Genomic DNA, 144,179 nt, shown 5'->3' on the forward strand with positions numbered 1-144,179 from the left:
TTAATAAGATATACCAATTCAATAACTAAATTAATGTAAATTCAATAGAAAATTACTTATGTTAGTTTATTATTTTGATAACTATATAAGAGAAAGAGGACAACATTTCAAATGCTAAATTGATAGTTTATTCCAGATATCTAGTTTATTTAATTATGTTATTGAAATTTTACACGATTTTAATATTTATACATTTATCTGATAATAGTAATTCTTATTAATTTTTAATTTATTTATTAAATCGCTCCATTAACGAAGGTCTTGCCACTGTGTATGTGAATATTAGCATTAGTTAACTTTTTATGTAATTATTATTTTGTTTCCTGTGTAAAGGATTTGTCTTATTGTAATATTTTTCAAATGGGATACTTTATTTTAATTTAGAGTGTTACTTATAACACGGCATCAGGCTCTTGTTATTTACGCCAAATCGTCTTTTTAGGGAATAATTAATATTTTTTAGCTACCAGACTGCAATAAGATATGGACAGCTACATGTATGATAAATTTAAATTTAATATATTTGATAACATAAAAGAATTTATACTTGCGAAGTTCAACATGTCATATAACATTTAAAATAAAAATTATTATATTTATCAAACAGGATTTTAATTCAATATCGGACAATAATATAAAAATAAAAAATAAAAAATACACAGCTTTATATCATGCAGAGTTTTGACTGAAAGAAACTAAAAATAGGAGACTGTCACTAATTAATCCATAAATGGTTAAAAAAATTAAATCATAAGAAAAAAAATAGAAATGTTAATTAATTTCGTATCTTATACCCATTTTCTTACTCTGGAATAAATGATTAAAAAAATGAAAAGAAACCTATTAACAACAAAATAGAGCACAAAAAGTTGCTAAGGCCTTGCCAGATAGAAACTTTTCAGGAATTTTCAATAGTCAAATAGTGTGTGCCGGCCAAAGTTTTGAAAGAACCTATCACGTTCCTCAAACCCACATTGAAATTCCTCAAATAAATCCTAAACAGTAAGCAGATTTCAATCTCCAATATAATACAAAAGAACAAGTTAACCACCCAACATAAAGAAGAGGCATTATCGTCTCCTAGTTGCCTATGCAAACTATATTAAACCTCAATAAAACATCACATCCTCCAAACCAACAGCACACAAACAATTAGAAAATTCCCTCAATTGTCACCACTAGGAAGAGCATCACCACACCATGCCATATTAAATAATTCTTAGGAAAAAACTAATGAAAATTGAAAAAGTTTCTAGTTGATATGTCGTATACTATACTATATACCCTCCTCCTGTTTGGTCAATGATCCAACACTACTAAGCTCTCCAAACCCTTTTCAATCTTTGCTCGATATCTCTCACAACACTCCCTTAATTCCATTACAATGATCATGGAACCAAACTCAACATCAGATCACACTCTGGACTGGTTTGAAGGTCCTGTTTCTTTTTTTCCACTTCCACCATTCTTGGATGATCCATATAACTCCAGTGACATCCAAGAGTATCAGTTGTGGGATGAAGACATAACCAGCCACTACCAAACTGATGCCAACACCAATTCCCCTAATGCCACCAACATTGATACTAGCACACCCCTTGAGCCTTGTGGCTCCAACAACCTACCACTTTCTGACTTGGCCAAGAAAAGAAGTGCCACTGATGAGTCAAGTCTCAAACCATCACAAAGCCACAAGCATAAGAAAATCAAGAGCCGTCCAATGAATAATGAAGCAGAAAATGGAGAAGCAGTTAGAAAATCTGGTGGCAACAAGAAAGGTGGAGCAAAGGGTGTAGGAAACAACTGCAACAACAAGGAAGGTCGGTGGGCTGAACAGTTGCTTAACCCTTGTGCTGCAGCCATAACTGGTGGAAACGTGAACCGTGTTCAACACCTCTTGTATGTCCTCCATGAGCTAGCATCACCTACTGGTGATGCTAACCACAGGCTCGCAGCACATGGCCTTAAAGCACTGACACAACATCTATCATCTTCTACTACATCTGTTACCACTTCAGGGTCCATAACTTTTGCATCAACTGAGCCTAGGTTCTTCCAAAAGTCACTACTCAAGTTCTATGAGGTTAGCCCGTGGTTTTCCTTTCCTAACAACATAGCAAATGCTTCCATCCTTCAAGTTCTTGGTGAAGACCCAAATAACTCACGCACCCTTCACATCCTTGAAATTGGAGTATCTCATGGCATGCAATGGCCAACGCTTCTAGAGGCCTTGAGTCGCAGACCTGGTGGACCTCCTCCACTGGTTCGCCTCACTGTGGTCACTGCTTCCTCCACTGAAAATAATGATCAAAATTACATTGACACACCATTTTCTATTGGTCCTCCTGGTGATAACTTCTCTTCTAGCCTACTTGGTTTTGCTCAGTTCATGAACGTTAACTTGCAGATAAACAGGCTTGATAATTGTTCATTACAGACACTGAATGCTCAAAGTGTTGACACCTCCCCGGATGAGATCTTTGTTGTGTGTGCACAGTTTAGATTGCATCAGTTAAATCACCACACTCCTGATGAGAGGAGTGAGTTTCTGAAAGTGTTGAGGAACATGGAGCCCAAAGGGGTGATACTAAGTGACAACAACATGGAATGTTGTTGCAATTGTTGTGGGGATTTTGCCACTGGATTCTCTCGGAGAGTCGAGTACTTGTGGAGATTTTTGGACTCAACAAGTGCGGCGTTCAAGGGTCGTGAGAGTGATGAAAGGAGGGTGATGGAAGGTGAGGCTGCGAAGGCTTTGACAAACCTTCGTGCGATGAATGAAGGGAAGGAAAAATGGTGCGCGAGAATGAAGGAAGTGGGGTTCGTTGGGGAAGTATTTGGAGAGGATGCAATAGATGGCGGAAGAGCTTTGTTGAGGAAGTATGATAATAATTGGGAGATGAAAGTGGAAGATGAGAATGCTAGTGTGGGACTATGGTGGAAAGGTCAACCTGTTTCTTTCTGTACTTTGTGGAAGCTTGATGGGAATGATCAGAGTTCAACATTCACATCATGATGAACCATAACTTGGAGTACAATGTAAGTTTTAGTGAGGGAGGGGTTGTCCATTGAAGGTTAACAGTAAACAAGTTTGAGAGGGGAAAGGTAGCGTAGGTATTCAAAGTTCTTAAAACTTTTTCACTGCCAAATTTCTCCTCCATGTCAAATTCTTGATTATAGAACTTTTTGTAACATAAAGAGCGATGCAAATTATTTCGTCTGTTGTGTGCTTTGAAATGATTGGTAACTGTTAAGAAGATAGTGCTGTTTCAGAGTTTAGCATCTCTTATACTTCAGTTACACGTCTTAAGTTAGATCTTGATCATTAGCAACACACATTGCACTTGGAGCATATCAATTTGCACACTTTTATATGAACTTGAAAAGGCAGATCTTGAACCTTCTCTTCAGGCAGAACTAAACATGTGTCTTCAACCGCAAAAGATAAAAGTTAAGGACTTCTTTAATATGAAAAAATATTTTATTTTCAATTTCTATACTCACTTTTAATTATAAATATATCATCTTATTTCTATTTTGTTTTCAAAATTATACTAGATAATAAAAATAAAGCGACATTTTTATAACCAGAAGTTAAAAACTAAAAAAATTCTCAAATCAATGAAAACCCTAACATCTGCCAATGAAAGAGCAAAAGTCTCACTAAACAAACCACAGGCCGACTGCATACCTACCCGCTTCAGTTTTTAATTTTTACCGTAGGATTTACAAGCGTATTCCTGTGATTACGCGTAACTTTAAGCTGTAAGTTATATACAAGAGTAATAGTAAAAATACCACCTGCATAAGAACATTTCGGAGTTCATTCTATACGTTTGGCGAATTTTTTATGTACACTGCAACTAAGAAAATTGGAAAATCCTGGAAGGTTTCCCCCAAAAAAACCTGACAATGAAAAGTTAGGAGGCTACGAATTAACCTCGACCAACCTATTTAAGCCATATTCAAATATCTACCCCTGATAAAAGTAATATGATCACAGGGAAAGATTTCCCTAAAACTCCGTAGTCCAGATTTTATCTAAATAAAAGGCAAACATCCTTCTCATTAGCAGGCACAAAAGTTTCCTGCCCCAATGAACAGAACAATCAGCCTGAGTTTGTTCAAGATTCATAAATACGCACTGAATCTCGAATCTCCTGACGACAAACAGGACACTTGGGTGCCACTTCACGTTCAACTGATATGGCACAGCCTTGGCAACACACAAGATGACCACAGGGGATGAAGACAGAACGCCTTCTCCTCATTAGGCATATAACACATAATTGTCCATCTGGAACATCTTCAATCTCCTCATCCACCTGAGGTTCAACATCTCTCACCGCTTGCCTCTGTTGCTGGAGCTGCCTGTGTTGCTTCCACTGTTTCCACTTATTCCAGTTCCTGAAAACGAGCAACGTTTAATTGCCTTCAATTCAACTCCAACGACCCAAAATTATCAACAAGATAGTAAATGGACAGGTTAGCCAAACCAGCGTACCTCACAACGGCATAACTAAGGATCCCAACTGACATTGAACCAAGAGCAATACCACCCCAAAACAGTACTTTCGTTTTGATGGAAAGATCTACTATCATCTGATCTTTACTCAAGTCAGACCTACAAGAGATGACAATTGCCATAAGCAGCACTTCTACACGCTGATTCACTGAATCATCTATTAATACTAGGAGAAAAGGTGTCACTTCGTGCCTCTCTTTTAAAAATATAAAAAAAAATTATAAAAAATAATATATATATATATATATATATATATATATATAAAATAGGAAGTGGTTAATTGAAGGGTATTGGTGGTTATGGGGTGGAATTTACAAGAAAGAATAAAAAATTGTGATTTAGGAATTATAGTTATAAGGGTAAAATTAGACAAAAAAAATGTGTACACGAAAAAGTCCAATCCCCTGTATTATAGTTATAGATTATAGATTTACAAAGATATAGACTTATCATAGGATCCTTTATCAAAAGCAATTTATACTTCACAAAACAGAACCTCAAGCTGACATTAAAATTCAAGCAAGTTTGATTAAAACCACATATCCTTAGATCCCAACTCTCCATTCATGGTCACCAATGTAAATTATAACATCAAAATAGCCATAATCATTCTACCAGTAAACTGATGTTTCCCAATGAATCTATCCCTACTGGAAAGTGGACACTAAAGGTATAGAAAAGGAATAGAATTATTATGCTACCATCAAAATTCAAATGAAAAAAATTCCCACAGCTAAACCAAGGGTTATAAAAATACAAAATGGTCTGGAATTTATCTTGATTTAACAATATGATAATTAATTTCAACAAAAAGAAACTTACAGAAAATATGGTAGATCTTTGCATGACTTAATTTCAGCAATTCCATTTTTTAAGCTGCAAACTCCAACAGCAGTAATATCCTTCCCCAAAGGAAGAATTTTCTCTTCATCTAGTAGTCCAACCTGCAGAAAAGAAACATCATATGATAACATTTCAGCAAATGTGATATACCAGAGATCTACAATTTCACAAGAGACAGCCACAGATGCAAAACTCCAAAATAAATTAATTGAAGAGTGAAATAGTACAATCATTTAGCTCGAACATATCTCAACAATATGCTATCCACTTCAGATAAGCAAATGAGAATATCAACTCACCGGATATTCATGCCCAAAAAGTGCTTGCAAGAAAGTATAAGGAGAAGCATTTATTGGTTGCAATTTATGATAAACTGTTGTCAGAGGCAACGGATGTCTTGAGCCATCCATGTTGACAACAACATATTCACTATTTGGTCTCTGTCCAATATCGATAAGAACAAAAGGCACCTACAACAAAAATATTGTTAGAATATCTAAAAAATAAGATCATACTATCATTATTGTATCTTAAAATATTTTAGAGTATCTAACATAATCCTTTCTGACAGAATAGCCAATAGCAAATAAAGACTAAAGATGAATAAACAAAAGAAAAAGCAAAGACATTTCATAATCCTTTCAGACAGAATAGCCAATAGCAAATTATAGTGCCACATCACACTGTGGAAGAGCATCACAGCTACTGACTGCTATTTTCTTAACTCTTGTAATTTAAATTTTCAATCTAAAACAATTGGACAATTTAATATATTAAAAAACATTGCTATCCTCATTTTCTGGGGGCGGTGGTGGCAACAGGGAATTAACATTACTATCTCTTTACAACTCCAACCTTAGTATTGCAGCTCAAAAACAGAGGTGGTGAAACAGGGCATTTGTTAACTGCCGCAAACAACTTTTATAAATTAAAAATAACTATTCGTTATGGTATGCGTCTTTGAGATGTGACTTACTGTATTTATGGTGAAATAACTTATGTTTTGAGTACTTTTTTAGTATTGAGTTTCTACTATGTAAATTAAAAGTTGTTTGCATTGTATAAGTATTAACTATTAACTATCTTCAGTATAGTGACCACTCCACAATCTGCTATTACATGATTTTGTAGTTATTACTCTGCCATCCAGGATAAACTACTATTCTCTCAAATAACCATAAAAAAATAAAAATAAAAAAAGGTATAACTTGGTGATCAAAAATCACCGTTAGCAAAGCATAATAACGTGTTTGGATGGAGAATTTAAATGGAGTAATTCATTTATTTGAAGAATTTCAAATTCTTTTAGGTGAAATACCTTGTTTGGATGAAGAATTTATAAGGAATTTGAAATTCAAGCATTTGTGAAATTCTTTGAAATAGTAGAATTTCAAACTCTCCCAAAAAAGTAAGAATTTGAAATTCCTCATATTTTTTCTTCTTCTTATTTTACTTATATATTTTATCTTATCTCTTATCTCTTCATGTTTTTAATTATTAAATATTCAAAAATATTTTTAAGATTATTAAATATTATATAATATTAATTTTTTAAAATTATTAAATATTTAAAAATTTGCTAATATTTATTTTTATAAAATTTAATTTAAAAATTCTCAACATATAAATATATTTTTAAAATCAATTTTACAATGGTGAGATCAAATTATCATATCCAACCTAATAATTTAAAATTTGATAAATTTGAATTGACTTATCCAAACAAAATATTTTAAGAATGATAGAAAATGAAATCAAAGTAATTCAAATACCAAGAATTTAAAATTCCTTGAATTTGTAAAATTCTTCATCCAAACACACCATAAGCTTAAATAGGCAGCTATCTACAAGAAATACAACTTTAAGTCCCTCCAACACTATTAATTAGCTCACCTTCTAGCCATTGCAACTGAAAGTAGATCCTGTTCAAAACGCAGGGCTGTTTTTACTAACCTAGGTTATGCTCAGATGAAGCATATCCATGGAGCACAATTATAATTATTGAAACTAGTGGAAAAGAGGCACCCCTGCCTCTATTTTTTTTTATAAAAAAAATACAATATATAATTACTTATAAGTGTATGAGAAGTGTGATATATAGGAGGAAGAAAAAAAAAACTAAATAAAAAATAAATAAAAGAGGTAGTTATTGTTACAGATATTGTGAATATATTACAGATATTGTGGATACATATATTATGGTTATTATCCTCACTATCAATTAGGGATATGATTAGATTAATTTCCATAATATAAGAGATTAGTATCTCTATCATTTATTGTATTCACTCTATAAATAAGATTGGTGTGTGTACAACAAGACACACAATTCTTGAATCACAATATGGTATCTAGAGCTTAGGTTCTTTTCTTTTAGAATATATTTTTTCTCTCTTCTTGCAAAGGCCCTCGCTGCCACCTCCGGCTGCCGACAGCCGCTGCGCCGGCGGCTGCTGCCTCCAGTCGTTGCACCGCCGACTGCCGCCTTTGGTTGCTACCTCCAACTGCAACCTCCGGTCGTCGTGCCGTCGGTTGCCGCGCTACTGACTGCCACCTTGGGTCGTCACACCGCTGCCACTGGTCGCTGCCTCGGGTCGCCGCGCCGGCAACCGCTGCCTCTGGTCGCCGCGCCGCCGACCGCTGCCTCTAGTCGCTTCCGGTCGCCGCCTTCGACCGCCGCATCCGGTCGCCAACTCCGACCGCCACTTCCGGTCGCTGACTCCGACCGCTGCTTCTAGTCACCGACTCTGACCGTCGCTTTAGGTGGCCGCCGACTCCGATCGCTGCCTCCGACCGCCGCTTCCAGTCGCCAACTCCGACTGCCGCTTTCGATAGCCGCCTCCGGTCGCCGCCTCCAACCGCTGCCTCGGGCCGCCTCCGATGACTAGTTAGCAGATGTGTTCACAAAATCTCTTAAAGGGCCTCGGGTTGATTATATTTGTAACAAGCTTGGTGCATATGATATATATGCTCCAGCTTGAGGGGGAGTGTTACAGATATTGTGAATATATTACTGATATTGTGGATACATATATTATGGTTATTATCCTCACTATCAATTAGGAATATAATTAGATTAATTTCCATAATATAAGATATTAGTATCTCTATCATTTATTGTATATTTGTATTCACTCTATAAATAAGATTGGTGTGTGTACAACAAGACACACAATTCCTGAATCACAACAGTTATAATGACAAAATAGTCCAAAATTTTTGTACGGTAAAAGGGGATATCCCCTTTATAATTAGTATAAAAGTATAGATATAAATTACTAATTAATTATGGATATAAAATAACACTAGGATATCTTTGTTGTCAAATATGTTGATTCTTTATCCTACTCAATTATATCTACTGCTCTCAAATTTTATCACATGGAATGAAAATCAATTGACAAGATTATATCAAGATTTTTTTATATATTATGAACCTCAACATGTATCAAAGTCATGCATTCATTACCTTCCTTAAGGAGGTAGACTCTTGCTGTCTCCAAGATCTTGCAAATATGGCTCGAAGATCAGAAGTCCATCCAAATAAGCCCTTCCATTCATTGTATATACACTGTCAACACAAAAAATGAAATTAAATAAATTAGTCCTCTACTCCAAAAATCTTATAACCTAAACATCAAAATATACACCTATCCATAAAACAAAAAGGTAAGTCTAAAGGTTACAATCTGAACTCTGGAGATTGGATTTAGCTTCACTAAAGCGAGGGAAATGTACATTAGATAATGAAGTGTGGTCATAATTATTGATTATTACAACAGTTAGATTTTAACAAACTTGTGGTTTGTTATACATGTATGTTAACATTTATCAGAATTTCAACCATGAATTTATCCACTAAATTGTATCTCTTTATTATGGATAAGCCAAATCTCTTGAGATTAGTGCCACTGAAAAATAAACAAACTCAAAAACAGCAAAGGTTCATTGACACTATGCCCACTGAAAAGACAAAACAATCAACAAAGCAGTGGGTGAGCTGTTTGTCATTGTAGATTAACAGTGTGTCTGTTTATCTTGGCATGAATTCCCAAACATACAAACAGAAAAGCAATATGTTTTACAAATGGAAAATCAACACACTAAGGGCTTTGGTTGAGTTGATGAAAGTAATGGCATGGCGTGTTTAAAAGTCATTGAAGCCATTTTTTAGAAATGCTAAACACCAACGATCCGTGAGAGAAGGATTGATGTTTAGCATGCTTTGAGGGTGGGAATTGGGAAACAATTAATGGTGTGTTTGATTCACTGTTTCATCACATTGAACGTCAATCCAATCTGAGAGAAGGTTTGCATTCAATTCAACATGCATCAGAAAGCAGGATTTGTCTTTCCGTTGTCTCACTTTGCAATGCAATTAACCCGAAATTCAACTTCTCCACACTTGTATTCCTTCTCTTCCACTTCCCTCTTTCCAAACAGTGTAAAAGAAAGAAAATATTGGAATGGAATTCAACCCGCTTTAAAACATAAAAATAAACACATGCTACAACTAAAATAATCATGTTCAAACTCTGGTATCATTGTAATTCCCTTGCATTAAAAAAAAAAAAAACAATACTCTAAGCCCAGTTTTACTTTCCATTTCCACCTTCACATATTTTTGTTCTGAACCAAGAGTGAAATGATTTTCGTTCCAGAACAACTTCCACTTTTTCACTTTCCTCTTTTCACTTCCCACATTATACCGACCTAAATTCAAATTACACATTGACTCCAGTTCCAAATACTTAAACAACCACTTAACAAAATTCGAATCAGACCCTAACACAATCCCCTGTTTAACCGCGCATTAACCTCAAAAAATTCAACAATCTCGAGCAAAATAAAAAAAAAAAAAAAGGTAAAAAAAATGAGAGGTTACCGTTTGGGTTCTTTGAAGAATAACGCCTTTATCGCCGGACTCGCGCGAAACGAGGACACCGGGTCTGAGCGTTTTCCAGGAGCCGTCGACGGCGGACTTGGCATCGACGGTGCCGCGGGCAATTACAATCTGACCGTCGTGAGAGTTAGAGTCGGCGAGGAGGGATCGGAGGTCGGAGACGGAGAGGGAAGGGGCGTGGCGGAGCTTGCGTAGGGCGGTGGAAGTGGCGGTGAATTTGAAGAGGGTGCGGACGGCGGCGTAGGCCAAGGCGAAGCCCAAAACGGCGCCGTCGAAGGAAAGGGCGAGCTGGGAGAGAAGGGACACTACGGCTTGCTCCTGATGGGACATTGATAATGATCATTCATATCTCTCACTACTCACAATCATACTTTCTTCGTTTCCATCATAACAATCCAAGAAATTCACCACGTCGTCGTTTAGTATGTTCTTCTAGAAGTATCAGGGTCGGGTTAACGTGTCTTCTTCGCTGCTTTTAACTACCATTTTACAATATTAAATAATTATTTATTTTTTCATATATATTTCATTTTGATAGTTAGATATTACTTGCTAGATAATATTCGGTTCATGGAAAAAAAATAATATAAATCATTTACTTTTTAGATAAATTAGTGGATCATTTGTTTGATATAAAAAATAAGAAACTCTTGGGACATTATCATGGGAGAAAAGTTCTTTTTTTTTTTTTTACAAGAGAAGAATTAGAGTGAATAGGAGTAAAAGTTGGTTAGGTGAAGTTACACTTTGTAAGGTTTAAACTTGATATTATTTAAATATTCATTATTTTAAGAAAATAAGTTTGAATATCTAACTTAATATTACAAAATTAATTTATTAAATAAGAATTATTTATCATTTATACATATTATTTTGGTTATATTAGTAACTGATATAGTACCTTTAACAATTTTTCTTAAGTGGAGAACCAGATATATCGTGTGTGAAATTTACAAAATTAGATATTTGTAGATACTTTGATCGACCAAAGAACAATTAATAATCGTTAAAATATAAATTTTGGTACTGTTTTAAAAGAATCAGGATCCATTAACACCAAGTGTAAGTTTATAAACTCACACCAAATCTTATACATTCAATAACTTTTTATATAATGTAAATTTAAGTGATCTAATCATTGAATTATGTGGTATTATATTCGAGATCAAGTATATCAAATTTTATATAATTTAAACTTTTTTAAATATATTATTTAATATGGATATTTGTATATAAATGTTATATTATGCATTAAAATAAAGTAACGTAATCAATTATTAAATAATTTTATAATCATGTAAAATTTGATATGCATGATCTTGAGTAAAATATCATATAACTCAATTGTTGAATCAATTAAATTTGTATTATAAAGAAAATATTGAAAGTATATAATTTGGTGTAAGTTTTTAAACTTACATTTACTTTTAATAAATTCTCAACTCTTTTAAAAATTTATTAAAAGTCTAACTTAATCTTACAAAATTAGTTTATAAAGTGAGAATTATTTTTCACTTATATAAAAATCTGATTTGGCCAACAAACTTGTTTTAAGAGCTATTTTGTATAATTTAACATTAATATAGAAGTAAAGAATAAATATTTTTTTTTGAGGAGAGAATAAATATATTGTTTTAAAAAAATAACCTAACTTATTTATAAGATATAAACATATTTTTTAAGTCTAATCATAATGATAATTCATTTAAAAACATACATTGTAATAAGAGCTAAATACAACATAAATATCTTTGAATAAACTTACAAGTTTTGTCTATAAAGATTAATGAAATTTTGAGCGACAAATTTAATAATATGTAACTTTTATTTAATAGATTTAGTAATGACATTTGAGAGATAAAAATAATAATTTTTTATATTTTTAAATGAAAAACTTAAATTTTAAACTTATTGAATATAGCAGCATGATAGAATTGAAAGAACAAGAAGAATATTGTGAATATTACTGATATTGCATTCTGTACCAGTGAAGGTGTATAACTATATATATACATGTATATCAGTGACTTGTAATAATAGGTAATATATATCAGTGACCTGTTATCAGCTGTAATATAACACTAACTAATCCAATACCCCCCTTCAAGATGGGAGAAAAATGTTTTCAATACCCAGCTTGGACAAGATGCTGAGAAAAGCATTGCGAGGCAATGTCTTGGTGAATATGTCGGCCAACTGATGATGATTTCTGACATGAATTAACTTGAGTGCCCCTCTTTCTACTTGTTCCCTTGGTGAACAAAGTGTAATCAAACTTTGATTGTTTGAAACCTTGAGAAATTAGTGTGGTGCTGAATTTGGCAAACCAGCTTCTAGATGCCTGTTTCAAGCCATATATTGACCTGTTTAATTTGCATACCAAAGGGGCAGCAGATGTGGGAATGATGTCATGGCTGTATCCTGGAGGGATTTGCATAAAAATTTCCTCATCTAAGTGGCCATTGAGAAAAGCATTATTAACATCTAGTTGGGCTAGATTCCAATGTTGGGATGCAGCAAGTGATAAGAGTAGCCTCAAGGTCGTGATCTTGGCCACAGGTGAAAATGTCTCCTGGAAATCAAGACCATATTGTTGAGTGAAGCCGCGAGCAACCAGCCGAGCCTTGTGTTTGGCTACAGTTCCATCAGAGTTGAGTTTTAGTTGAACAACCACTTGCAACTTATTGGCTTTTTATCATTTGGTAGATGAGTGATGGACCATGTGTTGTTCATCTCCATGGCAGCGAGTTCATCTTCGATAGCTTGTTTCCAATGAGGGAATTTTATGGCCTGTTTATAGGTTTGAGGTTCATGATTTGCGGAAATTTGGCAGATGTAATGGGTGTGTGTTGTGGAGAGCTTGGAGTAATCTATGAATTTTTGGATAGGGTATAAAGTTTGTTTGTTATCGGTTGCATTGTAGCAATGATAATCAGATAAGTATCCTGGTGGATTCACATCTCTGCTAGATCTGCGAATCAGAGTTTGATCTGGTTCATTTGGGGAAGGCAACAGTTGTATGGGAGACTGGTTTTGTGTATTTGGGGGTTGTATAGGATCAGAATCATCAAAGATTACAGGATGGATAAGATTGGGTGTGATTTGGTTGTTGAAGGCATCATATCCGGGGTCAGAGGAGTTGCTGTTCTGAAAAGGGAAAATATGCTCATAAAACTTAACATCTCTAGAGATGAAGGTTTGATGAGTGGTAAGGTCAAACAGCTTATATCCTTTGTAGCCATGAGGGTATCCGATGAATACAGCTGCAGTAGCCCTGGGACTGAATTTGTGTCTACCAGAAAGTAATGTAGAGGCATAACATAATGTGCCAAAAGTCCTTAAATCAGAATAGTTAGGCACTTTGTTATATAAGATTTCATATGGGGATATGTGATTCAGAATGGGACTTGGAGTTCTATTCATGATAAACACAACAGTTTTGACACAATCTCCCTATAGTTGTATAGGAACATTTGATTCAGAATGGGACTTGGTGTAGAACACCTTTTTCTAAGAAAAAATCTTTGAAATGAAGTTCTCTAGCATTATCAGACCTAAAGCTTTTAATTTTTGTTTGAAATTGGTTTTCAACATATGCAAAGAACTGAGGGATGATTTTAATACAATCAGACTTATTCTGGAGCATGTATATCCATGTGAATCTGCTTTTATCATCAACTAGAGTGAGAAAATATCGAAATCCATCATATGTAGGTTGTTTAAAGGGTCCCCATATATCAGCATGAATTAAATCAAAACAATTGGGACTGAATTTATTGGGATTAGGAAAAGGTAATCTATTTTGCTTAGCAGTGTGACAAGTACTACAGTGATAAGTAGGATCAATAGAACTCAGTTTGATTTTATTGGCAATCAATTTGTAAACAGATACAGGTATGTGGCCTAATCGCTTATGCCAAGTCTCATAGGTGACACTATTACAGTTACTAATACAATCAGAATTAAGAATGTGTGTAGGGAATTCAAAAACCAGTAGGCCCTGTTGTTGCTTAGCAGTGCCAATCGTCCTCAATGTTTTGAGGTCCTGCAAAAGAAAACTGTTAGACTCCATAGTAAATCGAAATGGGTTATTATTTATTAAAGTGAGTAGTGACAAAAGATTGAATCTAAACGTAGGTATATAAAGCACATTATGCAGAAAGATATCATCATTTATCTTGATACTACCTATCCCTTCTACATTTACTTTAGTGGAATTGGGCAACAAAACATGAGAATTATGAATAGAAGTGTATGAGTTGTATAGTGATTTGGAACAGCAAATGTGAGAAGTGGCACCAGAGTCTATTATCCATGTGTGAGAATTCTTGTGGAAATCAAGATTCATACAGGTACCTATGACATTGGAAGCCACTGCATCCAGATTAGTGTCTGTTCTCATTTGGTTTGTCAAAAATGTAAGTAATTGTTAACACTGGGCAGGGGTTAAATTTCATGTCTGAGTGGTAGTGGAACTTTCAAGGCTGTTATCCACTTGATTCACAGTATTGGGAGTCCTGTTCTTGAAATAATTTAGGGGATACCCGACAAGTTTATAACACCTGTCTTTGGTATGTCCTAGCATCGCACAATGACCACATTTTGGTCTCTCTTTCTTTACAAATTTGTTCTTACTGTTATCAATTTGTTGTTTTTGTGAGGAATTGACAGAAAAGGCTATGTTTTCCGAGTGAGCAATAGAAGGAGGAACAATAATTTCACGTTGAGCTTCTTCTTGGAGAATAAGGGAGAAGACATTACCAATCGAAGGCAAAGGGTCAGATAGGAGAATTTGGCCACGGATTTGAGAGAAAGAATCGTTTAAGCCCATCAAGAAGGACATGACATATTCAAATTCTGTGTGTGTTTGGAGTTGTTGAAGGCCACCACATGTACAGGGGAATGTTGGTGTGTAACCGAACAATTCCTCCCAGATTGACTTCAGCTTTGTATAATACGTGCCAACATCATCAGGTCCTTGCTGAAGGGACATCAATTGGCGTCGAAGTTGGAAAATGCGTGGTCCATTCTTTCTTGAAAATCTGATTTTCAAGTCTTCCCAGATTTCTTGTGCAGTTGTGACAAACAAGATGCTCGTGATGATTTCTTTGGAAACAGAGTTGTAAAGCCAGGAGATGACCACGTTGTTCGCACGATTCCAAGCGGCGTCGGTTGCTGCAGGTTTAGGGAGGGTTCCATCAATGAGCGGTATTTTGTTCTTCACGGAGAGGGCTACCTGCATCGCTCTGCTCCATGTGGTGTAATTCTTGTGGTCAAGAGGTTGGGACGTGAGAACCAAACCAGGTCCATCCGAATGATGCAGAAAAAGGGGGTGATTGGGATCTTGGCTTGGATCTTTAGGTTCATTCGTCATGGTGGTGGGTAATTGATTTAGGGTGGCAGAGATGGTGGATTTGGTTGAAAAACAATGAATGGGAATCACAGGTTGGATCGTTCTAAGAGTTGATTTATCTCTTCTGATACCATATTGAATATAGCAGCATGATAGAATTGAAAGAACAAGAAGAATATTGTGAATATTACTGATATTGCATTCTGTACCAGTGAAGGTGTACAACTATATATATACATGTATATCAGTGACTTGTAATAATAGGTAATATATATCAGTGACTTGTTATCAGCTGTAATATAACACTAACTAATCCAATAAAACTTGAGGTACCAAAAGATATATAGAAAGATTAAAATAATGTTTTTGAAATTATAAAGACTAAAAATACAAATTTTAAATTTGAGAGAAAAAATATATATCCCAAAATCAAAAAACTAAAAATATATTTAAATTTAAAATAATTTATTTATTATAATTTTTAATTAAAAAAATAAAGCTTTATCGGTATAATCCACAACCCCCCAAAAAAAAAAGTGATCTCCCAATTTTTTTTCTTTCTAAACTTACCGTGTTAAGGGCGCGTAAAGTGCGTGGTTTGTTTGTTTCTTTTTGATTAAAAAAGGGGATCGGTGTGATTGAGCTTCATCTAATGATGATGAATGATAAACCAATGTTTCACTTTGTGACAACACTGTGCATGAAGCAGGTCAGTTTGATTACAGCTATTCTCCATTCTCCAATTACGTAGTTCATTAATTAACACACAACAATATGAACACAAAACAATATACCTTGCTTCTATGCCCTTGAATCTCCTTTCTCAACCATCCTTTTCACCTTTTTTTTGTCTCTTTTTCTATCCATTCTTTAGTCCTCCTGACTTTATGGACGGCTGTTTGTCCATCACTTGTAAGCATAGATAGATTCCTTAGCCCATCCATCACCCATTGCCAACCTTTCCCCACTATAAATCCATCCCTCTCAAGTGCCATCTTTTGCTAGCCAACTAGAACAAAACAAAACTCTTAATGGCCACCACCTATGCTTATTATGGTTGTTCCTCTTCCCAAAGATCAATGGCCATGGTCTTGGCTCTGGTCTCAGCAGTGGTCTTGTCCCCCTTATATGCCAACAACTCAAAGAGTGACAGGAGGTACTATGAGTCAAAATGGAGCTCTAGTCTTCTTCTGCCTATGCTTCTTGCTGGACTCATAATTGCCATCAGAACAACCTCTTCATCTTCATCATCTCCAAGACCCTCATTTCTGCTATCTCCTGACCCATCGTGGGTGCTCAGAATTGGAAGCACTTCTTGGGGTTTGGCGGGGATCTTGCTTATGCTTATGCTTGTTCTTCATTGGCAAGCATCCTTTCAAGATTTCTTTTCCAGATAGGACCAAGCAAGGTTTCTGTTTCTATGTGTATTCTATTTTTTTAACGTAATAATATCAGAAACCGAGAGTTTTGCGTTGCATTTTCATATCTCCAAAGCTTGAACTGGTAATAGAACAGAACAGAGAAGGTTATATACTCGGATTTCCGCATAATGTTCTTTTGTTTAGAAAATGAAAGAAAAAAGTTATAAAAAAAAAAAAAACGTTTATTTAATTGCGCAAAATGCATATAATGAAATAAATATTTTTACTTAAAATTTTTTTACAAAATAATGACAAATCAATATTTTAATCTACAAGCACAACTTTCTGTTTGAACCGATTGAAAAATCTGTGAGTTTCGTGTATTTTTGTGATGTTCCTTAAATCTCTAGACCAAAACAGACAGTGGAAAAAAAACAACTTTTAGGTGTTTTTTCATCTCTATTCTTTCTTCTTCTCACTTTTTAATGTTTTAGAATACACCATAAAGGAACATATGAGAAAGATGATAAAAGATTGTTGAAATTTTAATTATAAAAATAATTTAAAATGAGAGAAAAGAAGAAGAAATCTTAATGGAGAGATTAAAGGAATACTTAAATAAAAATTAGTTAAATTATATTTTTGTCTTTTTATAATATCAGATCTGTATTTTTTATTTTATAATTTTAATCTTTCAATTTTATAAAACTGTAATTTTGATCTCTTTTTAAATTTTTATCTACTAATTATTAAAATTATAAATTAACCATGATCTAATATGAAGTGAATGACATACTAATTATTATTTAAATTAATTTATATTTTTAATTCTCATTTTTATCACATGTTTATTTCAATAAGACTAACAATAAAATTTAAATTAAATATTATCAAATATTAATTATCACATCATTTAATTAATGCCATATTATAATTAATATCATAATTTTATCGATAAAAATAAAAATATTTGGAATAAATTATAAATTTTGAAAAATTGAGACACTAAAATTATTTATAAAAAAAAAACAAACAAACAAAACAAAACAAAATTAAATTAAATTATACGAGACTAAAAGTGTAATTGCCTTAAAAATTTATATGAATTGAATTTGGAAGCTTTGAGATTACAGGTCACACATGGAACTCTAACGATCTTGCATCGTCACGAGTCTTCTACAAACAGCTTCAGGAATTGTATTATTATTCATTTAAATTTGGATTCACAATATTCAAATCTGCAGGATGAGCAAATTAGGTTTAGGGTTTTTAAGAGACAACAAAAATATTAAAAAAAAAAAAAAAACTGGAAATTGATTCTTCTTACCCCTCAAAAGGGATTACATCAGAGTATAGGTTCATGATATATACACCTCCTTTTTTCTATAAGTACACCTCCTTTTAAAAAAAAATAATTAAAATTTTATAATATTTTTAATTTTTTGTTTTAAATTTTTTAATTTTACATTCACAACATTTAATTTAGTACTTTTTTTTATTACATATCTTTCCTTTTTTTTTTTCAATTTTTACATACACCTCCTTATTTTTCCTTCATCTCACCTATTTTGGTAGCATGTAAAAATTGAAAGAGAAAAAAAAAAGTGTGTGAATAAAAAGAAGAAAATAGTAAATTAAAAGTTGAAAGTGTAAAATTAAATTTTAAAAAAAAAATTATAATATTTTATATTTTTTTTTAAAAGAAGGAGGTGTACTTATAAAAAAAAAGGAAATGTATATATCATGAGCCCAGAGTATATAGTAAGCATAGTTTTAAAAACCGGACCGATCATTAAACCGGTTAAGGTATTGGGTTAGTGGGTCAAAGGTTGAACCGGTGGGTCACTAGTTGAACCGCATGACTCGATTTTTATTTATTTTTATTAAAAAGTATTCATATTAAATATATTTTATACTTATAAATTTTAATAAATTCATATCTTATTTTAAATTTCAATTTTTCTATCTTATTTAAAATTATTTTTATTTTTATTTTGTAAAAAAATACATAAAAAATTATATGTTAAACGGTATATTAATATAAATTAAAAATATAAATAATATGTACATATATAATATACTTGCAATTAATATCAGGAAATAATATATGTAATATTTACATAGATATTGCATTATTAAATATATAATTTAAAATTAATAATATACTATAAAATTTATTTAAGTTATATATATTGCAAACAAAATATATTAGAACAAGTAGTCATTGTTATATTTAATAAGACTCCTTGCTTTTTCATTAAGAGATTCAATTTTCATTATTATTTTTGTGATTTATGGTCCCTTAAAAAATTTTTTTAAAAAAAAAAGTGGTTAAACTGGTTTGACCCACCGGTTCACCGGTTAAACCGAAAAATTGACCGGTTCAATCCGGTTTGAAATGGGTCGACTGCATAACCGATCCAACTTCAAATTCGGACCGGCTGGACCACCGGTTCCTGGTCCAACCGGTCCGACCGGCCAGGTCGGTCCGGGTTTTAAAACACTGATAATAAGGTCTCATATGGATAAGAAATCTGGACTTACAAAAACAACTAACAACTTTCATACTCTCATGGGCTAGGCCCAATTGATTAAAAATAATTCTTTAGCAAAGCAGGTGGGCAGACTGCCCTTTTGGGCCTAAAATTAGGTGTGCTTAATACCCAATAAAGGCCATTATGATATAAGGATCATGACATATACACTTATTTTTTTTTTTAATAAGTACACCTCCTTTTAAAAGAAATAATTAAATTCTTAAAATATTATTAATTTTTATTTTTTTTTAATTTTTTAATTTTACACTCCTAATATTTAATTTAATATTTTTTTTACATACTTCCTTATCTTATTTTCATATGTACCTACTTAATTTTTCTTTACCTCCACCTATTTTGGTAGGTAATTTTAATTTTTTTAGTTTTACATTATTCTTTTTTCCTTTCTTTTTCAGTTTTCTCGCTGATTTCACTATCTGCATAGTACTATAGAATAGTAAAAATGTCTTTTTTATAACACTAAACTTAATGTTAAGGTTTTTGGAGGGATGAAAGGAAAGGAAGTGTTGAAAGAAAAAACATGTGTCTAGTTTGATAGAAACCGTCAAGGAAACTACACGTATCTACAATGTTATCGTCTACCAGCTCTATGATTTGGGTACATGTGAAAAAGTGAAAGAGGTGAGCAAATAAGAGAGTAATATAAAAATCGAGAGAACTAAAACTACTCACTAAAATAGGTGAGGAATTAAAGAAAGACAAGAAGGTGTATGTGAAAACTAGGAAAGAGAAGAACAGAGGTGTGTGAAAAGAAAAAATAATAAATTGAAAGTTAAAGATGTAAAATTAAAAATTTTAAAATTTAAAAAATTATAAATATTTTTAAAAAAAATTAAAAAAAATAAAAGAGGTGTACTTATTAAAAAAAAAAAGAATATATATCATTAGCCATGATATAATTGGAATAATCTAGGCCAACCCATAGTAAACTTTTGATTGTTTGGGTCCTTGCGATTTAATCATTTTCATGTATTTGATCATTCCTTCAAAACGAATCAAAACTCTTATATTTAATTTATTATTTAAAAATAATTTTCTTCATAAACATCGGTTTTTATAATTTTTTTTTACATAAAATTATCTTCATGAAGAGCTCTCAATTAAAATAAAAGTTTTATTATGATAAAAATATTATGTTACATTTATTTTTCATTTAATGCAGTAAAAAAAATATTTTCAAATAACATAAATAAACATTTTTAAAAGTGTTTATGATTGATCAAACAAATTTTAATTAATATTATCTTAGTAGTGGTTGAAGGAAGAAGTTGCGATAGATAAGTGAGGATTCTTATAAAATATTTTTGTTATTTATTGGAGGCATTTATACTAATAATACAAATAAATTAAACTCTGGGATAAAGTTTTATATATTTTTTTATATTTCAAAAAGTTAATTTCTTTTAAAACCCATTTTGAATTTAAATTTAAATTCAAAGTTTGTCTGAAAAAAAATTGTTTTAAAGTTACCGTTTTGATCTGAATAATTTTGAAAATGAAAAGATTTCCTTTATATTATCGTTGCGTTCAAATTACCCTGTTAATTGTCAGTGTTTCATTTTATATAACAAAAAGTTGAAGGAATTCCTATTGTATATGAGGAACTTTTGCATGCAATACTGTGGATAAATTCATATTTGATGAAGCTAACTTAGTTTGTATTTTTTATAGCCCAAGGATAGAAATTGTGAAGTGACTTCTGAGACTATTCTGTATCTAGAACTTTGGTATGGCTACGTCATTGACAGCAGTGTATTCAGAGCAAAAAGTTTACAATTGACTTGCTGTGCTACTCAACTTCAAGACAAGGTTAAGTGCATCTTCCCTCATGTCTCAACCACCCCCAAGAAGGTACTACTATTTCTCATCATTTATTATATCAGAATGTTGAATTTTATCTCATGCCAAAATGAGAAAATTCTACTTCTAGGGTTTGTTTGGATTTGAAGATGGAAAAGGGGAAGTGAAAAAGGAAAGATTTGAAGGGAAAATGAGTGGAAAGTGAGGTTGTTTGGATTAAGGGAAAGTGAGTGAAAAGTGTAGAGAAAGTTTGTGAAAGTTTGTGAGTGAATTGATTGATGTGATAGATAAAAATAAATTTTTTAATTAATAATTATGTAAGATTACTATTTTGCCCTTAAATTAAAAAAATTTATAATTAATTTAGTTAAAAGATAAATATATAAATTTTAATTAAAAAATTATAAAATATTAATTAAAAATAATTTAATTTAAATATTTACTTAAATGATAGATAAAAATTAAAAATTTAATAGATGAATATATAATTTATACTTTTATCCTTAGATTAAAAATAAGTATAATATTATTTATTGTAAATAATAATAGTTACAATAAAATTATCTTAATAAGTATAATTTTTAAAAAATAATAAATAATGATAAAAATAATAATAAATATTAGAAAATAATAAGAATCATAATAAATAATAATAATACTAATTATAATAAAATAATATTAATATTAATAAAAATAAAAATATTATTTTAATTTTATAAATATGTATTATTTTATTTTTTTATATATTTTCATTTTTTAATATTATATTTAAATAAATATTTAATTTATATCTATAAATTAAATAAATATTTAATTTATATCTATAAATTAAATAAATATTTAATTTATATCTATAAATTAAATAAATATTTAATTTATATATATAAACTAAATATTAAATATATATATTAAATATTAAATATTATATATTTAAAAAATATATATAAATTAAATATTAATATTAAATAATTATATTTAATTTAAAATATTATATATTAAATATTAATATTATATATATATATATATAATCAATTACGTTATATATATATAACATAATCGATTATGTTATATACATAATCGATTATGTTATATATATGTATACAGCATAATCGATTATGCTGTATACATAATCGATTATGTTGTATATATATATAGCATAATCGATTATGTTGTATATATATATAGTATAATTGATTATGCGTCATTTTTCTGTTGCATGATAAAGTTTTTGCATGTATGAGGTAGGGGTATTATGGAATTTTTTTAAATCTTACGTGACTTTCATCTCTTTTCTTTATAAAAATGCGAAGATGCTCAACGTCTCTTCTCCCTCTTTTCTTCGCCTTTCTTTCCTCATAAATCAGTAGAAATAAACGTAAAATTTCCTCGCCTTTTGTTCGTCGTGAACAGTAAATCAGTAGAAACAAACACTACCCTAAAGAAAAATATCCTTCATTTGAAAATATCATTCATTTGAAACTTTTTTTTTTCAATTTGTTTTCATTATACTAGTACAATTCAAGTAGGAATGATCAAACAATAATAATAATAACCAAATAAAAAGCGTGAGAACAGTGGCGGCTTTTTGGCCATAATAAAAATAAATAAATAAAAATTATTGAAAAAAATTAATTAAAAAAATTACTAAAATGAATTATTTTTGCCATGTAGGATATAGAAGACGTTCAAGATGGTGACGAGTTTCAAATGTTTCAAACATTACTGCATGGGACGTCACTTTGTGGCCTGTAGTCGAGGCACATCAAAGCACATGCAGGGACAGAACGGGATGCATGCATGCTTATAGAGGCGCGCAGGTTTGACCAAAAAAACAAGAAAGCTTCCCTTGTCATGATGAGTTCCTTCACTTCATTTGCTGTGTTTTACTGTATTTGCATACCTGTTTGTTGGGGCTCATTTCCTCCTAAAAAAAAAAATACAAAGATTTAAATCAAGATTTTTCTAGTTATTTATGTGAAATTTAAAATCATAACAAAAAAAATAGAAAAGGAACAAAAGAATGTTCTATGAAAAAAAGTCCATTCATACTATCTTAACTGATCGCCAATACTAAAAAAAATTAAATGGATTTTTTCTTATTATATGATTTAAACGAGTCGCACATACACCCTGGTACACGTTTCTCGGCGCTGAGGGTATCCCCGAAGAGCTGGGGATTTTGTGACGTTTCGGATTGGCTGTCTTGTGTTTCTAAAAGATTCTTTTCTTCACTTTAAAAGAAGGTGAGGGTGAAGGGAAAAAGCATTGCCGAGGGACAATGACGAGAGTGAAGAGTGAAGAAGGAAGAAGAAAAAAAAAAGAGAAGAGAAAAAAAAAAAGAGAAAGTAATTTATTTATAGTGTTAATTTTTATAATATTTATGTTGTTAATTTCATGTATATTTTTAAAAGTTTAAAATTTATATATGTAAAAAATTTGGTGATGGTTAAATTTTTATGCATGTGAAAATAATTGTGTTGTTAAGTAAAATAAAGAATTAATATTATTGTATGTGTGGTTATAATTATATAATAATAATTTATTAATATAAGAATATTTTTTTTAGGGTTTAGAATTTATTATGTTTAATTGTAACTTGATTTTAATAATAATAATAATTGATAATTTGCATTTTAATTTTTAGATTATAGATTTTTTTATGTGAAAATATTTTTTTTATCATTAGTTATAGTTTTAATTTGGAATTAAATTTGTTGTGTGGTATAAAATATGATTTATAAGAAATTAATTATTTTGTTAATTAAAATGAGGTTTAAAAATGTAAGTTTTTTTTAATTGTTTAAAAGAATTATATGTTGTTAATTTCAGGTATATTTTTATAAGTTTAAAATTTATATATGTGAAAATTTTTGTGATATTTAATTTTTTATGCATGTGAAAATAATTGTGTTTATGCATGAGCAGGGATGCTGGGAGTGACAGAAATGTCATACTTTCCTATTCATTACCAATTAATTTCAACATTAGTTGAGCGGTGGAGACCTGAAATACACACTTTTCACATGACATTTAGAGAGTGTACAATTATATTGAAAGATGTTTCAATGTTGTTTGGTCTTAAGGTACATGGAGACCCAATTACTGGTTGTTCTACATCTAGATGGGTTTCACTTGTTGAATATTTGTTTGGAATTACACCACCACCAACTACAATTAAAGGTGGAAGGCTAAAAATGAGTTGGGTTGATCAATACTTTTTTGATGTTTCCATGCACGTGCACACCGTGCAACAAATGGAACGATATGTTTGAGCTTATATTTTGCGATTAATTGGGATATGCTTTTCTCGGACAAGTCTTAAACTCTAGTACCTATGTGATATTTGGTCATGTTAACAGATTTAGACCAATGTGGCCAACTTAGTTGGGGATCAGCCTTGCTTGCTCATTTATATAGAGAGTTGTGCCTTGCCACTAATTATGACAATAAAGAAATTAGTGGACATGTGTTTTATTGTAATTGCGGGCATGGTATCGGATACCGTATTTTGCACCCCTAACTACACCACTAAATATTGTTGGTGTTCCTTTAGGTGCAAGGTAATATTTAAAATTAAATTGCCTTATTAAATATTATATTTAGCATTAAATAAGTATTTTTAAGGTGGAATAGTGTCTTGCTTATTTGTAAATTTTTCATATTTTCAGGTGGAATAGTGCCTTGCAAGTGACACAAAGAACTTTTACACAAATTCATGATGCATTAGATAAGATGAAGGAAAAAGATGTACGCTGAGAGTTTTTGTTGATTACAAATTTAATGTGGACATGTTGAAATCAATATTCATTTATCTCTTTTTGTATTTTTCATGTGCAGTTTGTTTGCCAATTATACCTACAATATTTTTATTCTCTACCACCATATTGTGTAGAGAACACAAATATTTGGAGGGTGGTAGTGCCATTAATAGACTTTCATATAATTGAGTATCACCATGTTGATCGTGTGATGCGCCAATTTGGCATGGTACAAAACATTCCTTGTCCTCCACATCAACTAGATAACTTGCACGATCTAACTTTATGTGAAAAAGATGATATTAATTGGCGAGTTCAGCACCCTGTCTTTGTAACATTGTTAAAAAAAAAAAAAAAAAAAAAAAAAAAAAAGAGGCTGATTCAGTAGCACAGAACGGGCCGTTCCAAGCTACTGAATTGAACTACATATTGTAGTTGAGAACGGGCCATTCTGGGAGGGAGAACGGGCCGTTCTGGAGGGAGAACGGGCCGTTCCGGAGGGAGAACGGGCCGTTCCGGATGAGTCCCGGAACGAGCCGTTCTGATTTCAGAACCGGCCGTTCTGGGCATTAATTTTGTGCGTGATTTGGGAGTTCGGAACGGGCCGTTTCGAACTCGGTACGGGCCGTTCCGAACTCGGTACGGGCCGTTCTGGGCCAATCCGAAAGTCTATAAATAGGGGGTTGGGGGCCTTCAGGAGTTTTGGAGCTTTTAGAGAGAAGTTTTAGAGAGAAGGTCTCTGGGTCAGTAAGCTCCTTTCTCTCCCAAATTTCTCTGTTTGACTCCTTTTCTCCTCTAGATCACTAACTCCTTCTGACTTTTCTTGAAATTCAGATTAGAAAGCTTGTTTTGGGAGGACTGAAGTTCCGAGTTGAGCCTCGAGGGGAAATTCTACTTTTGTTCAGTCTTTGGCTATCTGAGCCAATCTTCATGTAAGGGAAGCTAGAATGTTTGTTATTTAAGTTGCATGTGAGTTTCAAAACTCAATTGATGCATGAAAGTTGAGGATCCATGGCTGGATCGGAGAATTCGCTAATTGTTCAAAGTCTTGGAAAAAAATGGGGTTTCTGGTGAATTTGATGCATCAGATGGGTGCATGTTGATTCTAGGTTTATTTAAGTTGTATGGAGCCTATGTATTGTGTTTTGTGTTTGCATGTGACTGGATTTGTTGGTTTGGATGAAAGTTTCTGAACTCTCTGACTGGGATTAGACTAGGCGCAAGTTGAGTGCGCCAGGCATGGAAGAGCTTAGGGCTCTCAGGTTGGGATTAGGCTGGGCGAGCTCAGGCTATGCCGAGCGTAAATATGTTAAAAGTTAAAATGTTAGATCATATATGTGTGATATATGATGTATGGTGCGGTGTGATTCATATGTATGCTTTGTGATGATAAGTATGAATGTTTGAATATGAGTATGACTGTTGATCATAATGATGGATAGACCATATATGATGTATGATGCATTATTGCATGTGACGTCTTATGACATGTGTATGATTGTTGATCATGATGGTGGGCAGACCATTATGATGTATGATGCATTATTGCATGTGATGCCTTATGGCATGAGTCTAGCCTAGGACTTGAGGAGAGGAAAAATGTTTTCGAACTGGAAGAGCTCACATAGAGTCTCTTGAGAGTGGTGCTTGGATAGGCCACTGATATATGAGAGTGGTGCTCTGGGAGGCCACTGGATTTGGGAGAGTGGTGCTCAGATAGACCACTGGGTTGGGTGAGTCTCCTCTAAGTCCTTAGCTAGTGTTGGAGCGAGGTATGAGGTCGAGGGTTATTCCCTTAACCAAGTACTCGGGAAGGTGCGTGGATCCTTGCGGATAGTCGGTGGGCGAACTCCACAATTGACTTGGTTAATGCATGCCAAGGTCGTGGTAAGCCCGTACCCAGCTGTGTTATACCTGACGGTGGATCTGGACTTCCAATTGTGTAAGTGACATCATCCGAGTAAACCCGAGGGATGATTATATATCCTGTTTAGCTGTGACCGAGCGGGCGCATTGGGCGTGAAAACGGTTGGGGTGGTTTCGGTAGGATGGAATGTCACTTATACAGCTCTATTGTTGTGGAGATCTCCTAGGTGTATGCGTGACGACGCATTAGATGATTGATATGCATTGATATATGTCATGAGATGCATTTATTGCATGATTATTAATATGATGAAGTGTGGTGTTTGACTTCATGATTGGTGGATTGTATTTTATGCATGAGTAGTATTGGATAGAGTGTATGGTGTGACTCTATGAATACGATTGTGTAGTATAGATTATTATGATTCATTTGTGAATTCTAGCTTACCCTTCTGTTTCCATGTGGTGGAACTGCGATGATCATACTTGGTATGGGAGCAGGTCATGGCTAGCTTGGAGTCGAGGTGACCGCTGCGAGACGGGGAGTTTGATCCTCGTGTTAGGGTTACCATTTTGGGTAGCGATTTTTGTCTGTTTGACCGGCACTAGGGAATATTATTTTTGGGATGACTGTACATATATGGCATTTTATTTTGTATTTAAAGAATTTGGTTATTTTTATTCTTATCTATACTTGTATGTATGAGTTATCCAATTTAATATTTTCCTTAGTTCACTAGTAGTAGTGCGATTCCACTAAGTGTAGAGACCATGGCGGGTCGTTACAGTCTTTGTACACAAGTGGGAAAGAAGGTTAGATCATATTTTGGACACAAAAAGCTTGTACTACTACACGTTTAAGTAGTAGTTCAGAGTACATGATATGGTATAAAAGACACACTAGACGTTGGATTGGGCGCATTATTGCAAAACAAGGTTATGTGGTAAGTCATATATAACAATAAATGTTTTATAATTAATCAACGTTCGAATCAAGATGATTTGTTGGTGGCGAAATTCTTTGCTCAAATTGATGGTGACTACTCATTACATTTGAATGTGTTGAAGGTTGATGCGCTTCTTCTATTCTAGTTAAATCTTGTCAAGAAAAAGAAGATGTGCCAACAATATCAACATCAATATATAATTCTACCATAATCATATAACTTTGTCATTCAAAACTATCAAGCATGCACGCAACATGCACTTCTTTTGTTCTAGTTAAATCTTGTAAAGAAAAAGAAGATGTGCCAATAATATCAACATCAATATATAATTCTACCATAGTCATATAACTTTTTTATTCAAAAATATCAAGCATGCATGCAACATCTTCATCATCTGCAATTTCTCCAGCTAAATAAAAATTGGGATTCAGAGATTGTAAATATCTACACGTGATGCTAGAAACAATTTGGTTATGATGCAATTTCAACTTGGCATGAATTTTTTTCTTTAAGGATTCAAAATCCAATCCACGATTTACTCATTTACACAAATTATTTTCATGTCACCTGTAAAAATGTAACATTGATCACTATTAATTCTACTGTCATTATAATAGAGTAAGCAAATGAAAGACATTTTGAAAATGAAATTTGACTTTACAATGCAAAAATCAATAACAAAAATATTAAGAGATGAGATCAAGGTAAAGAACAATGCAAAGTTGAGATACAGATATCAAAAATGAAAAGCTCATACGCCTATAAATAATGAATAGTAGTTGTAGACACCCAATTTCGTTCGAGCTCACAAAAGGCAATGAAATAGACATCTATTATCAAGGAAAGGAGCTCCCGAAGCATGGAAACAACAGGCCATGACATTAGAAGACCTAAAGCCTAAATAAGCTAGTTTTAGTAGCCCAGAACGGGCTATTCCAAGACCGGAACGGGCTATTCCCAAAAGGAACGGCCCATTCCAAAATAATTTTTTATAAGCAAGATTTGAACCTAGAACGGGCCGTTTCACTTTAGGAACGGTCTGTTCCAGATTCTTATTTTGCCCATAACAGACTTGCCCAGAACGGGCTGTTCTAATACTGGAACGGCCCGTTCCAAATCATCAAATGGGCCTAAAACCCTAGTTTGGAACGGGCCGTTTCGGAACAGCTTGTTGTAAGTAAAATTCGAACCCAGAACGGGTTGTTTCACTTTTGCAACGGGCCGTTCCAGATTCTTATTTTACCCATAACGGACTAGCCTAGAACGGGTCGTTCCGAATCCAGAACGGGTCGTTCTGGCCCTCTTCTGATACTTATAAATGGAAGACTCGGGCACAGTTCTCAGGGTGGCCAAAGAAATTTCGAATAAGACTCATTTGAGCACGAAAATTCTCTATCTCTCTCCCTTTTATTGTATTTCTTGAGATTTGTGTCGCATCTCTATCTTCTCTCTCCCTCCTATTGTATTTCTTGAGATCTATTAGGCATACTGTAGTGTGAAAGGTCGCCACAAAGCACCTTCTCCATATTTGAAGATTCAATAGAGCTCGTTCAAGAGGTATTTCAATCAATCTTCTTCTCTCTATTTTATTTTGTTATCTTTGGTAAATATTGTTATAATAAAGCAATCATGTAGACATTTTAGAGTTAATTGTATAATTTAAATTTCAAGCATGTAAATAAATATATTAATAAAGGAGATTAAATATTTAATTATTAATTCTTATCACGTTAACTTCATCATAGGGAACCAATTGAGGGCGCTGTAGGGATGCTTAATACCTTCCCTACACGTAACCGACCCCCAAACCCAATTCTGGTTATCAAGGCCATTATTGGATTTTTAAAAACCTTTTCTTTTTCCAATGTTTTGAGTAAAACATTGGTGGCGACTCCATGAACTCATTTTTCAAAACCATTAATTAAGGATTAGTCTAGTGTTTGAACATTCCTTAATTGATGAGATCTTTAAAAGGATGTCTAAACCATAGGTCGCGAGATCGAAAATTTTCGGGTTGCGACAGATGGCGACTCCACTAGGGATGTTTAAAGAGGGCCAGACCCATATAAATGATGAAGTTAATAAAATAAGAATAATAATTTAAATATTTTTCTCCTTTACTTTGTTTGTTTTATTTGCTTGGCTTTCATATTTGTTTGCCTATTTAAATTCAGCACTTGTTTGAATAAAAATTGTACACAAACCTTTGTACACAACAGTTCCCCTACACCCGGGGGCATGAGGGTATTAAACATAGGGAGTGGTTGACGTACGACTGGCCCAAATTTGGCCTCGGAGCCTACGAGCCTTGTCGGAAATCACACTCAAGGTGATAACCGGTTACTCTAGCCCGAAATACTGCGACAGACCTTAGAGTTTGTCAGGTGACGGCGACCGAAATACTAGGTCCCTATAATAGGGGCACCTTGGGGGCCTTAAAGACCAGTGAGATTAAAACCATCCTCTACAATGCACTTTTCTCGACAAGGACCAAGACCAAGGATTTGAACATGATCGTTCGTGGGTGTACGTTGCTTGAGCATGTGTGTGTGCATTTGTTTGCATTATTTTTTCTAATAAGAGTGGATTGGAATTTTAAAACAAGCAAACTGATAATAAAAATATAACAAAAAAACTAGAGAAATTTATAACCCTTTAGTACATTCTTAGGCCACCATATCATAACATCATATAAGCAGTTTCCTTTCTAAAAAAATATATGTATAATAGCTTTAAAATATATATATATTCGTATCATGCATCATATCCCATAGTTAATCAAAACATGATAAAGTTTAAGCAAAAAAAAATGGCATGCATTCTAGGCTAAGATTAGGTAGTAGCAACATGTAGAGAAGGTTAAGAAAAGTGAATGCTCTAATATATGACAATATTTGTGCTCTAAAGGAAAAAAAACAAATCAATTTTTAAAAAAAGTAAGTCCTTGCATTGATATGTTTATTGAAGTAAGTCTTCTTAGAATCCAATATAGATTCTCGCTTAATATTGTCAAAATCTATTTAAGCATTCATAGATAAACAAATCAATAAGACTGATATTTATCGATTCTTAACTTTCTTTACATTTTGCATTACATTCATTTAGAACATATCCTTCCTTGTAAAAGAATAAATGAGAATAAAAAAGAAAATTAACCTATGTGCATTAGTCGAAAGTAACGGAAAGTAAGTCGCTAGTAGCCAAGTCCACACGATGGAACGGGGCACGCTTAATGGTGAAACTAGTTATTATCCAAGGGGCAAAGGGAAAGGAATGCCAAAACTAACTATCAAGACGTTGGGCCTTTTCCCATACAACAAGGATGAAGCCGTGTCGGGGGTCCGCGAGAATCCTAGCATCATCATCAAAGGACCCATTCAACATTACTAAGGAGGGGGACAAATTTCAAACGTGTAGGGCAAGTGGATAGAATTTTCTTATCAAGATAATTACAATATGGAAAAGGAGTATCATGTTTGAAGACATTGTTTGTCAGAAGCTCGTTAGGACGAAAACTCGCAAAAGGCGTCCTAGGCAAAAATTAGGGTACAAAAAAAAATAAATAAAAAAGAAAGTCAAAAGTCCCGATAGGATACGTCCTATGCAAAAGTTAGGGATACAAAAAGGTAATGTCTTCCAGAGTTGAAAGTCGAAAGGCAACTCAGGTATCCTTTTCAAAAAAAAAAAAAAGGAGAAACATGACTCCATGAAAATTCTATGCCAAAACTCTATTGTAACTCCTACCTACAGTCACCTCCTATGAAAGGCTATAGATACATCAAGCAAGTGGAGGACTAGCTCTATAGTTAAATCACCTAAGCCTCTATAAGGGGCAACCTCCTTCTACTTCTCTATGTATGAATCACGAACTCAGGGCATGCTCGGGCCTTTGAGCTACATTAAAAGGGCACGTGTAAATAAAAAATATTATCTTTAATGCCATATATCTTTCTACTTCAATTCTTTTCCTCCTTCAACATTCTAAGCCTTGTCAACAAACCTTAAATGAACACGCATATTTGAAATACGGACGTCATTAAAAACAATGGCTTAATACGCGATAAGGAACACATAAAGATCAATCAAATTTGACATGACTTATGGATAAAAGTCCAAACAAAATGAGTGCAAGGGGCATCCCCCTTTAATGAAGGAATGAAGAATGATCACAAATGTTGCAAAAAAAATAAAAGCCCGGCAGGAAACCCACTAAGGGGGCTGCGCAAAAGTTAGGGCAAGGTCTGCTAGGAGACTCACGAACAAAAAGGGTAACCTAGGCAAAAGCAAGGATCGAAAAGGAAATGTTTGCTAGGAAGCACATCTCAAGTTACCTAGACAAAAGTTTGGACAAAGCAGCATCCCAAACTGAAAACCGAGAGGCAGTTCGGGAAGATCATTTAATCAATAAGCAACCTCAAGTCATCGTTTAACTTTGAAAGGAATATTAAGCTAATGCGGAAAATGGTTTCCTTACTTTGAATGTGCTTGTTCATCAGCATAAACACTAGCCAACCTCGGCCAGCCGTTCTTCTAAAATCAACAAAAAAAAAATCCTTTTAAAACAAATCGTTTGAAAAATAAAAAATAACCCTTTCTTTCTCTTTTCTTGACCGATATGGCATTAAGATAGTATTGAGAGATACACGGAATATACACAGTGAACACTCACAGGGAAAAGTTGGAGGTGTCCTAGAACAGAGTCTAGGTACACCTGATCTAAGAGCTAACATATCATATCCAGTACAGACGAGAGGACTGAACTACACAAACCTCAAGTTCAAGAAGCAACACTTGGAATGAATTCGACAGGACTAAAGGTTGACAATCCACACCATCGATTAATGCGCATAGATTAATTTCTTGAATGCAAAAAAAACAAATTTGCATTTTAAGCATTAACGTAGAGATATCATTGCATAGCATGCATATGGCACAAGGATGCACAAAAAGGGTGTGTATATATATATATATATATATATAAATCAGAAAATTCAATCCATTCCTGCCTTGCATTTTCATGTGCATCCATGCATCCATGCTTTATACTTGCCATGGGGCATCCACAACCATCCATCGACAATCAAACAATCGGTCATCAACAAATCAAAAAGACTCTGCATCACGCCTGGAGAGGCATCACAATACTCACACGACAGGGGCAATACCAGAATTCCTGTCACCCATCCACTTCTTTGCCCACCAACACAGGGGCACATTAACCATCTCCTGCCCATCCACCTAGGGGCAGTCTTTCATCCCAGAACACCAACAAGAAAAGCCAAAAAGGAAACACAAATTCCAATTGACAGCATTTGAACAAAAGACAAAAGCAGCCCAAATTAGAGGAATCACGACACACCTCCTGCCCAACATCCTTGGGGCAATATCTACCACAAGTCAAGCAAACCAATGAGGGCATCGACAGTTTCCTCAAAATACATCAAAGGTCTAGAAAAAATGTACTCACATCCCAATCCGGTATACGACAAAGCCGTGAGGGAAAGGTCTGGAGAGACTGTACTCACCTCCCAATCCGGTATACGACAAAGCTGTGAGGGAAAGGTCTGGAGAGACTGTACTCACCTCCTAATTCGATATACGACAAAGCCGTGAAGGAAAGGTCTGGAGAGACTATACTCACATCCCAATTCGGTATACAACAAAGCCATGAGGGAAAGGTATGAAGAGATTGTACTCACATCCCAATCTAGTATACGACAAATCCATGAGAGAAAGGTCTGGAGAGACTACATCCCAATCTAGTATACGACAAAGCCGTGAGGGAAAGGTTTAGAGAGACTGTACTCACCTCCCAATCCGGTATACGACAAAGCCGTGAGGGAAAGGTCTGGAGAGACTGTACTCACATCCTAATCTAGTATACGATAGAGCCGTGAGGGAAAGGTCTGGAGAGACTGTACTCACATCCCAATCCGGTATACGACAGAGCCATGAGGGAAAGGTCTAGAGAGACTGTACTCATCTCCCAATTCAGTATACGACAAAGCCATGAGGGAAAGGTCTGGAGTGACAGTACTCACCTCCCAATCCGGTATACGAGAAAGCCATGAGGGAAGCTGAGCTACAAAAAATACTCCCTCTTCAACAAGCTACAAGTAAAAGAACGCACTATCACAAGAGAAACAATGGAGACTCTACTTGAAGATCGAAGGTCAAGTGTACAGTTCGTCAGCCATGTTACCCAATAAAGTACGCAACAAACACTCAATTGCTCTAAAGGGCGAGGATACGAGCAAATACACCTATCTAAGAAAAGCAATGTAGAAGCACCATCACAAAGAGACGGAGAGAAGACCCGGATGAAATGTCTACGTCTTTACTTGCCTTTGGAAAAGCAACACAGTTATTCCAAAGGACATGTAAAGAAGGGTCAGTTGTAGACACCCAATTTCGTCCGGGCTCACAAAAGTGATGAAATAGACGTCTATTATCAAGGAAAGGAGCTCCCGAAGCATGAAAACAACAAGTCAGGACATCAGAAGACCTAAAGCCTAAATAAGCTGGTTTTAGTAGCCTAGAACGGGCTGTTCCAAGACTGAAACGGGCCGTTCCCAAGACCGGAACAGGCTGTTCCCAAACGAAATGGCCCATTCCAAAACAGTTTTTTATAAGCAAGATTTGAACCCAAAATGGGCCGTTCCACTTTAGGAACGGTCTGTTCCAGATTCTTATTTTGCCCATAACAGACTTGCCCAGAACGGGTCGTTCGAATACTGGAACGACCCGTTCCAAATCATCAAATGAGCTTAAAACCCTAGTTTGAAACGGGCCGTTCCAGAATAGCTTGTTGTAAGTAAAATTCAAACCCAGAACGGGCTATTTCACTTTTATAACGGGCCGTTCCAGATTCTTATTTTACCCATAACGGACTAGCCTGGAACGGGCCGTTCTGAATCCGGAACGGGCCGTTCTGGCCCTCTTCTGATACTTATAAATGGAAGACTCGGGCACAGTTCTCAGGGTGGCCAAAGAAATTTCGAATAAGACTCCTTTGAGTACGAAAATTCTCTATCTCTCTCCCTTCTATTGTATTTATTGAGATTTGTGTCGCATCTTTATCTTCTCTCTCCCTCCTATTGTATTTCTTGAGATCTATTAGGCATACTGTAGTGTGAAAGGTCGCAACAAAACATCTTCTCCATATTTGAAGATTCAATAGAGCTCATTCAAAAGGTATTTCAATCAATCTTCTTCTCTCTATTTTATTTTGTTATCTTTGATAAATATTTGTTATAATAAAGCAATCATGTAGACATTTTAGAGTTAATTGTATAATTTAAATTTCAAGCATGTAAATAAATATATTAATCAAGGAGATTAAATATTTAAATTATTAATTCTTATCACGTTAGCTTCATCATAGGGTACCCATTTGCATGCACACAAAATGCACACAAAACATCAAAGTACATGACGTTTTCAAGTTGTTTTTTATGCAAAATAAGTCATGATATTTGTCTTTTCTCCCAATACAAAACGTCATACATGATGACGTTTTCTTCATCTCTTCTATCTTACTTGATAAAAATAATTTATTTTAATAAATAATTTTTTATTTAATTTTTTTTAGTAATTATTTTATTATTATTTATTCTGGATTTTAAGCCAACAGTGGCATGAGAGTCAACTGTTGAACCGACACAAATTAAACTTCTGATATATTTATTTAAAGTGTAAAATGTCAAAAACTTGCGTCATTTGGCACACCCCACCTCTAGAAAACCCGCATGTACTAGTATATTGTAATTAAGTTATTAAATGTTGAAGAAACTTGCTCAAGTTTGCAAGTAAATAGGCTTTTATGAGAGGTTTTATTTTATCTAAACTGCAACTTGTGTACGACCCAGCAAAGCACTTCTTAATTTGTTAAGAAGAAATTAATCTTGCAATAATTTAAACTAATTTATTGTTTGGAAAGGATTATCACTTAAAGAATATAATTTGGAGAATAAGAATTTATTATTAGTTAATTCCTTTCATTTTTTATTGGCTAGATTTTGAGATTGAATCTGATTCTTTTGTTTTTTATATTATTGCATTCTTTCACATAGATTTACGTCAGAAACAAAATAAACAATTATTAATTCTCCTAGAAATTCTTAAAAAAAATTGATGATTAATTATATTCTCAAATGAGATCGTATCTTGCTCTCCTCTAAATTGTCTGTCAAAAGAAAATAATTTATTGGTGATATCCAATTTGTTAGTTAGCATATGCTGAATTGGAATTGTCCCCACTAAACTTTGCTTGTATGAAAGGATTTGCTGTCTCTTTAGTCATCCACTTGACAAGATTTTGAATAGTTCCTTGCCGGTGCTTCTTTAGTATTTCTGGCCAGGTTTTTCTTACAACTTAAATGCCAAAAGGATCAATTTTATCAGAAAATTGTCTAAAGAAAAGTTGAATTGTGTAAGATTGCAATTGTAAGTGGTCAAATTTGAACTGAAAACGAAAGAATTATCAAAATTAATAGGACTGTTATACGTGGGCGTTTGCAACTTGTCTTAACATTGCATTACGCAAAAACAACCGCTAGTGTACGCTATCATTAGTAATCTACAACGTGATTTCTTTCATAATAACTTGACTTATTCATTATGAAAGAGAAAGCATGAACTAAAAATCTCATATTAGGTCATTGATGCATTCATTTTTCCAGTGATTAGTTTTCGAGAGGGTTCACAAGCTTTTAAAACGTTTGGGGAATTCGTTATGGAACTATGAGTCAATTAAAAAATAAAAAGTCTTAATCAATACTTTTATCCGTAAGGAAGGAATCAATAAGAGGGAGTTTAAAAATCAAGTTGTGATGACTTGGAAATCATGCTAAAGGACTAAAGGTGTATTTACTTTTTATCATACTTATTAATAAATAAAATTTTAAACTTTTAATTCTTCCATCGTTGTTCTCATTAACATATTCCGTATTTTTAAAAAATCAATAAATGATATTATATTAAAAAATTAGGCTTAAATTATATTTTTGGTATCTCTATTTTTATTAATTCATAATTTTAATTCTTTATTTTAAGATAAAGACGTTTAATATTTCTAGATTTAAAAATGCGAAATTTTATTAATATAATATTTAGTAATATGATATTTAAAAATAAAAATAAATAAAAAATAAATAAATTTTATTAATAAAATAAATATTAATTACTTTTAAAAATAGGTATATATTGTGTATGTTATTTTTAATTTTTAATTATATACATTATATCATTAAATATCACATTATAAGTTGCGATAACTTCACTATCAAAATTTAATGATATACGAGCATCAAATTGATGAAAGGATCGAAATCTTATTTTCAAAAATAAGGAGCCTAAATATATTTATTTTAAAAGTAGAGGGACAAAAATTGCGGATCAACAAAAATAGGGAGACCAAAATTATAATTTAGCATAAGAATTGTTATTAATACATATTCATACTATCACTTGCAAATATTAATCACTACTTTTGATAGTAAATACTTCATATCAATATCATGGTTAAAAATATACTATCATTTTCAATTTATCTCTAGCATAATTTTCAATAAATTTCTTATTTATTAATTCTTTAACTAATTCACTTATATTCTGAAGGAGAAAAGACAAAAATTTGGTAAGGGGATGAAAAAAGTTCCCCATGCATTTTGATTAAAAGAAAAGAAAATTTTTAATAATATATTATTTTGCTTTTATAAATAATTAATATGTTTACTCGTGTCATACACAAAAATTGATTTAATATATATTTTCTATGATAATAAATATATTAAAAAATAATTTATTTTTATTAGTTTCATATTTTAAAGTGTATTTTATTTATATTTTAAAATTATTATTATTTTTATCTTATTAGAATATAAAACTTATAAATTAATGTATACAATAATCAGTTTAATATATTTTTTGACCTTAATTACTATAATATATATGCTAATAATAATATTATCTCTAAAAAGAACATTTAATAATAAAGATTCTATTATGAGATCGCATAAAATGGATTCATTTAATAATATATAATATCAATTTTATGTTTCATTTCTCAACACTCAATCCTAAAAAAAAGTATCATTTTGATGTGTAACATAAACTTATTGAAAAAGATGAACACTAATAGTAATTTCAAGGAGAATAATAATATGAAAAAAGTAAAAAAAAAAATCAATTAAATGAGAATTATATATGTATTTGATTTTATCACAATTCTCAATAATTTTTTAATGAATGATTATTATTACACTTTATTCTCTAAATTTTACTTTAGATGAGGCAAATCCAATTTTCATTCATGTATCAAACACTATTTTTGTTATTACTAAAGAAATAAAATTTATATATATTAATAATAGTATAATATTATTGATAAATTAATATCAATAATATTAATATTCTATTTAAAAGATAAAATTATAATTTTATAAATATAAATTAGTATTTATGAAAATAATTTTAGAAAAATATAAATATATTAGATAAGATAAACATATTAGAAGAAAATTAATTAGAAATATTAATACATCTTGTTACCCGTTAGCTCCATATCAACAAAAGTTATTAGATTTGTAATGGAAAAGACTAAATCATACAATTGTAGTACTTTAATGATTTAAATAACTCAATTAAAAAATGAAGGAACAAAATAGTATAATTACGATATTTGAGATATTAAAATCACATAATTACAATACTTGAAAAACTAAAAACTCATTTAAGCCTTAAATTTATTAAATAGTGTTAAATATAAAATGTTAATTGCTTAAGAATATTTAATAGACATAATTTGAAATTAGCCTAGTGGTTGGGTGGGGAAGGGTTAGAATTGTTAGAAGCATGAGGACCTAGGTTCAATTCTCATTGTCACTATCTTTGTAATTTTTCCTATCTTTACAAAAAAAAAAAAGACATAATTTGAGAAAAAAATATACATGAATATGTCATTGTAAGAGTTAAAATATATATTTATTAGTGTAATGGTAAATGCAACTTAGGAAGGATATATTTAAATTATGAAAATAATTATATTTTTTATTTATATTATATAAAATAAATTATGTTTATATTTTTTAAAATAATTTTATAATGTTCAACATAATCATTATGTTTTAAAATAATAGTATAATTTAATATATTATATTAATTATTGATTACAATCCAAATATAAAACTTAAATATAATCAATAAAAATTATTGAATCATAAAATTATATTACATAAATAATATTACTAATAGATTATTTTCACACTAATAATAAGATTAATTTTTTTGTCAAAATTATAAATATTTATGTTTACTATTTAATAGATTCAAGTTCGTTATAATAGAATAATTTGGTCATTTTCATATTTTGCAATTGTAACATTTTCTTTTTTAATTTATCTTATATGCTCTTAAATTATAATACGAGCATGTATTTATTATAATTTATGTTTCAAATTTTTGAAGACTTAATATTAATATGTCGTTTAATATATTTTCATATTATAAGTATTTTTTTTTGTATGTAGGAGTTGAAGAACTAACAAAAGATAACATAAATATTGGAGAAAAAAAACTAATTTAAATATAAACTAATTGTGTGTTAAAATTATTTTTCATATTTTAATTAAAAGATCAAATTAAATATAAATTAATGAAATATTAATTAAATGAATTTTCAATTAATTATTAGATGAAATATAAATAAAAAAAATTATAACATTATTTTAATTACATGCATGCAATTTAATAATGTCATTTTAAGAGATGACTATTACATGCCAAATATATGAGGAAAATTATGCACTTAATCACCATAATTTAAGGAGAAAATATTAACCAGAGAACTTATCGATAGGTTATTTGTATTTTATTATAAGTAACATATGATAAGATATATTTAACAAAATATGAATGACATTAGGATTAGATATCTAAAAATGAGATTGGCAGAATCTACATGGAGTTAAAAAATTATATATATTTATTAAATTATAAAAATTAAGTATTTATTAAAAATAAAATAAAATATAAAATATTCACAAATTAATAAAACTATTATTTTATTGATTATAATTAATAGTAATAATAATAGCTAAATATTTACTATTTTTATAACTGATTATTTTAATTAAATTCAATCTCTTGATTTTTTTTATTAATATGTATAACTACTAATTATTTAGAATTTTAAATTATTGGTTACTGAATACTAATTGTAACAATATTATATAATTTTCATAATTAATGATACTAAAAAAATTTATTGCAATTGTAATTTTATAAAAAAAAAATTGATTGTATTTTAATTATTAAAAAAAGTCAATCTTTAATTAGTTCTATCAAAAAGTAATTAATTGAAAAAAGACAAATTCAAAAAATATTATTTATGTGAGAAGAAAAATACAGAAAAAACAAAATAAGAAGAAAAAAAATCAAGGTGGCTAAAAATATCTCAAGTCTTTTAATTATGTATATTTTTTCTATAAATAAATAAATCTTTCTTGTAAAAATGATATTCATGTTGTCTAGTATTTTTCAAAAATAGTTAAATTTCTTTAATGAAATATACCAATACATCTTATTCAAAATTAACAAATTCACTTTCCTCCTTTCCTTGCAAAATTAACTATTTTACATAAATAAACAATTATAATTCATGTTTAACAAATTGAATCAATAATAATAATAATAATAATAATAATAAATTTACCTTTGTATCTTTTTTATAAAATTTCTATCAATTTCTCATTCTTCATTTGTCAATTTTGTGCAACACTAAAATGAAAAGTCTAAAACTCAATTTTACAATAAAAGTACAATGTTTCTCAATTTTTTAATTATCCTTCTCATGTAAAAGAAGTTAAATATGTGTAAGAAAATAATGAAAAGAATGAGAATGAAAGGAAATAATATACTTTTCATCTTCTTGACGATGAATCAATGTAGGATGAGAATTCGATAAGTAGACAGAAAAATTGAATACCCGTTAATAACACAATTCACATAGAGCCAATATGAAAAATATATCAAATTGTGAGAATAATAAAACAACCTTTTTGATGAACTCTTTTGGAAGGAAAAAATATGGAAAGAGGAGAATACTCAAATCTTACTATTCATGCACCTCTTTTTAAGTTGCTTCGTCACCATCAATCTACCATCTACAAAGAATGCAAGAAAATATTTGAACAAAAAATTTGATACTACAAAGAAAAAAATAAAAGGAAAAAACTAACAAAATATATATAGGTGAAGAAAGAGAATATGAAAAAAAATTAGTTATGAAGTAAAAAAAAAATAGATATATATATATATATATATATATATATATATATATATATAAATACGTTGTGTCCTTAATTGATGTCATTAATTTATTAAAGACTAATAATTAGTTTCATAACTAATACGAAAGGTTTGAATTGTAAAATGCAGAGAAGTTTAAAAAAAAAAAAAGTGGATTTTATTACTAATAATGTTTAAGTGAGAAAATTTTTAAAGAGGTATATAGATAACAATAAAGAAAGAAAAAATAAATTTCAAAACAGTTTAATTCACAGTCCAAACCTTATGAACTTTTCATCCCCTCCTCTACCAAACTAGTTACCTTGCAGCGAAGGAGCCGTGATTAATAAAACCCAATTTTACGTATGCCAAATTTGATTTTCCAATTAATAATTTTAACATTCCACCTCCTCATTTCACAATGTCATTATCCTTCACTAGGATCTGGTTAACAAACTTCACAAATACAATTCAACTCACTCTTAAAAGAATAATTTTAGTTTCATAAAGATCATAAACTTTACCTTTTGATTTTACAATTAAGAACATTCTAATTTAGTTTATATACATAACTTCTTTTTTCTCTTTTAGTCTCTATCGCCAAAAAATAACAAACTAAATAAAAAAATTGAAATATTTTAATTATAAAAACAGGTAAAATTCATTTAACTAACGGGACCAAAAGATAATTAAACCTTTAAAAAAGACCCAACGGATTTTATTTTTCTTTGCTAACAAGTTCATTGGAAGTACAGCTCAATCATAAAATACATATGGTAGAAACACCACATGTTGATAATTTGTCCATCTGTGATCATCCCACACTAAAGATAAAACTATTTGATGAAGGCGAGACTCGGAATAAAACTAAAACTCTAGAATAGAAATGAGGGGGATTAAATTTAATTTATCAGGACCATTTGACCAACTACATAAATCAATCATTCAGCACATAATTGAATCGTTAGCAAGTTGATAGTAGTAAAGCATAGTTGTCCTGTACAAATATTTGTATATACATAACTGACACTAAATATTATTATGTTGGAATGGATGTGAAATGAAAGCTGGGTCAACTTCTTGATCCAACCATGGTGCTTGCACCAGTTCCCGTGCTTGAAACAGTTAGTCCTCGGTCATACATACGCTGGATTTCTTCCCTATATTCTGTGAGAGACTTGTCAGGTATGGCTGGTGTAAGTTCAATCACATCTCCCATCTTCAACTTGCTATTGGGGTCACTAACAGGCTTATGATTCAGCCTTGGCCTCAACTCTTCCTTCAGAGGGAACCTATATGTTGTCAACCTGGAGCTTGCACGTCCAACTCTTTTCAACAAATCCAGTACTGTTGAGTTTGCACTAAATTCTTGGACAGACATCTGCACAAGCATTCAGACACAAGCACAGTTAATACAGAAGTGGATAAAATAACTCTAAGAAAAGGAACTTTGGTTGCACAAAAAGACAATGCATGCTCTATTTTCCACAGGCTTAACACCATACCATTGAACACCACAATGGATAAAAGCATCAATTCCAAAGTATATTACATATCATCACTTAAAGATCAGTGATTATCACCTCAAAGGGGAATGGATTCTCTGCAGTGCATGAAATCCTAACCCTTCAATAAATTCCATCAATATAATATATTTCTATTTTAAAATTGGATTTTAAAAGAATAAATGATGAGATTGTGACATTTTGCATCATCAATTTTTTTTCCCACCCGAAAGCATTTTAGGAAACAAACACTATCCAGCTAGTTCAAGAAATAGAACTAAGACTTAACAAATAGTATTGTCTGAGTCGACCAATGACTAGTCAGTATTTAAATTAAGACTCAAAATATGGATTGAAGACTTGAAAACATTTAGTTGAATATTAGATAGCTTACTAGCACTAACCTTATCATTCTCAATCATGATAATGAACACTGGCCCATCCTGACCACAATCGGGCTTATAAGAATATGGACAATCAGCAGCATGGGAAGGGAACTTGCATGGGGGCTTGAACGAATCAGCATATCCAACAGATGAACAATCTCTACTCATTGCTTCACACTGCCAGGTGACAACCCATCGAGCCCACTCAACCATCTGAAGCACAAAAGAAGAATGCTGACAATCATCTTCCTTATATCTCCAATGAGCAGCAAATCCAAATTCTGCTTGTAAATGCATATCTTTGGTGCGAATTTGTACTTCAAGGGGAACCTTTCCTTCACCCGTCACCACAGTATGCAGAGATTGATATCTGTGAATTATGAAAACAAAATCAGATGATATATAAATGGTCTTCTAAAGTTAACACCACTACTACTGAACCACAACATACCCGTTGAATTTGGGATGACAGATGTAATCTTTCAGCTTTCCAGGTACCTCAGACCATAACCGATGAACAATTGTTAAGGCCTTGTAACAGTCTTCTTCCTTGTCAACAATCAAGCGCAGCCCATAAATGTCATGGATATCATCTATGGTTAGTTTCTTCCTGCATCAACACACAAAAGTGAGAAACTGAAGTGTAGAAAACAGTATAGTTCAGCATATCAGGTAAAAATCCCAAATGGAAGATAAGAAACAAAAGTTATGAACTTTAGCAACTAGAAAAAAAGGAAGGAAAGGTATAGCTTACTTTAGCATTTTGCAATAAATGCTATACAAGCTCTTGTGCCGTCCAGAAATGACATTATAAGATATGCCTTCATCTTTAAGTGCTTGCTCTAATCTCTCAATTGCAGAAGTAATCATTGCATCATCATATGATTCCACAAGCTTAGACGAAAGCTCCTCATGCTGGCTTGGGTTGAGATGCTTAAAACACAAGTTTTCTAACTGTTCCTTCCAACTAGAAATTCCTAATCGATTGGCCAAGGGTGCGAATATCTCCAAAGTCTCCTTTGCAAACCTCTGTCGCTTGGCCACTGGCAATGCATCTAGTGTCATCATATTATGTAACCTATCAGCCAATTTAATGAGGACAGCTCTAGCATCTGCCATGGCAAGGAACATGGTATGCAATCGGTCTGCTTCTACTGATTTGCTAGCTGTATTATTTTCTCGAGCCAGCTTGCTCAAGTGGCTCAGTTTAGAAACCTAAAAGAAAATGCCATAACAATTAGTTAGAATCTTGACAGACAAAACTAATGAGAAAAAACTCAGAAATGCCTGTGTGAAGACATCAATGGATATTATAGTTATAGATTCCTATAAAAATGCCAATAAAACTTCAGCAACCAAAGCACCGAATATAATAAAAGTGAATAAATACTTTGGTGCAAAACTATTGCACTTGTATTGTCATTGCTTCCTTTTGTTAATAAACATCAAGTTTGTAGAACCTCGATACATAAAAACTGTTCTCAATTTAGAGACAAGACATTGACTTCCAGAAACCACCTATCGAAGGGAAAGCGGACATAAGATGCATAGCCTATAGAAAGCTGGATCTTACAATTTTCTAGCATTTTACACTTTTACATTGCAACCACAGGCAACTGTGGTTATGTTTTAACAAGAAAGAAAAGAGCTCTCCCTTCAAATTATGTCCATGCTAAGGATGAGTGCTATTAAGCTATTGATGATGCCACTAATAAGACACCGACCTGGGTACAACAACAAAACTGCCCCTTCAACAGAATCACATAAAATCATTCATAACCTTTATGTTTAAACTCATCCAAAACATTCAACACACATGCACGCACAACCATATTTATCTCCAAGGTCAATGTTCATTAAATTTTCAAAAAGTTCCAACAGCCAAAATTCACTTGCTATCATAGCAATTAACACCAGATCTGAAGTGTAAAACTCAGTTATAACTTCAATCTACGGCGTTGACTCAAATGTTCATCATTAACTTGCAAATCACAAGCATTCATCAATCAACAACAGACATGTGTCCTCACCCCTTCAACCAAATCAGCAACTCCAGCGCCAAACATCCCAAATATATAATCATAAGTCAGAAAGGCGTCATCCAGCGTGTCATGCAAGAGACCCGCAGCCACAACAGTGGAATTGGCACCAATCAAAGCCAGCAACACAGCAGTCTCTAAACAATGCAGCAAGTAAGGATCCCCACTAGCCCGCATCTACAAAAAAAAAAAAAAAACAAACAAACAGACAAAACAACAATTCAGCAAAACTTCAAAACCACAAAACACAAACGATGAAGTAATTCAGTTCCACGATTCCACGTACCTGCCCTCTGTGTGCTTTCTCAGCTTCACAAAAGGCCTTGATGACAAACTCCTCACAGAAGATCTTGTGCCTCAACTGAGCCCCCAGAAGCAACTTCTTGGCGTAGGGCTCAAACTCAAACCCACCCTCCACGAAAGTGTCCTCCAAATTGAAGGTCAACTCATCCACAAGAGCAGCAGAAGAGTCAGCAGCATCTAAGTCATAGTCCAAACAAGAAGACCCCAACGCATTCCTCACAAACCCATCAAACAACCCACTAGTCCCACCCCTAACCCTAACCGGGGTGGAACTTCTGCTGCTACTGCTACACGAAACGGGGCCATGAAAAACCGACACGGGACTCTGATCCCTCTTCCACGACGACCCTCCGCCAAACTTGCTCGGAGAATACGAGAAGGAACTGCCCAGTTCCTTCAACTCGTCCTCCTCGCCGGAAAAGTTCGACGACAGCGGCGCGTGCTTCACCGCCGCCGCCGGAGATGAGAACAGGCACGAGAGCCCTCCCATCACCGGCTTCTGAGACGTTGACGGCGGCGCCGTCGACGCCGGCGACGAAGATCGCGACCCCAATTCGAAGTCGTAGGAGGCGTGAGCGTTGATCTGGCAAGGATGCGGCGTGGAACAGACGCTGCTCGGTGGACTCGCGTATAGCGCTATGGTGGAAACCGCCATCGAAGCGAGAATTCAGGTTCAGGTCACAATTAGGGTTTTCAAATTCTCAATCCCAACCCCCAAAAGTAGCTGAGTTAATGGTGAAGTCACAGTTTTTCTTATACCCTTTGAGAAATCTAAGAGAAAAAAAGAATAACCAAACCAAAAATTGGATTTTTTTTTTTTTGGTATCAGTTTTGGGGGTTCCCAATTTGAGAAAGAGAAGATTCAATTTCAAACAAAGGAAAAGTGTTTCCCTATGTCTGTAGAGAGAGGAATTAAATGGAAATGGAAATTGTTTGAAGAATCGAAAGATTTAATTTTTTTTTTCTAGTATCGAAATGGGCGGTGTTTATATACAGAAATTCTTATGAGGAGGTGAAAGGGGGTGAAGAAATAGAGAAAAGAACCCTAAACAGATAAAGAATTTACAAGAGGGGACCGTGGATTGAAGGTGAGAGAGTCAAATACGCTTGAAAATGGAGGCAGGAGAGAGAGAGGTTGGTTCGTCCAAGATTTTCACAGAATCTGGCTTGGTGTGTTGTTTATGTGAGGAGGAATGGCTCAGCGTCAAGGAAAGAGGAAGAGTGAAATGACGGTTGTGCCCTCAGGACATTATGGTAATGACAAGGCATGTTTTAAGATAAGATTGATTTTATTGTTGTTTAATGTTGCAATGGATTTGGCTTTGGTTCACTAAATAACGTAAAGTAAAGAAGGTTGCATAGATATTTAATTTTGTGCCTCATTTGGCATTGTTGCGACCCCAATTGAATCTAGACGAATTGACGGCTATAGCGTTGAGTGAAACTCAAGCCATAAATAGCGTCATAACTCTTACGGTGAATTTGGATGAGAAATTTTACAAATTCAAAAAATTTTAAATTCTTGGTATTTGAATTATTTTGATTTTAATTTCTATCATTCTTAAAATATTTTGTTTGGATGAGTTAATTTAAATTTCTTAAATTTTAAATTATTAGGTTGAATATGATAATTTGATTCTATCATATAGTAAAATTGATTTTAAAAATATATTTATATATTGAGATTTTTAAATTAAATTTTATAAAAATAAATATTAATCTATTTTTAAATATTTAATAATTTTAAAAATTAATATAAGATAATATTTAATAATTTTAAAAATATTTTTGAATATCTAATAATTAAAAGAATGAAGAGATAAGATAAAATATATAGGTGAAATAAGAAAAAATAAATATGAAAAATTTCAAATTCTTTCATTTTTGGAAGAATTTGAAATTCTACTATTTTAAGGAATTTCACAAATGTTTAGATTTCAAATTTTTTATAAATTCCTCATCCAAACAAAGCATTTCACTTCAAAAAATTTGAAATTCTTCAAATAAATGAATTACCCTATATAAATTCATCATCCAAACACACCATTAAGTTTTTTTATTTATCAGAATAAGTAATAATATCTTCAGAAAATTTAGTTCCACGTATCATTCCATTTATTATAAAAATAAAAAAATTTATTTATCAATTTTTCTATCTTTATTCTTCAAAAATTTATTACCAAATCTACCTCTAAAATATTTAATGTGTTTTCATTTGTTTTTTAAACCAAATCTTTATCGCTTCAAAAATTCATAACCTTGAGAAAATGGTTCTTTGAATGCGTTCTTACTTCTTAGTGATGAAATATTTCTCCGGATGAAGTAGCAGCGCTTTATTGAATTAATTGCACTTTTAATACATGCATAATTTTAATGGTTGAATTTTAATATATATATATATATATATATATATATATATATATATATATATATATATATATATTATAACAGCTGGTCTATGTATTTTAAAAAATAGATAATTTTAATCTCGAATATTTACCCACTATCTAATTCGTATTATATAAACATTTGATTTAAGGTAGTGTTAAATATTTAAAATTGTTTATTTTTTAAATAAGTGAATTAAAATTAAGTAATTAAAACTATATGAACCAAAATTACTCGTAAACTAAATTAACTGCATTACTTTCTTTGTTGCTTAAGATACATACAAAATATAAAAGTATAATTAATCTCTTTATTTATGTTAAATTTTATTTTTAATTTCTTATGTAAGGTTATAACAAACAGATAGAACAATAAAAATAATAAACTCTTTTAATTATATTAAAATGAATTCGTAATTTCCTATAACATCCTGTTAAAATCTTATTATACTTTTATTACTTTCTTTCATTGCTTTGATATATTATACGTGTGGTGTGTTAACTTATGCAATGCATCAAATAAATTTTATTTAAATTTGATACATGTAAAATTTTTCTGAGAGATTGTTTTTGTATTTAATGAAAAATACTCTCTAGTAATGAAGAAAACAAATATATTATATATGAATATTAGTGTTAACTAATGCAATGCACCAAATAATTATTTTTTTAATATATAAATTATATTATATATTTATAATATATAAATTGTATTATAATATAAAACTATTTTAACTTTTGATTTTTTTCAGAAAATATTAAAATTAATTTAAAAACTAAGAATAAAATACATGAATTGAAAATAAATAAAATGGTCAGATAAATTTCAAAAAGCAATCTTCATGAAAAAATAAGTTAAAAACATTAAAACCTATATATTAAACACGAAGAGTTATCTAAAGATAACATTTTTAGAATTTTTTTCTTCAATAAGAATGTTATTAAAGATTATTTTAACTTTTTATCTAATTTAATTTTTATTTATATTTTAATTTATTCAATACACATACTAAATATTTATTATATATAATTGAGATTTATAATAAATCATGTATATAAATAAATACTATATTTAAATATATAAATTATATTAAAATTTTGAATAAATGAGTATTTTTAAACACATAAATTGTATTTAAAATTTAAAATTTATGATAAATAATTTGTATTGTAGTACAAGATTATTTTTATTTATTGATAAATTATTTTAAAATATTAAATAATTTATAAATAATTATGATAAATAAAAATTGAATTAAATATATAGTTGAAAAAAAATTAAAAACTCTTTCATGGAAAAACAAACTTCTTAAAATGTTTTTACCTAAAATAAAATTTTGTATTTAATTTATAAGATTTGATTTTTGAATTAAATTTTAAAATTTTTAAATAAATTATCAATAAATAAAATAATATTGATATAAATTATTTATTATAAATATAAATATAATTTATATATTTAAAATATCTATTTATATAAATTTTTAATATAATTAATATATTCAAACATAATATTTACTTGTATATATAATTTATTAAAATTTTTAGATACGCATTACAATTACTAAAATACTAATTATCATAAAAGAATAATTTTTTTCTTAATACATCAAAATTATAATGATGATAGTAAGATTTAATCCTAATACCTTATATATTGAAAAAAATTATATTAATATAATGGATTAGATCAGAGTTTTGGGGAAAAAAATTGACTCCTTGAATTTTTTTAATATCCAATTGATTTAATTAAATTTTAAATTCAATATGAAGTGGTTAGGTTTTAGTGTTGCTTTATTTTTCTTTAAATAATCATAGTAAAAAGTTAATTTAAAATTTTAAACGTTTCTTTTTATACTATATAGACAATAGTAATATAATTCTTTAAATATATAACATTAAAAAAAGTGCAATAATACATTAAATTATTATACTTAATATAGTATAGCTACTATACAGTAAAAAATATACAAGATTCAACTACAATAAGATTTTCATGTAATAATATTTGGACATTCATGTAACACATATATGTATAGATGCATAAAATATAAGACAAGTCTTGCTATTTTTAGCTGGAAAACATAAAATTCCTTATAAGTTACATATAACCCTATACATATATATATATATATCATATACAATATTGAACATAAAATAACCTTATCATTGGTCAATCGACTTTATATAAAATAATGTATCAAAACACTACAATAAAATAAAATCATCTTCAGTTTGTCATCCACCAAGCATGTCCTCCAACCTAATCTTGTCTACTTCTATAATAAGTATGATTATTGAAGTCTAACAACATGGAAAAACAAGAGTAAATTTGTGAAAGAAAACAATATATCAATAGATAAGAAGTAACAATTTCAACAACACAAGCAACAAAAAACAACGGGTTAGCTTTTCAACTTAAAAGCATAACAACAATTTCAACATCAGTCATAACTTAACAATAGGAACAACTAAAAAATCAATTGAGAATTTATCAATTGAATAACTCATAATCAATCAATAATTGAATAATTGGAAATCAACTAAACAACCAAAAATCATCAACCGAGCAATTTAACAACTCCAAACACAACAAAGCAATTGTTAAACAATTAATAACAACTACTAAATAACTAAACAATAGATGTGTTGTCTAGCATATCAACTAATGGAGATCTTCTAAAAACAATAGTGAATAGTTTATGTGACTAGACCCTATCGAATCACAACGACTATATAAAATCATAAACAAAGGTTGAAATGGTGACCAAAAACAACAACTAGTATAATATTAGAAACAATGGTTAGGATGATAGTTAGATTGAGTTCTCACTTCTCAAGTTTTGTTACTTAAACTATGAAAGTTTAGTATTATTGTCAGGTAGGACAACTTGGATGTGAATCTACCATGACCTTAACTTGCATAACTAAGTTTCTTATGGGATTATCTCGCCGACTACCCTTTAAATACTATGCACATTTTCAATAATTCGTTAAGCATTTTAACCCTCAACTTTATATCTTACTTAAATGATCACTTTATACACATATTGTTTGACTTAGCCCTCGTACAATTCCACATAAAACACAAAAGACAACTTAAAAAAATACTATCTATTAAGGAATCAACTCACTCACTAGAGGGTTATCAAATTTGGCCCCTTTGAGTGTCACAACTAATATCCACACATAGGGATATGAAAACTTTCAAAAATAAATTTTCTCTCCTCTAGTTTTTATGTATCTCTAGAGGCATGTATCATGGTACCACATTTCTAAACAACTCAACAAATTCAAACAATATACAATTTGCAATTTAATCAACTTTAATCAATTATCAACTTACAACATACAACATCATGCATTCACAACACCATTCAATACAACGTGTCTCATGCACATCAGAACATAGTTCACCACATAACTTAATTAACTGAATATGTTATTTCTTCTTTATGACAAAACTTTTTTAAAAACAAAACATGAACAACATTCACATCACAATATGCATGTGTACATTCTGTAACACCCTTTATCCCAACATACATATACAATAATTATGAAAACATATTCTTAAAGTAAATAAATCTTTTGAATTAAAACAATGGTTCCACTAACATAAAAGTAGAGAATTCACATTCGTAAACATAAATCATGGTCAAATGCGGAACTTACATGAAAATGGAACATGAGTTTTTCCAAAACAAAATAACATTAATGAAATCCTAAACTAAGCCTAACTATGCCCTGATGTCACATGTCCTATCAGAGTACGCTCAATCAAAGCCTAAGCCTCATCACCAACATCTTCATGATGATGATCACCTACAACACAATTTAAACACATACAAAGAGAAATAAGGAAGTGAGAAACATCTCACTCAGGTTAAGGTGTAAAAATAACAGTCAAGCAACACACACACAAATCATAACAAAGCACAACACAAAGCACACATTAATCAAGCATAACTCAAGTCATACATACATTAGTAGCACATACACATTCACTCATTATGCAATGATGTCATGGACTCAACAACTCACAAATGCATGCATGTAGCGCCAGTCACATATCATATATCACATATCACTGGTGTGCTGCCTAAACAACACACCTAAGGTAGTCTAGGAGTACATGTAGGGAGCTACCCATACACTCTCAACTAGAAAGATGTACTGCTAAGGTCTGGTCGAGATAGTGAAGTTGCGCAAGTTACGTCTCGTGCTCACAAATGGGCGGAATCGAGACATCAAAACCGCACTATCCCCTAGGACTCCCCCAAGTTGTTACACAAGGAGGGTCTTCCCTAACGGTGTACGCCATATCGTACCCGTCACATAGATGCACATGATGCATGTCATACACATTCACACTTCATGGACTCATCACTTTACTTCTGAAACAAAAGTCTCACCAAGAGAACCCCATCACAGTAAATTTGATTATTTTAAAACAATGATCTTCACAAAAATCAACATATAAGAAGTTGCATTTATCCTATCAAACTCAACTTTATCACATACAAAAGATAAGAAGACTCTATACAACTATTATGATTACCTCGAGTTCTAATTTCATCATCTACTATACCGAAAATTATAAATAAATAAAAACTGCAACATTTTTTTACTAGTGTTGACATCTAGACCTTTTATCACTAAAAAGATCATAACATGAGTTTTATACCTTGTTTGTAGGTGACTCCAAAACCATTGCAAAACTAATGGTCAAGGCTACAACTTTCATGAAGATCACAAGGCTTAATTCGACCATCTACTATTCTTTCAACTAACATTATCTTGTTGAGTGAACTGAGCTTTTTAAAGCTCTTCGTTAAGCGAATTGATTTCTAGTTCAGTGAGATGAGCTCTCTAGAACTTGTCACTGAGCAACCAATATCTAACTGAGCGACTAAGCTCTCTAGAATTCCTCACTAAGTGATCAAAACCCCCTTTGCATGAACATTGAGCAACCATACACTCCTAGTTGAGCAAGAATGCGATGTTCCTCCATGGAAACCCCTTTTTCTCAACAAAATCTAGCTACCCACATCATATACAACACATGAAATACATGATTCTTCTTCTCCACACCTCATACAACTCAAAATATCATTTACAACCACTATTAAAATCAAAATCATCAACCCATCTTTATCCTTTAAAACCCCAAAACTCCACAACATGAGCTTCATGTATTCTCAACATAGATGCTACTAATGGCCAAACAACACAAAAATCAACATATGCAACACAAACAAATCAATCTACAAGCTTCCCTTACCTCGATTTCTTTAGAAAACAAGGAAGAAGAGGAGAAAACTCAAGAACTCCAAACTTTCATACAACAACTTCTCTCTAAGATTCTCAGCTCTTCAACTTGAATCTCAATTTCTACCACACCAACTACCAATCAGGGGAAGAAAAAGGGCATTCTGGTGGAAATAGGTAATAAAAAAAAAATTAGACTTCGTTGACTTTAAAATACCTCTCTAACTTCTCTCTAAAATTTTAGAGTTATGAACTTATGAAGTTTATTTATAATACTCCTCCTTATATACCTTAATCCTCCTCGGACCAACTCTCATACACTTAAATTATATCCTTTTATAACTTAAGTTTAGAGTTATCTCAACTCCAACTTCCACTATATATAAATTAAAAACAATAAGAAAAACATAAAATATAATTCTTAATCACGTATATCACAAATATACATAATCAAAAAATAATATAGTGTTATAAACAAAATTGTATAAATATATTTATGTTCCTTTAAAAGTGTTTTTAGGATGAACATACAATGGCTTCCTTTAAACTTTCAATATTAAAAAAAATAGAATTGACCGAATGACTAAGAATTAAAATAATGTATATAAAATTTTAATTTTAAATTATTGTAATTTCTAAAGCTAATTTTTTTTTAATATTTATAATTACTTGAACCTCAACTTATATGAATTAAATAAAATAGACCTACTTTCTTACGACAAAGCCCACTTTCTACTTGTTTATTGAACAATATAATTTGAACTTTAGATTTATTCGAGAAAAACCATTCATTATCACTTTCAATGATAGTTATAAAATAAAGTGGACTCGAATTAAATGAAATCATGATAATTCATTATTTAAATTTGTTATAATAAAATAAAAAGACTAATTTAATCCCATACTTTATAAAAAAATTTGAAGGGAAATAAAAAATATCAAATAAAATCTAACATATTTCATCAATTTATTTTTCATTCAATTTTATTTCAGATAATTAAAATAATAAAATAATATTATTTTATTCTTTTTGTCCATCTAAACATATTTTGAATGTCTTGCCAAAAAAAAAATAATAAAGTATGCAATGACGTTGAAACTGTTTCTCAAGTGTTTTCTAGAATCTGTGAAACTACTTCAAACTCAACTCAATTAAACTTCTATATATGTAAATGTATACTATTGATGAATTCTAATTTTATATCGCCAATTAAATAGTGGTTCTTTTGTCATCAATCACGCACAACAGTGAAAACATATATGATGCAAGAAACAACTTAATATTATTGTTAGAATTTGTAAATAAAAAATCTAAATAAGGTTGATAGTCTCATCAATAGCGAGGTGCAAGTGGGGACAATTATCAGTCAATAAAATGCATTACGCAATGCGTGCATCCAATCAATTTCCACTTTCTTATCTTCTACCACCCAAGCCCCTTATATATAATATTATTATCTATATGTTCGTACTTATCCTCTTTCTCATAATATTTAATTCCATATTTTATGAAGTAGTTGCATAAATATTTTTTAATCCATGCATAAATGTTTATACTATTTAGGAAAACTTCATATATTTTCATGATCTTTCAACTTTTTCATATATAATATTATTTTTTTTAATTATACATCTTAATATGCACCTAACATAATGTAATACTGTAAGTTTTGTTTCATTATAATCTTTAATAATTATATGTGTGGTGCTTAAGTGACTATAAAAGTTATGAAATTCTTAAGAGTTTGGTTAGTTCTTAAGGTTCTTTAGTCAAAGATCCAATTGACATTGTAATAGAAGAATATATAAAGTTTCTATTAAGAATTGAACCTTATAAGTTCATATTCTTCAAAGCTTAAGAGAGATAAACTAGAGAGAAACACTATGAGTTGTGAGTATTCTTCTTCTCTAAACCTTCTCTAGAAAGGATGGTTCCTCCCTTAGAATCATTAATCTAGTTGTATTTTGTTGATTTAGGTTGATGAATCATGAATCAAGTAGTTGATCATCAAGAGTTCTTTGGAGGAGTCAGATTTCTTCACCATTCTTCTATCTTTTTTTCTCCTCTTGGTGATTTTGGAAGGTAAGGGAAACTAGAATGCATTTTGTTGGTTAAATGGAGTTGTATGTCACTTGTTTACCATTTATCGTTGAGTGTTTGGTTTAACCTAGATGTGAATGATTGAAATTGGGTTGGGTGCTTGTGAAGCATATGTGAAAAGGGCTTTTGATGATCTTGATCAAATGTATGTTGCATGTTGATTCTAAGGGTAAATATGAGTAATTCATAGTGAATGCATGTATGGATTTTGCTGAGTTTCAGGTGGGGGGGGGGAAATTCATGAGTTTGTAAGTGTAAACCTCATTGTTGTGCCAAATGCACCTTCATGGCATTAGGCATGATTTGTAACACCTTGATTTTTCATACTTTATATAAATAATATTTTTGAAATTATTTTGATATTTAATATAGTTATTTTAGGATTTTGATATTATTTAATTATCTATATGAGTTCTATTTTATTATAAAGCTTTATTTATAATTATTATGGAAATAGACACTTTATAAAAGTTTTCTGTTTTACTTTATGATTATTTTGTTCCGTTCCTTGTGTGATTCTGAGCGTGGATATGTATTCAATTTCAATAATGGATATGTTTGGTAGTGGGATTGGCCCCAATCCCTTGCCTAATGCATGCTCTTAGAAACAAACACTTTTCGAATGTTTTCTATTTTTGTGTTTGGGTTTTCTGTTGTGTTCCTTGATGATTGTTGAATGTGAATATGCAATTAATTTCAAAAATATACAAGTTTTGATATGAATTAGAGTGTTTTGTGAGTTCTTGTGAGAAACCCTATGAAATGAAATTAGGGATATGATCTTTGGATGAATTTTGAGGCATTATATGTAAAATTGATGATGAATTCATGTTTTGGATAATATTTGAGGTGTTTTAACCGATTGAAATATTATATTAACTGGTTGGTTGTAGAAAATGCGTGAAATCATGAAGTTGAGTCCATGACCTTTATGCTTTGTATGTTATGAATTGTGAATTGAATGTGTATGGTGTTGGATAATTTCCTGGTATCGTTTATGTGTTATTCTGATGTATATGACTATGAGAAGTTCCTTGTATTAGACTATATGAATATGATGTGAAAATATGAAAAGTGAACAATGTGACCTGTTGTAACGACCCGCCATGGTCTCTACACTTAGTGGAATCGCACTACTATTAGTGAACTAAGAGAAATATTAAGTTGGATAACTCATACATACAGGTATAGATAAGAATAAAAAAAATAACTAAATTTCTTAAATACAAAATAGAACGTCGTATATGTACAGTCATCCCAAAAATAATATTCCCTAGTGCCGGTCAAGCACAGACAAAACCGTTACCCAAAATGGTAACCCTAACACGAGGATCATACTCCCTGTCTCGCAGCGGTCACCTCAACTCCAAGCTAGCCCTGACCTGCTCCCATACTAAATATGATCATCGTAGTTCCACCACATGGAAATAGAAGGGTAAGCTAGAATTCACAAATCAATCATACAAGTATAGAACAATAATCTATACTACACAATCGTCCAACTATCAATCATATTCATAGAGTCACACCATACACTCTATCCAATACTACTCATGCATAAAATACAATCCATCAATCATGAAGTCAAACACCACACTTCATATTAATAATCATGCAATAAATACATTTTATGACAGATATCAATGCATATCAATCATCTAATGCATCGTCACGCATACACCTAGGAGATCTCCGTAACAATAGAGCTGTATAAGTGACATTCCATCCTACCGAAACCACCCCAACCGTTTTCACGCCCAATGCGCCCGCTCGGTCACAGCTAAACAGGATATAATCCTCACTCGATTTTACTCGGATGATGTCATTTACACAATTGGAAGTCCAGATCCACCATCAGGTATAGCACAACTAGGTACGGGCTTACCACGACCTTGGCATGCATAACCAAGTCAATTGTGGAGTTCACCCACCGACTATCCGCAAGGATCCACGCACCTTCCCGAGTACTTGGTTAAGGGAATAACCCTCGACCTCATACCCTGCTCCAACACTAACTAAGGACTTAGAGGAGACTCACCCAAACCAGTGGCCTATCTGAGCACCACTCTCCCAAATCTAGTGGCCTCCCTAAGCACCACTCTCATATATCAATGGCTTATCCAAGCACCACTCTCAAGAGACTCTATGTGAGCTCTTCCAGTTCAAAAATATTTTTCCTTTCCTCAAGTCCTAGGCTAGACTCATGCCATAAGGCATCACATGCAATTATGCATCATACATCATACATGGTCTACCCACCATCATAATCAACAATCATACACATGTCATAAGACATCACATGCAATTATGCATCATACATGGTCTACCCACCATCATGATCAATAAACATACTCATGTCATAAAGCATCACATGCAATAATGCATCATACATCATACATGGTCTACCACCATTATGATCAATAAACATAACCATATGAACATATACACATGTCATATCATATTCAAACATTCATAAGTATCATCACAAAGCATACATATAAATCACCCATCACCATACATCATATATCATACATACATGATCTAAAACTTCAACTTTAAACATGCATAAGCATCAATTCATTCATAAACATATTCACGCCTGGCGTAGCCTGAGCTCGCCCAGCCTAATCCCAACCTGAGAGTTCTAAGACTCATCCATGCTCAGCGCGTTCAACTCACGCTTGGTGTCCTTGAAAATAGAGACTCTTAAGAGTATCCACGCCTGACGCAACCTGCGCCTAGCCTAATCCTAGTCAGAGAGTTCAGAAACTCTCATCCAAACCAACAAATCCAGCCACATGCAAACATAAAAACACAATGCATAGGCTCCATACAACACAAAAACAAACTCAAAATCTACATGCACCCATCTGATGCATCAATTCCACCCAAAAACCCCATTTTTCCCAAAACCTCGAAAAATGAGCGAATTCTCCGATCCAACCATGGACCCTCAGCTTTCATGCATCAATTGAATTTTTAAACTTACATGCAACTTAAATAATAAACATTCTAGCTTCCCTCACCTGAAGATTGGCTCAAAATAGCCAATAACTGAGAAGAAGTAGAATTTCGTTCTAAAGCTCAACCTGGAACTTCAATTCTCCCAAAGCAAGCTTCTTAGTATGAATTTCAAGAAAAGCCAGAAGGCGTTAGTGATCTAGAGAAAAAAAATGAATCATATAGAGAAATTTGGGATAGAAAGGAGCTCACAGACCCATAGTCCTTCTCTCTAAAAATTCTCTCTAAAAACTCATTCTCCTCAACTGCCCCCAACCCCTATTTATAGACATTCCAGAGTGGCCAGAACGGCCTGTACCGAAATTGAAACGGCCCGTTCTGCACTCCCTCAACACGTACAAAAATCACATGCAAAACAACCCGTTCTGAAATCAAAACGGTTCATTCTGGTACTCATCCAAAACAGCTCGTTCTCCATCCAGAACGGCCCGTACTCCTTCCGGAACGGCCCGTTCTCCATCTAGAACAGACCGTTCTCCCTCCAGAACGGCCCGTTCTCAACTACGACTTACAAGTCAATTTAATAGCTTGGAACGGCCCATTCCAAATTGGGAACGGCCCGTTCTAGGCTACTAAATCACCTATATTGGGCTTTCTACAACAACTTGCTACGTTACACCTGTGACATGATATTATGAGATAATGTGACATGAGATATGATGAGACGTGATAAGTGAAATGTTGAGTCAATGAAATAGTGAATGTGTGACATGTATCATATGCATATATGACTCGAGGTGTGTAGCTTAGGCCGCATGTCAGTGATGTATTGAGCTATTCCAAGTGTACCTTGGGTCACTAATGATGTATTGAGTTATTCCAAGTGTGCCTTTTAGGCCGCATGCCAGTAATGTATTGATTTATTCCAGGTGTACCTTGGGTCACCAGTGATGTATTAAGCTATTCCAGGTGTGTCGCTTATGCTGCATGCCAGAGATGTATTATGTTATTATAGGTGCACCTTGGGTCACCAATGATGTATTTATGAATGAATGTGCCCCAGGTATGTTGTTGTAGCAACATACCAGTGATGAGAAATGTGCAACTTTTGTATAGTGCCACATGCATGCATTTATGATTCGAGTTCATGACATTATTACATAATAAGTGAATGTGCATGTGTTCTAATGTATTTGTAACTTGAGAGTTGAGGTTGGTTATGTGTAACTTGTATGATATTTGTTATTATTGTGTGTGTGTTGCCTAATATTTATTTCTACATCTGAACTAGAGTGAGATGTTTCTCACTCCCTTGTTACTCTATGTGTATTTTTATTATGTTACAGGTGATCATCAGTATGAGGATATTGTTGATGAGCTTTAAGTCTCATTGTGGGGTGTGCTCTGATAGGACATGTGATATCAGGGCTTAGTTAGGATTAACATAGGAGTTTCATTACTGTTATTGTGTTTTAGAAATATTAATATTTTATTTTGTCATCATTTCCACATTGGACTACTATTTGTGAAATATAAATGTGAACTCTCTATCTATGTGCTTTGGAACCTTATTTCGATTAAGAAAGTTTTATTTACTTAGGAATGTACTTTATATTTATTGTGTATTATGTATGTGAGGTAGAGGGTGTCACATGATTCAATCAAGGACACTCTATCTAGCTCATGTCGGACATAAGATTGGTGGCCCTGAGAGTAAGGAGAAAGAATTGTCTCGGGTTGAACTGGCTCTGGATGTGGTTCAAATGACGTTGGGTGCGAGATAAGAGAATTGTCTCAGGTTAGGATGACATCAGATGCCAAAGGAGTGGCATTGGGCATGAGGAGAGATAATCATTTAGGATTGGCATAAGGTTGGGTGTGTGATTTTGTCACATCAAATGTGTGGTCTCAAGGGTTCCCTACCTCAACCACGTTGGACACGAGTTGAGTGGCATTAGGTGTGGACAAGATAAAGAGCTCATTGCCTTAATGATATCGAGTGCAGGTTGTGTGGCATCGAGCGTAGATTATTTTGAAAATACTTGTTGTTTAGTGAGTTGATTGGTGAACATGAATAGAATTATTTAATCTATTATTGTTGTGTGTTGCATGATGATGATAGTTCTATGTATATTGATTTAGGATAATATATGTAGATGTTTGTATGTTGAAATTCTTGGTAAGCATTTGTATGTTATATTTTGATGATGTTGTTAGATCTCAATATGCATCGACCTAAGGTAATGCATATAGATGATTATGTGTTGAGGTGTTGATGCTAAGAATGTTATAGACATTAAAACATGTTGACTTACTTAGGAATAGAGGAGAGGATGTTATTTTTTTTAAAAGTTTAAATATCTGATAACATGGATATTGATATGGAGCTCTAGGAGGCCATTTATTGAGAACCCTTCTTAAGTAGGTGTGAAGCTCTTGGAGTGGATTGGTGAGCCTCCTCTAGGTCCTTAGTCAATGTTGGAGTAAGTTACGAAGTTGAGGGCTATAACCTTTAATTGATTACTAAAAAGGTTTTGTAGTACCTCAAGGGTAATTAACAACATAATCCACACAAGTGACTTGGTAATGCATGTCAAGGTCGTGGTGCGCTTATACCCAACTATGTTAATCCTGATGGTGGAATCAAACTTTCCTAATTTAAGTGGCAACACCCGAGAAATTAGAAGATAGAGATTGATATCTCAATTTAGCCATCAATTTAGTGGGTGCATGAGGCGTGAAAATGACTAGGTTGTTTTGGTAGAATCAAGCTACTTAGACTACTTAGATGTTTTAAGAGATCTCTGTAGGTGAATGCGTGATGGCATATTAGTTGTGATTATATGCATATGTTGTGGTGTGAATTGATATTGTTCATATGCATAGGGTGAATATCTTGTTGTATGATATAGTTGTGGTACAAGTTTGAATTGCTTAAGTGTTGAGCTTTCAAGTATGTTGATGTTATGTTGATGATTATATAATGTAAGCCATGAGATGTTCCTTGGTTGGTTTACATGTTGGTACCTATAGTATAGTTGTATTCTTATATACACGTTATATGTTTGATCCTTTTTGAGAATCTAACTTACCCTTGCTTATTTCCACGTGGCTAGACTGTGATGGTCATATTTGATGTAGGAGCAAAGTTTGGATAGGCCTAAGGAGATATGCAGTAGGAGACCATTAGGTGAATGACGATGCAATTGGTTGTTTTTGGTTTAGGGTTTAGGGTTTATGTGTAACTTTTATATAGATGTTGCTTAATTAGTAATTTAAGTTGTATATTTGACATTTATTGAATTATTATACTTATATTGTTTTATATCAATATAGTTGTTTTACACTTATATACATGTTATATGATACATATCCAGATATTTATAGATATATAATTCTAAGTATTTGTAGTCATTATGCTACTAGTTCGTGATTCTAAAATAGTGTAGTAACTATGACGAGTCATTATATCTAACATATTTTTAGTTTAATTGATGCTGATTTAAACTTTAAAAATAATTGATGCTGATTTAAACTTTAAAAATAATTTAGTTATATTATAAGTTGTTTTTCTTATTATAAGTTGTTTTTCTTAAAATTGGATTTCCTCCATTTCTTCTAATATAAATTAAAAGAATGTTTTTATATGTAGAATATATAAAAATTAATAAAGTACATCAAAATTATAATGACATATCATGTCCCTAAACTCAATGATTGACAACTGGCAATAAAAAACATCCGCAACTAATCACCTAAAATTATTATACATGCAAGGGTTCCAATAATAACTAGAAGAATAAAAGTTCTATGCAAGTATATAAAAAGTATATAGTAACCCAGATATTAAATAACGATTCTAGTAGTTGGTCAAGCCTACTATATACAACTTACAACTACACAAAGGTAACTCCAAAAGATTAGAACCACCATCTAACATGGCCTCTGAAGAACTCCATCTGAAAAAATATCACTGTTCTACTCTTATACCAAGTATAATTATTGTAATCTAATCATATGGAACATGCAAGGATAAGTTAAAGTTTAAAAGAATTAGCAAATTCAGCATAAAATTTAAAACTACTACACTACTAGCACACCCAACTCATGTTACCTCAACAAAATATTCACCTACAACTTATCAACACAATATAACTCACCCATTATACAACATATGAACGACACCACATAATCAACACATCATATTCACGACATAGTTTATCAGCTCAACAACACATATACAACACGACAACTAAACATATGCATCACACAACTCAACAGTAGTCTAAGTGACTTAAACCTACCGAACCAACAATTTGATCTTTTCAATCTAGTTAGATTAATAACCAATTTGGATAAAATTCATAACATAACATGGTTTCTTGGATTTCTCCACTTAAACTACGAAGTCTAATATTCTTATCTAGGTAGAACAATTTGAGTGTGAGCCTACCACGACATTTGTTAGCATAACTAAGTCACATATTGGATTAGTCCACCGATTACCCTCTAAATGCTATACCCTTATTCTTTTACTTAGTTAGGGATTTTAACCCTCAACCTTGCTTCTTACTCTAGTTTGGTCACTTTATACATGTATACCTCGACCTTACCCATACACAAATTAACACTGGTTACTTGTAGTCGATATACCTTGACTTGACCCACATACCACATCAACTAAGGTCCCAGAAAAAGACTCAATTCTCCACTTCAAGGGTCAACTTCCCAAAAAGGTTTTTCAACAAACTGAGCTCTCGAAACATCACAACACAATATCCTCACAATGAGATATGTAACTTTATAAACAACCTCTTCTAGTCATAGGTTGATCAACACAACTTTCAACACCATGCCTTAAGCATTCTCACACAGCTACTCATTAAAATACATACAACTCAACTCAACTTTCAACCATTTAATCAATTATACATTATCTTAGATCAATGTATAGAGATTCAACATCATACATCAATATACAACATATAGCACAACTTAATCATCATACAACATGTAATAGATCTAACTATCCTATACATGTTCACCAATTTCATCATAAAACAACAACTTAAATTAAGGTAACCTATGCCAGATGCCGTTGAGACAGGGAGTCGTCTGCCTTACCAACACCAACATCATACAACTCGAGCTTGGTGTAGAATAGGTAGAAACCCCTAAACCCTCACGCTTGTTGTAGCAAAGTCCCACACTTGGCCTCAATCCAAATAAAAAGGATTCTCTCTCCTCACACATAATGTCACTGCTTTGACTCCCAATGTTAATCAAGGAAAAATCAATTCTCTCACCTTACACTATTTCAACTCGAGACAATTCTTTTTCCTTACGTCTAATGCCAATCAAGGCAAAGTCAATTCTCTCACCTCACGCTTAACACCATTTCAACCGAAGGCAATTCTCTCTCCTCATGCCCAACATCACCAATCATGTGCTCGGCATGAGCAAGATAGAGAACCCCTAATTAAAACATCATTGAATACCATGAAGGCGCACCCAACATGATGGTGAATTATGCATTTTCAAATTCACAAAAATGGCCCAAACCACCTAAAAATTAAAAGATACCAAACATGCAAGTACATAAACAACCACTACAGATCACCATTTTCTCATTTCCATCAGCAAAAACATCATGCAACCATTAATTCATTCAAATGTCATTAATTTTAACGAAAGCATCAAAACTTTAAACCAAATCCCTCAATTCTCAATTGACCATAACACAACCACGAAAATTAGTGAATTCAAAATCACATAAAAATGTACATCAACAAGAATAAAGTTCTAGTTCCTCTTACCTTTAAGTCTCAAGAATCCAAAAGAGAAGAGGAAGAAAATGATTATAATCTACTTCGCACTGACACCTCAAAAACCAAAGTTCAAGCCCTCCGAGCTTGAATCTCTACTACAATCTTCTACAACACTAAGAAAGTTAGAAAAAAAAAAGAAAGTTTTTAAAAAACCAAAGTATCTATCGGTAGAATTTATCTCTCTAATATTCCCAAAAAAATACAGTTATAAAGTCCAAATCTTAAAAAAAACTTATATATCATTTTTTCAAAATCAAATTGGAACCTGTTCAGAGAAATACCTTAAGCAACTAAAATTTATATATAAAAAAAATCTGATTTATAAAGAATCTCCAATTTCATAATTTCTTAACATAAAATAATAAATCAATTCAACATCATATATTTACGAAATCAACAATTACTAACAAATAAAGTGTAATATATATATATATATATATATATATATATATATATATATATATATATATATATATATATATATATATATATATATACCGAGATAACTTGCATGATTGGATCTCCATGTATTGATTTCAGGTGCGCGTGAATTCGTCAAAATATCAGCAATTAAAGAGTGAGGCATTACGAGACAATAATCAACAAAAACATCTCCCTCGTGCTACTATAAAATATTATAGTTCTATATGATCATGATTCAGACAAAAGACCTGAAAATGTAAATGTCGGAAAAATAAAATATAGTATCAATTATCATAGTTTAAAAGATTTATCTGTCTCTCTTCTAGACAATTACTTTTTAATGAAATATATTCATATGTTTTTATTTAAAATCATTAAAATTCATAGTTTGTTTCTCTCTTAAACTAATAATAGTAGTCTAGAAAACCTACCTTTAAATAGAACAAGTATCAAAATATTATATTAAGAAAATAATACATCAACAACAATATAAGGCTACATTTTATTATATTACTATTATTGGAGAAAAAGAAAACTTCATATTTATCTTTTTTAAAATAAAATAAAAAGAGATTAGAGAGTAAATTTTTTAAAAAGTAGAGAAGAGATAACATAAATTAAATAAAAAAATAGTTAAAAATACGATTTAATGATAATTACAATAGTAAAATAGTTTACAAAAATGTACATCCTAAAATAAACCGAACTATTTTAACTAATTATTTTCTTTATTATATGTATATATATGTATAGATTTTTTTTCTAAATATTTTCTTTATTATATTATATATGTATAGATTATTTTTTTTAAATAAACCGAACTATTAAACTTAAGTTAAAAGACCTTACGGTAACTTGAAATTTAACTTTTTTTAACTAATTAAATAAGTTTCTTTTTAAAAAAAAAAAAAACATTGACATAAAATATTATTATCTACGTTGCTCTTGAATTACTATTTAAAAATTATTTTCAATTAGCGACTTGAATTGTTTTCATCTTCGTTGCTCTTGAAATATTGTTATCTTTTTTTTTTTGTTAAGAATAAAATATTATTTGATTCTGAATTATATAATTTCTTACTATTCTTTATATTATATGTAATTAAATATATATCCTATAAAAAATAACTGAAACTATAATTAAATATTTAATAATTTTATAATATATAATAATCTTATAATATATAATTTTTTTTTTTTTAGTAATACTATAAGAAATGTTACATAATGACATATAAAAAATATTATTATTAGTAAAATATATGTAAGTACATGTCAATTTAACATATAAATATATCCAATTTTAATATTAATTTTGAATTAATATATTATGTATTATTATAATCTATATATATATATATATATATATATATATATATATATATATTTTTAATAATATACCTACATATATTATATATAATATAGATAAAAATAATTATAATAATAAATATTATATTATTAAAGAATGTGTATCACTCTATATCACAATTTTTTTTAAGTGAAAATTAATCGATGTCATTCGAACTTATACAAACTCTGTCCGTATCTTTTCAAATCCACTATTCCACACTTTTTTCAAAAATTTAAGTGTTAATCAGAGTATATTTACAAATGCATCCTCTGTTAATACTAGCCTACTTTGTCGTGAAAGCTTGAGCTCAGTCATTTATTTTTCATGTTCGACTTTTATTTATTTAATAAGTAACACAAGCTTTGCTAAACTGATTTTTACATTTGTTTTTACCAAAATATTTAAAATACAAAATCCAGTTTAATTTCCATAGATGATTACATTATTAATCAATAAATTTAATTTTAATATAGTCATTATAAAAAAAAACAAATTTTTTTTAATACATGACAAACTGTAATTGAATAGTTATTCTAAACATTTTACAAATAAAATTAAAATTCAATCCCCAAAAAATTATTCATGGATCAGGACATTCGTATATAAAAAGAAAAGAATCTTGAATACATGACCTCATAATCATAGTAAATGTCTACATGAAAGATCAAATTTAATAACTTTTTATGTACGTTGTATGGTCACCATTGTAAAATAAGTAAATTACAAATTGAAGGAGTTTAGACATATCTTTTGGTATCATTTGGAGTGTATATCTATTCGTAACAAAGAGTGCATAAACATAACATATACGGACATCTTAATTTCACAAATTGTTGCAGACATCATCATTAGAGTTCCACAAACATAGATGATATCGAAGAAGGATGAAGTGATGAAACAGATATTGTGTCTTGTTTAGATTTTATATGCGATAAGATCATGTGGTTGAATTTTGTCTTTTTCTCATAACACATATAAGTGGAGGAAGAAGAAGAAGAGGGGCAATAGTGGAATAGGGTGATCCTGATGGAGGACTAGAAGGGTGTTGTTATTGCGTGGAGAACATGTGATGAGAATGAGAGGAGCAGTGAGTTTGGTTGTAGTGCAACTCAAATCAAACCAAGTTTGGCTAATGGCTACCCACTTGTGTGTTTTTTTGTGTTAGATTCAGTTTCGTGGTGAGCGAGGTTGGTGGACACGTGGTCTTCAATGACGGCGTTGCTTTCATCTTCAACACTCTACAACGTTCCTTCTTCTTGTGGACACGGTCACATTCGACTTTGTCGCACTCCTTCCACGTGCGACCCCAATGCCCACTCAACTCCACACTCTCGGGCCTCTCTCTATTTGGATACCTTTCTCACCTTCCCATTTTAACGTTCAAAAACTCAAAATTATAACTCTTTCTGGTCAAACACACATGTAGATGGTTCATGAGAAAATTTAAGAGTTCTTCATCAAATAAAAACTCTCTCCTTTACAAAATACAAATAGGTTGTTACAACTATTTCATCATCAACGTACTTTCTTTTCATTTTTTCTCAAATGTGTGCTGTAGTCGGTAGACAAAGTGTTTGGCGTTTTGCCCTGCTTTCAATATATTAATAGTCAATTTTTTTTTAAATTTTATATGTACTACTAGTATTATTTGTAGAATACAATAAATAAAAGTGGAAAGATATGTTAAAGTTTTTTATGTTTGTCGGATATAGTATGGATATATTTTAAAATAAATCTAATGATATATGAATGAGTTGCAGGTTTTAATGGATTGTGATGGTTAAATTCTTTTTCTTATAGGATGATAAATAAACTTATATGTGAGTAATCTTTGAATTTAGTCCCATTTTAATAAAAAAAATCATTTGATTTAATTAAAATTAATATGATTATCTAATTTATTAAATTGAGTATGGAAGTAAATATATACTTACAGCTCATATATTCATCCTTGTCTACATTTTTACTTTAAATTTTTAGAAACTAAATTTAGTTTTTAAAGTTTATTCAAGTAAATCTTAATTAATGTAATTTTATAATTATTATTTTATGTTAAAATTTTTATTTTTTTATATTTTTTAAAAATAAATATTAAATTAATTTATAAATAAGTCCGTGCATATTTTCGATTAGAAGAAATACAAATTTCATATTCATTTAGTATAAAAATGAGATGAATATAAAATATAAATTCAAGAAAGAGACATAGAAATTGAAATTCGCAATAAAATATGAATTCAAGAAAGGGATGGAGAAATTGGAATTCGCTATTGTCATCCTTATTTGATCTTATTTTGTAGATCTAACAAAGATTTGAAATCAAATATAATTATCTTCGTATTTTATTCCATTTTTTATTTTGTATATGGAATGGTATCTTATCCTTACCTTGTTAACATAAACTTTCATAATAAAAAATTGATTTATTGTGATAAAGATTTAATTTTTCTAAAATATTTTTTTAATCATACTGTTAATATAAAATATCAATCGATTTATTACTGTAAGAAATGAAAATATATTAAACCAACTGTTTTCGATTAGAATGATTTTATATGGTATTTTTTAATGATTTTAAGATTTTTTTTCTTTTTAATAATTGTGTTTTAAGAATGTATTTAACTTCTTATTTTTAATTTTTATTTTTAAATTATAATATTTTAGAAAATGTTTGATTAGTCATGTATCAGGGTATAAATATGTTTAAAATATTTAGTTATTCTAAATTTTAGTTATAATATTTATTTATTTTATTTCTAAATTATAATATTTTCGACATATATTTTAGTGATGATAAAATAAAAAATAAAAAAAGAGAGACTCATGTATGAAAAGGAAAAAAGAAAGACACAATCATATAATGTTAAAAAAAATATATTGAGTTGTGTATGACTATTGATAAATATATGTCGAGTATGTATTTTGCATGATAAATGACAAGGAACGTTAACAAAAACGTGCAAGCCATATTGAAGGGTCTGTGGACATTGCAGTTTGCTCTTACGCTACGCATGTTTTTTTTTTTAATTAATTAATTAATTAATAATAATAATAATAATAATAATATTATTATTATTATTAACAGGAAAAAGGTACTCCGTATCTGTATTGTATTAAAAGAAAAAAAAAATTATTCATAGAAAGGTAATTATTAAAAAATAAATAAAAGATAAAATGATCCAGATAAAAATAAAAATCTAAAGTAATTATTAAAAGTAATATCTCCTTTATATATTAATATTAGTATAGATTTATTAATTTTAAGTTCTTAAATTTGATTAAAAAATAATTTTTTAATTTTTTAAAATAAAAGAGTATAATGGTAAAAAAAAAAGTAAAGACTAAAGTGATTATCGAAAAGAGTATCCTTTTTATATATTAATATAGATTAGTAAGAAAAAGACACTTTGTACTACATTGTATTAAAAGAAATAAATAAATAAATAAAAATGTGAAATTATTCATAAAAAATAGTTATTAAAAAATAAATAAAAAATAAAATAATTTATATAAAAATAAAAATTAAAAATAATTATTGAAAGTAGTATCTCTTTATATATTAATTATTATTGATTTACGATGCTGACAGTTGCACAAGACAAATGAATGGAGAGCTGTTTAAAAACTTTGAGTGTTACTCTTCTTTGGTCAAAAGGGTTATACTTATGCACCTCCCTTCTAGTCTTTTGCCACCACTTTCTACGAACTTGCGTGCTGTGCAGAACCACAGTCCACAACTCCTTTCCTTCTTCATTAAACCAAAGAAAATTTCTATAATGTAAGTTTATTTGTAAATGTAATCTATAGTTTAAAGTAAATAAATTGTCCATCTACTTTTTACCTTCATATTTTACAAATATACTCGCTGTTGGTGGGTCTTTATCATAAAACATTTTACACATATATATTATACTAGTAATTAACGAGTAGATAATAACTATATTTTCTTTTTTTTGCTTTTGCAATATGATACCAGAATTCACAATAATGATATATTTTTCTCACGCTATTCACATTCGTACAATGAATCTTTCAATTATCTCTCCACTTTAAAAGAAATTAATCAATGGCTGAAAAATATTTGTGGTGCAAATTAAAAAAGTAATAAAATTGTTAACACGTGTAACTTGATGTTTATATTCTTTATATAAGGACAAAGATTTAATTTATAATTTTAATATTAAAATATTACTTTATTTTTAAATGGGTCAACTCAAAGTTATATCTCTTCATCATCTATACCATTATATTAAAAATATATTTTGATAACGATTTTTTCCCCACTTTTATACAAACATTTGTGCCTCTTATTTAATCTGCGACTCTCAATTTCATTTTTAGTTTAATATGTTTATCAATTAAAGGATAAAATATGAAAAAGGGAGAAATAGAAAACACAAAAACAGTTTTGGTTTTCACATTTTAGTTTAATCAATTAAAGGAAAATATAAGTCACCCACCCTCTTCACGTATAATTTATTTATTATTTTATTTTTATTCTACTATTCTACTATTGTCTACTACACTTTTACTTTCAGGTATAATTTATTTATTATTTTATTTTTATTTTTATTTTTATTTTTATTTTTATTTTTAATTAACTATATTCTATATAGAAATACAAGGTGTTTCTTTCTCCTACCCTCTCTCTATATAATTGGTGAGAAAGAGGATAGTAAAATTAAGAGAGTTCTTTAAGAAGTTATTGTGGCCTGAGTGTGCTATATATATATCTAAATATTTAAGGCCCCCTTTTTGTGGAGTTAACGAAGTCCAAGATAACAGAATGATGATGGCCTGCTAATGCAGCCCAATTTCCTTTCTTTCAATGGCCAATAGTTGGGCCCGAGGCCTACCCTATTTTTCTGTGAGTTCAGCTGCCCATTTTTAAGCCTACCTTATATTTGGGCCAAGGCCTAAACCGTGAGTGTTTTTATTTTCAGCCCATTGTATAAAAGGTATTATTAACACATACCATTATTTACCAAAATGATATGGGAGTGGCCCAAAACATTCCTACCCAGCTAATATTTAAATTGGATTGGACAATTATCAATTGTTATTGGGACCCATATTTCGAGGTTATTGGGGCTGGGAATTGAATTCTTACTTCACTTGCTAAAAGGTTCTTTAATAAATAAATAAATTTGAATATAAGTATGGATATTTGTTTCTAAAATTTGTAAGGATGATCCGGGGATCCAAATGTTTTAAGATCCACCATGCTTTATACTCATTTACTCACATATATTATTTAATAGATTAAATTTTTAAAAAGTATTATACATGTTTAATAATATATATATATATATATATAGGAGTGTTATAATAATACTGGTGTAATTTTTATTAAGTGTTACACCGTTCAATAATTTTATATTAAATGTAAATTTTGTAAATCCAACAGTTAAACTAAAAGTTCATTACTTTTAGATTATATATACAATATTTTATATTAATTCAAGATGATTTGATACTTAATCCTTATAAACAAAATTGACATAATATATACATTTCAAAATATACTAAAATATGAACACTTTGATTACTTTCAAGTTGTTGTTCAATTTTAACAAAATTTTGTATATATAATTTAAAAGTAATGAATTTTCAATCTAACGGTTGAATTTACAAAATTTACATTTAATATAAAGTTATTGAGCGGTGTAACACTTAATAAAAATTATACAGGTGTTATTATAACCCTCCTCTCGTATATATAAATATATATATATAGGGAGCATATCAAGTGAGAGGAATTTATTATGAGAGGGTGTGAGGGTTAAAATATAACCCTTAGATTAATTTTCTCTCACTTGATTAAATCCCAAATTTTCTCTCACTTGATTAATCTAAGGGTTACATTTTAACCCTCTCACCCTCTCATAATAAATTCATCTCACTTGATATGCTTCCTATATATATATATATACACGACAAGTGTTAGATTATAAATGAGACTTAAAAGTTTTTGAACTACATGTTACGTATTTTTTTTCATGGTGTCAAAATATTATATTATATTATATATTTTATTTATTTGTCATGTATAAATTGAATGTAGTTAAGTTATATTCTATTTGCTGTTATTTATGATATGCAGAAAATTTAAATACTTGTAATCAACATATTGTATCAAAAACTTGTTCAACCTTATTTTATATGAGTTCATTTTAAAAAAATAAAGCATGTTGATTTAACATATTCATATATACTTTTCATTCTTATTTTATAAGTTAGTCAACAAAATAAAAAATGCATTCAATTTAATTAAAAATAGAGTAATGAGTTTATATATAAATTAGTTAGATTCTGTATGAGTGTGTGAGTCACGTTCGTTTTTAAGTATGTATTAAAATGATTTGTAATTTAGTATGTTGTTTTTCTCCTTGATATTAATAGTTAAATATATTGACATGTAATGAAAAGTTACATTTGCAAGGTATAATAAATATATAACAATACAGTAAGTTATCACTTTGAGTAATTTGGATTGATAATTTAAGTCGATCTTCTATAATAGTCAAAAGTTAGGTTGAAATTGGTTAAAAGAGAAATGATATAAGAATTTTGGAATATCATATAATTAAAGACAACATGTCAAAACAATATGTATATATAATATATATAATCAAACATTAATGTCTAAGCTACACATTTTTTCCCCATCACAATAACTACGGACTCGTTACATACGTGTAATCAAGTGCTTAGACCACACCTACACAAACATTATACATATTACTAATATGTAATAAATACATATGTACCTATGCAGGCATAATTATTTCTTATTGATAATTTGTAAAACATTTAAGTTATTTTGAATTTGAAATTATTTTAAAGAAAATCTCATTTATTCGATAACAGTATATTGATATAATAATCTTATAATAATTAAATTATACAGATACATGGATTATTAATTTAATCAAAATATTATTATTATTATTATTATTATTATTATTATTATTATTATTATTATTATTATTATTATTATTATTATTATTATTATTATTATTATTATTATTATCCTCATTTTCGTTGTTTTACGGTTTAGTTTACTAAAAAACAAGTGTGCTTCTTAATTCATTTAAAATTAAGTGAGTGTATTTTAATAAGCTTGATTTGAGGGAACATAATTTTTTTTTATCTATAACAATATTTAAAAGAGATATCTCCTTTTAGTGTCCACCATTCAAAAATAATTATATTTTTATGTGATATTTTTTTTTATTAAATTATATTTAAGAATAAAATAAGAAAAATATATATAAAAAAATAATTGTCTTCTTTAAAATATAATAACTATTCACATTTTTTTTGCTAGTAAATAATTATAAAGATATAATGTTATTTTTTATAAAAAAAAAAAAAATTATGCAAGAATAAAAGGCCCCCGTGCATTTGCCTATTTTCAATGTGGTTCTGATTATTATTTTAAAAAAAAAAAAAAAAAAAAAAAGAAGTTTGCACCGCCGACATTAGATTTGGGTGGGTAGGTTGTAAATTGGACCTAGTCTCACTCACAGCCCATGCACAACATGGTTTCACACTTTTCACTTCACCCTTTTATTCTTCAAAACATAAGTGGAATGGTTTAGGAAAAAAAAAATTCCTAATGAAATGTGTGTTTAAAAAGTTTTATGATAATTAAATAAATGAAAATATGTATATTTAAAAAGTTCTATCATAAAAACAAAAACAGAACTACACATCTAAACTTGTTTTTCTATTTTGAGCTATAATATATTATTATTATTATTATTATTATTATTTTATCTTTCTTATTCAAAATTTTGATAGGATCATTTATCTAGACACAAACATGATAATATATTATACAGGTTCAAGCAAATTCAACTTATTAATATACAATGCCAGGACAAAAGAAATTTGAGAAATATAGTAGGTCTCAAAATAAATTTTATTTAGTTTTAGTCTTAAAATTTTCTCGATAAGCAAAAAAAGTTTTTCGCTCAAAACCAAAATGTAAATAAGAAAAAAACTAAAGGACTATAAGCGAAATTCAGCAAAAATTTAGAGACTAAAATAAAAAGAAATTGTTAAAAAATTTTAAAAAAAATTGAAAAAGCTTTAAAACTATATATATATATATATATATATATATATATATATATATATATATATATATATATTTCTATTATGTACGATGTCTTTTGTTTATTGAAATTATTTTTATCCTACATTAGTTCTTAAAATTATAAATATCAATTGGTAGAATTGGGTGAAACTTTAACATTAATTGTTGTTAAACCAAATCTTGTTAAAACGAAAGCAAATGTATCAATGACTACCATGGATAATGGCTTATTAACTTTAGGGGCTTTGATGGCCATGGACACGAAGCTTTATTTGAACTTGCAATTGTCAATATTGATCTTAAGTTGGCTTGACATGGTGGATATTCTTAGGTTGACTGTGAAATGGATGAGTTTGGATATGAATTAACACGATCATACCTACTCTTTCTACATCTATATAAAAATTACTTAGTAAAATTATATCTTTTTCACAAATAGAATGGAAAATAAGTATATATTCATCATTTTTCTTGGCACTTCACTCATTAAGGATTAATGAAAATATGAAAGTTGTCATTGATTGCTATTAAATATACCTATATGGTAAATTTTATTTATTACTTAATTTTTTTTTTCTTTTCTTTATTTTTCTTCTTCTATTGTGCCAAAAAAACAAACTTATATATCATTAGTAATACTCTTATTCTCTAAATTAATCCCAGTGTGAGGTGTAACGCAATAAGTATTTCAGAAGGCCATGGATGATTTAGTAGTCTAGAACGGGCCGTTCCCAAATTGGAATGAGCCATTTCAAACTACTAAATTAGCTTATAAATCCTAGACTCAAACGAGCCGTTCCAAACGTGGTTGTTGTGAGTTAAATTCAACTCTAGAACGAGTCATTCTGGTTTGGGAACGGGTCGTTCTACATGTAAATTTTACACATGACGAAGGAGTCTAGAACGGTCCGTTCCAGATTTGAAACGGGTCGTTCTAGCTATTCCTGACCTCTATAAATAGGCGTTAAGAAGGGAGAGAAATGGAAAGAAAGAGGGAGAGGAAGGGAGAGAAGTTTAGAGAGAAGGACTCTAGTCCGCTAGGAAGCTTGATTTTAAAGGATTGAAGTTCGGGAGTCAAGCTCGAAGGAAAGTTTTTCTTATTCCCGAATTCTTGGTTGTTCGGAGCCAATATTCAGGTAAGGAAAGCTAGATTGTATGTTGTTTGGTTATATGTGAGTTTAGGAACTCATATGGAGTAAGAATGTTGAGAATCATTGATTGATTTGAGGACTTTCTCATTTTTCGGGGTTTTAGGAAAAATGAGGTTTTTGATGATTTTGATGCATGGTTGATTTCATGTTGAATTTGAGGGTATTTTTGAGTTGTATGGAGTTGTATAATTACATTGAGATGTATGATGAGTAGAAGTGAAATGAATAGATGCATGTTGAGTATAGTGTTGTAAACTAAATGAGTAGTTGTGCCAAATAAAAATGTGTTGAATATGTGATATATTGTTAAAGTTGCTATATGTAATGTGTGGACATTTATATGTTGTGAAATATGATGAGATGATATAGTTGAAAGTTGTGAAGTGCATGATGATTATATTGTGAGTTGTGAGAAGAATGATGTGAAGTGTGTAAATGTGTTGAGATTTATATAGATGTTATTAGTAGATTGTGTTGTTAAGTTATTAGAGAAGAGTTATATGATGTTATAAAGTTGTATGTTGTGCCATGTGTTGAAAAGATATTACTTTATGATGATTGAGTTGTAAATTATGAGTTGAGCAAATAAACTGTTGAGTTGACTGTGTTGTTTATGTGAGACCCCCTTCTGATTTTCTTCTTTTCTTCCACAAGGCCCTACCCTCTCCCTCTCATTTTGAACTGAACCCTTCTTTTCCCCTTTGTTTGAACTCAAGGTGGTGGTGCTGGGTTGTGAGGTGTGCTAGCTGGTGTTGGGTTCCCCTCTCCTTCCTCCTGCATTCAAGCTCCCTAATTTACTCTTCTCTTCCGCTCAAGCTTTCCGGAGCTCGGAATTTTCACCCGAGGTAAGGGAAGTTAGTATTTTTGTTTCTTTTTCGCTGTTCTTGACTGTGGACGAGTTCTACAAACTCATTAGATGCTTGTTGGTGTCTGATTCATGGCTGGAATTGAAAGAAAGCTTGTTTTCTTTGGGGTTTCGGGGTTGTTAAAATTTGGGGAAAATCTTTGAATTGTTGATACATGTTGAAAAAGGTGGTATTTTTGGACTCTTGAATGAAATTGTGGTAATTCGAACCGATTGCATGTGGAGTTTCTGGTTGTTTTGCAGATTGTTTGAAGAATTTTTTTTTCTTCAAAAATGGTTGGCTACTGCTGAGCTTCGCGCTGAGCGTGGTTCTTCGCGCTGAGCGTGTGGTCACCAGGAGACCCCATTTGGCCAAGCTCGCTGAGCGCAATGATGAATGCGCTGGGCGCGCTTGGAGATGTGGGTCTCTGGCTGGCCCGCGTTGGGCGTGACCTGGACCGCGTTGGGCGCGATACTAGTTGTGGCAGGTTTTGGGTGTTTTGTCGGGCGCTGAGCGCGCCCCTTGTCGTGTTGTGCGTGAGACTCCTTGGGAGTCTCTGCCTTGTGGGCGCTGAGCGCAAGATGAAGTGCGCTAGGCGCGAGACCAAGGGAGGTCTCTGCCTTCACCGCGCTGGGCGCGGGTTTAGGTACGCCGGGCGCGTGTGACTCCTCTGAGTCTCTGCCTGGCCAACGCTGGGCGCAATAGCCATGGCGCCAAGTGAGAGAGAGCTTTGGGTTCTCTGACTGAGTCCCGCCGGGCGCGGGCACACCTGCGCTGGGCGCGCTGGTCCCCTGGTGCTCTCTGGTTGCGCTGCGCTGGGCGCAACCACGTGTGCGCCGGGCGCGGAGATGAGACTGTTATGTATGATGTTTCATGTTGAGTTGAATGGAAATGGAAGGTTATGAAATGATGACTAGTAGATAAGTTGTTGTTGACATTGAGTTGTATCTGGTGAATGTATTGAGGAGTGGTGTTATGTTGTAGATGATATGTTGAACTGTGGAGTTGATATGTTGAGCTGTACATTTGTGTTGTGTTGTAAGTTGTTATGTTGAGATGTATAAGTTGAGTTGTGTTGGAATATTGATGTGAGTTGTTGTAGGCCGCAAGGCTGAGTTGTTGTAGGCCGTAAGACTGAGTTGTTGTAGGCTGAAAAGCTGAGTTGTTGTAGGAGATCTCCGAGTTGATATGCCTGACGACGCATTGTATGCTTATTGATGATAAATGTTGAAAATCGAGGGAATGTATGTTGATGAAGTGTAAATAGTCGTGGTTGTTTATATTTTCTTAAAAATCTTTCTATATGTTGTTTCTTTACGCTAGTTTACCCTTTGTGTTTCCATGTGGTTGGACTGCTATGATCGTACTATGTACGGGAGCAAAGCAGGGATAGGAGGTGGATAGCGATGAGTCGGCAACTGATAGATGGAGCTGACTTCTATGGATGTTTTGTTTGTTTTAGTCACTTGACATAGTGACTTCTGATGTAATTCTTGTTTTGCATGCCCTAACTCTAGTCGGACTCGGGACATATGTATATATTTATATTCTAGACTCTATATTTATATACTCGTTCTATTCTGTCTAGTGTTTCCGGTATGCTGTGATTGAAGTGTAGTGGCCTTTCGGGTCATTACAGTTTAAAGTTGAAATGAGTCAATCATTGAGCTGATGAGATGATAACCATGTTGTTTAAGTTAAAAGTTGATTGAGATGATGAGTTGAAAAGTTGTATGTTGTTTAAGTTGTTTAGCTGAGCTATGCTGTTGAGTTGTAAGTTGATTAAGCTGTAATGATAAGTTGTTAATCACTAGGACTAGGGGAGATGTTTTCGAAGTTGTTCATCCCCATTGTGTGGATTGAGATAGTTATGGTGCTCTGATGAGAGCCCAATTTGTTGAAAAATCCTCCTTGGGAAGTTGTCCCTTGGAGTGGACATTGTGTTGTTCTCCTCTAGGACTTAGTTGATCCTGTGTGTGGGCAAGGTCGAGGCACACGTGTACAAAACGACCACGGTATAGGGGCCAGGCCGAGCTATATCGATTACAAGCGGCCAATTTGAGTAAAGTACGAAGTCGAGAACTTAGTTTCTAACCGAGTATCAAAGGGTTGTAGTATTTGGAGGATAGTCAGTAGGCTAATCCCATAGGTGGCTTAGTTGAGCTAGCTAATGTCGTGGTAAACCTAAACCCAGCTGTTCTATCCTGACATAGTACTATACTTCCTTGTTTAAGTGGCAAAGTCTGAGAAATTGTTATCGTGTTGTGAATTTTTATCCAAATTTTTTGTTTACCTAGCAAGCCCAAAAAGGTTACGTGTTATCGGTTCGGTAGGACCTAGCCACTTAAATTACTCACCACGTTGTAAGAGATCTCCGAGTTGAAATGTGTGACGAAGCATAAGTTGTTGATGTGTTGATTCTGTGTTGATTTAGTTGCATATCTGTTGTGATGTTGTGAAGCTGTGATTAAGTTGGGTGTTGTTATGTGTTGAACGTTGAACTGTTGAAAATGTTGTTTTTGTTGTTAAAGTTGTAAGTTGTTTATATCTATATGTTGATTATTTTCACTAGCTTACCCTTGCATGTTTCCATGTAGCTTGGACTGCGATGATCATACTATATATGAGAGCAGAGCAGGAATAGGCTAGAGAGTAGTGGTAGTGTCACAGGTGGTGACTGGAGCTAATCTTTTGTATAGGCTACCTTGGTGTAGCATTTTGTTAGTATTAGATACTTGACTTGTTGAGCCTCAGACTCGATATATATGTATATATATTCTACTCCTGCATGGTGTTGTTCTACAGTGTGGCGGCCAGGCAGGTCATTACATGATGACTATTTATCATCTTTATTTAGTGAGTCTTTTTTTTAAAAAAAAAATTTAACTTTGACCCTAAAGATTTTACAAGTCATGCATATTGGTCATCCAAATAAATTAAGCTTGATGACTTCTTATTAAAGATTCAAAGAATATTATATGCCATTATTGTTATATCTAAAATCAAACCGCAAGTAAAGGATTTTGATCCAAAATTAACTTCTTTTTTTTATTTATTATTATTTTTTAACTCAATTCACCCACAATTGGTGTGTCAATTTTGGCTTCATGAATTGAGTTGAGCACAAAATACTAAATTCACAATTTATGGGTTAACCTACCTGTTCAAAAGTTCTTAATTCACAGGAATATCCTATTAAATTGACATGAGATTATTCTTATACAAGTCTAGTCGTGTTTGTTGGTTAAAATTAAGGCTAAATAGCCATTTTTTTCAAAAAGAAAAGCAAAACTCTTATCCACGATGCGTGCTCTTTCACAAGAGCCATACATGACTTTCCACAATCCCTTTAATTACTCCCTTTCTTCCAAGACCAAGCAAAACGTAAAGGCTACATACAATAATACATTCGAATCCTTCTTTCTTCAATATTTCATAAAAAAAAATGCTAACCTTTTCCCTTTGCATTATGAACTCTCTTTCTTCACCTAGTCCTCCGATTCATTGCACAGCAATGACAACTAGTTTGAAGTCAAGATACAAGAACCAACATTGGTTTAAAGTGGCATGACTTGTTATATGTTACTTTTTTAAAGTGATAATGTTTATTTTGGTTAAAATGTGCAATGACTTGCATAGTTTGCATATATACTCCACCCAATCCACTTATTTGTCATTTTGATTAGGTGTACGTTTTTGTTGGTTATTTTCTTTGTTTTCACCATTAATATAATACACTGCTTTAATACAAGTTGGGTGTAAAAATATTATAAATTCATGAACATATCCATTGGCGGACGCCGCCATCTGAAACAAAGAACTCTGATTATTCATAGGATTCATCATATATAGTTAATTATATACTAATCGGATAATACAATAATATATATAGTACTTGACATATTATATTATTCACGTCATTCTGATTGTATATGAGATGTGTTTCAACTTGATATTAACATTTCCTTAATTAACTGTTTAAATACATATTAGACTTGGAGAAGTCTTAAGGATGACAACTGAGTTCAAATTGGATACACATTCGTAAAAATGTCAACAATAGAGAGAATAAATACACATTAATTAAATGAGTCTATATAATTAGTTCAGATAAATTAAAGTGATTACGTGTATAAATTTATGGGAATAAAGATACTTTAATAAAGTCACCCCGTCACATGATTCACATACATAATAATGTACATATACATAATATTTAATACACTGATTTTAAAAATAAAATGTATTATATTTATACAATAAACAGATGAGTTGATGACGAATTATTGTTTTAATGAGAGATAATATATCAGATAGAAATTTATGAATAATAAAAGAAAATCAAAATATTTAACGCAATTTCTCAAAAGAAATTACGTTGAAAGAGAGCATATTTCATTTAATAGAAATTTGGTAATATGCAAGGTATGAAAATATAACTACTTTTTACAACTATTCTTACTACACATAAAAAGGGTTAATATCATGCCCTACGTAAACTCGACGCATTATCATCCCTGATAATTCTAGGATCCTTCATTATTTTGACTAACAATTAATCATTAATAATGTTGTGTTGTCCAAAACGACGACGCCGTCTTAAACTTTGATGGTTTTGCCTCCATATATGAAAACCTACTCCATTTCCAAAAACCATCAATCATCCACAGTTCAGATGAGCTTGGTAACTTACCAAGTGTCATGTTAAAAAACTCAGAAAAAAAAAATAGCATTTATAAAAACCTACTCCATTTCCAAAAACCATCAATCATCCACAGTTCAGATGATGCTTGGTAACTTACCAAGTGTTATGTTAAAAAAAATAATAATAAAAAATAGAAGATATACTAAAAGTATGATACTATATATTCAATAATTTAATAACATGATGACCAAACCTTAAACTATTGTATGACAAGTGACGTAACCCTAATATCGGATGCATGATACTAAACCTAGATATTATAAGAGCAATGTTGACTTTGAAAGCAGAAAGCTAAAAAAAAAAAAAAGAAGAAGAATAATTGACTTGGTAGGGAGATAGAAAAGAAAAGTTAAAAAGGAGTAAAAAAGAGGGGAAAGAACTAAAGTAAAAAAAAAAAAAAAAAAAAAAAAAAAAAAAAAAAAAAGCAAGAATTAAAAATTAGTTTGGAGTAATTACACATACCAAGAGAGTATAATGGGAACCGCTTAATTCATTTGAGGTCAGTCAAGTTCTTGAGAGACTTGATTTTAAAGTCAGTTTATGTCTCGTTTAATAATGCATCTTAAAATTGTAGAATGACTTAATAATTGAAGGTCATAGAAAGTATTCATTCATCAAATATTGATTTTTACCTTCAGAAGTAAAAAAATAGTAATAAAAAATTATATACGAGTAGTGTACCAAACATTTTTTTTTCTAGGTCCAGTTTGAAAGTATTTATAATTATATTATAAATTTTATGAGAGTGTTTAAAACAGCTTATTAAGAATATATTATGAGCCATTTGTAACATATTTTTACCTTATTTTTCGTTAGTTCTTAAATATAGTTTATAAGAATAACTTAAGTAGAGATTAAAAATTAAAAAAAAAATCATATCTTATAATCATGGAAAAGTCTAAGATATATGGAGGGAATTAAGTTAGTTAATAACTCATTATTATTATTATTATTATTATTATTATTATTATTATTATTATTATTATTATTATTATTATATATATATATATATATATTAAATTTTAATGATTTAATTATTAAATTTAAAGTTATTATTAAATATTAAATTTATAATTTTCTATAAAAATTTTAAATTATTTAATGTTTCGTTACATAAATTTAAACGAATACATTCATAAAAATATAAATTTAAATTACATAATATATTTTTAAGAATAAACATCAATTTAAAATTATCTAATAAATTATTATTCACTTCCAAGTGTTTGGAAGTTTATAGATTTTATTTATCTAATAAAATTTTTTAATTTAGTGGTTAGATTATTGAACTTCTCTCTCTCTATATATATATAGAGAGAGTTACTTCACTCAATACCTTCTGATCAAATTTGACTTAAGTCCTCATGCTTTTAACTATCTTAATCTCTCATTACCTAATCACTAGATTAACTTTAATAATTTTACTTTTATTCAAATTAACATATAATATATTTATGTAAATAAATGTTAATTTAAATTATTATTATTACGAAATATCAAATAATTTTTAAATTTTATAAAAGTTTGTAGATTTTATTTATTTATTAATTTTTTTAATTCAATAATTAAATTGGTTAAAATTTATTATAGACCTATTAAGTATAATAATTCTACTAAGACCACTTTAATAGTAATTTTCATTTTCTTTTTTTCATTTCTTCTCCAAAATTAATATAAATATTAACTTCTACACAAAACAAATTCATTGCTACTTTTTTATTTTTAACATTTCCTTATTTTTCACTAAAAACAATTTATTATATTTATAATTTTATGCGTTGTTAATAATTTGTTTTATTTGTTACTAGTATTTTTCTTTTACATTTTTTCTTCTACCATAGTTAGCGGTGGAAATTTTATAATGATTTATTTTTTTTATACATATATTTATTTATAGATGTTCTTACCGGAAATCTACTGTAGAGTTGATCCGCCAGGTAAGATCGGTGAGCCTCCTTCGCGGGTACGCTGGTGTTCCAAGATGGGGGTGATACCTACAAAAGAGACTCCGATGCTAAAGTTAGTGTTTGTGGGAGTATGAATCTCGTATAAGTAATGCACGTACCTTAGTGTGAATTAGGGTTGCTTTGGGCCTTGGGCCTGAGATAAGATGTAATATGATTAGATAACAGACCTCGTTTGGGGCGAGATCCTCGGGAATCGGTTATGATTCACTTAAATACCGAACTGATGTCACGTGGTGCGTGTCCGAGGTCGGCTTGCGTTATGGTACCGAGCTTGGAGCTCGGTTACGCAGTACAGATAGTACAATAGATATGAATGATGAATATTTTAAGCTTATATCATAATTTTCAGATAAGCATGATTTTAATTCTAACACCTTAATAATTTATTCTAATAATTTTTTGATCATTAAATATTTAAATTTTTAAAATCATTGATACGGGCATGGTGATGAGTTGTGTATGTATCTCAAACTTTTTTCTTTTTCTTTTTTAATTCATAATACTTAAATTTTTATTTTTTAAAATCTAAAACAAGTAAATGATGGGTAATGATTTTTATTTTCAATTTTTTGTGATAAATATAATATTAGAACATATCAATTACTTAGTTATTTTTTAATTTTTAATTTAATTTTAACCATGATTTGTTTTTTTAAAATGAGATATTATAAATCTTTACATAACATAACAATGCACTCAACCACTTTAAAATTGTATAAATACTAATATTTTAGCTCATATAATGCATATATATATGTTAAGTATTTGTTTTGTATAACAAATTTAAAATAAATTAAGTATCTAAATAAATATTATATTTAACTATATAAGTTATATATAAAATTTGAATAAATAGATATTTTAAATATGTAAATTATATTTTAGATTTATGATAAATAATTTATATTATAGTATGAAATTATTTTATTTATTTATAATTTATTATATAAATATTAAATTTAATTTATAAATATTTATGATAAATAAAAATTAAATTAGATATAAATTTAAAAAAATTCCTAAAACCTTCTCATAAAAAAAAAGTTTCTAAATACACTTTTTAACAAGTTTGTATTTTATTTATGTCAACATGTATATCCTAATACAAAAGAGCTTATTAAATTATAAGAATGTATAACATATTTTAATATAATAAAGATTTTTTAATTAATATGTTAATTAAATTGTTTGTTTAATCATCTCTCATGCATTGAGTGCTGAATTTATACTTTTCATAATACTAAAAAATTATCTCATATATAGTGACATATATACTTGTTATTAAAAGTTAGCTTTACCTATATTGTAGATATAATATATGTTGTTATATTATTAAAAATCTAAATATAAATTATAGTGACATACAATATGTATTATTAAATTTTATTTAAAATTTATTAAAATTATGTATAATTATATATCAAATAGATTTATACTTATATATATTATATATATCTATAATAATGTTATTATATGTAACAATTTTTTTTAGTGTAATGATAAGTAATTATTAATCTTTTCTCCTTCCATGTTGTTAGTTTCTCAAGCACTCAATAATATTATTTCCCCATTTGTTTTAAGCTCTAATTAATTTTCATTTTTCACTACAAATTTTATATCTCATTTTTGAGAGCCACTAATTCTTTTGTTTCTCTTTTGCCATTTCTTCAACAAGAACGAATATCTTTAAAACATGCTAAAGAATTTAGTGAGAAATAGAGAAGACTTGGTCAGGTCCTAATAATGCACTCTAGTTAATGGGTGTGGGCCACTAGCTCTCAAATTTCAAACAACAACTATTGACCAAAGCGCAAAGTTGAATGAACAACTCAAAAACGGGTTGACCCTTCTAAGCCGAAGCTAGTGTGAGCCACACATCCCATGTATTTGATGAAAACAGTAAAACTTTAGCTTCTTCTTATATTTTATGTAAATTGACCGTCTCAAACTGTTATCTGTATATGTAACGCTTTTGAGATCAAGTTCTCTTTCCGCGTATAACTTTTATTGTTTTCCTTTTTTGTTATACATGGAAACAAAGATTTCTTTTCTTCATCTTTAGTGAATTCAACAATGCTTTGTACTACACTTTTGTTGAAGAAAGAGGCCAGAGGACCCATTCTTATACCTTCATGGTTTAAGATTTCAGTTCAAAGAAACTACAAAACCAAGCATTCAAAGAACTATAATGAAACCTTAAAAACTAAAAAATCACTAGTGCAAAAATTAGTTTTAAAATTGGGGTTTTAAGATCGATTAAAAGGTGACCGATTTTAAAAGTCACGCGGTGACAATTTTGTAAATAATGTGAACACTTTTAAGGTGAGGGTTATTTTCCACTTTTATACTATTCAATTGCCTAATCTCTAGTCGATGTGAGGCTTGGGTTTTTCCCAATACATCTCCTCACGTCCAGCACTATTGAGTTTGGTACATTAATAAATATATTGAGTTTGGTACATTAATAAATAGTGGGTGGCCCTTTTTAAATGATCTAGGATTGGCTGGACTTGAGTTTTTTTTTTTCTCAACACACCCCCTCATGCCTATGGGGCATGTATCAATGGTGGGTGGCCCATTTTTAAGAATGTAGCAGGATAACTTTGATATCATCTTAGAATAGTGGATTTGAGCTTAACTCAATCCTAGAAAATCGGCTTGTAAGGTGAGGGTTGTTTTCCACTTATATACTATTCAATTGTCTAATCTCTAGTCGATGTGGGACTTGGGTTTTTTCCCAATACACTCCCTCACATCCAGTACTATTGGGCTTGATACATTAATAAATGGTGGGTGACCCTTTTTAATGATCTAGGATTGGCGGGACTTGAGTTTTTTTTCTCAATATACACATATGTGTGTGTAAGGATCAAAGAAATTATTCTAAGAATAACTCTTGATAAAATTACTTCATTAAATAATTCATGGTGTATGTTGAATTTTAACGATTCTATTATTAAGTTAAATGTTTTTTATGCATAAATCAAGTTAATAATTTTTTAAAATTTTAAAAATTATTTGATACTTTATTTTATTAATTAAAATTGATAGATAATTATAATATTTTATTTTTTTAAAAGAAATTTACATTTGATTTATACATTAAATTTTTTTAATTTAATAATTAAATCATTATTATTTAATATACATAATAAATTATTGATTGAAATAAATTTACTAAAAGTTACTCTTTAAATAATTTCATCCCTCTACAAACTTTTTCAAATATTGATAAAGCCATGTTAAAAAAAGAAGAAGAAAAAGTTTGGGAGGAAAGTATTTCACTACAATTTTTCCATCTTTTATATAAGTGATGAATCACTTTTTTTCTCAACTATTCAGGAAACGATGAATCAAAATGGAATCGTTTTTCACTCTGCCGACCAGATACGAATATACTATTCAAAAAGATAATAATATAGCCAGCAGAAGCATAGTGATAGTGTAATCCCAAAGGAAGTGACATACTTTTTGTGCATCATGATTTGTAATTTTTCTTTTTCTTCTTTGACCTTATGAAATACGAAGCAATGGCTTAGCAAAAGAAAAATTAGGTGTTGATCAGTGCATGCATGGAAACTTTTGAAATTCTAGAGCCTGAATTCGGAACTTAATCCCATTATTATCAAGAGGAGTGGATCGAGTCATTTCTCATTACACAACCTACAAAATAAATTACGAAATCTTTTTTTGGAATTTTCTACATTTTTTTTTCGTTATAAATATTCATTAAACAAATTAGTATTTTTTATAAACTAATATAAATTTCCAAACTTTAGATTAAAATAAATAGTTTTAATTTGTTACGACTATATATAGTTTTTTTTACACTATCACAATTAAGCAGTAATTTAAGGAAACATAACTTCTTTTTTACTCTAATGCCAATAAAGTAATTAAGTTAGTGAGATTTATACTTTTCTCATTTTTCTTAAATAAAAAGAGTATGTGTTGACATTAATAATTTGATCAGTTTCACCCTTAATATTCAATGAGTTAATTAACATCCCAACTGATCGATATCGATCTAGGTATAATATTTAAGATCAGCCTAACAGTTATCTAGGCTTATTTTTTTGAAGAGAAGATTTTAAAGATTTTTTTTATTGAAATTAATATTATTTAAAATATATCTTTCAAACCTTTTAAGATATATATAAAATTAATTATCAAATTATTGTAATTAATTAATTTATTTTAAGTACTAAGGTGCAAGCCTTTTATTTAATTGAAGAAAAAATAGAATAAAAAAAATAATAACCATAGATATCGTGAAGAGAAAAAAGTATAATTTTAATCAATTGAGAATAAATCAAAGAAATTAAGCTTTTTTGTGAAAAGATAAAAGAATCATAATAAATAGGATGAAGAGTCTTTATAAAAAAACATATTTAGTTATTCTAATTAACAGGTTAATATTAGTTATTTAGTAAATAATTATTACTTTATTTTTAAAAGTTTATTGTTAATAAATAAAAGTATTTTTGTGGGGGCTAAAACTAGGGTTTTAACCACTTACCTTAAGGTCAGCCCTGCTGCAATATTGATCATATAATCTCTTAAATTAGATGCAATTATGAGAATTTTTAAGGAAATAAAATTACATCTTTAATTATTACCAATTATAATAGCAACTGTTTGATTCAATATATATATATATATATATATATATATATCTTTAAAATGAATTATTAAATTATATCTTTCTGTTTAAAATAGTTAGAGTAATCAAAATATCATCAATACATAAAATTTTAATTAATGATATAATAATTAATACTGTATCTCTCTTTTTGTTTTTGTTAATTAACATATAGATTTCTTCTAATTTATGATCTATATCTTTTGTGCTCTATTGTTTTTGAGGGAGGGGTCTAAGTAAAGTTAAAAACAGTAAGAATTTCAAGTACAATATCACTTAAGCTCAAGGAATTGAATATAAATGTAACTTACCCTTACAAAAATATACACCAACCAATAATAATCATGGCTCAAATGAACTTTTACCTACATAAGTTTTATATTTACAAAATAATCATGTTAGGCTTTTAGGGAAAAAAGTTCACATATATATAAAGAATATGCCTAAACATTAAAAGTGTAAAACTTTTATAACTAAAAATTTGAAAGTAACTCACAATGATAGCCATTTCTCCAACGTGTCCCCCAATATACCTAAATGTTAAAGTTAAATAGATTTTGAATGGGGCTTCTTCTTTGTTTAAAGTTTCACCTTCTCCAAATCTCATTGATCATCTGACCAGACTAGAAAGGAAAGCTTCTTTTGATCTCGTCATTCCCTTTGTTCATATTGCTTTCCTCGTGCCCCCCAAAATTGAGCACGCATATTATAACCTAAAGAAATTGCGAAGAAACACGAAACGATGGAGTATTGGAGTGAATAGTGTATTGAAACACCTCATAATCCCCAAATGACCAGCGTACGATGAAGTTGCAAAGAAATAACTCTTTAGAATGTGGACATGTGGCTTTTCCATTCTATAATTTGAACGTCGAGAAGAACTTGTGGTGTCAATATTCAAAGTCAATTAGGATATATGGGACCACAAGCACAAGGAAATGATCTTAGAATGTTATAACTTATAACGTATTTCATACCTCCAAGTCCAACAAGTGCCACGTGGTTTTCCATATCTTTTTCATGTATCAATTAAGTGGCAAGTGGGGGTGTATTTTGATGAAGTACAAATACCACCGTATAGCAGCCATGTAATGTTTTCAGCTTAAAGATCGCTCAAGTGTATATATTGTTTATTTTAATAACTTCACCAAACTACGTGGGGGGAATAATTAAATAAATGCAGCACTCTTTCATGCATTAATTTTAAAAGGTAGCAAGGAAGTTGCAGTACTTCAAAATGTAGTGAAGTTAATGTGGCACAGCAGTACTACTATAGTTATCAAGTATTTGTTTTCTTGTATATTAATCGGGGGTGTGCAAGTAGCACTACAATAAAATTTAGTATTACCGACAATTATTTAATGACAATAAATTAATTGTCTCTATTTTATTATTTAATAAAAAATATTAATGATTATTATATAATGGCCACTAAAAATGTATTTATATCACATCAAAATTTATTATTAGCGATAATTATTTGTTAAAAAAAACTTAAGTCCCACATCGATTAGAAATAAAATAATTAAAGAGTATATAACTGAATGATAACTTTCACCTACAAGTATGTTTTATAAGGTTGAATTAGGCATATAACTTACTATTTAAGTTGGTATTTAGGAGATAAGATAATTAAAAAAATTAAAGAATATATACTTAGAAGATAACCTTCATCTTCTAAGTCTTACATCAATTAGAAATAAGGTAACTAAAGAGTATTTGTACTTATCTTACAAGTCCTACATCGACTAGAAATAAGATAATTAAAAAGTATTATAAATCTTTTCTTAAATTTTTAGCGGCAATTTTAAATGCTAGTAACAAATGACACAAAAAGTTATACATTTTTTCCGATCATTATGAGGTTTACCAGCATATAGAATAATTGCCGGTAAATATTTTAGCGACACTGCATACAATGGCTAATGTGTGAAATGCCGGTAAAAGAATTTGTAGCAATTTTTATTGTTACTAAAAGTCATATTAAATATCACTAAAAGTCCATTTTATTGTAGTGTAGGATAGCAACATCTCATCCATTTATTTACAATCCACGTACTATTCATTGGTTCAAATGGATTTATGTTTAAAATTAGATTATATATTTTTTTAAAAGAAAAATTTGGATTATGTTTTGAATGATTTCAACTTATCTTATATTTTTTTTTGGGAAATAACTGTGTATTAATTAATAATAAAAATTAATAGAAAATATGTATAATATGATATTACATTTATAATGACATTATTTATTTTAAATAAATATCTTAATTAAAATTTTATTTCTTTTTTATTTTATAAGTTAACCATGCATATATAATATTAAAGTTTAAATATATTTTTAGTTTTTTTTTAATTTGGAGTATATATTTTTTTGTCTCTCAAATTTAAAACTTGCATTTTTAATATCTAAAATATTAAATATTATTATTTTAGTCTCACTTAATTTATCACTATCAATTATGATATTTATAACAACTAATTTTTCTTATAAATTACAAAAAACAAAAAGGTAAAATTTAAATTTAACAACTAAAATAATAATTTTTAATATTTTAAAATTAAAAACACAAATTTTAAATTTAGAAAGATAAAAAAATATAAATTAAAATTTAAAAGACTAAAAATATAATTAAACCTATTATTAATATTAATATATTACGTTAAAACATCATATTACATTCGTCATTTCATATATTTCACATTTTGAACGGATTGAGTTTAAAATTAAATAAATAATTTGGTCAAATTTTTAGACTAATAAAAATGTAATTAACTCATCCTAAATATTACTAATACTCATTCTTATTTATCAGTTAAAATTTATTAAAAATTTTAAAATCGTAATAAAGTTTTATTCAAATAACATTTTTTGATCCGTAGAATTTTATAATATTTTAATCTTTAAAATATTAAAATTATTATTTCAATTTTACTCAATTTATAATTATCACTTATGATATTAGTAACTAAAGTAATTTTTTTTTATAAATTACAAAGATTAAAAAATAAATTTTAAATTTCAAACTTAAATAATAATTTTTATATTTTAAAATTAGAAACCCAAGTTTTAAAATATAATATATATTACGTTAAAACATCATATTGACTATATCGAGTTTAAGATTAAATAAATAATTTGATCAAATTTTTAAACTAATTAAAAACAGTAATACACTCATCCTAAATATTACTCATTCTTTTTTATTAGTTAAAATTTATTAAAAATTGTGAAATTATAATAAATTTTTATTCAAATAACACTTTTGATTGATAAAATTTTATAAATCTTAACTTAAAAAAATATATTATGATTTTCTTCAGATATTTCTCTGCATTATTATTTGCGAGTATATAAGAATTTAAATGATAAAAAAATAACAGAATATACCATCAGTTCATCATATTATAACAATATTATATAATATAAATTTATCTATTAATTTAGTTATTTTATAAAGTTAAAATCCTAATAGTACTGATAATATATTATCCTATGCTTAGAACATTTCCAATACAGTTGTTTATTTGAGTTTTTTAAAGTTAAGAATCAAAATTTCACTTAATTCAACATTGAAGTAAATGATGTAACATTGCTTATCTAAATACTGTTATTTATATAAGTTAATCACTTATATATTATATTATTAGTGTAAAAAATATTTATATTAGAATTAATAATATTTTAATAGTATCATGTCAGTTATTTATTTAATAAAATTAAAATAAAATAAAATAATTTAAAAGATATGATTGATTGTTAGTGTAAAAAAATTTATATTGTATGGAATTATTAACTCTATTTATATAAATGAGTTAATCATCTATACACTAATAGTGTAAAGTTTTTTTATACTAGCAACTAATCATATCTTTTAATAGTACTATGTCAGTTGCTCATTTGATAAAATAAAAATAAAATAATTTAAAAATATGATTGATTGTTAGTGTAAAAATCTTTAGAGTTTAGATTGATAATGTATAGATGATTATCTCTATATAAATATGGTATACTTAACAATAAAAAAAGAAGAAACTATGTTATTACTAGCAAATTGGACCCACAAAAAGTAAATAAGAAACTCTCACAATTATGTGGTGGAAATTGAATGTAATCCGTACTGTGATACACTGATACTCATGCTGCTGATATTTATTTCATCTCCGTTAATGTCATCTCGCGCATTAAAGGACAAATATTATCGCGTTAAAAAATTGTTAACAATATCACTTTCGGTCCTTTTTACGAAAAATAAGTTATAGGATAAAATTTAATTATCACTTTTTTTTTTAATAAAACATCAGATGTAGTATTATTTTTATTTTATACACTCTTTTGAATATATATTTTTATTAATTAAAATTTCTTAAAAATTGTAGAATTTATATCTATTTAATGTATCTCTATCATAATTTTTAATTAATGTGTGTAGCATTTCATATGTGGAGTAAAGATAATACTACATCCAAGAATCAATTTTACTTTTATCTTCTAAAGTTATGATACCATAAAAAAGAGATTATTATTTGTTTTTTTTTTGCTTTTACCATAATTTTTTTTTTATCGCCGTGAAATCATTTTAATCACACTATGTATGTAACTATGTATGTTAGAAAATTTACTAACATTGAATAATTGCATTTTATAATTTTTTTTCTTTTATCTTCAATATAAATATCACAATATTAATAAAATTATAATATTTTGTTGTAATTGTTATTACTCGTATTTATTTTCTAAATATCAATTCTCTTTATTTCCATTTTATATATTTATCATTATGCAATATCCGAATTTGATTAAGCTTTAAGAGTGCATATTATCAGGGAAATGCTTTTCGATCAAAAGGGGACCACAAAATATTGTCCCTTTAGATTTTTGGAATAGTACTTATAATATGTGCATATAAAAAAACTAGAGCTAGTTATAGATGGTGTCAATTCTTATGTTAACGAAATTGATAATGTTAAGATGTCTCATCACAAGTAGAAAGCATACATGGAAATACTCTTTACAAAACCAAACAAATTTCCTTAAAAATGAATCAGACTTGACTTCAAAATCAAACTTAGGAAAGGATGATCGTTGGAAATTTATAAGGAATCTTTTACTCATATTCCGAATAAACTTTTTAAGGCATGGAAAGAGAATATGTGCGACACCTTTTAACTGAGCCTAAAATTGAGATTCATGGTACTGTGCAACATGTTAATAGTAAGATACTGTAATTAAGAGCACGGAACCTAGGAGCCTGCGGAAGAGAGTGACATGAATGAAGATTGACGAGGACTTGCTTGGCATTTTCCATTTTCCGAACCACTTGTTTGCAGTGTCTAGAATTTGGTTTGTTTTGATTTGATGAAGGAACAAGCCATCAGGATTACTATTGAAGAAGCTTCTTCGGTGTTGTTATTTCCATCAATTAAATTAATGGGTTAATTATTTCTAATTTCAATCACATGGAGTTTAACAAAAGCTTTATAGAACACGGGAGAAAAACCATTGAAATCAAACTCTACTCCTCAATACGGTTTACATTACTTTAGAAAGGTGGATAGATGATACTACTATTTAATGACATAAGATAGATTTTATCGATTGCCCTGGCCTACACGGGAGAAAAAAAATGCAATGAAGTGTTAGGTTGCTTTCTCAAGTCTTTTTTTTTTTTTTTTTTAAATCCAAATACCCCAAAAACTTAAGCCTTGGTTTTGTAACCTATAAAAGCTGAAGCCTCTAACTTAATTTAGCATCTATCGATAAAGCTATCAAACTCACTCATTAGAAAATGCCTTCCAAGAGGCTTGAATGGAAATCCTTAGTACTTGGTTGTTTCAAGGCCAAAACCCCATCCTTGGAATCTCCAAATATAGTTTCCAAGAAGACATCTTCAAGTAGAATCTTCCTCTCTGATTTGAGTGATTACTCATCACTCTCTATTATGAGTGATTTATCCAATTCCCTTGTGGGATCAAATCTTCATATTTTCACTTACCAAGAGCTAAAAGAGATTACACATGGCTTCAGCAAAATCAACATTCTTGGGGAAGGGGGGTTTGGGAAGGTGTATAAAGGATTTATAGATGACAATCTTAGGCCTGGATTGAAAGCCAAGACTGTGGCAGTTAAGGCCTTAAACTTGGATGGTAAACAAGGCCACAGAGAGTGGTTGGTAAGAATTTGATAAATCTTTCAAATTTCAATATCACCATTCATATCAATTCCTCTGTCTTTCAAGTGATGAAAATTTTTACTAAATCCTTTTGTACTCAACAGGCTGAAGTAGTCTTTCTGGGGCAGTTGAAGCATCGTCATCTGGTAAACTTAATTGGCTACTGCTGCGAAGATGAACATAGGCTTCTTGTGTATGAATACATGGAGAGAGGCAATCTAGAGGAAAAACTTTTCAAAGGTGAAACAAAATAACAGTTAGAATTTTACTTTTTTCTCTACACAATTTCTGCTTCAATGATTTCTTACAAAATGTTTATCCTTCTAAAATGCAGGTTATGTAGCAGCTTTGCCTTGGCTAACAAGAATCAAAATAGCAATTGGGGCAGCCAAGGGACTAATGTTTCTTCATGAAGAAGAGAAACCTGTCATATATAGAGATGTCAAGGCCTCAAACATTCTATTGGATGCTGTAAGTCCTCACTAGCCTTTTTGTTCACTCAACCAAATCTGTTAACTAAATAGAATTTCACAAATTGACATGTATGTTCTCATTTCCTTCAGGATTACAATGCCAAGCTCTCAGATTTCGGCTTAGCAATAGATGGACCAGAAAAAGATCAAACATATATCACAACTAATGTAATGGGTACACATGGTTATGCTGCTCCAGAGTACATCATGACAGGTATTGCATATTGTATATTCCATTTAAAACCAATCTCATTTTAACCAAGTCAATTAGGGTCGACCTAATGAGGATTGAAGTAATATACACATGGATATTATAATTCTTACCTATCAAAAAAAAATCTCAAATTAACCAACCCCCTTAATTTCATTCATCAAAATTCACAATCTTCAATTAATTGATTATACTTACACTTTTGTTTTTTTGTTTTTCCTTAGGCCATTTGACAACCATGAGTGATGTATATAGCTTTGGAGTTGTTCTCTTAGAGCTTCTCACAGGAAAGAAATCTGTGGACAAAAAACGACCCACCAGAGAGCAGGATTTGGTGGAATGGGCAAGGCCTTTGTTGAAGGACTCCCACAAACTTGAAAGAATAATTGACACAAGACTTGAGGACCAGTACTCAACAGAAGGGGCTAGAAAGTTTGCATCTTTGGCTTATCAATGCCTTAGTCCTCATGCAAAGTGTAGGCCCACCATGCGAACCGTGGTTAAAACCTTAGAGCCTCTGTTGCAATTGAAAGATATCCCAGTTGGGCCTTTTGTGTATGTGGTGCCCAGTGATGAAGATTTGCTCAAAGTGAATGAAAAAGGAAAAGAAAATGACTGTGATGAGATCAACCAAGGTGAGTTAAAAGCCAAAGAAGAAGAAAAGGTTGAGAAAAAAGAGAAGGGTCACCAAAGGCAACGAAAAAGTCGTCGCAATAGACGTAGGGTTAAGCCATTGAGGTCTAGGGCTGTTTACTCTGACACTGCTCTGTATAAAACTCTTGGTACCAATCTGTATTCTCCCAAACAAGCACCATAAGGTGGACATGGATCGGTATTATACTATGTTAGCATGATTCATCTCCAATTCTTCAAGATGCAATCATAGCTATAGGTAGATAGAGAGAAAACACTAAGGTTAATTCCTTGTATATTTACCATAAAGTTCTCAAATGATGTAAATAATTGGTTAAAAATATGTTGAGGGATTTCTTAAAAAATCAATGTGAGAACTTGATGGTAAAAATATAAGGGAATTAGATGAAGGTTTTGGTATGAAAAACGTCATAGGAGGGGAAAGGGAAATGTATTGTACGTCATACAGGCATACAGTTTAGTTGATTTTTTTTTTGTGTAGTTTGATTTTGATGTTTGCTTTTCAGAAATTCCAACATGTTTTTTGAGGACTGATCATTGATGTTACATGCACCTAAATTCGCCCACGTACTTGTTTAAATTATTCTAATTATACGAGCATACACCTAAAATCTCTTGGCAGCCTAACACATATTTCACGTTCACAAAAATTGTGTTTAGTTGGCTTCGTGGAGTGGAGTTTCAAGATTTATCTAAGTTTCTACCTTATCGTGATAAATTCGGTGTCTCGTTATGCCTTACGTCTGAAGCAAGATAATATTCAAGTGTGTTTGTATTTTTCCACCTTGTTATTGAAAAATGGTGCCTTACGTAGGAAGCAAATGAAGATTTAAGAACTTAATCGAACTCTATTCTCTGTTTCTTGTATTTTGTTCATTCTTTTTACCCTACAAAGTCATAAACCGTTCATTTGAAAAACTAGTGATTTTGAAAGTGAAATAGGCCAAAATATTTCTAGACTTGAGCAGTTGACTTCTACCGCGTCTTGACAAATGGTTGTTTTTTAACAAAACTTGTGTTGTGGTTGTGGATTAGATTTTTCCAAAACTGTGGCATCCATGTTGTAGTGGATAAAGATTCATTCTGCCATGGTGTTGTATTTCTTGTAATTTTTTAAACCACTTTCATTTTGCGTGTGGACAATAAAGTAAAGAAAATAAATGACTAAAGAGGTTGTCCGGAAGGGGGTTGGTGATAGCCATGAAGTGGAACAAACCAGTTAAGGACAAAGTTGGTGTGTGCTGTATGCATGAAATGATCCATTTTAATCTTCAATTTACCCTTTTAATTGATAGAAGGATTAAGGAGTCAATCTTTTTTAACTTTGATAATTGCAATTCAGTAATTGGCTTGTCCTTATTCAATGTTCTAGAATTGCAAGAAAACAAGACAGCAATTTCATATCAATCAATCAGAGTTACCCTTTCATTTGGCTTAATTTTCATATCACCCTCCTTTACCAACCCCAACCAGCCATCAGTGGGCTTAATGAAAATCACTTGCGGTAAGGCTAAAATCACAAATTAAGAATCTCCAACTGTCTTCTGGTGACATGTCAACAATCAAAACAAAGACTAATACTAATCAAAGCAAATGCCACTAGAAAGAAAAATATTGGCTCACAAATTCAACTCATTTCACGGCATTTTCTGGAATTTTGTCATTTACAGTCCTCCTAATAACACCATTAAAAAAATCAGACTTTCTTTTAAATAAGTACCTGATACAACACATTCTAGAGCGAAACTGTAGACGGATAGATATACAACACAAGCAGACACGAGAAGACACGAAGTTGGTGGTCCAGCAGCCATATAGCTAGCTAGTTTAAAATAATCCAAGTTTGAAAATTAAACAAGTACTTTGGATTGTTTATAAAAATCAATCTCCACTAACATTTATGACATAATAAGTCATTTTCAAATTCTTAACTTTCCTAAAATAAAATATTGATCACATAATATACAAAAATCTGAAGTCATGTGGAATGACATAATGGTTTTTGTCTTAGTTTGTTTGTATAGCGAAGCCAAATCTGTGTGGAAATGAGAAATTAGAACAGAAAATGGGGTGTGTTTTTATATCAATATCTTCAATCTGCATTGTTCAACGCAGCAGAACAATGTTAGGCATCATGCCACTCAGAAGATTCAAATTCTTTTAATGTAATTATCTAGCCTAGACTAAGTGTATTCTATTCAAAAGTTGTAGTTTGCAAAGAAAGGAAGGCCACATATATGATTCAATATGGGAGAGAAAGGTTTAGTTTAACCGGTAGCAATACCATATGGACTGAAAATGAAACTGTGACTTGAATATTTGTTGCCAACAAGTTGGACTAGAATGTGTTCAATTCAAGCATCCACTAATCTTGTATGTTCTAAATGCTAATCAAAATTTTATTTCCTTCTTCCATGTTTTCGTCTTTAAACTTCATTGTGGTAGCTCAACAACACATCCACAATGGGAACAAATCTTGCAAAATATGGCATGTTATGATTGCAATACAAAGCTTTTCTTCTATTTGAGGCACAATTCACATTAATTTGATATTTTTTCAGATCAAGGATAGTGTATGAGTTAGGTAGAGCCCACAATTATATCCAAAACCCTTTCATATGACAAAGCCTATGAAACATTTGGTAAAGACTGGCTTCTTAGTTTATTTTAATTTAATACAAGTATTAGTTTATTTGCTTTTTTTCCTCATCAATATTCATGTTTTCTTTCTTATTCATGATTTTCTTACATTTCTGCATCCCACTATCTTTCTGAACCAAGACTTTGTCGGCATGTAATACTCGTTTACCATATGTCATATGTGGCTCTAATTAACCTAAACAACGTTCACATTATTTAACAACAGAGTAAAGCTATTTGGTACAAAAATAATTTCTACTGTAAATTATTATAAATTAATGATGAGAACTATTCAGGAATTGATTAAGCATTCCTGAGTGGTTAAAGTTTAAATGTAACTGTCAAAAAATAAAGAAATGTAAATACGGTTCCATTCTTATTTACTTTTGTCAAAAGTAATTTTAATTATTTTGTATGTGTAACGAAAAATTCTGGAAACTTGGTGAGGATGGGGGGTTTTGTCAATAAATAAAATGATTTTTTATTTTAGCGTGACAGAATGTACAACTTCAGCATCGTTTTCTGGTGTTGAATATGAAGTTTTACATTTTTCACACCCTATATTATATAATTAGAAAATTATATTTTAGACTACATAGCTTACATGATTTTGAAAATATCTTTCATAATTAAGTGGTTAGGACGTCAATGTCATGTGCAAATAATGCATAATTAATTTTCTTGGGGTTAGTTTTTATCATTAGAAACTAATGCGAATTATAACACATTTAAGCATTAAAATAAAATTGGAGAACGATAGAGTAAAGAATTTGTAATTACGTTGAATCTCATGCTCTAACACGACGTAATAAAAAATGCAATTCAAAGCAGCATTACATGGGAGAGGAACCCCTCCATCCCACAAGATTTGGTTCCCCTATTAGAGCCACCATGTCAAAAGTACTCATTACTGCTGCAGCTAAACATGACAAAGAAAAGGCAACAATATACTATACCGTACGAAACCATTCTCAGTCTGCACATGTTTATATATTATTGAACAAATGTTAAATTAAAAATCAACAAGTTTGACTCATATCAGAAGCCATTTTCTTTACTTTATATGCTGAGTTGGTGTGACACAAATTAGTACTTTTGTACCATTTTAAAAAACATCTCAAATACCGCATATTCTCCACATATTGAGATTTGATTTATTTTATATTATTTTTTTTAGAGTAAATTACACTTCTCCCTCAAAAAATATGGATATTATATTCTCTCATCTTTTATGTTAAAAATTACGATTTTTTCTCTAAATAAATTTTAATATATCATATGTCATCCATTTTTTTTATTACCGAAATATCTTTTACATTAAATATACTAAATATTATATATTTTAACGCAAAAGATGAAGACAATACAATATTTTTATCTCTTTTGATAGGGTAGTGTAATTTACTTAATTTTTTTATTTAACTTAATCCATTGAAGTGATATTAAAAGATTAGAGATGACAAAAAAAATATGATAAAATCCATATATTGATGCCACAATTTCTATTCTTAAATATTTTGATTGTGCATCAACTATATCACATGTACTTAAATTGTTGGATAATAATAGTCAATAATAACATTACTTTTACCACCTCTATTATAAAATTGTTTATGAAATTTTTGTCTCTTATAACTCCTTTAAAACCCTAAAAAAATCTAATAATCAGGTCAATTATTTATCTATTGATATATGTATAAGATAGGTAAGATTCAATTTTACTGGATAGTTCTAAATTAAACTAATTAAATGATATTTTCTCTAATATTCCTTTTAAAATAATAAAAAAAAACACTTGTGAATTGGTCTCATCCTTTAAATGAGTCAAAATAGATCGATTTAGCCTATTCAAAAATCTTTAAAAGACAAGTTAGGTTGAATTTAGTATTTTAAAATTATGTTTAAATTTTAAATTTAATTCAACCTTGTGGTAGGTTATGAGTTGGACTAAGTTGACCTGTAAATTTTTTTTTAAAAAAAAATCTTATATCAAATCTAATTTCTAAAAGTCCAACTTGTTAAAACATAAATTTTTATTTTAATATTATTTTGAATTTGAGTCCTCATATGCATTTGTGTTAAATATTTTGAGTATAGTGATTTTATTTATTTGAGTGAGATTGTCTTATAAAAAATATATAAAAAAATTACAATGTGACAATTTTTTTCTTGTTGTTCTGAAAATTTTTTTTTCAGTGAGAAATGAAGAGCACTAACATTGACAATCACTATGGTTGGGCCATACATGGTAATCATCTTGTGATGCGTGTGGGCTTGCGTAGTTATTGTAAGTGTCTCTCAGGTATTTTGAATCTGATATACAAACAAGACTAACCAGTCTTGAAGACCTCTGAGCCCAAGCCCGTCTGACAAGTGCGTGACTCCATTTAACAGAGGATCATGATATATAATCTCTCTCTCTTTTTTTTTTTTTTAAGTACATCCCTTTTTTTAAAAAAATAATTAAATTCTTAAAATGTCTTTAATTTTTAATTTTACACTCCTAATATTTAATTAAAAAAAATTACATACCTTTTTTCTTTATTTTCACATGTACTCCCTTAATTTTTCTTCACTCCCACCTATTTTGGTAGGTAATTTTAATTCTTTTAAGTTTACATTATTCTTTTTTCCTTCCTCTTTCAATTTTCTTGTTGATTTCACTATCTACATAATACTTTATAGAATAGTGAAAATCTCTTTTTTATAACACTAAACTTAATGAAAGTAAAGGAGGTGTCTTTTGAAGGGGTGAAAGGAAAGGAAGTGTTGAAAAAAATATATATGTCTAGTTTAATAGAAACTGTCGAAGAAGCTACACGTAACTACAATGTTGTCATTTACCAGTTCTATGATTTGGGTGTATGTGAAAAAGTAAAAGAGGTGAGAAAATAAAAAAAAATAATATAAAAATTGAGAAAACTAAAACTACCCATTGAAATAGGTGATGATGAATTAGAGAAAAACATGATAGTGTATGAAAACTGAAAAAAAAAAAAGGAAGGAAGTGTGTGAAAAAGAAAAAATAGTAAATTAAAAGTTAGAGATATGAAATTAAAAATTTTAAAAATAAAAAATAATTATGAATATTTAAAAAAATAATTAAAAATTAAGGAAATGTACTTATAAAAAAAAAAAAATGTATATATCATTAGCCTTTAACAGATTAGCTGGGCCTTCTCTATTATGAAGTAAAATCAGACCTAGTACCCAACACAATAAGACCTAGTAAATAGCCCATATTTATGATATTTTCTATGATTCTTGGGTATCAAATCAGAATCAATCTATATTTTACACGAAAATATTTTCAAAAACTTTTTTTTATGGAAGAGTTTTTTAAAATTCTTTTAATTTTATATTTAATTCAATTTTATTTATTATAATTATTTATAAATTAAATTTTAATACTTTAAAATAAATTATCAATAAATAAAATAATTTTATACAATTATATAAAACATTTATCACAATTCTAAAATATAAATTATATATTTAGAAATATTTATTTATTCAAATTTGATATGATTTATATATTTAAACATAATATATATATATATATATATAATTTTGTTAAAAACTTAGTGAAATATAATAAATATTTAACCTATGCATTATACTAGTTAAAATACTAGTTTAGTAACATTTATTTACTTGACTAAAAAAAAAATTGAAAAAAACAAAACAAAGAAATTATTTATTAGCTGTTACTAGCACAATTTTTCTTGAGAGTTAAGACCAAAACATGAGCACGAGCACAATGTGCCCCAATTTTAGATAGCTTTCTTCCTCTAAATTTCATCAATATTGACCATCTTCATCTCAAAAGTGAATCTTCCTGAAAATGACATGCGTTGTCTTTTTATATATTTTATTTATTTATTTGGTCGAGTTATTTTATTTAATACTATATATATATATATATATATATATATATATATATATATTTTTTTTTTTTTATCTCTATCTAACATATTATAAGGGAGTTATTGTATAGTTGAATGACCGAAAAAATTTTAAACAAAAAAATAGAGATGAAAGTGACTATTTAAAAAAAGTATTTTTTTTTATTAATAGTTATATTATAAATTGAATGGATGATTGTTGATAATTACTTACAAAATATGAGAATGAGAGGTTATGTTATTTTTTTTAATAAATGAGAGATACAATGGTCTACTAAAAGTGGAAATAAAAAAAAAATTATTGTGTCTCTTTTATAATAGATCATTAGAGAAAAGAGATATTTTGTATCTCTTATTTTTTAAAATATTAAAAATAAAATAAAATATAGAATAGGTAGTTATGACTTATGAGATTATTTGGAAGAACATAACTTTTATCTTAAACAAAATTAGATATCAAAGGTGGTTATAAAATATAAGAGTAGTTATTATTTATAGAATCAATGGTTAATTTTTTATACATATTTTTTTCTTCTATTTTACTCTTAAGAGATATGATAGTGAAAAATATATATAATAAAGTGATATAAATATCTACAAGATGTGAAATCATCTCTCTCTATATATATATTAAATTTTAATGATTAATATTATTATATTAATTCAACAATTATATATTAATAATTTTTTAAACATTTATCATTACATAATCGTATAACGTACATTACTTTTTTAAAAAAAATATATATTATACACTAGTTTAAATTTATTTAATGAAATTTTAAATGATTTTAAAAAGTTATACGAATTTATAAACTTTATCGATTAAATAAAAAAATTAACTTAACTATTAAATTATTTAGAGTTTAACTTAATATACTATTAAAACTTTAAATCTTAATCTTAAATTACTTAAAAAAATGTTGAATCTTTAAAATACAAATATATATATATATATTATCAAAAGTGAAACAAAATTTAGCCCATACATCTAATTTTTTTCAAAATAAATATGCAAATGATATTAGAATCACTATGAGTTGGCCTAGTATTAAGTCGGGGTGAATGTATGGACTCAAATTCATGTACCAATCTATTTAGCCCACAACTAATGCGAATATTTCCAATTTTTTTTAGAAAAATCTATATAGGTATAACAAAATTTCTATCTCGACTTGTGGACTTTACGGGCTTAGTATGCGAATCTCACAAGTAACCTGTTAATTAATAAGTTATTTTTATGTATTTTTTCTTGTATATTTATATCAATTTTTATGTTACATATTTTATGTTACATATGTATTTATATCAATTTTTATGCTATAAATGTATTTATATCAATTTTTATATATTTTTTCCTTATGTTTTCATATGTTAAAAAGAAAAAGAAATTAAATCTCATTGATTTTTTTCTAGTATTTATATATATTAAAAAATTATATGTAATTGGGCTTGTGGATTGGCCCATTTATCTACAAGCTTCGTAGACCAAACCAAACACAGACAAAAAACATTAGTCCATTTATTTTATAAATCAGATTTATCTGACTTGTTAAAATTGTAGATTTCACATACCAAATTTTAAATGAGTTAAACTGATTCGTACACCCATCCCAATAGTGAGAGTTGAGGATAATATGTATCAAAATTTATGTTCAAACTATATTTTTATTATTATAATTTTTTTATGGATTAAAAAGTTGGACCAAGCGTATTTAATGACTTAAAAAAAGTAAGTGTGATTGAAAATTTTAAATTTTATACATGGTATTTATATTTTCTCACTCGTAGAATTCTAGAGCATTCAAAATTTGAATCGTGTTTGGATTAATTCATTTTAGAACAATTACTTTTTTTTAAATAATAATCTAAAAGAAGTGATTAGTTTTTCGTTAACAATCACAATTAAACATGCACATATACCAATTTGCATTTTGCATTTTTTATTTTTATTTTTATTATTATTATTATTATTATTTTTTATTTTAGAACTTCCTTTTGCATAGCTATTTATGATAGATATGCATAGGAATGGGTAAGATTAAATTAACACGAGTTTAAAAATAGTTTTGGTTCGTCCTTTTCGGGCACCACGGTGACACTAGTGGGTTAAAGTCTCGGAGGAAAAACAATTCAATAAGCTAATTGAGTAATTGACCGATGTAATGGGTTAAATATATTTTTAAACTTCTTAAATTTAAGTTAAATTTATTTTTAGTTTTTTAAATTTAATTTTTTATAATTATTAAAAAATATTATAATTTTTATATTCAAATTTTGTCAAAAAAATCTGTTAAATATTGTCATATAAAATTTATTAACCGATATTTTTGCTAGTAAAAATATCACATTAAATACATTTGATGGTATATAACTGTTTTATGAGGGATCAAAATAAAATTTTAAAAAATTACATAATTAAAATTAATATTTTAAATTTAAGAGACTAAAAATAAATTTACTCTAAATTTATAAGATTAAAAATATATTTAAATCAAATAAAAATTATAAATATAAGACCATGTTTCGCATGTAGATACTACGTAACTGACGTTACTATAATTATAAATACTAACGTGCAAAAGAAACTTTATCCTTTTGTGAATTATTTTTATATAAAAATAAATAATTAAAAATTATATAATAATTAGTATTTATACATGTGGTTATAAAGTAAAATTTATAAATAAAAAAAAACTAAAAAATTGTTAATATAAAGGTAATAATGAAAGTAAAATTATATATATATATATATATATAAGATCCGTTTACTCCAAGAATAAGTCTACCTAGACTTACTCCGTTCAATAACTCATATTTTACATCAAATTTCAACAATCCAACTGTTTAATTTAAAGTTCTTAATTTATAGATCAAATCTGTAAATTTTTAAAAAGTTTAAAAACCATTTGATACTTCATTTTATTTTTAAAAAATTTTATACATTGATTCAAATTAATGAAACGAAGTATCAAATAATTTTTAAATTTTTTAAAAAATTTGTAGATTTGACCTATGCACTAAGAACTTTAAATTGAATGGTTAGATCGTTGAACTTTGATGTAGAACATGAGTTATTGAACGGAGTAAGTCTAGGTAAACTTACTCCTAAAATAAACGAATCTCTCTTCATATATATATATATATATATATATATATCAAATAAAATAATCTTTTTTTATTAATAATATATATATAAAACAAATATTTGACAACAAAATTAGTTTGAACATGTGCAAATTTGTATATCAATTTTAAAAATCTCAAAAAAGATATAATTCTTAAAGACAGTGGAAATTTCATTTCATTTCTATTTCTATTGTTGGTGTGCGAAGATAGTTGCAGTTTCTTCGGCCTAGTTTTATTTGCTTAAATAGTGCATACTTTATGCCAATTAATCATCATATATATACTTTATATCAATATCATGCAAAATAAAAATAAATAAAGATGATTTTAAAAGAATAATAAAGATGATTTTAAAGTGTAAGGTCAACAGCTTTCACATGTATATTCCAAGGTGCAATCAGTGCAGAAATCTCCTCCACATATGCAAGTCCTTTTTTCATGTTATCTGAGAGTGTGCAATTAAAGCAATGAAACATATTGGCCTACATCTTATGGTCATCATAATTAGGGTATCTAGGACTAGGACATAAGATAAGATGCATTTTATGTTTGTCTTTTTTCGGCTAAAAATTTTCATACATTTATTTATTTAAATTTGTATTTTATTAGATAACTGAGAGCATTTATAATAGTGAGTCTTATAAGTAATATATTAAGTAATTTATACTATATTTTTTATAAATTTTATTTTAATAATAAAATTTTATAAAAAAACTCTTTTATAATTTTTTTATAATTCACTTTTTAATAATTTAAAAAATTAATGTAATTATTATAATTAAATATTAATTTAATCAAACATAATAATAATATTTTAACATGTAAAAATTAATAATAAATTTACATAATTAATTTAATATGGATTGTATTGACCGCATTTCGCACCCGGACTCTCAGCCCGGGTTGACATTATAAGGGTCATCCCGGGCACGCGTTGAACAACGTCAGCCCGGAATCCGGACAGACCACGCCCGAGCCCGGAGATCTCATCCCAGGCCAAAACCGTTCTCCAATTATACCATATTATGTCACAACGTGATCATATCATATTATATGATATCGTATCATATCATATCTTATCTCAGGCCCAAGACAACCCTAATTCACACAAAGGTATGTGCATTATATATACGAGACTCATACTCATACAAACCCTAACTTTGGCATCGGAGTCTCTTTTGCAGGTACCTCCCCCATCTTGGAGCACCAACACATCGATCAAAGGAGGCTCACTGATCTTACTGGGCAGACCATCCCTACGGCCAAATTCCGGTAAGAACATTTGGCGCCCACCGTGGGGCCGATCAGACCAAGCTCTCATCGGCCACCTGAATGGTTTCTACCAGAAGCCATATTAGACGAGCAACAGATAACACAAGCAACTCAACTACCATGGACAGCGATACCGTGACCCTGAGGCGTTTGGTCGAACAAGTCGAGCAGATGCGGCGATAGCACGACGCCGACCTCCAGAATATGCGTGCCCAGCATGAGAATGACCTCGCGGCGATGCGCACCGCTAACGAAGCAGACCTAGCGGCGCTACGCGCCGAGAACGAGCGCATCCGCGCCCAGCTCCCTCGGCATCGCCCCGGCCAGCCACCGCACGACAGCGGTGATCATGAGGAGGAGGCGCATTCAGCCCCCCATTCCCAAGCAACCACCAAGGCACCACATTCACAGCCCGCCACGCACCGGTCTCATGCATCAACACACAGATCAGGGTAGGGCACCAGCAAGGCCCCCACTCATGTCTCCGAGGGCCAAGAGCCTTTCCGCCGTCATCCCTTTGTGAACGGCATCATGGAGACTTCGTTACCCCGCGGGTGGAAGCTCCTCCACCTCGACCGCTACGACGGCACCACGGACCCCGATGAGCACGTCGACGCGTACACGACTCAGGTAAACCTTTACACTAACAGTGACGCTATACTGTGCAGGGTCTTCCCGACCTCGCTTAAAGGACCCGCGCTCCATTGGTACACCCAACTGCCGGCAGGGTCCATTGACAGTTTCGCCACCTTGGTGCGGCTGTTCACGGCAGAGTACGCCACCAGCCGACCTCACCACACAACCTCGGCCGCCTTGGCCAACCTCAGACAAAATGACGAAGAGCCCCTACGGGCCTTCATGGAGCGCTTCTCTAACATATCAGTCCGGATCCGAAATCTAAACCCGGAAGTCGCCCTACACGCCATGCTCATGGCACTGAAACCCGGATCGTTCGTCGACAGCCTATGTCGCGACGCCCCTCGCGATATGGACGAACTACGCGCCCGCGCCGCCGGCTACATTCAAATGGAGGAGCACGCGGCCTTCCGCGACCAGGTTCGCGGTAAGGGCCCCACTAAACCAGAACAGCGCCACAAAGACAAGGTTAAAGTCAACAACGACAGCCAATTCAAGAAGTCAGCCAGGACAAACAGAGCCGGGAGGTACGACTTCTACACCCCTCTGAACGCCCCAAGAGTCCACATTTTGGAGGAAGCCAGTAACAGCAACCTGCTAGACCTCCCACCACCCGACCACACACCAAACAGTGCTGACAAGTCCAAACACTGTCGGTATCACAGAAACTATGGCCATACCACAGACGAGTGCCGCACACTCCGGGACCGCATCGAGGAACTCATCCAGGCAGGTCACCTCGGCCACTACATTCAGCGACAGCCAGGCTCCCGAGGTGGCTCCGGAGGCCGGGGACGCGGGAGAGGCCGCGGATCAGGAGCTCGGGGGGACCTACCCACAGGACCTCAGCAAAACGCCAATGGCGCAGTACAGGCTGAAATAAGCCAGGAGACCGAACCAGCCCCCCTGCGGGGAATAATCAACACAATTGCAGGCGGCTTCGCCGGAAGAGGTGCCAGCAGCTCAGCCCGAAAAAGACACCTTCGCAGTATCAACTGCGCCCATTCCACTGCCTCGATCCCCTACAAGAGCTCACCACCAATCTCTTTCTCCGACAAGGACTACGTAGGGATCATCCCCAATCAGGATGACCCCATGGTCATCGGGGTAGAAATTGCAAACTGGGAAGTCCAAAAGACACTCATCAATCAGGGGAGCTCGGCAGACGTCATGTATTGGCCAACTTTCCTCAAGCTCGACGTCCCTCACTCTCTCATTCAGCCGCATACAGAGCCCCTAGTTGGCTTCGCCGGTGAACGGGTCCACACCCGCGGATATGTGGACCTGCTCACAACCTTCGGCACACCCTCGGACGCCAGAAGAATCATGGTCCGATACCTCCTCGTGGAGGCCAACACCTCCTATAACATCATAATAGGGAGGCCAACCTTAAATCATCTCGGCGCGGTGGTGTCCACCCCGCACCTCACCATGAAGTTCCCAGGAAAGGACGGAAAAATTATCTCCGTCAGAGCAAACCAGAAGACAGCTCGGCAATGCTACGCCGAAAGCCTGAGGATATCCGCGTCCGGCAAGGAGGGCAAGAAGAGTCCCCCCACTACATGCTCCTAAACTCTAATTTCACATTTGTAAAAGCGAAACCGCGCACTCTTTTCCCGCCTCCGTCCTAAACGGAGAGGGTTTTTAACGAGGCACGGCAGGATTATCTAATAATATTCTCCTTTTCGCTCACTCATTGCATTTCCTTAAATATTACCGCATCAATTACTATAAACACGAAAATAGAACCCCCGTAATCCAATCGCGCGCGTAAAACCCGAGGTCGAGCACGAACCCCGGTATCCTTGATAAAGGTCGAGTTCGAACCTTAAAAATGCAAACCCGAGGTCGAGTACGAACCCTGGTATCCTTGATAAAGGTCGAGTTCGAACCTTAAAAATGCAAACCCGAGGTCGAGCACGAACCCCGGTATCCTTGATAAAGGTCGAGTTCGAACCTTAAAAATGCAAACCCGAGGTCGAGCACGAACCCCGGTATCCTTGATAAAGGTCGAGTTCGAACCTTAAAAATGCAAACCCGAGGTCAAGCACGAACCTCGGTATCCTTGATAAAGGTCGAGTTCGAACCTTAAAAATGCAAACCCGAGGTTGAGCACGAACCCCGGTATCCTTGATAAAGGTCGAGTTCGAACCTTAAAAATGCAAACCCGAGGTCGAGCACGAACCCCGGTATCCTTGATAGAAGGTCGAGTTCGAACTTTAAAAATGCAAACCCGAGGTCGAGCACGAACCCCGGTATCCTTGATAGAAGGTCGAGTTCGAACCTTAAAAATGCAAACCCGAGGTCGAGCACGAACCCCGTTATCCTTGATAGAAGGTCGAGTTCGAACCTTAAAAATGCAAACCCGAGGTCGAGCACGAACCCCGGTATCCTTGATAGAAGGTCGAGTTCGAACCTTAAAAATGCAAACCCGAGGTCGATCACGAACCTCGATATCCTTGATAAAGGTCGAGTTCGAACCTTAAAAAGGCAAACCCGAGGTCGAGCACGAACCCCAGCATTCTCATTAAAGGCCGAACACGAACCTTAACCCATTCATTCACAAAAATCCGAGGTCCAGTTCGAACCTTAATCAAACGTCAAATCCGAGGTCGAGTACGAACCCCGACGCTTTCTTCAAAGGTCGAGTCCGAACCTTAATGGAACCCGCTCGCAATTTACGAAGTCAAGTGCAAACCTCGACGCTCTTGTCAAAAGTCAAGGTCGAACCCTAGTAACTCATTCGGAGGTCGAGTCCCGACCACATACCCGAAATCGAGTTCGATCCATGACAAAACATGCATGACCCTAAACTTAAGGGCGGACATGGACCACTTATCCAACCTACTACACTCCGGCTTGAGGTCGGCGCAATACCTCGACGCTAATAAATCAAGGTCATCAAGCCTCTACAGAGACACTCACCCAAACAGAAGTTCGAAGTCACGCCCGAACCTCGTTTAGCATACAAGGTCGAGTATGAGCCTCGATGCTCCCCCTTAAAGGTCGAGTCCGAACCTAACCAAGTCGCCTAATTCAAAATCTGAGGCCGAATATGAATCTCAACACACACACGAATTCTCCCTTAAAGGTCGATACCAAACCACTAACCTGAGGACAACTTTGAACACTGGCAAAGCACACCCCACTCTCGATACCGGGGTCAAATTCGAACCCCGGCACGACCAACTTAGGATTGAATTCTGACCTTGACTCCAGCCTAGGGTCATTTATAAACTCTCACAACAATTACAAAGTCACAATTTGAGATCGAATACGAATCTTAACACATTCATCTACGGCCGAGTCCGAACTTCCACAAAAAACCCTACTGAGCAAGCAACTAAGGCCGACCTCGAACCTTGACGTCACTAGCGCAAGATAAGAGGTATCACCCGATACAGAAGCATATAAAAGACGCCAAACATGCGCTTCAAACAGCGCGAACAACCAAAATTAAACCCAAAACGAAAAAAATAGAGCAACATGCATACATGTATACAAGCAAAGTTCACAAGATTCAGTACATCAATTCACGCCAAAGAGAAAGGAAACCAAAATTATAAAGAAAACCTAAGGGAGGCATTTTCACTGGAACTGTCGTTAACATCGTCCTCCGAAACAATCCTCCCACGACGGACCACCTTCTCCACATGCATCGAGGAGAAGTCGAACCCGGGAGCAAGAAGTCGTGCCTGACGGGCAGCTTTTTGAAAGCCCCTCTTATGCTCTGCCACGACGGAGCGCTCCATCTCGACGAGCCGTCCTTTCACGGCCGCTTTCCCCGCTGCCAGCTCCACGAGCTCTACTCTCAGCGCAACAATCTCATCCTCTCGACCACCCAGAATGGCTTCACTGCGGAGACGCTCCTTAGCCGCCGCTGCCAACTCCCCCTTTAGAGAGGCCACAGCATCCTCTAAGACCCGCACCTGGTCACGGGAGGACGTCACCTCGTCCTCAAAAGAACGGGCCCGTGCCCGAGAAAAAGCAACGAGCCCCTGCAGCTCCCCCACTCGAGAAGCATAAGCCTCATTGGACCGCAATGCAATCTCAAGAGATTTCTGCACCCGCGCAAGGTCGCTACGCGCGGTCCGGAGCTCAGCCTCCCGCCGCTTCGCCTCATCAAGAGCCGCGGTGAGAGTCTTGTTATCCTCCCTCAGGATCTTGTTCGCCTCCTTCCATGGCTGAAGCCGGCCCTTCACCTTAGCCAGCTCCTGCTCTTGCTTGGCCAGCTCCTGCTCCTGCTTAACCAGCTCCTGCTGCTGCTTGGCCAAGTCTTCTCGCTACTGGCCCCACTTGGGTTTCTAGTGACTCATTATGCCTATCACCCTCTGCAGCATGACCTGGGCAGCATCAAAACTGTCCTCGGGACCGATCCTGTCAATCAATCCCTGGTCCTCGGAGCTCAACAAACCCTGAGGAAAGAACCTCTCCGTGGTCACCCCCGCGCTCCATAATGAATCCATACCGGCGGACGCGCTCACGTGATCCAGCCGCACCGTACCTATCCCCTTCCCAAAGCGATGGGACAGATATTGGGTCCGGGTAGGCCCCTGCGATGAGCCCGCCTGCAAACACCAGTCCCGCATCATAAATAGATAAGGAGACATGCGAGAAAGCCACAAAAACAAAACAAAACAAAACAAAAAACCAGACTCACCCCAGCAGCCTGGGCGGCCAACCCGGAAACCTGCACCTCAGGATCAGCGGCATTCCCCGCCTGCACCTCAGGCTCAGCGGCTTTTCCCGCCTGCACCTCAGGATCAGCGGCTTTCCCCGCCTGCAGCTCAGGCCAGAGGCACTTCCTGCCTACAAAAAATCACCCAGATCAAACAGCCAGGCAACATAGCAAAAAGCCAGAGTGAAAAGTCCGAGAAGACAATACTTACCACCTTGGCAACTCGGACGGTCTGCTCGGAAACGCAGACCTCCACCTCAGCAACGCCAACCCCGCCCTGCAAAGGGATCCATAACGCCTCAAAAAACAAAGACGGGGAACTAACACGGAAAACGCGTGCATATGATAAGCTACTCACCTCGGCGTCCGGTGCAGTAAGCCCGACACCCTACACCACCTCCGCTGTAGCCACTGGCGAGGCCTCCTTGGCCGGAGGGCTGTCGGTGAGATCCACAGCGTCCACAACCCGGGAGGTCGCCTCCTCGACATCGTGAGAAGCGGAGGCCCCCCGACCTCCTCCTTCCCCATCTTCCTCTTCCGGTGGGTCTTTAGGGAGACAGCATCCTCCTCCGGAGGCTTGGGAACCTCGAGCTCGGAAACATTGTAGCGGTGTTTAAGCTGACGCCACAAGTTTCTGCCCATAATGCCTGCAGAAAAGAAACAGAAACACATCAATAACCGGCAACCACACAAGTCCTAAAAACCTACCAGAGCACATAACACTCACTCTCTAGGCCCCTCTCCCTGAAAGGCGAATTCGCAAGCGACAAGACGAGCTTGCAATCCAACAGACGAGGGAGCGCGACAAGATTCTTGATGGCGGCCGTCTCCGCGGCCGTCACCTTCAGATCCCCCAAACCGTGAAACCTGGACGGCTTGGGACACCAATAGAATGGAAACCTCGGTAAACCGCCAAAGTAGAACACCTCGTCTTCCAAAGGGTCAACACCCACAAGGGCGACCCGGAAAAACTCCTGCTTGAAATTTTTATACGATTGGGAGTAGGGAGTAAACAAGCCCCCTTCCCTACTCCCGCTCAGGGACAAAATGCCATAAGGCGGAACGCCCATCTTCAACTGATAAAAATGAAGAAAGACGCGAAGAGACACTTCTATACCTAGAACTGTACACAGGACTTGAAAAGCCCTCAAAAAACCCCAACTATTGGGATGCAATTGGCAAGGAGCCGCGTTGATGAAATTCAAAAAATCGCACTCAAACTGGGTAAAAGGAAGACAGACACCCAAATCCCTAAAAAAGCATTGATATACATAGAAATGAGGGGGATCAGTAGACCTCCCCATATACACGCCCTCATCAGCCTAACAGGGCTCAAGCCGAATCATGTGGGAAATGGAGGAATCGCAAACCCTATGCGCTCTCCGAAACGCATTCACTTCGAGGAAAGAGCGAAAAATGCTCTGAGCCTCGGCCACCTCGCGTTTGACCCAGTCGTAACCAGGAACGCCCGGCTCTGGGCCCCTAGGTGGCGGCGAATCTTTCTTCTCAACAGTGACCCTTCCGGCGGCCACCACCTTGCCACGCGCCTTGCCCCTGGCAGACGCAGAGGATCCGGCACCACTTCCACCGGCCATGAAAAAAGAGAAGAAGCAAATAAAAAGGAAGTACCTGGTACTCCTCCTCAGAAAACAACCCTAACAAAGAAGGGACTACCGGAAACGACGACGGCGATGGAAGCGCAAAAGAGAGAGGAGACAAAGGGAACCAAGAAAAGCTCTCGTACTCGAGAAGTCAGAAGAAAGACAGGGAAGAGGCGCGAGAAGAGAGAAAGGCTAAAACTCTCCCCGAAATTCAAAACCGACGCGACACGTGTCAGTTGAAAGGCACACCCGACGACACACTTATTACCAAACCATCATTAAAAAACCGTCACTGCCCCCAATACGTCAATCAAACGTCTCCAAAGCATGAACAGTCGCGACACGTGGCGAGCCTCCAGCTAGCGTACGCGCAAAGCCACCTCTCCTCTCACGAGCCCGACCTTAACTCCTCGGCCTACGGTCTTCAGAGCTCGGGGGGCTAGTGTACTGACCGCATTTCGCACCCGGGCTCTCAGCCCGGGTTGACATTATAAGGGTCATCCCGGGCACGCGTTGAACAACGTTAGCCCGGAATCCGGACATACCACGCTCGAGCCCGGAGATCTCGTCCCAGGCCAAAACCGTTCTCCAATTATACCATATTATGTCACAACGTGATCATATCATATTATATGATATCGTATCATATCATATCTTATCTCAGGCCCAAGACAACCTGATGGAATCATGCTTTGGAGTGCAAGAGGTGACATACTCAAAGATCCAAGAGGAGTTGGCTAGACATGAAGGTTTGGGCCAGCCAGGGCCCAATGGGCCTTATGGGCCTGGGAAGGCCCAAGTTGAACTTTTCATGGGCCATAGTTTGTTATAGCTATTTTCATATGTTTTGTATACATCATGTTAGTATAGGTATCATATATTTTGGTCTTGTATTTTGGACCACATAGAGTAGCATTTTAGGTTTTAGGCTAGTTGGGCCTAGTTTTGGGCTTCATGGGCCTTTGGGCTTTTGGTACCCAATATTGGGCTCATTTTCATTCTTGTAATTTTTCCTTTCCATTGTATTTGTTTGACCATTGTATTTAGGTCATTAGATTAGGAAAATACAAGAAATACTAAAGTAGGTTAACTAGGTTAAATTAGGTTTAATTTGGAAGCCATTTAAGTTACATTTGAGTCACATGTTTTGCACCAATTGGTGGCTGAACATGTGACACTCAAATTAACCCTAAATGACTCTCAAATCAGACCTAGATGCACATTAGGTACCTAAACTCACGGCCACACCCATGTGCACCAAAATTTGAATTCAAATTTCCAATTTGAATTCAAATTTTAGGCGCCAACTTGTGTAGCTTAGTCTAGGCGCCAAAACCGTCCCTACTTAAGTGTTTCTCCTACACTTTGTAATCACTTTTGATTATATGAGAATTTCTGAACAATTACTTCAGCTAATTCCCTCAAGAGTCACCGAAAATTCTAAGAGAGAAAACCTAAGAGAATGCCTTCAAAATCCTTAGGAAAACCTAGTTTTCCTTCCCTTTGAAGTGTGCAATCCTTTGAGTTCATGAGCTTGGATGCTTCCTTCTTCCATTTCCGCAGATTGTTCTTCATCTTCACGAGTTCTTCAAGTGTGTTTCTATCTCCATTGAAGAAGATTCGAGCCTAGGAGGAGTTTAGGAAGAGTTTGAGCTTCACTCCTACTACTCACCTCCATCACAACCCTAATTCACACAAAGGTATGTGCATTATATATACGAGACTCATACTCATACAAACCCTAACTTTGGCATCGGAGTCTCTTTTGCAGGTACCTCCCCCATCTTGGAGCACCAACACATCGATCAAAGGAGGCTCACTGATCTTACTGGGCAGACCATCCCTACGGCCAAATTCCGGTAAGAACATGTATAAAAAAATATTAAATGTTAAAAGCAAATAAATTATATAATTATGAGAAATATATACTGATAATCAATAATTAATTTTTGATTCGTTAATGATAAAGGGTTGATTCGTTAATGATGAAGGGTTGATGATGTATGACTATTTTTCAATTTACGAGAGATTTTTTTTTGTTGTTCGTCAACATAATTAAAATTAAAAAATATTATTTTTTATTAATAAAAAATATTACTTATTTAAAAGTTATTTATCTTTAAATAATTTTTTGTGTCATATTATCATAATTCAATAAAACTTACTAATAGGTAGTTATTTATTAATAAGATACATCACAAATATTTTTTTTATTGCAACCATTCATATATATTCTTATCAGCAACTCACTTTTAACCAAAATTACACACATGCAACAATCAAATAACTCAAATAATCAAATCCCTCTTTCACATGCATGCACCAAAATTTAATAAATCTCAATCATTCAATTCGAAATCAATCATAGGTGAACAAAAAGTAACATTCAACTTCATTCAAGCAACTAAAACATATTATAGCTTCTCTTGTGTCAACTCCAAGCAAAGATAGGAACACATTAAAACAATACTATAAAAGAAATAAAAAAAAATCATATAAAAGAAATCTTCTTTTCTTTTACGCATAATAATGATGAGAAACACATTAAAGCAATACCATAAAAGAAATATTCCCTCCGTTTTTCATTCATAGTCGTTTAAGGTTTTGCACAAGACTTAAGAAAATAATTGATATTTTAGTTTTCAAAAATATTTATTACTTACTTTCATATTCTACCCTCTATTTTTTTTATAGTATTTCGTTGGAAACATATTTTAGTTTTAAAAAATATTTATTACTTACTTTCCTATTCTACCCTCTATTTTTTTTATAGTATTTCGTTGAAAACATATTGTCCTTTTAAATGTAACATTAACTTTACATAGGTAGTTGGAGAAAAAATAGGTAAACATTAGAAATAAATAGGCATATTGTTCAGTAAACATACATTAATTATTAAGGGTAAAAATGAAAAAAAAAATTAATAAGTCATTGATTTTAGTAAAATGACAATGAAAAAAAAATGAAAAATTCTGACAAAACGACTATGAATAAAAAACGGAGGGAGTAAAAAAAGATCACATGAATTTATTTAATGTGGTTCAGTCCATCATATCTATGTCTACAATGATATTTATTATCTATCCCAAAATGTATTACATTTATATTTGAAAATCTTCCTTTTAAGTTTTGCAAGTGAAACTTGAAAATTCTTTTCCTCATAAATTTTAAGAGTGAAACTTGAAAATCTCTCTTTCACAACTTTTCTAGTGAAACTTGAAAACCCGCTTCACAAGTTTTTTGGTAAAACTTGGACACCCTCTTTTACAAGTTTTCTAACAGAACTTGAAAATCCTTATTCATATGATCTCTTCTCTCATATAAGGCACTAACCTCCTTTATAGGTCGAGTGATTCTTCTCCTCTTAAAAATTTTTATTTATTGACCTTATATCATAATCTTAAAAAGGAAAATAAGTTTTTAAAATAAATATAGTATATTTTAATTCTAAATAATATTCTAAAAAAAATTAATATCTTTTAAAATTTAAATAATATAAAAAGATTTAAATTTGAAATATTTTCTGAGAGTTATTAACATTACTCATCTGGTAAAGTGAATCGTGCAACATTTACCTTTACTGATTTATATGAGTAGTGTATTATGCCCTCTGCTATTCACTCTGCTACTTTAGCTAGAAATAGAGAAAAAAACCATGAATGGAAAGAGTTAATGAAGTGTTGGTAAAATAATGGACAAGAGAGAAAGGAAAAGCATGTGTGAGAGAAAGAGCTAAGGAAAACAGTTACGATACTTAAATTTGACAGAAACCTTCACTTTCACAGTTGCCATTACACTTATTACCATGAGTCTCTAACATCACAAATCTTATTTTCTTTTTTTCTTTTTTTATCTCATTATTGCAACAAAAAGAAAAAGAAAAATCTAGCCGTCAAGCATGATGACATTCCAAGTAATTATTCCTACAATCTTATTAGAGAGAAAGGCACACACTACTCAGAGGGAATAAAGATGATGTGGAAGTCTAGGCTGGACAACAGTCTCCAAAGGTATCTTCTTAGGTGTAGACAAGCCAAAAATCTCATCCATATCCAACTCCTCACTTTTAACACCATGAGGCAATCTCCAGTTAAAACCATGCAAAAGGTTGGCCAAACTTGACTGAATGACCTTAAGGCCAAGAGGGTAGCCAGGGCACATCCTTCTGCCAGCACCAAATGGCAACAACTCGTAGTCATGCCCTCTCACATCAATCTCCTTACCAAGAAACCTCTCTGGTTGGAACTCTTCAGGGTTGTCCCAGATTGTAGGGTCTCTTCCAATACTCCACACATGCACAAGCACTTGGGTGCCTTTGGGGATGTCATAGCCTCCAACTTGGCAGTCCTCCCTGGCTAGCCTTGGCACCAACATTGGTGCCACAGGGTGCAGCCTCATTGCTTCCTTCGCTATGGCATTGATGTAAGGCAAATTCACAATGTCCTTCTCTTCAACCCATCTCTCTCTCCCTATTACTCTGTCTAACTCATCTGTTGCTTTCTTGAAAATCTCTGGCCTTCTTAATAGCTCAGAGATTGCCCATTCCACTGTTACAGCTGAACTCTCTGTCCCACCCGCTATCAGGTCCTGATCAATTCATTCACACAACTGAGTTGGTAAGAAAATATATCATATAATCAGATCCAAGCTAGTTTGCTACTAACTATCTTATTGTCTTAATAACTATGTATGATTCAAGTTATTATTAGCCGTCCAATGACTAGGGACAGAACCCAAAAATAATGTAATTACGATAAGATTATTTATTCATTTAGCTAAATAAAACGAGAAACGAAAAATGTTCTTATATTAGACTGGAATAAGTTGGCCCCACAAAGAGATAACTTTTTTTTGTTCTTTCTTTTTTATAGTTTCTCCCCGTGTGACTAATTTCCGTTAGAGACACTTTAAAAGATAAGATAGTTAACCCCAAGAATTAACGCAACTGCATACACGAGGCAGGATTTGACGATTCAACCCCACAAAGAGATAATGATCTTGATTCTTGTGATCTACCGAGCAACAAGCAAGGCTGGCTGGATAGACTTAAAAATTTACATAACAAAAAGAAAGACTTTGAAATTCACAACTATAAGTCATAATTAATCAGTAATAGTGACAGCAGTATTATGTAGATCAAAAATAAATTTCAAACTGCAATACTTTTTTCAGTATATTTTCTTTCATTAATTAAAATTTATGGAAATTTGAAAAATTTTGAAATGAAATTTATGAAACAAAGAACAGGACCACAGATATTTAATAAAACTTACTTAATTTTATTCAATAGAAAAGAGTAATATATCATAAAAAAAGAAGATAACCATGATTTAATGGAGGAGTAATATGAGGCCGTCAATATCATATACGTAATTTATTTGGAGGAAAATGCGTGCAAGTTGTATCATGGATATTTAATGAAGTAAACATATCCGGATGGTGTTACTCGTGGGCATTATTCATTGGATGATGGAGTAAGAAGATAGCAGCATGTGGTTAAAAAAAGTAAGAAGAGAAAGAGAGAGATAGTATAATATAATAGTAATAGTGTAATAGATAGGGATACCTGTGTAAAAGCCTTGACCCCATGCCTCTCGAGCTTGACCTCGAGAGTGGGATCCTCGGCAAGGTGAAGAAGCACGTCCACCATGTCTTTGGCCACGTAATCCTTGACCCCTTTCTTCCTCTCAATGTGTTCATCCAACACATGCTCCATAAAACGATCAAACTTCTTGCTCAAAGCCTTCATCCTCTTGATGTAGCCCTGAACGTCCAAGAAATTTATACAGGGAATGAAGTCCCCAATGTTCAAAACCCCGTTAAGCAAAAACAACTCATCAAGCATCTTCTTAAAGTCCTCGGGGGAAACGATGGCGTTTTCGGATTTTTGGAGGTACTTCTTCCCCAACACCATGCGGCTTATGACGTTGAGGCTAAGGTTGGAAAGGTGGTCCTTCAACAGAACGGTTCTGTTGGCGGAGTGGAAGAGTTCGTTGAGAACAGCGCGTAGCTCCTCTTTTCTAATGTACTCGTACTCCTCCAACCGTTTCGCGCTGAAAAGCTCCATCAGGCACATTCTACGGGCCTGCCGCCAGTATGGGCCGTATTGGGACCACGTTATGTCCGAGTAGTTGTAGGTCGTGTATTTGCCTGCCGAGAATCTGGGCCTGCCCGCGAGGCTGACGTCGTGGGTTTTCAGGATGGCCTTTGCCATTTCCACCGAGGACCCAACCACGATTGGGTTGGACCCGAACCACACGTGCATGAGGGGCCCGTATTTTTTGCTGAGGGAGTCGATGGAGCGGTGCGGGAGGGATCCTATCAGGTTCAGGTTGCCTATGATGGGCCAGGGCTTTGGGCCCGGTGGCAAGTTGTATCTGCGGCGGCTGAGGCGCCGGAGAATCAGGAGGAGGACGGCCAAGCTTGCCAAACATGTGGCGGCGGTTGCCAGCCAGTTGGGGAATGTTAATTGAGTTGCCATGTTTTGAGTGAAGACAAGTGTTGTGTTGTGTGTTGTGTGTTGTGAGTTGTGGCTAGGCAGTGGGTATTTATGTACAAAACATGGCAATAGCAGCACACGACTAATGCTTCTATGGTCGGTCCCAGTGGGCTCCTTATATTACATTTCGTGAACCACGTGCTTCCTCTCCTTTACTTTCATCAAATAAATATATAGGAAGAGTTAATTACTTGTGTAAAGTTTTTCACACCATAATCCATCATAACTTTTAAATTATTTTATTTATTAAAAAATATAAATATTTATCAATTTCACTTTTTATTTTAATATTAAATTTTGTGCATTAGAAAACGTGTTCATACTTGATAGGGATCTTCGATTATTTATTTTTGTTTATTTTTATTCATACCGTACAACATTACTGTGTATTATTCTCTTTATTAACTTTATTGTCGCATTATTTGTCTTTCAATAATTCATATACTGATCGATGTATATATTAAAGTTATTTTATATTTATTAAAATAACAATCAATGTATATAGTATAGTTTTACATTGATCGTCATTTTAATTAATATAAAATAATGTTTTTAATGTCAGTTCAATGTTATCTAATTTAAAATCTTTTCATTTTTTTTATGAAATTGTCACCGAGCTTTTTTTCTTTAATTTTTAAAAAATTACTCTTTTTTTTTTTTTTTTTAATTTTTATAACAGTGAATAAAATAAACAGCAGGTATTTGAGAACAAGCATTAATATTTTGTCAATGTAAAAACTTGATGCTGACTCTCTCGCTGTATTTTGTAAATATATTTTTTGATATTATGTACGCACTTTTTTTTAACATTTAAATAAGTGTATTAATGTATGAGTCTATCACCACTTCATTTATTGATCTACGACTGTTACTAATAACTTTAAATTACAATTTTTCAAAATAATTTTATTTTAAAAATTTATATTAAAGAATTTAACTAATTTGATATGACACGAGTGATTAGGAACTAACATGTTTAACAAAGTGATCGAATTTAACTCTTATAAATACATAAAAATTTAAGCTGAGAAAAGATTCTCACTTACTCACTCTCGTATTAAATCCCAAATTCCTTGATTGATATTCATTAATTACTCTTACTCACTTTTTTTCTTCTTTTTCAATTTTACTTTGAATATTATTTTTAATCATGATATTCATATAAAATATTCTTTGTCACAAGTAGTGATCAGTCTTTAAAGATATTTTATTTTATATTTAAATTCTATCCAACTTGGTTCAATTGGCCTTTAAATATCAATTTATTATTATACTGTTCATTGTTTTAATTGAATAATTATATTTAGTTTGGAAAGCTCATGTTTTGTTTTTCTATAGTGGGTGCATGTAAATCCGTAGGTATTAGGAAGGAGGGGTGTGGGATGAATCCACATTGAAGATGAGACCTAATATTTTATTCCCTTGTATTCTTTCTAAGAAGGTTGGATTGAATTTTCCTAATTAAAGACTGAAGCTAACTTTAGAGTCAAAATTCTGAGATGAAGCCTCCTAGCTACTAGCTAAATTACTCTCTAGTAGTGGACGGATAGAAAAAATCTCTTTCACTCTATTGGGTGGAACTTTGCCATTAAACTTCGTGAATAACGTTGCCTTTTGCAAAGAAATTTATGATCAAAAGTTTATGAAACCTGCTAATTAGTGTCTTAAAAAACGTAATCTTATATTATCTTATAATTTTTAGCAAAAACACATGTGGGTTTTTAGACCAGTCTTTGACAAAATTCTTATTTACTTTGGTAGATGCAAAGCATTATGTATGAATATGTAAGAATGAAAATTTGATTCCACAAAATTTGGAATGGTTATAGAGGTCTACAAGCAGGTTCTTGCGAAAGCGACGAGAGTGTGGTTGTTGCATAGACATGACAATAAATTGAATCGACTCTTTTCGCCTTTTAAAAAGTGATTCAACAAGCAATATTGTAATAATTGACTACAAAAACTTTCCAATTGCTACCCTGAATTATTGAGTAATATAATATACAGTTGGTAACTTGGCTCTTTCTGTGAAATTTCATTATTGACTTGAAATCGATCCTTTTAGAGTCAAGGTCCTATCATGGTTGGTGTGAGTTGCAGGAAAAGATCTTTTCCAAAAAATTAATTATAAATAAGGAAAATTTATTTTTATTATTTAAATTAATTATTTTTCCTAATTTTGATGAATTATATATTTATATCTTATATATAAGAATGAGATACTATGTAATGGATTTTTATTTTATTTATTTTCCATACCATTTTTCTAATTCCGACCCCAGTGATCATAAAATTTTATTATGCATATATAAATACATTCACATAAATAATAAGTTCAAATTTTCACTTATTTCCTTAGTTTAGTATAAAAACTAAAAAACTAGGTCAGCAACATCATGGAAACAACTTGGTTTCTGGGACATGAATGTTAGGGCAAATATATGAAGGGGACGGCATCAACCACCTCTCTTATTAGGGCAATTTTTTTTTTCTTCTGAAAACTCTACGTTTCTCAACACGTAATTAACATAATTTATTATTATTTAATGGCAACTCGTGCAAATATTGAAAAGAGTAAAAGCAAGTCACATAATCAGTAACTTATGTGAGTTACTTTAACTTTATTTACATTTTTTCCCATCAAGTATAAAAATAATATGATTTTCATTTAATTTTTAATTGAGTAAATATTCTGAACATTACAATTATGTAATTTATTTATCTATCAATTTTTTGTTAAAACTGTATCTCCTTTTTATTGACATATAACACTTATAAATGATGCAAATATTGACATTACTTGATGATATTATTAGTATATTGATAATATTATTAGTATATTAATTTATTATTTTATAATATTTTCAAATTATATAATTTTAGAAATATTTGAATTATACAAATTATAATATAACTGATGTTTAAATAATGACATTGATTTCAAAATGATATTACCTCCTTTATACTTTATTACATGGGGTGGCTTATAATTAATATGTTAAAGATCTATGTTGTTTCTAGTTTTTTTTACAAATGTATGCAATCGTCTTAAATTTTTGAATCAGTTATGGGTGCTTCTAACATAGCGAGAAAATTAGTCATTGTTATTGACAGTGAATACTCCAGGGACAAACAAAAAAAAATATATTCTTATCATTATATACTTTATGCCACATTAGAAAATCGGTGGGTAATTTTATAAAAATTAAAATTTTTTAGTTTTAAATAAATTTTAACAAATATATATATATATATATATATATATATATTTTTTTTTTTATATTTTAATTTTAGTCTCTTAATTTTTAATTTCATAATTTTAATCTTCAATTTTATGAAATTTATAATTTTGGTCCCTTTTTGTTACATATACATTCATTAATAAAATCGTAATGTTTGTCGTTGCTTAACATTAGATAAATGATAATATAATTAATAAACATGTTAAATTATATTTTTAGTCCCTATTTTTAATATATTTTTATATAATTTTATTTTATAAATAAGATAAAAAAAAGACTAAAAGTGAAATTTAGATAAAATATTATTAAATATTAGTAATTATATCTTTTTCTTTCATGATTAATATTATAATTTTAATGATTAAAAGATGAACATTTAATGAGAAAATTAAAATTATGAATTTTATAAAATTAAGAACTAAAATTACAATTAGATATAAAATAATCAAAATTTCATACTTAATATTATGAGAGGAACAAAATATAATTTAATATATAAAAAAATATTAAAAGAAATATTTTAAAGAGTATTATGAGCGCTTCTTATTTTTCAGCCACATATTTGCGTCTATCCTATTTTTGTTCACCTTATTCCTTATATAGTGACCAAACGTAGTGGTAGTTTTTTGTCCCAAGATATTCAAAGTTGTTTTTTTTTCTCTTGTGAGATGAAGTTTTGCAAAAGTTTTTTTTTCTAGGTAAAATAAAATATATTAAAATGAAGTATAATGAGTACTCCAACTATAAACAATTACAAGAAACAACAAAAAATAGAGAGATAAATACAACCTCTTTAGTAACTTACGAGGTATAACTAAGAAAATTAAATCAAAAAGTAATCCAAAACAAACGAAGCCAACCAAAACAACTAAGAAAACATAAAACTTACTCCATAATCTCACTGTCCAGCAGACGAACATAATAACGAGAAAAAAAAAACATTTCTTTCTTGACTGCACAAGGGAATAAAAATCCAAAATTCAAGTCGCACATCGACTAAAAATAAGATAATTAGAGTATAAAAGTAGAGGGCATAAAAGTTATGAATCCTTTATTAAAATTTTAGTGGCAATAGTAAAAATTCAATAAATAGGTTAAACATTTAAAAACTAATGGAAGTGTATTGGATTGGGATTTCGAAAGACTATTTTAGCATGAAAAAAGTCTTGTGGATTTTAATGGATTTTAAAAGACTTTGAAAGAATGTCATGACTTTTAAAAAAAAATTAAAAGATTTTTAAAACATGAATTTTAATTAGGACTTTATAGTTTGGATTTTAATGGATTTTAACGAATTTTGATGGATTTATATCATAAGATTTTAAAGGAATTTATGAATTTCATGGAAAAATATGGATTTGTAAAATACATTTAATGCTACAAGAATTAATAAAAAATAACATAAATAATAAAGAAAAGTAAAACCAACATAATTTTTTTCTATCGTTTAACAAATAATTCGTTCAATGTTTTGACAAATAATTGACTTTAATGTCCTTCCAACTAGCATTTCTCCATATATCTAAAGTTATACTAGCCTTCAATATATTCTTTTTCATGCTCTTGAGTTTGAACAATATGTTCAAAATTATGGCCTTCATTAACTAGTGGCACCGAAGCTAAAGATTCATCCACCTATTCAAGTAGAAATTCATCAGAACGACATTCTTTGTGAAGAAAGTTATGTAGTGCTACACATGCTAATACAAGTTCAGCTTGTGTCTAAAATATAAATGGAGGCATTGACTTAAAAATTATGAAGCGTGATTTAAAAATATCAAACATTCTTTGATTGTTATTACCATGGTCTGTAAAATCTTAGAGATAATATTGTACACCTCGAAATGAAGCTAAAAATTGACATCTATTAGGAAATCCATAGTTCGCTAGAAAATATTTACTTAATTATATATGCAACACATAAAATTAGGATGAAGATTTAATATATATATATATATATATATATATATATATATATTATTAAAAAAAAACTACCTTGGAGCACTTTAAGTTCATTTTTCCTTGCCAAAACATCACTTAATAACTTGGAATTATAAGTTGAACCTTCTCACTCACTAAGAACATACATGAATTCCAAATCAAAGTTACAAGTTCCTAATACATTTTGTGATATCTTTCCATGATAATTATGATAATTGTTTACATCTTGTCCCCTCATCATTGTTGAAATATGAGTACCATCAATAATTCCAATGTAATATGAATTTCTTTTATACGTTATTAAAGTTCAACCATTATAACTCCACCAAAATATAAATCAAATACTTCAACCAAAATAAAATCAAAATGACATTTAAAAAAAAATATTTCAACAAATTATTAATCATTCCAACTTGAAGTTTATCTGAGATGAACATTCTTCTAACAACATCTTCAAGAAAATGCCATTCTTTATTTTATTATCAATCAAATCAACAGTTATAAAATGAGTTCTATCATCCAAATTTAGGATCTCTTTTAAAGCATCCCAAATATTATTATTTTTCTCTTTCTCTCTATCTTTTTCTCTTTTCTCCAATATGTTAGTTTTTTCAAAAAAAATTGACAACAATAGTACCAATGCCAATAGAAAAAGTATTTAGAACTTTGGCATGATTGTTGGTACCAATCGAATTAGAACTCCCTCCACACTTGTATCTACTTCTCTTTTGACGGCTTAATTTTTCAATGGGAACCTCCAAACTTTAAAAGGGACACAACAATAAATGTTACATATAGTGACATACAAAAAGTGTCACTATAAATATAATATATGTAGGTATATATCTATTTGGCATATAGCTACACACAATTTTAGTGTTGATTTTGAATGAGATTTAACAACATATTTTATGTGTCACTATAGCTTATACCTACACTTTTTAACAATATATCAACATATATTATATTTATTGTGTAAGTAAAAGTAGTTTTTAATTACACATATTGTGTCACTATAGGATGTGTGTCACTATATGACAATTTCCTTGTAGTGGGATTAGACAATAAACTACATTCCTAAGGTGGTGAAGGTTGGTAGGATGATTTGTAATTATCAAGTTGATGAATTATACATCAATATTGATAGATAAAAATGTAACAAAAAATATTAATAAATAAAAAGAAAGATAGGATAAAACATAGAGACAAAAAGAAGAACAAATAAATGAAAGAGATTAACAAAAAGAGAAAGAGAATATGAGATAGAGAAGACATGAAAAGAGAGAGAAAGAGAAGGGAGAAAGAGAGAAGAAAGGTGAAAGAGTAAAAAATGAGAAGAAAAAAATTATGCAAAATCTTAAAAGTTTTGGTGGGATTGTTAGATGAATGAATTGTATGTAAATTCTACTAAAAAGTCTCACAAAATTCATCCTTCAAAATTATCTATTAAAATCTTTATATTTTGAATATTAGTAGACTTTTTTTAAGTGACAAAAAAAATCTTAATTAAATACCACTTGATTTTGACATACTCCTAAAAAAATCATGACTATCTTCGTTGAATATTATCATATTTTGATGTACTCTTAAAAAAATCATAATTATCTTAATTGAATATCACATAATTTTTTATATTAAAAAATTTTGATTGAATACCACAAGACTTTTTTATAATAAAAAAAAAGTCTTTTAAAATTTCAATCTAATATACCCACCTAATGTTAGTAGCCATTATAAATGTTAGTAAAAAATGTTATAAAAACTCATATATTTTTTCGATCATTATAAGGGTTTTTATTGACTTTTTACTATTGCCACTAAAATTTTAATGAAGGATTCATAACTTTTATGCCCTTTACTTTTATACTCTAATTATCTTATCTTTAGTCGATGTGCGACTTGGATTTTTCCCAATACAACCCCTCATGTGGCCCTTTTTAATGATTTAGGATAGATGAGACTTGAGTTTTTTTTCCAATACATCCCCTCACGCCTAATACTATTAGACTTGGTGCATGTATTAATGGTAAATGACTCTTTTTAGAGTGGACCTAGGATAACATTGATACTATCTTAGAATAATGGATTGTGTGTATGTATATAGTCCTTAATTGTATTATCTCTAGTCGATATGAGATTTGAGTTTTTTTTTCAATAAAATGAATTAAAAATTATCCTTACTTTTTTTATCGTTCATTTTCAATAACTACTCTTATAAATACATTTTTAGTGGCTATTATTTATTAGTCATTGATATTTTTATCTCTATATCTTAATAAAGGAGTGTTCATCTTGGACATGTAGCATCTTTTGATAAGCTTTTCCCCCTTTCAAATTGCTTTTTCCTTGCACCAAGCTTTTCCAAATTTTTTGCAATTTTTTTCTTCTAAAACCAACCGATTTATCTTTGGTTCTTCTATTAAGATCTTTGAGAGATCTTATCAACAAAAAAAAAATTCCAATGCCTTATGTTGTGACAAACTAACCTACTTACTACTTTTTGTACCCATCATTTCAATCCAATTTAAATATCTACCCAAACAAGATTGTGAAGCAGTGTAAAAATATTTTCCTTTTTTTTCTTCTCTCATGTGTTAACTTTCTTCTTCCTCTCAATTATCAACTCTACTTTCTTAACTCTCAACTCTTTCATCCATTTTTTTTTGAGGAAAAGGTGTTGGATCCTTAGGTTTGGAGCGCACAAGTTTGAGTTATTGTTTGTAGACTTGATTTAGAGACTTTTAATAATTATGAGTATTTTAGTTAAATAATAAATATTTATGAAAATTATTTTATATAATATTTATTAGAGAAATATGTATTTTTATGATATTTTATTATAAAAAGTATTTGGAGAAAAATGTGTTTTTATTGTAATTGTTTATATATTTTATTTTAGGCTAAAACCCTAATTTAGTCCCTTATAATATTTAAAAGTTTCAATTTGGTCTCATTTTAATTTTTGGTTTCAATTTAGTCCCAATTTATTTTAAAATACTTTAATGTGGGACTTCCGTCTGAATTTCACAAACAGTGTTAAATCTTGACCATGTGGATGTCAACTAGATGCATACATGGAATGACCATGTTAGGTTTTCTTCTTCTTCTTTAATGGTCCGATGCTTATGTTTTTGTTCTTCTCTTCTTTTTTTTTTTTTTTTTTTTCTTTTTCCTTTTCCTTTTCTTTTTCTTCTTCTTCTTTTTCTTCTTCTGTTTAGTTTTTCTTCACCCCATCTTTCCATTTTTAGGATTTGAACTTAGGGTTTAGTGTATTGCAACGAAAATGTCGCGGATGTCATCCAACTCACGCCCAATGAACTCAATGAATTCAAGTGTGTCTGAAGGTCATGCTAGTAGGTCTTTTATTCCCTGTTGCTATTACGGGGAGGTTGTTGTGTTGCGAACAACAATGACGTCTACAAATGTTGGTAAAATATTTTGGGGTTGTCCAAATTACAAGGTATGTTATGTATGTTAATTAATTTTATTTTGCCCTAGTTTCTTATTTAGAGGTTTTGTGACTTTAGTTAAAAACTTTGTAGTTTGGTGATGCTGAACAGTAAGGATGCAACTTTTTCAAGTGGTCTTTAGAGGAATATGTGGATAAAAGGGATTTGTTGATAGCTAGACAAAGGAGAAAGATGAACAATCTCCAAAGTTCTCTGAAGTTAATAATATGGTGGATGAAGTTGTTGATAATTCTTGTTGGTTTTCTATTGTTGTTAAATTTGGTCTTAATATATGTAATTTGTAACAACTTGGTTCAATTTAGAAGGGTGTTTTATTTGAAGTAGGCAAATATGGTGTTCTCTATGTAATGACAAGTTTGGAGATGTTGTGGTTGGATATTTTTGTAATGTTTCGTTAATTGTAATAGAATTATGAACAATTAGTAATGATAGTATTGAAGCATTGATTGACGTTTAAATTTAAGTGTTAGATTTTTGTCCATAGTTGTTGTCCATTTATTGAATATATCATTGATTAATATACAACCTCATATGTCACCTTCTTGTAATAATCTGACACAAATTCCTTTGGATCCAAATTCATGTACCTCATACATGATATAGCATGGCAGCAAGGTAGCCTTGTCAATATCCACTTTCTACAATTGCATTCCTAGGTTTGCAAGTTTATAGTATATTTATCACATATGAGGTTGACATTCTTAACCTCAAAAACTTTCTCTCCAGCCCAATTGAAACCAATATCTTAATTAATTATAAACAAAAATTTGGTTAATTTAAACAAATAAATTAGGACCAGTTTATCATTGTATCAATGGGCCAACTTATGTATATATACATGGACAATAAATGCACAACAACATGTATTCTTTGGGACCACACAACAACATCAAAAGTTCACACAACAACAAAAAGACACCACAAAAGGCCACGCACTCCTTATTTAGGACCACACAAAAATGAAAATCAAACCCTAAACCAAAAAATTAAATGTGAAACCAAAACCTAAACTCGTACCGTAGGCCCGACACCACAAAATGCCACAAACCCATTATTTGGAACCACACAAAAACGAAAATCAAATCCTAAACTAAAAAAGCAAACGTGAAACCAAAAAATCTAAAATCGTATCCCAGGCCCACTCTCAGCCCTAGCCCCACACTCACCCCAATAAGACCCTTCAGTCAAATACCAAACCAACACTTACCTTGATGTCAATACGACAAAAACATGGTTTCTTCTTCTTCTTCAACACCAACGAACACGCCTTCTTCTTCTTACAAGGCCTAAAAACATGCTTTCTTCTTCTCGGGACTCAGGCGAATGGCACGCCTTCTTCTTCCAAACTAAACACTCGTGGAAAGGAATGCTTAATCTCCACGCTAGAAATCCACATTGGAAATTAATTGGATTGTTACAAATTTATTTGTTTTCCATGTGGATACTCTTAAATGCCGTTTAAAAAATTTAGATGGAAGGCTAACATTGCAACAATTAAAATAAATTGGGACTAAATTGAAAAAAAAAAATTAAAGTACGACCACATTGAAAATTTTAAATATTATAAGGGACCAAATTAGCACTAGTGAAAAAAATACTTTTAAAATCGGTCATTTTTAACTTTTAAAATCGGTTCTCTGACCGATTTTAAAAGAGCCAATTTTAAAAAGTGAGACTTTTAACATCGGTCAATGACCGATGTTAAAAGTCTAACTTTTAAAATCGTTCTTGCTTGACCGATGTTAAAAGTTAGATTTTTAAAATCGGTTATGGCATGACCGATGTTAAAAGTCTAACTTTTAACATCGATTATAGCATGACCGATGTTAAAAGTGGTTAATTTTTTTAAAATATTTGACTTGTTTTAGGAGGGTTCCTGAACAAAACTTGCAAATTAATAAAATATGAGACAATTCATATGTTTTTAATGGACCAAATTACATACAAATGACAAGTTGGTAAATGTCAACCATATATGTAATCAAAGTAACTTACAAATTATTATGCATCCTAAACTACAAAATAAGTAAAACTATAAACATAACTCGTAGCTAGCCAATGTTTCAATGAAAAATGTAGCTCATTGCTCCCTAATGGTGTTTATATCTTCTAACGACAATGGTGATCGATCTATAAATATCTATTAAGAAAATTTAGAACAATTAGAAGTAACTCTTAAAACATGATAAAATTTTCAAAATTAAAATAAAAATTTTCAGTTCACCCAGATACTATTTGTGAATCAACAATAGTATGCATTGCCTTCATTACATAATATTCGCACTCATAGTTTCCTTTTTGCTTATGAGACACAAAAAGAGTATAAAAACCAATTTTAGTAGTAATGGTAATTCAAAAGAAAAAAAATATCATTACTAAAATAAAATAACTTACTTTAAGAGAGACCCAAAGCATTTTTTTCTTAAACTTTGAACCTTTAAGTATGTGGTATCCTTCCATAGCCCTAATGATAAAAGGACATCATTATTATATTTTAAAATAAAATGTAATGATAAATAAAAAAAGTAGTTTTTTTAAAACAACTTACTTATCTAATAATTGTTTAAAGTCTGCAGGAGGAGATTTGTGCATCGAACAAATGCATACAGATAGATTGTCCATAGGACAAATAATTAGAAGTTGCCAATGAGCACTGCATTGAGAAACTATCAGTAATAGACAATATATTTTTTAAAAATTTATAATCAATTATATACAAATAGACTTACTTAGAAAAGTAAGGAGTTAAGTAAACTTTTTTATTTGAGTCAGACATCCAATTTTGGATCTAAGCTTGAATTTCTTCTGTCTTGTTCCCAATTTTTTGGATTAACTCGGGTTCCAAAAATCCATAAGTGTGATCATTCCCTTTATCCACACTCAATTTATGGATAAATCTACAAGGTCAGAAATAAAGTTAGAAAAAAACAACAAAACATAATTAAAATTAATTCAAATACTTACAATAACCACAATTGCAAAATTGATATGTTCAGCATGCAGTGCCCGTTTGTAATCTTTGATATGTCGCTCTGGCTTATATACAAGGGGACATTACTACAGAAGCCAAACACTTCAGGAGCCCAAGGGACCTGTTTGGGTCGACTGTCATCTTCCATATCTGTAACCAATCTCCATAGCTTTTTTATCGGAGTTAGATTTCTAGAATGGTTAAGCATAGCCTTTGGTGGGACAACAACATCCTATTAAATAAAGGTGCCCACTTTGAAACAGGCCATTCAGAAACTTGATGAGGTTTTTGCAAACACACCACTTGGCAAGTGAACCAAGTTTCGAAGTAGTATTAAAATATCGTCCTCGGGGATTTGAGTGTTTAGTAATTCTTGCTCTAATGATTTAAATGAGAATTGTTGTTATGATTGCAAATGAGTGAAAGCAAATTCGAACAACACAATAAAATAAACATAGTAAAGACAATGATTAAGATACAAGGATTGGTTCAGAGCACTTGCTAACTCGTAGATCTTCTTAAAATAAATGCGATTCTAATTCCATTATTTCCACGTTCATTAAGTAATCCAACAAGATTCCTCAAGGTTGAATCCTAAAGTCATTAAGCTCAAAACATGATTCCTCTATGTGTTGAGTTTAACACTTCGCATTAAGAACAATGACTTGAACAATGTGACTAACCAAATCAAGTCTATTCCTAGAACAAGAAGTGATTAGGTGCAAGATTCAGTTCGGGTTTTCAAAAACGTTTTCCAACTGGATTCAAAAACCAAAAATCATACAACGGGTGATCAAGCCGATATAAGCATTAAGAGAAGAATCAATGCACAAATAATGAGATCAAAATGCATATATTTAAGAAGAAGAAGATTTAGTAGTTACATCCAACCAATCCTTAAGAAGTTTATCCACACATGGCCATTACAGGATCAAAGAGTGAAAAGAAGAAATTACAAAGTAAAGGATGAAGAAATGGAGTTGATCTTCGTTCCCAAAGGATTCAGCTTCCAAATCTTTGTTCTTCCTTCGTTCTTCCCTCTTCACGTGCTTCTCCCCTGTTTTTCTCTGTATTTTTCGTGATGCCTCTGGTTTCTCCTCTTTTCCCCTTTTATATGAGCTTCAAAACAGGGCCAAAAAGTGACTTTTATTCCCACGGCTGCAGCTGTAGATCCACGGCTATAGCTGTGGAGAGTCCTTCAGGGTGAAGAAACCTCCAAGGCTGCAGCTGTAGTTTCACAGTTATAGCTGTGACAACTCCTTCAATCTTAAGGAACTTCCAACGCTCAAGCAGTGAAGCCACAACTATGGCTGTGAGTCTCTGGAGTTTTTGCTGGGTCCTGGGTGCTTCCATGGCTTTAGCTGTGAGTCCACAGCTTTAGCTTCAACTCTCTGGAGCTTCAAAGTGCATTTCAGATTTCCACAGCTATAGCTGCAGATCCGCAGCTATAGCTCCAACTTTCTGGACCTCTATATCCTTCTCAGACTTCCACAACTCGAGCTCGAGATCCACAGCTATAAAAATCCTGCAAAAAATGAGGAAATTCCTTAAGATTGCTACTACTCCTCTGCTCTTATAGTATAACTTAATTCTTTAAATTAAAGGGATGAAATAACATATATATTATCTACAATTACCCAAAAAGAGTGTCAAAAGTTGAGTGCAAACCATACATAAAAGACACTCAACAGCCGTTCCTAAACTAGAACAGGCCGTTCCGGAATCTGAAAAATGCCTAAAATTGTAGTCTAGAATGGCCTAAAAATGGCCCGTTCTGCATGCAGAACGGTCCATTCTGAAAGTAGAACGGGTCGTTTCAGATTCAAAATTCACCCAACAACAACGAAATAAGAGACATGAGAAGAGAATGTTACCTTGATATTGTATTCTTCCAAGAAAATGAGAAGCTAGAGACTTTAGATGAGAGCCCGAGAGAGTAAAGAAAAGAATATATGAACCGTAGGCTTAATCTAAAGAACATATGGAGCCAAAGATTAGAGAATGGAGGGGAAGGAAGAATGAGACCGTAGACTTTAGATTAAGTTCTGACATTTTTAACATCGGCTATCTATGAACTGATTTTGTATATAGTTTTTAAAATCGGTTCTTAGATAGCCAGTTTAAAAGTAGAACTTTTAAAATCGGCTATCTAAGAGCCGATTTTAAAAACTACATACAAAATCGATTCTTAAATAGCCAATGTTAAAAGTAGCACTTTTAAAATTGGCTATTTAAGAGCCGATTTTAAAAGTAGCATCAGAGACCTTTAAAATCGGTCATAAGGTAGCCGATTTAAAAAGTAATGTCATTATTTAAAAAATTGTCACCGCGTCACTTTTAAAATCGGCTACCTTATAACCGATTTTAAAACCCCGATTTTAAAAGTGATTTTTGTACTAGTGTAGGGTTTTAGCCTTTATTCTAATTATAATTATGTTGGAAGAAATACATTTATTTTATATATTATATATTTTTAATTATTAATGTATTTTTTTTATAATTATTTGGGTTAGGAGAAATATGTTTATTTGATATATTATTTATTTATAAGTTTTAATATTTGAGGGAAAAGAAAGGAGAACTATGGTTAATTTTTTTTTCCTAAAGGGTTAAGTTTTAGAAAAGAGGTTATGATAATTCTTTATTTTTACGCTTCTCATTTTACACATTGTGCATAGCCTTTAAAGAATGGGAAGGAAAACAAAGCTCGTAGGAGAACACCCTAGAGATCAACATCCTTCATCAAGCGTTCATCAAGGTAAGGGGAGTGAGTAATCTCGCTTTAAGACATAGGATCATTGTTGGATAGTGAGGTTGACCCCTAACCTCTATATATTGTATGCATTGAATGAAGGAGAAACCCTATTGCTTTTTGCTGGTGATTTGTTATTTATCCCATGACTTTTGAACTCCCTTATTAAAGTCAATTTTAATTGTTAATAATTAATTTAGTATGACGAGCCCTCTCGATATGATTTGAGTTGCATGTGGGTTCTTGTTATGAGTATGCAATTATGTGAAATTGATATTGAATTTGAGTAATTGATAGTATAATAGAGTAATATTAGGCTTTAATCTATGTTTTTACCAATTAAATTGAGAGAAAAGAGTTTGGATGTGAGTTGTGTTTGGTTCTGAAAATTCTGGTATGAATATGCCTTGATATTTATGTGATTTCTTTGTATGTGATTAATGAAATTGAGTTTCAATTATTGGGTTAGAAAATACACATTTGAGGTTATAGTTTAGACTCAAGAATCACATAAAAATGTTAATGAATGACTGAGTTATGTGAGTTAAAAGATGAATCTCATATTCTGTGCACAAAATATAACATATGTATGTTGTAAGCCTTTCAAGTATACTGAAATGACATAATTAGGTTTTTGTAATCGTCATGAAAGTTGTATCCTTGAATGTTAGCTTTCAGCTTCCGTTGGAATCACTTAAAAAGGAGGTCTAGACACGAGTTATGATCAAATTAGTGAACAAAGGTCAGACTATCAAATTTAGGTTAAAGTGTTACGATTTTGTATTTTTTTTTTGAATAGTAGATGACATAATTAGATTTTGTGGTAAACATAGAAGTTGGAGATAATTATCTTAGCTTCATAATAAAATTAAGATTAACTTAATATTATATAAATAACTCTAGACAGGATGTTTAGATTACACGATGTCTTAGAAGATAAAGTTGTGGAAATGTAATTTGTAATTGAGGATGATGAATACGTTTACCTTTTAAGTGTTTGATCTTATGAATGATTTGAGGTATTTTTATCAATGTTTAGGAAGGATGATAGCAAACAATTTTTAATAAGTTATGATGTAATTTGATTGTTAATTACTTGAGGTGTTCTAATGATAGCGATGTCTAAGGACTTAATATGTGATATTAATAAGGTTGTTAGACTAGTTAAGCTATTGATTTGAATACTTTAGTGACTATGGTTAAGGTATTAACATATGATTAAACGATCTCATAATTATTTTTTCTTGAGGTGTATCAGATAATGTTAAGTAATTGTTATGTTTAAATTACAAATATGTGTAATTATTGTACTAATTAATATTGATAACTAGTTATGGTATGTGAGTATACTATAGATATGATTGTGAGCAATGTGTGAGTTAATTTGTGGGTGAATTGAGTAAAAAATTGTTAATTTTAGATTGAAAGCCTTTGCTTAGGGTTTGATTTTAGATATAAAATTAATGGCATATAATATTCTTTGAATCATTTAATGAGAAATGATGAAGTTTAATTTTTTTGGTTGACTAGTATGTATGATGTCTAGAAGAGGAGGTTGAATAGTATTACTCAAAAGTTTCCACTTTTTTAGTGCAATGAAGTAGTACTTGTGACAGATATAAAAGACCACTCGAAACAAGAATGAATTTAGGAATTTTTGTTAACTTATCTCAATCACTGAGACTACGTCCAATTCTTAATTCAACCAGATTAAGTTTCACTATTTTGTCAAAGATAAAAATATTCTTTACCAAGCCACTTTTAACTTAATCCTAAGTATTCTTTGAATTGTCTCTTCAAGCAATCTACCCAAGTATTTGTTTCACACAGTTTCTCCAGGCTTCAACATCGAGTATTTTTTTCTGTCAAATCTTTTCAAGTTCAAACAATACTGTCAAGTCTCTTTAAGTTCAAACACAATAACTTGGAGTTACTAAGGTTTACAAGGTTGTTTCGTCTTTCTTTCAAGATATGATACAACAAACTATGTGCAAAGTCTTTTTATAGAAAGAAAGAATGTAGGTTTTACAATAACTGATATCTCTTATTTTTGAGCTTGAACCTTCCTTTTATATGGCTTTGGTGAAAATGACTATTGCAACTTCTTGGGATTCTCACTCATGACTTGCTTTGTTTGTCTTCACGTACTTCTTGAGGAGAGAAGTATCTATTGGTATAATAAATGTTTGCATTAAATATTTTCACCAAATTATTATTTCTTATCTGATAAAAAAAACTCTTTATCACCTTCTGACATTGAATAGATAAAATCATGCATGTGCCAGGACATTATAGTGGTGAAACCATAGTTTTAAAAAATGAATCGGTCATCAAACCAATTAGAGTACTAGGTCAGTAGATCAAAGGTTGAACTAGTGGGTCATTAATTGAACCGCATGACCCGGTTTTTATTAACTTTTTAAAAAAAAATATTCATGTTAAATATATTTTATACTTATAAATTTCAATAAATTCATATCTTATTTTAAATTTCAATTTTCATCTTATTTAAAATTATTTTTATTTTTATTTTTTATAAAGAAATACATAAAAAATTACATGTTAAACCATATATTAATACAAATTAAAAATATAAATAATATGTACATATATAATATGTTTGCAATTGATATCACAAAATAATATATGTAATATCTACATAGATATTATATTATAATATACTATAAAAATTATTTAAGTTGTATATATTACAAACAAATACATTATAACAAGTAGTCATTGTTATGTTTAATAAGACTCTTTGCTCTTCCATTAAAAGATTAAATTTTCATTGTTATTTTTGTGGTTTGTGGTCTCTTAAAAAAAATTAAAAAAAAATTGTGATTGAACCGGTTTGACCCACGGGTTCATTGGTTAAACAAAAAAATTGACCAGTTCAATCCAATTTGAAACGGGCCGAATGCATAACCGATCCAACTTAAGGTTTGAACCAGCTGGACCACCATTTCTCAGTTCAACCAGTCCAACTGACCGATCCGATCTGATTTTTAAAACACTGGGTGAAACAACTTTTGACTACAACTTTCCGTATTTACAAAGATTTGATTGTCCTTTTTTGATACAAAACATGTCTTTCCTTTCTTTTTGTAGAAAGTTGGTGCCAAGGAAGTGCTTTTAAAATTGACCAATTAAGGAATTATTCAGACATAGTTTCTCATTTAGAGATCATGAATGATAAAGATTTAATGCATATTTTTTTTATGACCGGTGATTTGTCTTATTCATTAATAAGATCGTCTTAATAAAGTCATTGTCTTATGTCAGATTCATTAGCGAATTGCATCTTAATAAAAGATTTGTCTTAGTCATTTTAAGAACTTTATGCTATTAATAAAAAAATTATATGTTTGTTAACAACAAAACTTAAGACCAAAGGGATTTGAAATTATCTTTTGACCTAACACATGACTTGTAAAATCTTTAGTGCCAAAGTTAAATTCTTCTAATAAAAAAACTCACTAAATAAAGATGATAAATAGTCCTCAAAATAGAATCAATTTAGAGAATAAAAATATTCTTAATGAATACATATGTTTGTATTTTTTTTTTGGCACAATACATAAAAGAAGAAAAACAAAGAGAAGTAAAAGATAAATATTAAGTAATAAGTAAAATTTACTACATAGGTATGTCTAGTGACGAATCCACTTAGAAGAGAGTTGGGACACTTGTCACCTATCATTTGTAAATAATTGTCCAATTAATTTGTTATCATTAGTAAATAATACATATCATACACATTATAATTATAATGAACACAAAAAACAACTAAGCTATTACATGTGCATCAAAAGGAACCGCTTCTAAAACAAAAACTAGTGACTTCTTTCATGTGAATGTTAAATATTTAATAATTTTATTAAAAAATAATATTAGATAATATTTAATATTTTAAAACATAATTTTAAATATTTAATAAATTTTTTTAATATTTTCTATGTCAACTTTGAAAGAGAGAAGATGGAGGTAGAAGAAAAAAAAAATTTCTTTAAAAAAAATTAGAGAATTTAAAATTTTATAATTTTAAAGAATTTCACAAATATTTGAATTTAAAATTCTTTATACATTCTACACTCAAATAAGTCATTTTATATTAAAAAGTATTTGAAATTCTTAAAAAAAATTAAATTATTCTATAAAAATCCCCATCCAAAAAGGGCAAATAAAAAATCACTTCCAAAGCCCAATTTAGTCAAAAGCCCCATCATTGTTGAATTGAAACCAAGTATCCACCATCCACTTAGAGCATCTACAATGGGAGTTGCTTATAAGCAACTCCCAACCACTTTAAATGGGTCTCATTGTGCTACATTATTCATAAACAACTCATACTATATTTTTACAATTTTTGCTCCAATGAAAATTTCTTATAAGCACCCTTACTTTTTTACAACTTATACTACACTTTTTGACACCTCATACTATACTTTTTTCAAATTCTCTGTCCATGTTCCACTTTGGATCAAATCAACCAATCATACCTCTCCATTTCAATTTTCAGATTGCTAAGCACGGTTGCTTGGAGAAGTAACAAAGCTAAAAAATTTAGAACTTGACTTGTCACGTAAGATGACTCCAATAGAAATTTTTTATAAATACTGTTGCTTATTTTTAAGATACACAACAAGCACTCCCATTCGAAGTGCTCTAATTACACTTGGACGCAACCCAAACTAGTACGTTCACCCTTGCATTCACATCGGAACTCTCCTTGTATTGCATCAACTGATCTTCTATAGTTCAATGACTTAAATCATAAACTGCCAAATCAACTAGGTTTGCTGTCTATAGAGAACACATAATTTTAAGTTGGAACTTTGATATTATAATTTTAATAGGAAAAAATAAACTGTCAAATTTTGGGATTTTAGCCTACATTGCTGTTAGTTTTGCTAAAAATAACTTGTCTAAGTTGGGATTAATGTAAAATATGAAGAAAAAAAAATCATTGTACCATATTTAAAACAAAAATAGAATTCTGAACCTTGTGGATACTTCCTATTCAAACTCCCTATTTTTAATTTATTACCATTGTTGTGACAATGTATAAGTAAATACCACTTTGTCTTATTCGTCCCAAGATTTATTTGTTCTCCTTTGACAGAGAGATCTGCAGGTTTGGTTTAGTGCATTGCCAACGTTCTTGTGTCCTTTCTCTCATAATTATAAATTGAAAGTATCGTCACAACATTTATCCTATCAAGAAATGGAAGCTTTGATTAACACCACTGTAATTGTTAGATTAGAGATTCTGGCAACTTTTGCTGTTGAAATGTACCTTTATTTGAAAATTTCGTCATTATGAAGTGTCCCTTTTGCCGAGAACCACAGCTTTGTACACCTAAGCTATATAGTATGCAGTCACATCTTGTTCGGTTGCTTTAAAAAGGACGATTTAAAGGTAAGAGTAAAGTATTTGTCTAAGATCAAGTAAATCTTGTCCCGTGCCTAAAATACTGAATAATTACAAGTTTTGTTGTTTTAAAAAGATGACAGCTTGCGTTGCATACCCGTGACCTTAATTGGGTGGCAATTTCCCAGCATGTAAATCAACCAAGAATATTTTACTCATTAACGTACAAGGGTTGAACTTGAACCTAAAATTCTTTGAATCCCATCCACTCTCATGACTTGATCTTTTGTTATTGTATGTAGTGTCTAACTATCTCAAATTTTGATTAACCGCATAATACTTTACAGGGTCAATCCCTTTCTTACATTTGTTAGGCCCAAACTCCAAGTTCTGAGGTATATTCTTATGCATTAGTGTGTAGAGAAGCTTTTTCAACTTTCCTTCCCATTTTTCTCTCTAGAAGTGATTATATACAGTTCTTTTCTCTGTTTTGGTCTGATCATCATCTCATTGTTCAGCAACTTAACTCTTGACTTCCAAGTGTGTGTTTGAATCACGATTATGTCTCAATGGAAAAATATCATTTTATCACTTGTGCTAAAGTCATGATTTCGTACCTAAAAAAAATCATGTGTACTCAACTCAACCAATTTTTCTAAACACGTAATTTGTGTATGAACTCAAGTCAAAATCTCTAAATTATGGTTTAGGTTGGGCAAACTATAATCAAAATAAGTACTTATCGGTTTTCTTCCCGCGACAGAGACAGATTATTTTAATTTTTAATATAGATATTTTTGTTAAGAAAAAATGTTAATTGTAATACCCATTTTTTTTATTATTAATTATCAATGGCATTTTCGTAAATTTTATAAAGGTATAGGGGTATTCTTGTAATTTTATTACTGATGGCATTTTCGCAATTTCAAAAAAATTTAAGGGGTGTTTTGGAAACTTGGAACGGGCCGTTCCAAAAGCAAAACGGGCCGTTCCAATCTTAAAAATTATACTAAATTTTTTTAGTGAGAACGGGCCCAGAACGGGCCGTTCCAAAAGGAGAACAGGCCGTTCTGTTTTTGAAACGAGCCGTTCTGGAGGGAGAACGGGCCGTTCCGGAGGGAGAACGGACCGTTCTGGATGAGTCTCGGAACGGGCCGTTCTGATTTTAGAACGGGCCGTTCTGCTTTTTGGGAACGGGCCGTTCCGATTTTGGAACGGGCCGTTCCAGTTTAAAAATTTGCGTACATTTGAAAGATTCGGAACGGGCCGTTCCGAATTCAATACGGGCCGTTCCGGGTGACTCTGGTTGCCTATAAATAGGGACCAGGGGGGTGAAAAAAAAGTATACTGAGAGAAGAGAATCCTAGAGAGAGAAAGAGGAGAGAGAGAGAAAGAAAAGAAAAGAGGAGAGAGAAAGAGGAATCCAGTAGAGGAGGTTCTGCTAGGGGAGAGAAAAGAGGAGAGAAGAGGAGATTCTGCCCGAGTTTCGGTCTTTGCTTAAGGAGAGAGGTGGAGGTTCTGCCCGAGTTTCGGTTCTTGTTTAAGGAGAGAGGAGGAGATTCTGCCCGAGTTTCAGTTCAGGTTTATACAAGTAAGGGTAGTGCTTATAAAATTAATCTAGTATATATGAGCATGATAGGAATAATATAATTTTAATATGCTATTTTATGTGAAGATTTTCATTTAACATAATATAATTTGGATCAATTGATGGTTGTTTTGGATATTTAATTATTTATATTATTATTATATTGACAAATTGGCATGGTTATGGTTATGTTTAATTATGGAATATGCTATGTGTATGTGGTTTGGAAAAGTAAATAGGACTTAAAGGAGTAAGGTTATGGTATGGATTAGATCTCTTGGTGAGATCAGGATATAATCTTTGGAAAATTATAGAATTTGGGAATCCCATGGTGAGGATTCCAATGTGGAACTTTTCCAAAGGTTATATAATAAACCACTTCAGATGTTAGGTGGATTCTGAAGTACTCCTCTAAGTATTCTATTTGCTACCGGTATGGGGGCAAGGCCGAGTCATACCGATGGATGAAGTGGCCATGATCACCAGGGTTACGTGACGACGTAATCCAACTGTATATTTTCCATGAGAGGTTAGGTGTGGGACATGGGTTGCTGACATGTTTCACCGTATCAACACTTGGTTTGGATGGTGTTGAGGCCAACATTTGGTTTGGATGTGTTGGTTACATCATGGATTATACAGTGGTGTGACTTTGTTTTGGATATGGAATATGTATACATATGGTATGGATTGTATACATTGGTTATGGATTATTTTATTATTATAAAATATGTATACATTGGCATGGACGTGTATACAATATATGGTTTAAATTTAGAATGGAAATGACTTGTTGGTCTGGATAAATACTGTGGATAAATATTTGTTTAATGATATTTTATTATGATATACTATGGTTGGTTTTATATGTGCTAACCCTTATGTTTCCATGTGGTTTGGACTGTGATGATCTCACTATGTGGGGGAGCAGATCAGGTGTGAGGCCTTGGGATAGCAAGGAGTCTTTTGGGGTAGCTGCTTTGAGAAGTGGCTAGACGTAGAGCTTGACCAGCACCTAGGGTGTCTAACTTATATTTCATGATGTTACTATTGGATTACTGTATAATTTTACCAAGAATGACTCTGATATAATTATGTTTGATATTATGAAACAATTTTTTACACTCTATCGTAGCTGGCTTTTGCTCTATTTTCTTTATTTTATATTATTTTATTTTGGCTGGTTATTAATGTGACGACCTAGGGTGGGTCGTTACAATTTTGGTATCAGAGCTGGTCGAGTCTCTTTAGGGTTTGTGGGAAATGGTCTTATTATGTTTCTGTTGAGTGGAAATAGATTTTTTTGAAAGGAATTTCTTATGTGTTTTGGTGTAAACTCATGGGTTCCTTGATCTTTTATCTTTATTAGGATGGTTGGTAGGGGAAACCATTCTAATCCTTCTTCAGGCGTGGATGAGCGGCAGATTGCTCAGGCTATGGAGTTAATTGCTGCTGCTATTGGACAACAGAATACTTTGTTGGCTCAGATGGAGACCAACCGGGCTGCAGCTGAAGCAGCTAGGACTGAAGTACCTGATGAATATAGAGGCTTGTCAGAGTTCAGAAAAGGGAATCCTCCTCAATTTACAGGTGTTAATGGACCTGAAGTTGCTGATCAATGGATTGAGGAGATGGAGAAAATTTTCATGGTGATGCAATGCCCCGAGGAGAGGAAGCTAGTTTATGCTGTTTATATGTTGGTGGGTGAGGCTAGTTTCTGGTGGAAAGGTGCTCAAGCTATGATGGAAGCTAGAGGGGAGGTGATAAATTGGGAAAATTTCAAAAAGGTATTCCTAGAGAAATATTTTCCAGATAGCGCCAGATATGCTAAGGAAGCTGAATTTTTGAGATTGCAACAAGGAAATATGTCCGTTCAAGAGTATGTGGTCAAGTTTGAACACTTGGCTAGGTACTATTCTCAAGTTATCACTGAAGCCTGGAGATGCAGGAAGTTTAGTGAGGGTCTAAGATTTGAGCTGAAAAAGACTATTGTTCCTATGGGGATTGTGGAATTCCCAGTTCTAGTTGAAAAGGCAAAAACAGTTGAGAGATTTGAAGGAGGAAATAGAGTGGTAAAGGGTCCAGAGGGATCATCTGGATTTGGGAGGGGGAAACATCCTCAAAAGAGACCATCTCAGTTTCAAATTGGAAATGCTAATAAGAAACCGATGGGGACTACTACCACAAGAGATGTTCAGAGTATTAGATGTTATATCTGTGGAGGCCCACATATGATGAAGGACTGTCCTACAAAGAACTATACGTGTTTTAAATGTGGCAAGGTGGGTCACATGGCTAAAGATTGCAATGTCAAAAATATTCCAGCTAGAGAGAACCAGAAAGTGGATCGGTCTACTGCAGCAGGTCGTGTCTTTGCTTTAACAGGTGCTGAAGCTGAAACGACATCTGAGCTGGTAAAAGGAAAGGGCAAAGCTGATGGTAATGATAGTTCTATTTTATTTGATTTTGGTGCTTCACATTCTTTTATTTCTTATGAATGCGTGGCAAGGTTAAATTTAGTTGTGAGTTCCTTGTGTGTGGATCTAGTTGTTTCTACCCCAGCTTCAGGGTCTATTTTGACTTCTGAGGTTTGTTTGAGATGTCCAGTGGAGGTGGAAGGGCGTTGTTATAAAGTGAATTTGTTTTGTTTACCTCTATCCGATTTGGATGTGATTTTAGGGATGGATTGGCTTTCTGCCAATAGGATTTTGATAGATTGTTCAGAGAAGAAATTAATCTTTCCTACTGATGAACAGGAGAGATTTATTTCTAATAGACAGGTGGATGGGTTGTTGAAGGATGGAGCTCTTGGGTTTATGATCTTATCTTTTATTAGTGTAGAGAATGAAAAGTTGTTGAATAGTATTGATGTTGTTAGAGAATTTCCAGAGGTTTTTCCGGATGATGTTCCGGGATTACCACCAAAGCGAGAGTTAGAGTTTAGTATTGATCTTATACCAGGGGCGGGACCAGTGTCCATTTCTCCTTATAGAATGGCACCAGCGGAGTTATCTGAATTGAAGAAGCAGGTTGAAGAACTTTTGGAGAAGCAGATGATCAGACCTAGTGTATCTCCGTGGGGAGCACCAGTGTTATTGGTAAAGAAGAAGGATGGTGGTGTGAGGTTATGTGTGGATTACAGGCAGTTAAATAAATTGACAATCAAGAATAAATATCCATTGCCAAGAATAGATGATTTGATGGATCAGTTAAGGGGAGCTACTATTTTCTCCAAGATTGATTTGAGATCTGGATATCACCAAATTCGGGTAAAGGAGGAGGACATACCAAAGACTGCTTTCAGGACTCGGTATGGCCATTATGAGTATGTTGTCATGCCTTTTGGAGTGACGAATGCTCCAGCTATTTTCATGGATTATATGAACAGGATTTTCAGACCCTTTCTGGATAAGTTTGTGGTGGTGTTTATTGATGATATTCTGGTTTATTCTAGATCTATGGAGGAACATAGAGAACAGCTGAGGATAGTTTTGCAGGTATTGAAGGAGAAACAGTTATTTGCAAAGTTGTCAAAATGTGAGTTTTGGTTATCTGAAGTTAAGTTCTTGGGTCATGTGATTTCTGCACAAGGAATTGCAGTTGATCCTACTAAGGTGGAAGCGATTTTGAGGTGGGAGCGTCCAAAATCAGTTACTGAAATTAGAGGTTTTGTGGGATTGGCTGGCTATTATAGAAGATTCATAGAAGGATTTTCTAAAATAGTTATGCCTTTGACACAGCTGACCAGGAAGGATCATCCTTTTATATGGACGGAGGAGTGTGAAAGGATTTTTCAAGAG

At 31.6% G+C, this 144,179-nt stretch overlaps 6 protein-coding genes and 1 long non-coding RNA gene across 7 annotated transcripts; 3 read left to right on the forward strand and 4 right to left on the reverse strand.

Moving 5' to 3' along the window:
* The first annotated feature begins 918 nt into the window (after window positions 1–918).
* On the forward strand, window positions 919–3,461 carry LOC109812608 (GRAS family transcription factor). The gene has a single exon (XM_020376600.3). It carries the CDS (start codon window positions 1,385–1,387, stop codon window positions 3,014–3,016), a length of 1,632 nt encoding a protein of 543 aa, XP_020232189.1. The 5' UTR covers window positions 919–1,384; the 3' UTR covers window positions 3,017–3,461.
* A 341-nt stretch (window positions 3,462–3,802) lies between these two features.
* On the reverse strand, window positions 3,803–10,688 carry SPL2 (E3 Ubiquitin ligase family protein). The gene is made up of 6 exons (XM_020376608.3): window positions 10,254–10,688; window positions 8,838–8,939; window positions 5,668–5,838; window positions 5,348–5,469; window positions 4,505–4,624; window positions 3,803–4,407 (listed from the first exon to the last, which is right to left on the reverse strand). The coding sequence occupies exons 1-6, from the start codon at window positions 10,599–10,601 to the stop codon at window positions 4,125–4,127; spliced, it is 1,146 nt and encodes a 381-aa protein (XP_020232197.1). The 5' UTR covers window positions 10,602–10,688; the 3' UTR covers window positions 3,803–4,124.
* A 31,389-nt stretch (window positions 10,689–42,077) lies between these two features.
* On the reverse strand, window positions 42,078–46,612 carry LOC109812602 (putative GTP diphosphokinase RSH2, chloroplastic). The gene is made up of 6 exons (XM_020376595.3): window positions 45,418–46,612; window positions 45,123–45,308; window positions 43,847–44,307; window positions 43,544–43,702; window positions 43,111–43,462; window positions 42,078–42,582 (listed from the first exon to the last, which is right to left on the reverse strand). The coding sequence occupies exons 1-6, from the start codon at window positions 46,087–46,089 to the stop codon at window positions 42,274–42,276; spliced, it is 2,139 nt and encodes a 712-aa protein (XP_020232184.1). The 5' UTR covers window positions 46,090–46,612; the 3' UTR covers window positions 42,078–42,273.
* Window positions 46,613–66,425: 19,813 nt separating this feature from the next.
* Window positions 66,426–79,909, reverse strand: LOC145958190 (uncharacterized). The gene is made up of 2 exons (XR_014433839.1): window positions 79,310–79,909; window positions 66,426–69,504 (listed from the first exon to the last, which is right to left on the reverse strand). It is a non-coding gene; the product is annotated as an uncharacterized LOC145958190 (long non-coding RNA).
* A 13,000-nt stretch (window positions 79,910–92,909) lies between these two features.
* LOC109812621 (Protein kinase superfamily protein) lies at window positions 92,910–95,215 on the forward strand. The gene is made up of 5 exons (XM_020376611.3): window positions 92,910–93,343; window positions 93,448–93,583; window positions 93,678–93,814; window positions 93,907–94,030; window positions 94,252–95,215. Exons 1-5 carry the CDS (start codon window positions 92,960–92,962, stop codon window positions 94,842–94,844), a joined length of 1,374 nt encoding a protein of 457 aa, XP_020232200.1. The 5' UTR covers window positions 92,910–92,959; the 3' UTR covers window positions 94,845–95,215.
* A 10,943-nt stretch (window positions 95,216–106,158) lies between these two features.
* Window positions 106,159–107,835, forward strand: LOC145957795 (uncharacterized). Its single transcript, XM_083074203.1, has 2 exons — window positions 106,159–107,515; window positions 107,642–107,835. Exons 1-2 carry the CDS (start codon window positions 106,159–106,161, stop codon window positions 107,833–107,835), a joined length of 1,551 nt encoding a protein of 516 aa, XP_082930329.1.
* An 8,440-nt stretch (window positions 107,836–116,275) lies between these two features.
* On the reverse strand, window positions 116,276–119,078 carry LOC109812627 (trimethyltridecatetraene synthase). The gene is made up of 2 exons (XM_020376618.3): window positions 118,109–119,078; window positions 116,276–117,129 (listed from the first exon to the last, which is right to left on the reverse strand). Exons 1-2 carry the CDS (start codon window positions 119,021–119,023, stop codon window positions 116,500–116,502), a joined length of 1,545 nt encoding a protein of 514 aa, XP_020232207.1. The 5' UTR covers window positions 119,024–119,078; the 3' UTR covers window positions 116,276–116,499.
* Window positions 119,079–144,179: the final 25,101 nt, after the last annotated feature.

The sequence above is a fragment of the Cajanus cajan genome, chromosome 5 (genome assembly GCF_000230855.2).
Source record: "Cajanus cajan strain Asha chromosome 5, NIPB_CcT2T_4, whole genome shotgun sequence".
NCBI lineage: Eukaryota > Viridiplantae > Streptophyta > Magnoliopsida > Fabales > Fabaceae > Cajanus > Cajanus cajan.

Bases quoted from the DNA above. Each gene is read 5' to 3' on its own strand.
- LOC109812608 (XM_020376600.3), top strand. From the start codon at position 1,385: ATGATCATGGAACCAAACTCAACATCAGATCACACTCTGGACTGGTTT.
- SPL2 (XM_020376608.3), bottom strand. From the start codon at position 10,601: ATGTCCCATCAGGAGCAAGCCGTAGTGTCCCTTCTCTCCCAGCTCGCC. The intron at 5,839-8,837 runs GTAATGAATGCA...TTTTTGTTGTAG, and splicing joins AGTCTACCTCCTTAAGGAAG to GTGCCTTTTGTTCTTATCGA. The intron at 4,408-4,504 runs GTACGCTGGTTT...GCTCGTTTTCAG, and splicing joins CTTAGTTATGCCGTTGTGAG to GAACTGGAATAAGTGGAAAC.
- LOC109812602 (XM_020376595.3), bottom strand. From the start codon at position 46,089: ATGGCGGTTTCCACCATAGCGCTATACGCGAGTCCACCGAGCAGCGTC. The intron at 45,309-45,417 runs GTACGTGGAATC...TTTTTTTTGTAG, and splicing joins AGAAAGCACACAGAGGGCAG to ATGCGGGCTAGTGGGGATCC. The intron at 44,308-45,122 runs GTGAGGACACAT...ATTTTCTTTTAG, and splicing joins TTGCTGATTTGGTTGAAGGG to GTTTCTAAACTGAGCCACTT.
- LOC109812621 (XM_020376611.3), top strand. From the start codon at position 92,960: ATGCCTTCCAAGAGGCTTGAATGGAAATCCTTAGTACTTGGTTGTTTC. The intron at 93,584-93,677 runs GTGAAACAAAAT...TCTAAAATGCAG, and splicing joins AGAGGAAAAACTTTTCAAAG to GTTATGTAGCAGCTTTGCCT. The intron at 94,031-94,251 runs GTATTGCATATT...GTTTTTCCTTAG, and splicing joins TCCAGAGTACATCATGACAG to GCCATTTGACAACCATGAGT.
- LOC145957795 (XM_083074203.1), top strand. From the start codon at position 106,159: ATGGAGACTTCGTTACCCCGCGGGTGGAAGCTCCTCCACCTCGACCGC. The intron at 107,516-107,641 runs GTGAACGGGTCC...ACATCATAATAG, and splicing joins GCCCCTAGTTGGCTTCGCCG to GGAGGCCAACCTTAAATCAT.
- LOC109812627 (XM_020376618.3), bottom strand. From the start codon at position 119,023: ATGGCAACTCAATTAACATTCCCCAACTGGCTGGCAACCGCCGCCACA. The intron at 117,130-118,108 runs GTATCCCTATCT...TGAATTGATCAG, and splicing joins GGGTCAAGGCTTTTACACAG to GACCTGATAGCGGGTGGGAC.